Source organism: Chionomys nivalis, chromosome 9 (genome assembly GCF_950005125.1).
Source record: "Chionomys nivalis chromosome 9, mChiNiv1.1, whole genome shotgun sequence".
Taxonomy (NCBI): Eukaryota; Metazoa; Chordata; class Mammalia; order Rodentia; family Cricetidae; genus Chionomys; species Chionomys nivalis.
The window spans coordinates 53,339,657-53,461,808 of NC_080094.1; the positions used below are offsets into that span (position 1 = coordinate 53,339,657).

At 43.4% G+C, this 122,152-nt stretch overlaps 3 protein-coding genes across 9 annotated transcripts; 2 read left to right on the top strand and 1 right to left on the bottom strand.

Annotated features, from left to right (window-relative positions):
* The first annotated feature begins 5,101 nt into the window (after nt 1-5,101).
* On the top strand, nt 5,102-76,285 carry Tp53bp1 (tumor protein p53 binding protein 1). Of its 4 annotated transcripts, none has more exons than XM_057781960.1 (28): nt 5,104-5,287; nt 5,856-6,040; nt 6,261-6,354; nt 6,964-7,048; nt 15,863-15,987; nt 17,656-17,814; nt 20,326-20,452; nt 21,961-22,124; nt 25,505-25,631; nt 26,304-26,398; nt 30,181-30,386; nt 36,260-37,547; nt 42,657-42,776; nt 43,493-43,696; nt 48,366-48,423; nt 50,756-50,848; nt 56,346-56,835; nt 58,809-58,961; nt 62,316-62,587; nt 63,181-63,330; nt 63,563-63,993; nt 66,282-66,473; nt 66,832-67,050; nt 68,592-68,807; nt 70,798-70,892; nt 71,350-71,549; nt 72,035-72,180; nt 72,542-76,285. In XM_057781960.1, exons 1-28 carry the CDS (start codon nt 5,281-5,283, stop codon nt 72,727-72,729), a joined length of 5,889 nt encoding a protein of 1,962 aa, XP_057637943.1. In that variant the 5' UTR covers nt 5,104-5,280; the 3' UTR covers nt 72,730-76,285. The 4 variants fall into 4 exon arrangements, with proteins under 4 accessions (XP_057637946.1, XP_057637945.1, XP_057637943.1 ...); XM_057781961.1 differs by having other exon boundaries at nt 5,105-5,287; nt 20,329-20,452; XM_057781963.1 differs by lacking the exon at nt 63,181-63,330 and having other exon boundaries at nt 5,102-5,287.
* Nucleotides 74,270-106,036, bottom strand: Tubgcp4 (tubulin gamma complex component 4). Of its 2 annotated transcripts, none has more exons than XM_057781965.1 (18): nt 105,766-106,036; nt 103,184-103,312; nt 101,011-101,133; nt 100,626-100,679; nt 100,035-100,091; nt 97,808-97,887; nt 91,356-91,557; nt 88,832-88,997; nt 88,363-88,487; nt 82,567-82,617; nt 82,148-82,253; nt 80,863-80,970; nt 80,025-80,163; nt 78,589-78,766; nt 77,057-77,191; nt 75,599-75,715; nt 74,913-75,052; nt 74,270-74,408 (listed from the first exon to the last, which is right to left on the bottom strand). In XM_057781965.1, the coding sequence occupies exons 1-18, from the start codon at nt 105,841-105,843 to the stop codon at nt 74,396-74,398; spliced, it is 2,001 nt and encodes a 666-aa protein (XP_057637948.1). In that variant the 5' UTR covers nt 105,844-106,036; the 3' UTR covers nt 74,270-74,395. The 2 variants fall into 2 exon arrangements, with proteins under 2 accessions (XP_057637948.1, XP_057637947.1); XM_057781964.1 differs by having other exon boundaries at nt 80,025-80,166.
* Nucleotides 106,037-106,148: 112 nt separating this feature from the next.
* Nucleotides 106,149-119,549, top strand: Zscan29 (zinc finger and SCAN domain containing 29). Of its 3 annotated transcripts, XM_057781788.1 has the most exons (5): nt 106,149-107,485; nt 108,314-108,494; nt 110,590-111,282; nt 113,992-114,450; nt 118,114-119,549. In XM_057781788.1, the coding sequence occupies exons 1-5, from the start codon at nt 107,177-107,179 to the stop codon at nt 118,980-118,982; spliced, it is 2,511 nt and encodes an 836-aa protein (XP_057637771.1). In that variant the 5' UTR covers nt 106,149-107,176; the 3' UTR covers nt 118,983-119,549. The 3 variants fall into 3 exon arrangements, with proteins under 3 accessions (XP_057637771.1, XP_057637773.1, XP_057637772.1); XM_057781790.1 differs by lacking the exon at nt 113,992-114,450; XM_057781789.1 differs by lacking the exon at nt 108,314-108,494.
* The last annotated feature ends 2,603 nt before the right edge of the window (nt 119,550-122,152 follow it).

Genomic DNA, 122,152 nt, shown 5'->3' on the forward strand with positions numbered 1-122,152 from the left:
AAAAAAAATTATAACAATAGTATTCTACATGGAGATATTTTTAGAAGAAAAATATGCTTAGCACAATGTTTGGCACCCATTCCTTCATTCCAGAGTGAAGAGCAAATGAAACGCACAAAGATCCCTGTTTTTGTGGAGCTTGCATTCTGGGAAGGGGCATAGATAACAACGATCGTGAGTCAGTTATAAAATATGTCAAAGGAATCGGTATGTCAAAGAAAAGTTAAATGAGTGCCAGGCTTGGTAGAGGCAGGGACAGGAGCAGGGGCAGGGGCAAGAGGATCTCTGTGAGTTCAAGGCCAGCTTGTCCTAGTAGCAAGTTCCAGGCCAACCAGGGATACATACATTGAGACCCTGTCTCAAACAAACAAAAAAGATCTAATCAGAAAATTTTATTTTGTGGCAATTATGTGGCAAATTTTACAGAATAAATAACATGATTTTCTCAAGAAATAAACACAGTGGGCTGGAGAGATGGCTCAGTGGTTAAGAGCATCGCCTGCTCTTCCAAAGGTCCTGAGTTCAATTCCCAGCAACCACATGGTGGCTCATAACCGTCTGGTACCCTCTTCTGGCTTGCAGGCATATACACAGACAGAATATTGAATACATAATAAATAAATAAATATTTTTAAAAAAAGAAATAAACACAGTATAGGATTTTTTCTTTTAATTATGTTTTTTCCCCATGATATTTATTGAGCTCTACATTTTTCTCTGCTCCCCTCCCAGCCTCTCCCCTCCTTCCTTCAATCCTCCCCCAAGGTCCCCATGCTCCCAATTTACTCGGGAGATCTTGTCTTTTTATTCTTTCTACTTCCCACGTAGATTATATCTATGTAAGTCTCTCTTGGTGTCCACATTGTTGTTTAAGTTCTCTGGGATTGTGGTTTGTAGGCTTTCTTTGCTTTATGTTTAAAAACCACCTCTGAGTGAGTACATGTGATAATTGTCTTTCTGGGTCTGGGTTACCTCACTCAAAATAATGTTTTCTAGCTCCATCCATTTTCCTGCAAAATTCAAGCTGTCATTATTTTTTTCTTCTATGTAGCATTCCATTGTGTAAATGTATCACATTTTTCTTATTCATTCTTTGATCGAGGGGCATTTAGGTTGTTTCCAGGTTCTGGCTATGACAAACAAAGCTGCTATGAACATAGTTGAGCACATGTCCTTGTGGCATGGTTGAGCATCCTTTGGATATATACCCAAAAGTGGTATTACTGGGTCTTGAGGAAGGTTGTTTCCTAATTTTCTGAGAAATCACCATACTGATATCCAAAAGGGCTGTACCAGCTTGCATTCCCACCAGCAATGCAGAAGTGTTCCCTTTTCCCCACAACCTCTCCAGCATAAATTGTCATCAGTGTTTTTGATCTTGGCCATTCTTTTAGGTGTAAGATGTAATCTCAGAGTTGTTTTGATTTGCATTTCTCTGAAGACTAAGGATGTTGAACATTTCCTTAAAAGTCTTTCAGCCATTTTAGATTCATCTGTTGAGAGTTCTCTGTTTAGGTCAGTACTCTATTTTTTTTTTTTATTGGATTATGTGATCTTTTGGTGTCCAATTTCTTGAGTTCTTTGTATATTTTGGAGATCAGACCTCTGTCTGATTTGGGGTTAGTGAAGATCTTTTCCCATTCTGTAAGCTGTCATTTATTAATTGCTTCTCTCAGTGTCTGTGCTGCTGGGTTTCTATTTAGGAAGATACTTCCCACTATCTCTTCTTTTTTTTTTTTTTTGGTTTTTCGAGACAGGGTTTCTCTGTGGCTTTGGAGTCTGTCCTGGAACTAGCACAGAATGGCTTCAAATGGTAGCTCTTATTAACTTAGAGACCTTGTACCATCTTTTCCCCCCATCTCTTTAATCCTTGGTTTGTTCATCTGTACTCTCAAAGAGTATGTTGCTATTTGGTAAGATTATGTTAAGCATCCCAGCACCTGCTACATGGCAAAAATAGAATAATCCATTCTATTAATTATAACATTTGTAGGTGACTGGCCATGATTTTATAGGCTCAAATACAACAGAAGGCAGCCTAAGGGTTAGAATCAATCAGCTTGGAATACTTTACTCTCGTAGTATAAAGGGAGTGTCCGATCATGTCCCTGTTGTTAAATTAAGTGCTTGTCAGAGCCTCAATGGCCTTCTCTGACACTGAGTTCCAAAGCTATCTTCTCCATTGGCAATCATGAAGCACATTTAAAGGCTCGTCGGTGAGGGTCAAACTGGAGGGGTTCTTTGTTTGGAGAAGTCTGTGAGGAGACATGAGAAAAAGACTTGACAAACTGAGTCAGGCCACTTTTATTTTTGCTACTTAATTGGCTGAAATGTATTAAGGAATTGGACTTAATGGGATGATCCCAACTTGATGAGAGGCTCTGAGGCTCTGTAGACTCTTTCTTTCTTTCTTTCTTTCTTTCTTTCTTTCTTTCTTTCTTTCTTTCTTTCTTCCTTCCTTCCTTCCTTCCTTCCTTCCTTTCTTTCTTTCTTTCTTTCCTTTTCTCCGTAGCTTTTGGTTCCTGTCCTGGAACTAGCTCTTGTAGACCAGGCTGGCCTCGAACTCACAGAGATCTGCCTGCCTCTGCCTCCCGAGTGCTGGGATTAAAGGCGTGCGCCACTACCGCCGGACCGTTTTTTGTTTCTTGAGACAGGGTTTCTCTGTGTAACTTTGGAGCCTGTCCTGGAACTCTACTCTGTAGACCAGGCTGGCCTTTGAACTCACAGAGAATCTACCTGCCTCTTGCCTTCCGAGTGCTGGAATTAAAGGCGTATACCACCACCACCAGCCTGAAGGTTTTTCAAGGTATTAGTTAAAGGCAACCTGAGAGGAAATGGCTTTAACTTTAGAAGACAGGATTTAGTTGAGTTAATTAGAAGAAATGTTTCCTGGCAATGAGGCATCTTAAACTTTAAAGCAAGATAACATGGTCTTGTGAAATTTTCTTCTCAGGGAAGGGTTTGGAGAGAGATCAGCTTTCTGTGTGTGAGGTGGCCTAAGTACCTGCAAATTGAGGTGCTGCTGCTTCTTCACAGGGGGCCATCAACGCTCGGGCTCACCTAGGTATAATGAGTTATAGCCCTACTGGGTAACCATCCTGCCTGTATGTTTTGACCTTCTGGGATAACTTAGTGATTAATTTAATTGCCACAGTGCTTAACAAGGAATTCACAGTTTTTCTTCCCAGTGTTTTTATTTTTTTTTTAACCTCCTAATTTATTTAGTAGTAGAAATGGCTCGGATTAATTTACTTAATCTTAATTAATTAAACATTGAATTTTAATGTGTTCTTCTTAGTTCTATGAGTTGAATTTTGTTAGACTTATTTTTATCTATGAAGACCTTTGCTTGCATGTATGTTCACTGTGTCCATAGGGGCCAGAAGAAGGCATGGGGTTCTCTGGACCTAGAGTTGTGAGCCACTGGGGAGTGCTCTGTGGGAACCAACATTAGTTTCCCTATTCCTAGACCTAGTCGGTGTCTTCCCTCTCAAGTTGAGCAGATGGATTTTCTTAGTGCTCTGGTATAGTTGATGTTGGCTTGATGTAGATTTTTTTTAAATCATTTAAACATTTTTATTTATTCATATATTTTATGTATATTGGTACTTTGTCTGCATGTATATCTGCACACCAGAAGAAGGCATCAGATGGTTGTAAACTGCCATGCGAGTGCTGGGAATTGAACTTAGGATCTTCGAAAGAGCAGTGAGTGTTCTTGATCACTGAGCCATTTCTCCAATCCAGTGGATATGTATCTTTTTTTTTTTTTTTTTTTTTTTTTTGATTACATTGATTTGGTCTCTAGTACTCAGTGGCATCAGAAGCAGGGAAACACAGCAGTACTCAGTTATGAATGGCTTTAGGATTAAGAAGTGAGATGTGTCTGCAATTTGGGTCGTTTTTGCTCTTGTTGTAAAACATTCTAGGGCAGGAATTCTAGCTAGAACAATAATAGGTTCTAGATTTTTTTTCAGAACAATTTCATTTAAGCCAATCCTTTTGTTCCCACAAGCTTGTATATGAAGACAACATGCTTTGTTTTTGGGTTATGAAAGTATGAACACTGTTATTTATAACAGCAGAGAGAAGATTGGCTGGTAGGAAGCGCGTCTCTAAGCGTAGCTTATTTCAAGAGCTGAACTGGGCATTTATAGAAGTTGAGACTCATGTATGGGCTGTGCCTAAATAATTCTGAGTCTGGAGTAGAGAAACTACCTCCTGTTTAATGCCTACTATGTATATACTTGGCTTTGTGCTTGATGCTTCCCCTACTGCCAGCTGCTTGGTTAGAATTCTAGCCCAGATCCAAACGGCAGTTTAAATTAAAATGACAACGAAACCACGTATGTCTCTTGGGCTCAGTTCATTAATAGTTGTCACAGCTGCCACACCCTTTATAAGACCCTGACACCATAATTAGGATAATTAAATCCCTGGGCCTGGATCTTTTAGGTCATTGAGTTAGTAAGGGCGACAGCTGTTCTCTTTGCCACTAGTTTGAGAATCACAATGCTCAGTTCTTTCAACGAGAGGTACAAGTGTCGGAGGCTGCTGCAATCCCCTAAAAGAAAGGGCAGGGAGACTCAAACAGGAAGCTTGAAAGGGAATGGGAACAAGAAGAGTTACTGGGGCCTTCAGACAATGTAAAATAACAAAACCAAAACTGGCAGAGACATAGAGTGGGAAAACTGAGGCCCTTTGAATCCAGGCAGAGGTCTACGGAGGGGATCCTGATTGACACCGGCAAACCCCATGGAGTCTTGTCTCTTCTATTTCACCATCTCTGGAGTACTAGCTATTCTCAATCCTCCTTCTCTTTGCCCTTTCTTTGAAAAGCCCGGAGGCTGTCCTTTTCCATGGAAGTCAGCAAAGGGGTTAATACTCTCAAATGTGAGTCGTGAGTACCCCTGTCCTGCAGGCAGGGTTATCTGTTTCATGCTCTCTCAATGTCCCTTTGGTTCTTCAAGGGTACTGTCATTCTGGCTGTATTAGGGGGAGGGCCTGCGACGTCCATGCTGCCATGGAAACGCACCGCCGTGTTCCTTTTCTTACGCGGGGGGCGGGCATTCCGTCCCAATCACCTATCGTCTACAGGCTTTCTTGAGTGGCGGGCCGTAGCAGCGAATGGGAGATCCGATACTGAGTGACGTGCCGGGAAAAGGGGGAGCTCGCGGCTGGTGGCGGCGGTGGCGACAGTGGCGACCTGGGGACAGACCTGGAGGGGCCTGGGGAACGTGCAGAGACCTCTAGATCCAGCGCGAGGGACCTCCCGCCGGGATGCCAGGTACTGCTGCGAGCAAAGCGGGGCGAACTGGCCGCGGAGGTCCAGGTGGCAGTCTTGAAGGGCTGCATGCCTGGAGGGGGCGGGGTGGCAAGCATGGCGGCGGTGACGGGGACGGGGTTGGAGGGCCCGGGGAGGGGGTGGGGAGGCGGTCGCCGCGGTGATCCTGAGGCCGTGTCAGGGCTGCGGGCTTCCCGCCTAGCCGAGGTTGCGAAGAGGTCTTCCTGGGGCTCAGAGGAGGCAAGACGCGGGGAGAGTTGTGGGGGGATGGAAAGGGGCGGGGAGAAGAGGTGAGGAAGGAGGGAAGGGTGTCTGCGGGAAGGTGAAGAGAAAGGAGGGAGGGAGGGAGGGACCGAAGGATTCAGAGACTCGTCGTAAATAATGGAGAAACGTGGGGTGAGGAGGTAACTGGGAAAGTACTTGGAGCGTTTGCAAATGCGTGCTACTTAGAGGAGCCCTAGACTGGCCCCTTCCTAGCTCTCCACTTCCGCCCTATTATTTAGTCTTAGATGGTGTGAGGAAGGCTTGTAGGGTTACTCTCCAGTACTGATCTTTTGTTATTCCACTCCAGGGGAGCAGATGGACCCTACTGGAAGTCAGTTGGATTCAGATTTCTCTCAGCAAGATACTCCTTGCCTGATAATTGAAGATTCTCAGCCTGAGAGCCAGGTGCTGGAAGACAATGCGGACTCTCACTTTAGTATGCTGTCTCGACACCTCCCCAATCTGCAAATACACAAAGAGAACCCCGTCTTGGTGAGTGATGCTGAATTTGAAAATGATTGACCTGGAGTTGAGTTCTTATTTTTCACCTCCTAATCCAAACTAACCTGAAACCCTCGCATTTCGGAGATCACTATCTTTTGAGTAAAGTTTGGTGGGAAAAAAATAAAACCAGCATGTTCGCACACACACATTTTGTCCATTTTGCACTATTTCGTATTCTGTGAGGATCTTACATGTGTGTATTTTCTAGGATATTGTGTCGAATCCAGAAGAGCCAGCTGCCGAAGAGCAGGGAGACAGTCATAGCTCATTCAATGAACATCTGAAAGAAAACACAGCTTCAGGTGAGCAGTTCGAAGCTCAAATCTCTTCTGCAGTGTTTAGGTTGGAGCAGGGTGATTTAAACACACAGTTGGCATGATGTGTGTCAGGGAGCCTCGTGTGTTACCTAGTGTACAGTAAGCCTTCAGCAACTCATAATGTCTTGATGTGCCAGATTAGATTGGTGTTGCCTAAATTCCTGATTTAAAGTTTGGTGGCAGATGTCTTTTGTGTACTATCCTGTAGTGATATTTCATTTGTATTTTAATAAATAAAGCTTGCCTGAAGTTCAGCGAGTTAAACAGCTGCACTGACCAGCCTTACAGACCAAGCAGTGGTGACATACACCTTTAATCCCAGTAGCCATACTAGTTTGCCATAGAAACCAGGCGGTAGTGGTGCACGCCTTTAATCCCAGCCCTATAGAGGAGGATAAGATGGGAGGGGACAGCTCACACACAGTCTCATTCTGAGATTCCTGGAGGCAGGATCGCCGGTTCAGACTGAGGTAGAGGTAAGAGCCAGTGGCTGGCTGTTTTGCTTTTCTGACTTTCAGGTTGAACCCCAGTTTTTGTCTCTGGGTTTTTATTAATCGTGCTACACTATCCAATTACTTTCTTTTTTTTTTTCAGACCCTGTGGATTCTTCTCACTTGGGCACATGCGGTTCCATCAGTCAGGTCATAGAACAGTTGCCTCAGCCAGAGAGGACAAGCAGGTATGCCACTGTGTGAAGGCATTGATTACAGTTTATTGTCCAGTCAACTCTTATCTGTACCTGCAGACTCTTTCCAAAGATAAAGAGATTCATCTTGTTTCTGTGAATTAGGGATTGCGATTTGGGGATCACATAGGAAGTATTGTCTTAGAATTGAGATCTGGGATCTCCTTTGTGAGGTAATACTTTGTGTAAGTACAATATTCAAATTGTAACGCATACCCTAAAGAGTATTCAGTTTCTGTTGTCTTACGAATATCATGATGGTGTCCTCTGCCTTAGGTCCGATACTGATTTCTGACATCTCAGTTAATTGTCTCCTTGAGCAACTGTGCAGTAAAGACAGTGTCTCTATTCCTGGGAAAACTGATGGGCAGAAAGTTAAACGATTTGCTTGACTGTGTTAAGGGGAGTGCCATTCCTTTTGGCTCCAGTTCTTTTTCTTACTATTCAGTGTTTCTCAGGCTCTGTCCCAGTTCTTCTAAGGTCAAAGAACACAGGCAACTTTAGATGACTTGAGGGTTAGGCTGAGGGAAAAGCTGAGAGACAGGCATGTTAGCCTGTCATGGTTCCAGCTGTTGCTGTCTCTGAAAACAAGGAGCTTTTTCTGGGGTGTTTTCTATGGTATTTGCACTTGCCTTTCCCCTCCAGTGGAAATGGGTGTTTGGAGACAGTCAGCCAGCTAGTGGGTTCGTCTTGACTGGTGCATAAGTTTTATTAGACTCATAGTGGTTAAATATATTTGAAGGGGTTTGATTTAAGAATGGGATCCTGGTGTGGTCTTGTACAGCTTTAACTCCAGTGCCACTGGGAAGGAACAGGTAAATCTATGTGTATTAAAGAGCCTGGTCTACCAGGAGAATGCTAGCTCAGCCAGGGCTGTAGAGTGGGACCCTGTCCCCCATCCCTCCTCCTACCAAAAACAAAAAGTTAATGAAAAAGAAGGAGGTAATTTCTCATAAAACTTGCATTTCTGGGTTTTGGGATTGGTAGTCATTAATGGCTGCAGTTTGCTCTAGTCCTGGGAGCTCACTGTTACAGGGGGACGCCTCAGCTGGACGTTCTTTGTCACAGTGCTTGTTCCTATATCCAGCTGCTTCACTTAGCTATGACAAGAGTCTCATTCTGTAGCAAAGACTGTTCTGGAACTCACATGTAGTTTAATTTGACTTCTAATCACTTCAGTTTGACAGTGATCCTCCTGTCTCAGCTTCTGGGTTGCTGAGACTCCAGGGGTGAGCCTCCATACCTTATGCCACTCACCTGTCATTTTTCTTTGCTTTGGTTGATAGTGTCTTTGAGGAATACATGCTGGGCTCAGGTGTGCTTTTGTGGCTTGTGACCTGGGATGCGTGATGGGGAGTAGAAGTGGGCATGTCCCATCATAAACACAGCAGTGGTTTCTGGGGTGGTCTGTGCTGCTTTTCCTTGTTGAATCGTTGCGTTGCTCTTGTTCTTTATGTAAATACAGATTTTATGGTCATGTTCATTAAATGTTCAGTCACTGTGGCATGTACTTTAGAGGGCTGTGTTTTCATGAGGTTTGAAACTTAATAGGGGGAGGCCTAGTCTTTTTCTCAGTCCTAAATTGCAATTATGGTTGTTACAAAGAGAACAAAATACAAATAATCCAGGCAGAAGTAAAGGAATGCCTCTTTGAGGAATGCAGTCTAAATAATAAATGCAAATATGTTAGTAACAGTTAAGAGGCCGAGGAGAGGCTGTAGGTAAGAGGAAGCTCTTTCCAGAGAGTAAATTTTATGTGCAGAGGCCACAATGGTGGAAAGAATTTGAGGTGACCCAAAAGAATGGAAGTTCTTTAATACACACACACACCACACACGCACACCACCAGTCACGCACTGTCGCCCCCCCATCACAAACAAGTACACATCCACATAGAAGAATATTTGATAAGCAGATTAAATAATCTGCTTATTTTAAAATTCCCACGGACTGAAGAGATGGCTCAGTAGTTAAGAGCACTGGCGCTGCTCTTCCAGAGGACCTGAGTTCAATTCCCAGCACCCACATGGCAGCTCACAACCTTCTGTAGTGGGATCTGATGCCCTCTTCTGGCATGAAGTCTTATATGCAGATTCAGCGCTCATTATGTAAAATAAAGAAATCTTTAAAAGAAATAATTTCAAAAAAAAAGCTGTTCTTGTTTTCCCTAGTGTTCTGATGATATAAACTGATGTTTCTACATAGGGGCTGCCCTACAATATAATATGGAAAGAAAATACAGCCGGGCGGTGGTGGTGCACGCCTTTAATCCCAGCACTTGGGAGGCAGAGGCAGGCAGATCTCTGGGAGTTCGAGGCCATCCTGGTCTATGAGAGCTAGTTCCGGGACAGGCACCAAAGCTACAGAGAAACCCTGTCTCGAAAAACCAAAAAAAAGAAAAAAAAAAAAAAAGAAAGAAAATACATATATTAATTTTTCCACTAAATATTTAAAAATTATTTTTCTATATTTTGTGCGCGAGTGGAGCAGATGCACACATGTAGTGTTGCTGCCAGAGGGCAGCTTTGGGGGGGCGGGGATCAATTCTTTTCTCCCATGTGGATTTTGGGACTCAAACTCAGGTCTACAGGCTTGGTGGCAAGTGCCTTTACCCACTGAATCATCTTACTGGCCCCAAATATTATCATTTTAGAGATTCATTCTTATGACAGGTGTTGGTAGCTTAGGCCTTTAATTGCAGCACTTAGGAGGCAGAGGCAGACAGATATCTGTGAATTTAAGGCCATCCTGTTCTACAGAGCTAGTTCCAGGACAGTCAGGGCTATACAATGAAATTCTGTCTTAAAAAACAGCAGCAACAAAGAACCAAACCAAAACAAAAAAGACTTTTTATGTTTTATTTAAAAATTTTTTGGAGATTTTATTTTTATTTTACATATAAAATATGTTTTATATATGTGTATGTATGTCTGTGTACCACATGCATGTAGTGAGTGTAATGAGGCCAGGAAAGGGTGTTGGAGTCCCTGGAACAGATGGTTGTTGGCTGTCACATGGGTGCTAGGAACTGACCCCAGTCCTTTGGAAGAGCAGCCAGTGCTCTTAAGTGTGGGGCCATCTCTCCAGTCTTACATATTTATTTTCATATTTTATTTAGAGCTTTGTGTATTTTAGTTAGGCAAGCTGTCTACCACTGAGCTAGATCTAAAGCCCCCATGAAGCATACTTAAACTGAGATAATTGTACATTCACATGCTATTGTACGAAATAATACAGAGCTCATTATGGTGGTACATGCCTGAATTTTAGTACTTGGGAGGCTGAGGCAGGGGAATCTCAGCCAACTTTGGAGTTTGAGGCCAATTTGGACTACATAGTAAGTTCAAGAATAATTTAGGATACATAGTCAAAGAAAGAAAATTAACAAGCAGAGAATACAGGAGAACCTGAGTATGCTTTTTTTTCTTTTCTTTTAAATATTTATTTATTATGTATACATACAATATTCTGTCTGTGTGTATGCCTGCAGGCCAGAAGAGGGCATTACAGATGGTTGTGAGCCACCATGTGGTTGCTGGGAATTGAACTTAGGACCTTTGGAAGAGCAGGCAATAGCTCTTAACCTCTGAGCCCTCTCTCCAACCTCCCCCCCCCCCCAGTATGCTTTTCCCTGTACAAAACTGTAATATTGCAGCCAGGGTACTGTGAAGGCCCACAGCACTCACTCAGATTTCCTGCTGTGTTGTGTTTCCAGTGATCATATGTGTGGATCATATGTGTAGCTGCCACTACAGTCAAGGGGCTGCACAGTGGTGTGCAGATGCTACTGCTCTTTCTGTGGTCATACCTCCTTCTGCTGTACCTGAACTTTTAGCAATAATTTACCTATGTTCTATTTGTAAAATTGACTTCCAAATATTATATAAATATGCAAGTGTATGGGATTGGCTTTTTTCTGTCAGCATAACTCCTGGGAGATCCGTCAAAGTGTTACCTACCATGTATCCGTTATTCCTTCCTTCCAATCTGAGTAGGCTTTTAGAGAATGTCAGATATGCCATTATAGGTTAAAGCATATTTTTTTAAGTTTTTAACTATTGTGAATAAAACTGTTACAAATATTTGTGCAAATTAAATTTTTTTGTTTATTTATGTCTTTGTGCATATGTGTCTGGGTGTACATGTGCTGGTCAGAGTACAGCTTGATTTTCTTCTACACGAAGTGGGTCCTGGGGATTGAACACAGGCTGTCAGGCTCAGTGTGTGTGTATAAATGTATATGTATATTTACACAAAGACCAGGGACATTGCCTAACAGGCAAAGGCTCCTACAATTTTTTCTTTTTAAATTTTTTTATTTTTTGAGCTCACTATGTAGCTCTGACTGGCCTGGAACTTGCTACGTAGGCTGGGAGGCCTTGAACTCACAGATCTGCCTATTTACGCCTCCTGAGTACTGGCCTTAAGGTACGACTGCTGCCTGGCACCTCATGTAAATTGTTTATGGGAATATAAAGTTTCTTTTCTTCAATAATGCCCAGCCTTAGTTGCTTGACTGTGTGGTAGTTGCGTGTTTAGTTTTTTAAAGAAACTGCCGGACTGTTCTGGACTGTCTCTGTTACCCAGCAGTGTGGCGTATTCTACCTTCTGTTCTCCCCAGCTGCTAGCGTGCCACTGTTTTTGTCTTTCGGGATGCTCAGGGTTGAACTTGAGACCTCAATCAAGCTAAGCTGTGTTTTGTGACCAGCTTATACTACCAGCCAGCTCCTTCACTATTTTTTTTTTTTTTTTTTTTTTTTTTTTTTTTGGTTTTTCGAGACAGGGTTTCTCTGTGGTTTTGGAGCCTGTCCTGGAACTAGCTCTTGTAGACCAGGCTGGTCTCGAACTCACAGAGATCCACCTGCCTCTGCCTCCCGAGTGCTGGGATTAAAGGCGTGCGCCACCACCGCCCGGCTCTCCTTCACTATTTTTACATCTTAATATAAACAAATTAAAAAATAGTTTTGAAAGTGTCGTATGTATCACAGGCTAGCCCTCAAACCTCAACCCCACTGTCTAACTGAGGATGACCTTGAACTTCTTTTGTTGTTTTTTCGAGACAGGGTTTCTCTGTAGCTTTGGAGCCTGTCCTGGAACTAGCTCTTGTAACCATGCTGGCCTCGAACTCACAGAGATCTTCCTGCCTTTGCCTCCTGAGTGCTGGGATTAAAAGGTGTGTGCCACCACCTTGAACTTTGTTTTTTTTTTTTTTAAATTTTTAATTTTTTTAATGATTTATTTAACTTTATGTTCATTGGTGTGAAGGTGTCAGATCTCGTGGAACTGCATTTTCAGACAGTTGTGAGCTGCCATGTGGGTGCTGGGAATTGAACCGGGGTCCTCTGGAAGAGCAGTCAGTGCTCTTAACCGCTGAGCCATCTCTCCAGCCCCCACCTTGAACTTTTGATGCTCCTACCCCTGCTCCAGTTATGTGGTTCTGAGGATGGAATCCACAGCCTCATGCTCTCTAGGCAAGCGCTTTCCCAACTGAGCGAGCCCTCGTCACTGTGTTTGAGTCATTTGATAAGTATATAGAAATATCTCCTTGTAGTTTGAATTTTCATTTTCTTAATGGCAAATGTGGTTGAACCTCTTATGTGCTTGTTTGTCATCTGCCCTCCTCTTCAGGGAAATATCTGTTTATGTCTCTTCCCCATTTTTAAATTGAATTATTTTATTTCTTCACTTGCTTGCTTTCTTTTTTCTTTCTTTCCTGTCCCAGGAATTGAATTTGGGGCCTGTGCATGCGAATCACGTTCTCTACTGCTGAGCTGTGTCCTAGCCCTAGTGTGTCTTGAGGGTGCTTTTAAATTCTGCTGTGGTCCTTTGTAGTGACGTGGTTTGGTCTGTAAATATTTTTGCTGTGTAGCTTGTCTTGCCATCTCTCCATAAGACTTTTCACAGAGCAAGTTTAAAGTTTTTATGACATTTGTTAAGTATTTCTCAATAGGATAACATGCCCGGTTTATTTTTAAAAGCCCAGCGTAAGCTGGGCGGTGCTGGCACACACCTTTGATCCTGGCACTTGGGAAGCAGAGGCAGGCAGATCTCCGAGTTTGAGGCCAGCCTGGTCTACAGAGTGAGTTCCAGGACAACCAGGGCTACACAGAGAAATCCTCTCATGGGGAGCCCGGCGAGATTCTGAGATTGGAAAGTAGGATTTGAAGATGGAGCCTATGGCAGGAAGGAGGAGGTAGCGATGGAGAAGATGGAGGAGAAACAGTTTAGCTGGAGATGGCTTGAGACTGAGCTACCCATTAGGAGTGGAGATGGTGCAGGCAGTTCTTATGCTGGCTGGAGAGCTACACTGTAGAGTCGTATGGATGGTGCAGTATTCAAACCTGGGAGCCAGGGGTGGTGCACACCCATGACTCCAGCACTCTGCAGGCTGAGGCAGTGGGATCATGGTGAGTTCAGAGTTAGCCTGAGAACCACATATTGTGTTCTAGGCTAGCCTGGGCTATGCAGGTTGAGACTTTCTTAAAAAGAATTTCAAACTGAGTCTGAGTAAGAGGCCGAATACAGCTGGAGAAGAGGTCCAAGGGCTAATTGAGCGCACCTCCACTTCACTGTCAGTGGTGGACATAAGGAGCAACTGTTGACAGGCAGACGGCCAGGGGTGTGGTTGTCAATGGTCTCTCTCTTTAAGTTTTTCAAAAATGTTCTGTTCTATTTGTGTGTGCGTGCACATGCACATGTGCGTACCGTGACATGTATTTGGAGGTCAGTGCAGCTTGTAGAAGTTGATTTTCTCCTCACCATGTGAAGCCCATGGGTTGAATTCAGGTTGTTACTTTCACTGTGTGATTTCAGAGAATGAATCCAAGCAATCAGACTTGGTGGCAAGCACCGTTACTCCAAGAGCCATCTTATTGGTCCAGAGTTTCCCTTTTTCTTTTTTTAATTTTTTAAAAGATTTATTTATTTATTATGTATACAACATTCTGCCTGCATGTATGCCCACACGCCAGAAGAGGGCACCAGATCTCATTACAGGTGGTTGTGTGCCACCATGTGGGTGCTGGGAATTGAACTCAGGATCTCTGGAAGAGCAGCCGGTGCTCTTAACCACTGAGCCATCTCTCCAGCCCCCTCCATTTTTCTTTATTGAAAATTTATTTTTATTTTTAATTAAGTGCATGTATCTGTGTGGGTTTGTGCAGGTGGTTTTGGGGCTAGTGTAGGTCAGCAGAGAGCATTGGGTCCCCTGGAGCTGGAGTGGCAGTCAGTTGTGAGCTGCCTGAGATGGGTATTGGGAACTGAACTTAGGTCCTCAGTAAGAACAGTGTCTGCTGTTAATCACGGAGCCACCTCCCTAGCCCAGGTTCTTATTTTATTTTTTTAATATTTATTTATTATGTATACAGTGTTCTGTCTGTCTGAATGCTTGCTGGCCAGAAGAGGGCACCAGACCCCATTACAGATGGTTGTGAGCCACCATATGGTTGCTGGGAATTGATCTCAGGACCTCTGGAAGAGTAGTCAGTGCTCTTAACCGCTGAGCCATCTCTCCAGAACGAGAGAGATAAGTACATTTTGGTTCATCCTGTGGATGTGTATACTTTGTGAGGGACTGGCACGCTCATAGTTGTCATTTGAGTATTTCAGCACTGTCCCCAAAATGTAAGGATAGCATTGTAGGTGATCACAGTACTGTTACACACCTACAAAAATAATAATTCCGAGGGCTGCAGAGGTGGCTCATCAGGTAAGAACACTTGTTAGTCTTGCAAAGGACCCAGGTTTGGTTCCAGCACCCACATGGCTCACAGACATGCATAACTCCAATCCCAGGGGCTATGACAACCTTCTTCCAATGTCTGCAGGTACCATTCATACACATGGTACACGTACATACATGTAGGGAAAACACTTGTATATTTTATATATACATAAAATACATAAAATATAAGCATACACACAAATAATTCCATACTAATAATATAATTTAGATTTGTATTTTCCCAGTTGTGTCTTTTATACTTATTTTTTGCATTTAAGTTTCAATGCAGATTCAAATTTTTTGTTGTTGTTGTTTTTTGTTTTGTTTTGTTTTTGTTTTTCAAGACAGGATTTCTCTGTAGCTTTAGAGCCTGTCTTGGAACTCACTCTGTAGACCAGGCTAGCCTCGAACTCACAGAAATCTGCCTCTCTCTGCCTCCTGAATGCTGGGATTAAATGTGTGCGCCGCTACCGCCTGGTAATTTTTTTTTTTATTTCAAACTTTTTTTTGGGGGGGGTAGGCAAGGTCTCTTATGTTGTCCTGGCTTTACTGGAACATGCTATGTAGACCATGCTGGCTTTGAACTCACTGAGATCCGCCTGCCTCTGCTTCTGAGTGCTGGCTGAAGCTGTGCCCAGAATGTCAGGCCGCACCCTTCTCTAGCCCTAATTTCTTCTGAGGTTAATAGACTTCTTAACCTTAATTTTATTGAGATTCTTTGGTGTGGTCTGAGGCTTCTTACCAAAGTACTTGTGAATTTTAATTTAGAGTGTCCCTGACCACCCAGCACACATTTTTTTTTTGTTGCCTGTTAATTCTTTTCAATGAAAGATTTTTCAATCTGTGATCATAAGAAAAAAATTAAATATATTTTTGCTTTTCTTCTCTTAGTTGTGTTACTTAACTTGGCATAGTGTTTTGAATCATAACCTTTTAGGTACTTTCTACAGGCACTGAAGCCAGAGTCTGTTTACTTTTCTAATCTGCATAAAAGATAATTGGGATGTGAGGGTCTTAGCAAACTCCAGTGCACTTTGCGCAGAGCCTCTCTGGGCATATCACACGATCGCGTTCTTCCCCTGCAGTGTTCTGGGAGTGACGGTAGAAGCTGCTTCTCTTCTGGAGGAGAAGGAGGAAGAGTTGGAAGAGGAGAAGGAAGAGGTGGGAGCAAGCGCTCCTGATGCTGCTGCGTGCTCCCTTGGTGCTGAAGGTAGCCTGTGCCCTTTCAGAATAGTAGATTCTTCTCATGTCCTTTTACTGTGAACACACAGGTAGCTAAATTTCTCTTTACCGTGTAATAGATTTTTCATGATTAAGCTAAGAATCACTAAGGAATTTGCCTAGTAATTTAAGATGTCTCACTTAATTTGATGACCGAATTTTCTGTTAAACAGCCTTCCAAAGCCATGATAGAATACCCCAGAAAAGTTTTGGAAATGTCACTGATTACTTTCGTGACAGGACAGAATATCATAGTTGGGTGGACATGGAGTGAAACAGTTTTACCTCACAGTATTTGGGAGACAAGGGAGAGAGAAGGGGAGCCAGGGCTGCCCAAGCCCTAATAACCTAATTTCCTCCCACTAGGCCTCCTCTTCAAGGTACCTGGTGTGGTGTTCTCTTGTGATCTTAGCAGTTAGGAATTGAGAAGAATTGCCTTGCCTTTGAAGCCAGCCTGGCCTATACAGAGTGAGACCCTGCTTCAAAATCAAGAAAAAAAAAAGGTTCCACCACTTCATAACGGCACCACATGCAGTGACTAGCCCTTAATTCATGCCCCTTGGAAAAAATAAAGACCCCAAACATAGCAGTAAACTGGCGTGGTAAGGCTCTCCTAGAATTCTAGGCTCAGGAAGCCTGAGGCAGAAGGGTTAGGAAGTTCAAGGCCAGGTGTGACTTTGTAGCGTGATCTCTCAAAACAAAGAAACAAACAAATGAATTATTCCTCATTGATGGGCTCCCTTTCTGCATTTTGTTTCTTTCTCATTTTGCATTTATTTTTCAAGTACCTTTGGTTGGAGTTTTGGTGTGTTTACAGATTATTGACATAGTCTATCATTTTAAATGCTTATAAGGCTTTATGGTACCCATGTTTTTGCTTTATTATATACCCCCTTTAAAAACTGCATTTTATTATTATTTAATGATGTGTGTGTGGGCATGCAGTGCACATTCTATGGCACTACATGTGGAGGTCAGAACCAACTTGTAGGTTCTCTCCTTCCACCACATAGATGCCAGGGAATCAAACTCAGGTTGTCATGCCAGCCAGGCTTGAGCAGGAGTCTGCCTGCTGGGCCGTTTAGCTGGTCCCTTCCCCTTATTTTAAACTTACTTATTAATTATTTTTACAGTACAGTCTTACATAGTCCAGGATAGCCTTAAGTCCACTGTTTGGCTAAGGATGGCCCTGAACTTCTGATTTCCCCTGCTTGTGCTTTCTCAGTGCTGCTGTTAGAAGTGTGTGCTACCGAACCTAGTCTAATAATTTGATTCCTTACTTTTCCCCCTTCTTTTCTTGGGGCGCTTGGGATTGAGCCCATGTCCAGCCCCTTAATTTGTATTGTTTTGTGAAAATTATGTGTGACAAGTCTTTGGTGTGAGACATTTAAGGTCTTCCTCAGTAAAGGGTACTTGCCAGCAGTGTCTGATGGCCTGAGTTCTGTCTGTGGAACCCACATTGTGGAAGGAGAGACTTGGCTCCTGCATGTTGCCTCCTGACCTCCACACTTCAACTGTGATGTGTATGTGTGTGTCTGTCGTGCACAGAACATATAAATGCAAAAAAATATTTTAAACACTCCTCTCTAGAAGACAGTAGCTTGCATGTTGATAATGTTGTGGGGTGGTTTCTAACTTCTTGGAGTTTTGTTCCTAGATTCTGCTTCATCACAGTTGGGCTTTGGGGTTCTGGAACTCTCCCAGAGCCAAGATGTTGAAGAACATACAGTGCCCTATGATGTCAACCAAGAACATATGCAGTTGGTTACCACTAACTTGGGCTCTACCGAGCTGTCTGATGTGGATGCAAATACTGGTACGAAATGTGTTTTCTCACATGTGGCGTTGATTATCCCTCTGGAACAAGTTTCTTTTTTTTTCCTTAAGATGTTTTTCCTTTTTTTTTTTTTTTTTTTGGTTTGTGTGAGTTTCGCCATGTGACTCTGACTGGTCTGCATCTTGCTGTGTAGGCCAGGGTAGTCCTGAACTCAGATTCACCAGCTTCCTCTTTGAGTTTAGGAAAAATAGAAGTAATTTTAGGTTTATCTTTTTTATTTTATGTGTGTGAATGTTTGGCTTTCAGGTATGTATGTGTACAGCATGTTTGCTTGGTGCCCACAGAGGTCAGAAGAGGGCATCAGATTCCCTGGAGCTGTAGTAGAGATGGTTGTGAGCCACTGTGTGGGTTCTGCAAATGACACGTGGGTATTCTGTGGGAGCAGTAAGTGCTTTTAATTGCTGAGTTATGTCTCCAGTATCACACCCCCAACATGGTGGTTTGTTGGTTTTTTTGTTTGTTTGTTTGTTTGGTTTTTTGTTTTTGTCTTTTTCAAGACAGGGTTTTTCTTTATAGCCCTGCCTGTTCTAGAACTCACTTTTTAGACCAGACTGGCCACACACTCCAGAGAACCACCTGACCCTGCCTCCTGAGTACTGGGATTAAAGGCATGTGCCACCATGCCCAGCTTCTCAATAAGCTATCCAAATTCATATATCATAAGTTTGCAGAGTAAGTAGTAATTTTTTTTGTTTGTTTGTTTTTTTTTGAGACAGGCTTTGGAGCCTGTCCTGAACTAGCTCTTGTAGACCAGGCTGGCCTCGAACTCACAGAGATCCACCTGTCTCTGCCTCCTGAGTGCTGGGATTAAAAGCATGCGCCACCACCGCCCAGCTGTAAGTAGTAATTCTTGTCAAGTGATGGCTTGTAGACTGACATTTTCTCTAAGTAGGCCATTAGTTACTTTCTTTTTTGGGATAATACCTATATATTTTAAAAACTAAATTTATGTGTATATGTATGGTGTCTGTGAGGCCACAAGAGGGTGTCAGATCTCCTGGAGCTGGACATACAGGTGGTTGTAAGCTACTCAACATGGGTGCTGGGGATTGAACTCTGATCCTCTGAAAAAGCAGCAAGTACTCTTAACCACTGAACCCTTTTTCCAGGTGTGTGTGTGTGTGTGTGTGTGTGTGTGTATCTGTATCTTTGTATATGTATGTACATTTACATATTTAAGTTACATTTTTATTCTTTGAGAATTCCATACAATATTCTTTGATTATATTTACCCAGCTCCTCCCAGGTCCTGCCCTACCCACCCAACTTCATGTTTTCTCCTTTCTTCCCTCTTTTTGAACAAAACCAAAAACCTGTGCAGTCCACTTTGTGTTATCTGGCTCTTCTTGGCCTGCCCTGGAGGTTGGTTTATATACTAGGGGTCATGCCATTAAGAAAGCTGAGTTTTGCTCTCCTATTAGCAACCAGATGCCTATAACTCCCTAGGGGTGGAACTTTATGCATACCTTTCTCCTTCCATGCTAAGATTTTGTCTGGTTTGAGTTTGTACAGATCTTGTGTATGTATGTTCTTGCAGCCCCTGTGAGCTCATATATGTTTTCAGTGTTGTGTTTGTAAAACACGGTTTCCTTGAAATCATCTACCATCTCTGGCTCTTACAACTTTTTACCCCCTCTTCTATATAGATCCCTGAACCTTGAGGGGAGAAGTGTGATATAGACATCCCGTTTAGGACTGAGAATTCCAAAGCTTCTTATTCTCTGCACGTTGACCAGTTGTGGATTACTCTGCTAATGGCCATGTTCTAGTAGAAGAGGCTTCTTTGATGAAGGACAGAGTGATGCACTGATGTCATTAGGAGTCATTTTATTGCTGTGGTCACATAGCAGAGTGACAGAAATAGATTTTCCCCCTATGGCCTATGACCTGTCTAGCTTCAGGTTCTTGGTTTCATTGACAGTGTCAAATATGGGTTCTGTCTCATGAAATGGGCCTTGAATACAATTTTAAAAATTAGTTGGTTACTTCCATAACATTTGTACCACTATTGCACCATTAGGCATAACTTCCTAGGCCGGTGGTTGTTGTAACTGGGTCATGGCTTGGTGAGATTGAGGATTGCTTTCTTCTGTTAGTAGCCTGCATAGCACCTTCTAGCACCATGAATACCAGCCAGCAGGTGTGAAGCTTCTAGTTGAGAACTAGCTTGAATTCTCCACGTTCTATGACTCAAGTGTGTGGTGTCTTCAGTGACAGGGTTATCCTCAGATTCTAGGGCACAACTGATAGTATTGACAGTAGACTGTGATGTTTGGTAGGTCTCTGGAACCATTTCTGGCATTGGGGTTTTATTTGGCAGTGGATGGTGTCTAATTGGGGTATTGTCCCTCTTTGTGTAGCTCTTGGTATTTTAAAGTTAGACTCATTTCTATTAAGATTTTTACTTTTTGAGAATCATTTGGAGCTGCCTCAAATATTTTGAAAAGTTAAATATCTGCTTTGTATCTTTTTTTCTTCCTATCCATTAAGCAGTTCAGTGTGAAGAACAGTCCACTGACGGTACCTCCATGGTAGAACTCAGCAAAGACATCCCTGTTACAGTACAGCCTGATAAAGGTATCCATGTGGTAGATGAGCAAAATCTACCACCTGCAAGGTAAGCCGTGCTCTCTCTAAAGATCTCTTTGCGATTTTACTGTGGATATAGAAACAGTATTAGAAATTGCTGATTCCCACTCATAGTTGCTTATGCAGTCTTACTGTGTGTGCTTCATCCTAATTCAGGCCTATTACAAAGGTACATTATTTCTTCTGTAACTATAATCCTTAATCTTTGGTTGACACTCTGTCTGGGTACTCAGGGTCACTATCTATTCGTAGGAGATCTTTTTTGCATTTCTGGGGCTAATAGAGACTTAAATGAGTCAGACAGTGCTGCCACATGCCTTTAATTTCAACACTTGGGAGGCAGAGGCAGGCAGATCTCTGTGAGTTTGAGGCCAGCCTGATCTACAAAGCTAGTTCTAAGACAGCTGGGGCTATACTGTCTCAAAAAAAATCAAAAACCAAAAGAAAAAAAAAGCAAACCAAATGGAAAAAAAAAAGACATAGATGAGTATTATATTGGAAACCTGTTAGTATTCTTGAGCTCCAGGTTGTTTGGGTTGTTAAATATTATCTTTGTGTTAATTTATGGCGTAGCTAGATCCAAGTGTTCTGGCTCTTAGCTCGGTAGGAATGGGATATACACTCTGCTCAGTTTGTGGTCATTGTTGTGCCCAGAACTATACTGACTGGCTGGTGGCAGGGGTGAACTGGGACGCTTTCAACCTGAAGGAAGAGGAGCATACAGTGTCTGTTTCTTGTTTCCTTCTATAGAAAGTTGGGCATGGGGGCCTCAGCAAAGGTGATTGTCATGACTTCTTAGGTTTTTTTTGTTTTCTATTGAAACAGTGTTTTTCTATATAGCCCAGGCTGGCCTTGAGTTTGAAAGAATTCCCCTGCCTCAACTTTCTTGGTGCTAGGATTGTAGGTGTATGTCCCACTATGCTCAAATAAGACTTTTCTTTAGAAAGCTTTTATTTTAGTTAAATTATTATTATTATTATTGTTTAAACGGGTCTTACTCTGTAGTCCAGGCTTTCTTCAGACTTACTGTGTAGCTGAGGTTGGCCTTGAACTCACAATCCTTCCATTTCAGCCTTTGAAACACTAGGATTACAGGTATGACCCACAGGCCTGGCTTTTCTGTTAGTCTTGCTTTCCCATTTTTCCTTGGTAATAGTATAGTAAGTAAAAGTCTCTGGGAAAGGGCCAAGAATGTGAGTCTTCCAGTGTGTAAGGAATCCTGGAAACAGTCAGCAGGCAATAGATAATATATTTGTGGCGCCAGTGAAGAGAAAAGCCATATCAGTTCTGGATAATTTGTAGCAATTCTCAGTCACTTGTCACAGGTGTTGGAGCAGACAAAACTGAAAAGAGGTATGGCTGGTGAAAGGGGGCGCTGGAGACAGGCTTCCAACACCTGAGGACTCTTCTTCACTTTCAGTAGGGCATGGAGATGAGAGCTCTTAGAAACTTTAAAATTGTTAGATTTAAACTTTTCTTTTGGAAGAGGGAACTTTGAACTAGCAGTCCTCATCCTTGGCGGTGTGGGTCTCGTAGGTCGGAAGATCTGCCTTCCAGTCCTCAAGCTCCTGTTGCAGCTGTAGAAACAAAGGAGCTGGTGCCTGCCCACGAGCTGCTAGGAGGGGAGCTGCAGGTCCAGACCTCCTCGGAGCCCGAGGTCTCGTCAACTCAGGAAGACTTGTTTGAGCAGAGTAAAGCAGGTAGGCTGGCTGGCTGATCTTCCTCCTGTCTTAAGTTTCTGTTTCAGTTCTTAGGCTGCTCTGTAAGAAGTACTCTTTCGTAGGTATAATATGGAAGAAAAATATATTCCTAGCTAGTGAGGAGGACTTTCAGAGAACATTAACTAGTCAATTTTTTATGTAAATTTCACCCTTTTAGAAACAGGTATTAAAAATAGTAATGAATCTAGTAAACTTGGGTTTATGGATAGAGTTGCCATTTCTTCTGTCCCATTTACTATGTTTTTCTTACTCATTTGGGTAGCAGTTTACTTACCTGTTTATTATTTGCCACAAAAAACAAATTAAGATCTAGAAGAAGGGCCCTAAAGTTTAGAGTGTAGACCATTCCATAGTCTCAGGAAGTAAGAATGCTTCAGTGAGAAGCCAGGAGGGAAGAAGGTTGTGTCCCCTTGTATTTTGTGTTGTGCTTGGTGTGTAAGACATCAGCAGGCACCCACTGAAGCTATCAGGGTGTATTTAAAGCATTTCTTTATAGTGAAGGATCGTGCAGTTTCAGTCTAAGCTGATAGTCTCCATCTAAGCGAAAGGGCCAGTAGAGAACTTAGTATCGTCAGTCACTATGGCTGCTCATAGACTTTAGAAATAGTACTTAGTAATTTCTGTCTCCTTTGAGGAGGCTCAGGTTCTAATCATGAAAATTGCTGCATTCATACCATCAGGTGTCATGCGCATTGTTTTGACTTCTCCCATCTGCATCATGGCATGAGCTTTCCTTCACCTTAGGTAGACCTTGGAATAAAAGGCTCGCTTGCTGTTTTATTGTAGAAGCATCACGAGAAAGAAGAGCAGCCAAGCAGAGGTATAAGGATTCTGGCTTTTCCTCTCTATAATAGTTATTTTTATCATTCTGTGACCAAAAAAAATCTGACAAAAAGAGCTGAAAGAAGGAAGATTTGGGGCTGGATAGACGACTCAGTGGTTAAGACTGCTCTTGCAAGAGGGTCATTTCCCAGCACCCACATAGCCCCTCCCCATCTGTTGTAAGCCCAGTTCCAGGGATCTGTTGCTTTCTTCTGGCCTTTATGGGTTCCTAGAGGCATACAAACATACACAGAAATTAATAGATAGGTGAGTAGCTTTTTAAAAACAGGAGTTTATTTTATTTTATTTTTTTGGTCTCATAGGTTTAGAGTTTTCGTCCCCATGTCAGGGGGATTATGGCTATAGGGCAGAGAGAAACTGGTCACAGTGTCCATGCTCAGGAAGTAGAGCTGGATTCCCGTGGGGTTGGCTGCATACATATATACATTCAGAGAGGGTGCTTCCTCCTCAGCTAAGGCTTTCTGGAAATACCCTCATAGACACACTCAGAGGTGCGTTTCCATGGTGATTCTAAATGCAGCCAAGTTGACAAAATTAATCATGACAGCTCTACCCTCTTTTCAGCTTGACACAAACACATCTCTTTAGATCATAACATTTTGCCCTAGCCCCTAAAATCTCATTTTCATCTCATATTGCAACTGTGTTTAGTTTTTCAAAAGTCCCCATAGTCCTTAATAACCCCAGTATTGTTTGAAAGTCTAATGCATCTGAGACCATATCTCCTAACCACAACCCCTAGAAAGCAAAAAAAAAAAAAAAAAAAAGAGGAAAGCCAATGTTCTCAGTTCAAAAAGAGGCATGGGGGCAAAGCTAGGCTAAGAGCCAGCAGGGCAAACACCAAACCCATAGCTCCATGTGATTGGGTTTGTGATGTTGTCATCTGGGCTCTAACAGATTTGAATGCTCCCTCCTTCTGCTCTAATGCCTTCAATTCAATGTAGGTGACCTCTCTGGTTAGCTCCGCTGTAGCTTTTCTTGGTAGATGTCCTACGTTTTGGCTTCTCAAACATTCCTGGGTTCCCTATTGCAACTTAGGTTTCTCCTTCCCAGCTTCGTGCATGGTCTTGGAGAGCCTTGTTGCAGGGAATCTTAACCCCTCCACACATTGCCTGGACTCAGCAGCTTTCTGAAACTTTGGTGCTAGATTCAGTGACTCTCTTGCCTCTCCATCTTTCATGCCTACAAAAACAGTACCATGTGGATGATACTCCCAGTTCTGCCAGCTTCAGATGTAGCACAGTTGCAGCAACCTCTTGGATCACAGTTGCAGCAACCGCTGTGTCTTTGAGGGTGCCCTTGGAAAAACATTTCCCTAGGCAGCTATTTTGCCGCAGGGAACCCATGTTGTGGCATTGTCAGTTTAGACTTTTCCTTTCAAATGAGTGGGTGGGGTTTTACCTGCTGTTGTCCCCATTGAAAACACGAAGAGGTTTCTCTTTAAGTGGCACGATTTAAATGTTACAGATACTTTCCCTGTACTCTGTCTACAACTTTAAATCCTTGCACGTTTCTCACGTCTTTGTTCCCTTACTGAATGGGGACCGTGAGCGGAGTGCTTTCCCGAGTGCAGTGCAGTTTCTTCTGTCAGGCAAATTAGTCCATTCATTACATTTTTTTTACTTCCCTAGAGTCAGGTTCTTAACATTGTAGCTCTGGCTGCCCTGGAATTCACTCTGTAGACCAGGCAGGCCTTGAATTTACAGAGATCCACCTGCCTCTGCCTCTCAAGTGCTGAGAGTAAAGGCGTGTGCCCACGACATCCAGCTATTCCATTACTTATGAATTCAGCCTCAAGTTCTTAGGACATGGGTACAGTGCAGCCAGATCTTTGCCAGAATATATCACTGCTGGCTTATAGTTGAGCTCTGGAATATATCACAAGTGGTTCATAGTTGAGTTCTAGAATATATCACTGGTGATTCCATTCCCAGTAGAGTCCTTGTTCCCCTAACTTTGAGATCCAGGCTTCTCCTGTCTTCACCTTTTTTCTGCTTGGTCTTCTTAGACTCTCCCCAGGAATGGCCTGCTAAGCACGGCTCCCAGGGCTCTACATCTGCAAACTCTTACACATTTCTCGTATAAACCACCTCCAAAGGCCTGGAATCCACAAGCCAGGTTCATAACAGGCTAGGCCCCAATTCTTGGTACCAGTTTTTAGGATTATTTTTCTCCTGATAATGATAGATTGTCTGATACACAATTCTCAGACATGCACAGAAGTGTGTTTCTAACCATCACTGTCCCTAAGCTTAGATTATAGTAGAAAAGACCAGGAGCTCTGTTAACCAATTCTTTATTAAGGAAACCTGAAACGGGTTGTGGGTGGGGTTTATGTTGACTCCCGATTTGCGTTCTGGTGATGTCCCATTGAGTTGGGCTGCCACCCGAAAGGACTTCTGTCCCCTGAAGTGTAACAAACTGGGTATTGCTGTTTTTGTAGCACTCAGTAGGTCCCCCACTCAGTGATGTCAGTCTGAGAAGTAAACACAACTCTAACTTTTCTCCCCCACTAGCTTCTGATGGTTGTTCTACTCCTTCAAGGGAGGAAGGTGGGTGTTCTCCGGTTTCTACACCCGCCACCACCCTGCAGCTCCTGCAGCTGTCTGGTCAGAGGCCCCTTGTTCAGGACAGTCTTTCCACGTAAGTAAACCTGAAACGACCTGGAGAGCCAGGGTACCTCTCAGACCAGAATTCCTTTCAAAGCTAAAAGCTAGAATCCAGGCCTTAGGAGTTTTGGGGCAAGAACTTAGTGAACTCTTAAAGTATGTACATACGTTCTGCTGTTGGAGGCTGTATGGTGGATGCCGAAGGTTTCACTAGGCAATGAAATGCCTTGTCTGTCATTCAGGGCAATCATTCGTGCCTCCGATTGCTAGCATTTCTGTCACTTAGCAGTAGTAGAGAAGAGAGAGTAGGTTGTTACAGTCAGCAGTAGCTAGGGAAAAGAGGTTTGCTTTTTGTTTTTTTGTGCTTGCTTTTGGTTTTAAATAAAAATGTGCACACTCTTCATATTGTGTAAAAATGAAGTAGAGATTTTTATGTCTCAGTTCTGTGAATTAGTTTTCAGCTTTTGGTTGTCCTGTTTCTTAATCATGATGTCCTTGTGTCTAGATGTCCATTTTACCCTTACTCTTGAAAGAACTTAGTGTTTGAGAACTGTCTGAGTCTTAGGTTGCTGGTCAGGAGAAATGCTATTCTATTAAGTATATATGCTGTTAAATATGTGAGCTGGATATTTTTGTTAAAAAGTCGAAGCAAATGTCAAATGCTTGGTCGCAGTCAAATAACCTGTCATTCTCTCTTTATATAAAGGAATTCCTCAGATCTTGTTGCTCCTTCCCCTGATGCTTTCCGACCTACCCCTTTTATCGTTCCTAGCAGTCCCACAGAGCAAGGAGGGAGAAAAGGTGAGCTGTTGTGATGTGTGTGTTCATTTCAGCCCAGGAGAGGGGCAGTGTCCCGCCTCCCCAGTGCGCGCTGCTTTGTCCTTTACCACACTGTTCCTGAGACTGTCCCTAGTTTCCCGGGACATGGCCTAGGATAAACCACTCTTAGCTCTTTGCTTTTTAAGCATAGATCCTTCTAAGATTTTTCCACTATTTTGATTTTGAGAAAAATGCTCTGGTAAGAATTTTTATGTTTTTAAAATTGAACCCAATAAGAAAGTGTGGGGAAATACTGGATTGGTTATTAATTAATTATCTGTTACCTTCCAGTAACATGCTAACCTGTTCCTAGTGAGAGAAAAACCAACAGTTGTTTCTTGGGCTTTTTAATTTTGCTTTGATTAAAATAATCAAAGGGTGGCTTGAAGGAGGTGATAACAGTTTTGACTTGCTTTCCCTTTTGAGGACTTAGTATTCCCCACCCCCAGAAGTCTCATGTATCCCAGGCTCTCCTCAAATTCCCTCTGTAGCTGAGCATGCCCTTGCACTTTGAATCCCCTGCTTTCACCTCCTGAGTGTTGGAATTGTAGATGTGTGCTGCCATGCCGTGATTTGGGTGGCGCTGGGTATCTGATCTTGGGCTTCGAGCATGGTAGGCAAGCACTCTGTCCTCAGCCTAGATCCCCAGCCCACTTATTGGCTAAATGTCTGTTAATTCTGTTTCTTCTTTTCCTCTGTTTTGTTTTGCATTTGAGATAGAGGTCTTGCTATGTGGCCCAGTCTGCCCTTCAGGTAGAGATCCTCTCCTTCCCCTTCTGAGTGCTAGACTCACCTTTGTAACACTGTACTTGGTGCTCTTTTTTATTCACACATGGATAAGGCTGCAGAGGCTCACATTATTAATTAAACACTTAGCTTATGCCAGATACTATCATTTACTCCAGATATTTCTGCCTTCCCCCAAGAATCTGCATAAAAATTCTAAGTAGCTGTTGCTTTTATCTCCATGTTGTGTGTGAGAACATGGAGTCACAGACTTCATAACTAGTGATGGAGTTAGGGTCTGAACTCAGGCACTTGCCTCTGAAACTTTTGTTTTTACCTGACATATGTTCTCCTGTGACGGCCTGCTGTCCGTGCTGCTGATCCCGTGAGTATTGAGAAGTACTCCACGGGTGACTTAGCCTCTGTTCCTTCCTTCTCTGTTTGTCTATTTTCTCGGTTGTAGGAACCCGAGCAGACCAACAGCATTCTGACTGTTTGTGTCATTGGCGAAACCCGGGCAGAGCAATAGCATTCTGACTGTTTGTGACATTGGCGAAACCCGGGCAGAGCAATAGCATTCTGACTGTTTGTGACATTGGCGAAACCCGGGCAGAGCAATAGCATTCTGACTGTTTGTGTCATTGGCGAAACCCGGGCAGAGCAATAGCATTCTGACTGTTTGTGTGATTGGTGGGGATGAGATTCCTTTCTACAAAACCCTACTTAGATTATTAGGTTAGTGTCTTAATTTCTTCTATCTGTGATGTGAACATATGAAAAAGGATTATATAAAAATCTTCTCCAGAGTTTAATCAGTGCTCACTGTAGAAAATTTGGAAAAGTGTATTAGAGTAAAGTGAAGAAAATGAAAGAACCATCCGAGGGTCCACAGTCCAGATTTAATCACCGTCAGTATTTGGATGTGTCTTCAAAGGTTTTCTGTGCGTACGAGAAGTATTCTTACGCAGTTGGCATCATTCTGTATCTGATTTAGTTTTCTTTTTTCTTTTTCTTGTAACATTGCGTCAGCTGTTTTGAACACATTTGCTTAATATGTGCATACATGTTTGTGAAGTTTCTAATGCTCTTTAGATTTGTTTTGTCATCTAAATCAAAGTTTGTAGAACTGGACCCTAAAGTCTCATGAGACTGGCATGTAAGGGTGAGCAAGCAGCTAGGGTGGCACTGAATTTGGATTGTATGTGTGACTGTAAACTGGGGCAAACTCAATGGAGAAAGTAGCTTGTGACTCGTGTGGTTGGGGTCAAGTTGTCGGTTCAGGGTCAGAAGCCTGATAAACTAAACAGGCCGGTTCTGACGATGGGCTGGTAGTCTTAAGGTAGGTAGAATATTATGCAGAAACCGTGTTTTTTAGATTCTATATGTAATGGGTGTTTTGCCTGCATGTATGTTTGTGAACCACTTGTGTGCCTGGCACCCCAAGGCCAGGATAGTGTGTTGGATCCCCTGGAATTGGAGTTGCAGATGACTGTGAGCTGCCATGTGAGTGCTGGGTGGGACTCGAACCTAGGTCCTTTGGAAGAACAGTAACCTGTGCTCTTAACCTTTGAATCATCTTCCCAGCCCCAGAAACAGTTTTTGTGTTCTCTCTGTGTGTTTCCCCTGAGCAGTTTGTGTTGGAATCAGTGTCTTGGTTCTGAGCTAAATCAGTGTTGGTTGGCGTGGGTAACTCTGAATTTGTTCTGGTGTCAGTCTCTGCACTTAGTACGTACTGCAGCTACAAGTTCATACATTAGATAACTGACTCAGAGTGATGAACAAATTCATTGCCTTTCTGGGCCTGGGGCAGACAGTTAACTATTAACAGATTTAATAGTTAAATTAGGTGGCATTAAGTGCTGGGGAGGTGGCTCAGCAGTCAAAGTGCTGGAGTTGGTGGGATCCTTGAAGCCCATGTAGATGCTGGGAGAGCATGGTGGCCTGCTGGTTAATCTAGCTTCAGAAGGTGGAGATGGGACCCACGGGGCTAAGCTGGTTAGCAACACTAGGCAAAGTCAAGTAAAATTTTGACATCAACCTTGGGCCTCCACAGACACCCCCCAATTTGACCACACGTGCTTGTACCCACACACATGTAGACATTCATACACATGCACACCACATATACAAACACATGAAAATATTAATCTGACTATTCCTACAGGCGTGAGAATGAGCTACAATATGCTGGGAAGGTTTAGAGGAGTCGATGTGATTTCCATTTTGTATGGGTCAGGTGTAGTGATGTTTTGTTTGTAATCTAATAAAGTTTGCATGAAGATCAGCCTGCAGGGCTAAACCACTAGTTAGCCAGAGAGACCAGGCAGTGGTGGCACACGCCTTTAATTCCAGCATTCGGGAGACAGAGGCAGATGGATCTCTCTGAGTTCAAAGCCACCGTGTGCTCCACGAGAGTGAATCTGTCTAAAAGAGAAACTCCTCACACAAAGGTGATCCCAGCACTTGGAATCACAGCAATAGGGAGATGGAGACAGGCGCTCAAATGCAGTCTGGGGTTTTGTAGAGACAGCAGCAGTCTGAAGGTTGGTGGAGATAGGATCACCCCTTTGGTTTGAGCATTGGTAGAAGTAAGAACTCTCTAGTTCTAGTAAGAACTGCTCTGCCTCCCTGATCTTTCAGCTCTTCTGATTCCAGGTTTTATTTATTAAGACCAATTAGAATTCGTGCTACAGTGGGGTGGGTGCCCTCAGATGAAACACCATTTTTTAGTCTGTATTTGAAAATAGATGTGTCCTGGTGAGGTGATTAAAAATGCTTGACTGGAAAGCCTGACAGTCTGAGTGTTGTCCCTGGAGCCCATAGTGGGAGGAGAGACCCAGCTCCTGAGAGTTGTCCGCTGAGCTCCATATGTATGCACATGCATGTGCACAGGGCAGGATTGGTGGGACACAAGCCACTGTCATGTCAGTTTTTGAAAATTAGGATACCGTGCTTTAGGAATTGAAGTTTCTGTAGCATAATTGCTGTTGGTATTGGTGAGTGATAATTTCTTAATCATTTTTCCTGTGTGGAATCAGATGAGCCCATGGATATATCAGTGATGCCTGAAGAAGGAGGGGAGACTTTGCAGAAGCTTCAGGATGAGGAAGCATTGGAAATAGAAAAGCCGCTCCTCCCATGTCAGCCTGCTGCGTCACCCCGCGTGTCAACCCCAGTGTCTCAGAGCACGCCCGTCTGCACTCCGGGCTCGCTGCCCATCCCTTCGCAGCCGGAGTTCTCTCATGTGAGTGTTGTAGGCAGAGGCTCCTTCTCCTCACACTTTTGCTTTCCTCCTTACTTTTTTTTTTCTCTTCGAGGCAGGGTTTTTTTATGTGATAGCCCTGGCTTCCTGGAACTTGCTTTGTAGACCAGACTGGCCTCGAACTCAGAGCTTCCCCTCCTCCTTACTTTGTGGTTCAGGGATTTGAACCTAAGGGTGCACAGTTCTTAGGGCTGCTGTGGCTGTGAAGAGACACCATGACTATGGAAAACACTTAAAGGGCTGACCTACAGTTCAGACATGGTGCCGAGGGCGCTGAGAGGGAGAGGGAGACTGGCACTGGGCATGATGTGGAGACCTCAGAGCCCGCCTCCACAGTGACACGCTTCTGCTAACGAGGCCACACCTACTCCATCAAGGCCACACCTTCTAATATTGTAACTCCCTATGGTCCAAGCATTCAAACACAGAGTCTGTGGGACCCATTCCTTCCTATTCAGAACACCACACTCAGACTCCAGGCAAGTGCTTTGTCACTGAGCAACATATCTAGATCAATCTTTAAAGAAAGTATTCTATTTTTTGATTGTAAATCTATCCTTTAATGGCTGAGCCATCCAGTGGTGACACACACCTTTAATCCTAGCACTCAGGAAGCAGAGGCAGGTGGATCTCTGTGAGTTCGAGACCATCCTGGTCTACAGAGTGAGTTCCAGGACAGCCAGAGCTACAGAGAAACTATGTTTTGAAAAACAAAAAGTACGTTATTGTGTGTGCATGTATATGTGACATGCATGTTATTGCATGTATGTGTGGAGGTCAGAGGGTGACTTTGGGCATCATTTTTACAGTTGATCTGTTTCCCATCTTTGCTTGCTGGCTTCTTTGGTCAAGTTCAGTGGTTTTCAGCCTTCCTAGTGCTGTGACACTGTAGTACAACATCATGTTGTGCTGACCCCCAATCATAAAATTATTTTTGTTGCTAATTAGTAATCGTAATTTTGTGCTTGGGGTGGTGGTGCATGCCTTTAATCCAGCACTCGGGATGCAGAGGCAGACAGATCTCTGAGTTTGAGGCCAGCCAGATCTACAGAGTTACTTCCAGGACAGCCAAGGCTATACAAAGAAATCCTGTCTTGGAAAACAAAACAAAAAACAATTGTAATTTTGTTATTGTTATAAATCATAATGTAAATATATGATATACGGGGTATCCGATATGGGGCCATGTGAAAGGGTTGTGTGACCCCCCAAAGGGGCCGTGACCCACAAGTTGAGAACTGCTGGTCTAGTTCCTCATGCTGGTTGGGGACATTTTCTTAGAGCCTTTTATCTACTCTCTTATTTATTTCATAGTTTGTAGGCTATGGAGTTATAAATGATTGCTGATACTTGACAATTTTAAGGCATTGCACTCCTGATTTTGTGTTTCTGGTGCTTTTATTGAGTAGTATAAGGCAAATTGATTTTGCTTTGGACCCTGTGACCTTCTTTTTGAATTGTAATTCTGCAGTCCCAGTGTCTGTACTCCCCACCCTAGACGTCTCTGGGTTGTATCAGGTTGACAGCTGAAGCTAACTGTGATAGCGTGATTTCCCTGCATGGAGCAGACCTTCAGTCCATCTCTTGGGACTTGCCCTGTTGTGTGTGTATGACGTTTACTTTTTAGTTGAGTTGACAAACATTGGGGTTTTTCTCTTTTTGTCTCTGTGAATCATGCTGCTATGAAGGCTGATGTACACACTTGTGTGAGGCTGTGTTTTATTTTTCTTATGTAAACTGTGGGTGTAGTTGCTGGGCGTCTATTTTAATCTTCGGATTACTAATTTCTATGCTTTTGTTTTTAATTCTTGCAGTCTTTTTTCCCTCTGAATATTTTTGTCTTGGTTATGTATGTATTTCTCTTTAATGATAATAATCATTTTGAAAGTTTTTCTTCTCCAGAAGTGTCACTGTTCTAAGTAGGTTTGATAGTGTGTTTATTTATGTGGTGCTAGGGCCGAGCCCACGGCCTCGAGCACGCTGTGTAAACGATTACTTCGGTTCTTAGTTATTTCGTTTTGAGACAGAGTCTGCTTTGTAACCCAGGCTAGCCTTGTACTTGTCCTAGCCTTGGTCTCCTAGCCTTTGAAAGGTGTGTCACCATGCCATGCCTGTTTAGTGTTGGGGAACCAGACTGTAGGCCTGAATGAAATGTATGTGTTTACGAATAGGTTATACCAAAGACCAATTCTGTTTCCTTTTTTCATGTTTTTGAGGTAAGGTCACGTGGTATCCCATGTTTTTGAGGTGGGGTCACGTGGTATTACGTGTTTTTGAGGTGGGGTCACGTGGTATCGCAAACTACTCACTGTGTAACTGAGGACAACATGGAACTCGGACCTTCCTGCCTCTACCACCTGAATGGAGGGATTTCGGGAAGTGTCCTGTCACATGATTTCGTGGAGTGGTTTTTTTCATTATTTGTTTGTTTTGAGACAGGGTCTCACTATGTAACTCTGGCTGTCCTGGAACTCACTATGTAGTCCAGGCTGGCCTCAAACTCTAACCTGTCTCTGCCTCCTGACTGCTGGGATTAAAAGCATCTGCCACGAACACCCAGCTTGTTGAGTAGTTTTGTTAATAATAGGGTTGGAACCCAAGGCTCTGTGTATTATGTGCATGCTAGACACGAACTCTCTCAACTGAACTATATCCATAACTTGGTTTTTGTTTGTTTGTTTGTTTGTTTTTTTGTTTTTTTTTTTCTGATTTTTTTTGAGACAGGGTTTCTTTGTAGCTTTGGAGCCTGTCCTGAAACTCGCTCTGTAGACCAGGCTGGCCTTGAACTCACAGAGATCCGCCTGCCTCTGCCTCCCAAGTACTGGGATTAAAGGTGTGTGCCACCACTGCCTGGTTTTAGGCAGTGCTCTTAACTGCTGAGCCATCTCCCCATCTTTGACCCTTGTTGTCTTTTAAATAAGAGCTTTTCCTAACCTGCTGCCATTTAGAGTGAAAAGCCAGAACTCGGGATTAGTAGTCCTGAGGTGATAGCTGGGACTTCTGGTCCTCACTGCGTGTAATCTGCTGGGATCTCTGTCAAGAGTATCCCAGCATAGGGATCCTGACCATCGTGGGATGATCCCATTCCCCAGAAAATTCTAACCCGCTGCCTGCTGGGTACAGGGTCTGTTGTCGTATAGTGGGTCTTTAGAGGAGGAAGGTTTGGGGTGAAGGTGATGTGACCCAGGAAGAGGTTCCACTTAGTCTGCAGAGTCCTGCAACCCCTCTATCTTCAGGATGGGCCTCTCTCGCCTGGGCTTCTTGTCCTCCAGTCCCGGGCATTGTGTTCATTTTCTCAGGGTTGAGGGGGGGCAGGGAAGAGGATATGAGAGTTGAACTGCTTCTTACACAGACTTCCAGGCGGCCGTCCTGTTCTAGCAGCTCCCTTACCATCACTCTTAGGATTATCTGGTGCTACTGCCAAGTCTAGTAAGTCCTTTTCAGGTTGGGGCATGGCGTGGTGTGTTTACCCTGGTAACCTTTTACCTTTCTTTTATTTGGCCTTGTAATTACCTCTCACTTGTCTACCAAGTGGATTGCCATTCTTTCAGAAAATATGTGTGTGCGTGCGTGTGTGTGTGTGTGTGTGTGTAGTTCTTTTCTTTTCCTTGAGAATTGTGCATGTTAGGGAAAAACATGCTTTTACCATTGCTTAGCTGGGTTTCAGAAATAATTAAGATGGATGTTGAATTTACCGTTCTAATTTAAATGTTACCTCCTTTTTTATTATGTATCAAATTCCTATGTCATTCCTTTTTTTAAAATATTTATTTATTATGTATACAATATTCTTTCCGTGTGTATGCCTGCAGGCCAGAAGAGGGCACCAGACCCCATTACAGATGGCTGTGAGCCACCATGTGGTTGCTGGGAATTGAACTCAGGACCTTTTGGAAGAGCAGGCAATGCTCTTAACCTCTGAGCCATCTCTCCAGCCCCTCCTATGTCATTCTTAAAGGTAGAAAGACAGTGTTGACTCATGAGAGTTGTGATGTGGTACCTGTGGTCATGCACATACTATGTGTTCAGACATTCACATACCACACCATAACCAACCATAGCAACACTAGTAACAAATTAAAAATAAAGAGACCAGGTGGTGGTGGCACACGCCTTTAGTTCCAGCACTAGGGAAGCAGAGGCAGGCAGGTTTCTGTAAGTTTGAGGCCAGCCTGGTCTATAGAGTGAGTTCCAGGACAGCTAGGGCTGTTACACAGAGAAATTCTGTCTGGAAAAATGGAAGGAAGGAAGGAAGGAAGGAAGGAAGGAAGGAAGGAAGGAAGGAAAGAAGGAAGGAAAAGAAATGGGTTAATTTAAAGCAAGCATGAAGGTACGTACCCATAATTATATAGCACATGGGTGGTAAAGGCAGGAAGAGCAGGCATTCAAGGTCAGCCTGGCCATAATGAGTTCCTGTTTTAACCCTCACCCTATCCCCACCCCTTCAAGAAAGATAAAAGAAAAACAGCATTGGGGCAGCAGGATGCTTGGGGTTGGTGGGTATTTGCTCCTAAAGCCTGAGAGCCTGAGTTGATCAGCAGAACAAAGGAACAACAGTGGAAAGAGAGACTTGATTCTCAAAAGTCATCCTCTGGCCTCCAGATAGTGTTTATGTTAGAAGAGTGCTCTGTGCATGCATGTACACATACACATATACACACACACACGTGTACATACACTTTTTTTTTTTGTTTGTTTTTTGAGACAAGTTCTTATTATGTGGTCTTGACTGGCCTGGATCTCACTATGTAGAGTAGGCTGGCCTTGAACTCATAGAGATCCAGTTGTCTTTTCCTTTCCTGTGCTGAGATTAAAGGTGCATGCCTCAGACTACTATGTGCCTGTGCATATCAAGATAGGGGCCACTTCGTAGCCCTGGATGGCCTGGGACTCACTGTATAGATAAGCTGGCCTACAATTTACAGCAGTGTTCTCATCTCTGCTTCCCAACCTCTGGGATTACTACATGTTCATGGTTCCTAGGCTTTGTCTAGGTTTTACTTTTTGTTGTTGTTGTTGTTTTGTTTTGTTTTTTTTTAATGAGATAGGGTTTCTCTGTGTAGTCCTGGCTGTTCTGGAACTTCCTATGTAGACCTCAAAACTCACGGAGATTCTCCTGCCTCTACCTGGGGAGGGCTGGCATTAAAGGGATGGGTCACATTTGTATAGTATGTTAGACAAGCACTCCGCCAACTGAGCTAGTCAACATCACAGCCCACACGAGGAATTTGGAGTTGTGTGTAAGTGTGTGTTTAACTTTAGGAGGGCTGCGCTACCGTGTCTGTGCTGTTTTGCTTTCTTGCCAGCCATGCGTGAGGATTTACAGTTGTTCCACGGAGATGTTGGTACTTGGTTTGTGAGGTTTTAGAACTTAGCCATTTTTGTGCATCTGGTGGCATTTCATTGTAGTTTTAGTTATATTTCTCCATGTCTGATTACAACGCTCTTGTGTCTTTGCACTTTGACACCCACCCTATGACTGTCCGCAGTGGTCCTACTTCGTGAGGTTGGAGATGTTTCTGTAAACATATTGGGGTCCATTTCATGTGGATGACATGACTTTGGCAGCTTGATGGTGAAGTTAAGTTTGAATATTCTTGTGCTTAATAAACTAGTACTTTTTGGCTTTTGTTTAGATTATGCTTATTTTTGCCAGAGATTTTACAAGACACTGAACAGAATGACTCATGTAGTTGAAAGACGGGTTGTAGGGTTTGACGTTCTTGAATTCCAGCCCTAGCAAAGGTCTTTACTTTCTGAATAATTGATGTAGAAATGTAGGTGAATCTAAAGGTTAGATATAAAAGAAACACGATATGGACTACTGATGGCTTGACGTTTTGATCCTTCCTCAGGACATTTTCATTCCCTCACCAAGTCTGGAAGAGCGGTCGAGCGATGAGAAGAAGGACGGCAATCTGCACAGCTCATCTTTGACTGTCGAGTGTTCCAAGACTTCAGAGAGTGAACCAAAGAATTTCACTGCCGACCTTGGGCTCTCTCTGACAGGGGACTCTTGCAAACTGATACTTTCTACAAGTGAGTATAGCCAGTCCTCAAGGATGGAGGGCTTGGGCTCTCCCAGGATCGAGGGAGATGGAGAGAACACACAGATTGACGATACCGAGCCACTGTCTCCAGTTACCAATTCTAAACCTCCTGCCGAAGGTGATAATATCCTGATGAATCCAGCACAAGATGACCAGCTAGAACTGAGTCAGAATGATGGCCAAACAGAAGCGGGTGACGCAGAGAACAAAGGTGACGCTGATGTTTTAGCTGCTGGTAGGAAAGGCGGAGAAGAGACTGCCACTGAAGATGTTTGCATTGATCTCACTTGTGATTCCGGGAGCCAGGCTGTTCCATCTCCTGCTACTCGGTCCGAGGCTCTTTCTAGCGTCTTAGATCAGGAGGAAGCTGTGGAAATTAAAGAACAGCATCCAGAGGAGGGGTTTTCAGGATCTGATGTAGAAGAAGTCCCTGAGACTCCCTGTGGAAGTCACAGAGAGGAGCCCAAGGAAGAAACGATGGAGAGTATCCCGCTGCACCTGTCTCTGACTGAAACTCAGTCCCAGCCATTGTGTCTTCAGAAGGAACCCCCCAAAGAAGAATGCCCAGAAGCTATGGAAGTTGAAACCAGTATGATTAGTGTTGACTCCCCCCAGAAGCTGCCAGCAGAGCTCGACCAGGAGTTAGAGCATAAGGAGCCAGAAACCTGGGAGGAAGCCACGTCCGAGGGCTCCAGTGTTGTTATTGTTGACGTGAAGGAGCCCTCACCAAGAGCTGATGTTCCCAGTGAACCGTTGGAGGGAGTGGAGAAATGCTCAGACTCCCAGTCCTGGGAGGATGTGGCTCCAGAGGTGCAGCCGTGCGTCGAGAATAGAGTGAACACGCTGGAGGAAAAGGATGCCAAGTGTGATGGAGATGTGAAAGCAGAGAGCACAGCAAAGGACGCTGTCGAGGAAGACTCTCCGCAGCCTCCCAGACCCGACCAGGAGATGCCCCAGCTTCAAGAGAAAGACAGCTCAGTGACTGTAGATGCCAGAGTGGCCGAAGCCAAGCAGATGGGGGCAGAGGGAATGTCCCAGCAGCTTGCGAAGGCCCCAGCCTGCGCCTCACAGAGTTTCTGTGAAAGTTCTAGCGGTGAGTGATGACAGATTCATTTTGAGCTGTCCGGCCAGGCGTCCTTTGGAAAGGAAGTAGGAGAGCTCACACACTGTCAGAAATGAGTGTTAGCGTGAGAGAGTAATTTTGAGATTAGTGATTGTAGTTTTCTTTCCTACTTGTAACTATTTTTATGACCAGAGAACATTGGAGATTTATCAACACCATAATTCAGGAGTAGTTAATGTGTGTAGTTAGGAATCGTACCAGTTTATTTTTTGTCTACTTAGGTCCTGCCTTTGAGGCTCCCCTACCACCCCATGATTAACCTCATGTGAGCTACGCAGGTGCCACAGTGAGCTATACTTTCATCCCTAACATATTTTTATGATTCCACAGGTGCAATGAGTCCTTTCTTTTTCTATCTTATCTCGTCTCTATCTATCTGTTTATCTCTGTCTGTCTGTCTGTCTTTGTCATTTTTGATTCAAGGCTTAATTTTTACAGTCCAGACTGGCTTCACATTTTCTTTTTTCCTGATATTTAATAATTTTATTTTAAAACAAAGTTATTATTTGAAAATTTTATAGATTTGTACAATGTATTTTGATTATATCCATCCACCATTACTTTCCTCCAAACTCCTGGTGCCCCTGACCTCATTACCCTCCCAACTTCATGTCTTTCTTTTACTGGTATATTATTAGCCCCCCCCCCCGAGTCCAGTCAGTATTACCCGTATGTGCATGATTGTGAGGCCATCCACTGGGGCGTTGACCCACCAGCGACTGTATCCGTAAAGGCAAGCCCTCCCTCAGCAGCCATCAGCTGCCAGTAGCCTCTTCCCCCTTCGCGCTGGAGTTTCTACTGGCTTGATCTTGCGCAGGCCCAGTACAGGTAACTGTAGGTGTCAAGAGTTGATGCGTGTAACAGCCACGTCATGTCCAGAAGTCAGCATTTCCTAGCTCTCTCCTCATCCACCAGCTCTTACCTTCTTTCCCCTGTCCTTCTGCAAAGCCTTGGATGGGGAGGTTAATGGAGATCATTCCAGCTGAGCACTTGTGGTCAGATCTACCTGAAACCTGGACTAGACAGGAGTCTCTGCAGTAACTGTTGCCCACTGAAAAAAAAACAGCTTTTCTGACCACAGTTGAGAGCAATGTACACCTATAGGTATAAGCATAAATATATAGAAGGCAGATTGACAGCTTGATTCTAACATAACAGTGTGTCCCAGCTGTGGCCTGTGCTGTCCCTAGTCAGGGGCTTTTGACAAGGTTTATAGTACTATGCCTTCAAATGTTTTATTTCCTGTTTCCATGTCTCAGGTGCTGGGGTTACAGCTGTGTGCCACATTGCCTGTCAGAAATATCTTTTTTTTTTTTCAGATTTATGAATATGAGTACTCTATATGTATGCCTTTATGGCAGAAGAAGGCATCAGATCCCACTACAAATGGTTGTGAGCCACCATGTGGTTGCTAGGAATTGAACTCGGGATCTCTGGAAGAGCAGCCAGTGCTTTTAACCTCTGAGCCATCTCTCTAGCCTGCCAAGAGTACCTTTTAGAATATTCTAAGATACTTAACAATGAATTATTTTTTGTCATAGACACTGCCTTATTAAAATATATTTTACTAATATTAGTCTGGATTATTGAAGATGGTGGAAAATTATTTGTTTCTCTCCTCCTTGCCTCTCTCTTCACCCCTCTGCCCCTTTTCCTTCCTCTCCTAACTCGTTCTGCTCCCCTTTACTTCCCTCCTTCCCCTTTCTCTTAACTCCTCCCTTCCCTTTCCTCTTTCCTTCTCTCTTCCTCCTCCTTCCTTTGACTTCCTCTTTCCCTCCCCACATCTGTCCCTTCTTCCTTTCTCCTCTCTTCCCTTCCTCTTTCATTTCCCCTTCCTTTCTCCCTCTTCCATTTAGCTAAGAAGTACAGTAACTGCTCCATGTAGAGAGAACCCTGAAAGTGGGTGCCTCCCTCTTCTTCTTAAGTGTTCTCCTTGAGGATTGGGGAATGTAGCTCGATGGTAGACCTTGAAATCAGTGTCCAGCAGTGGAGGGTAGGGAAGGAAAATGAAAGAAAAATAATTTAGTTTTAAAAAACTGTGTTCAAAAAAGTTGTATGTGTATGGGTGTTTTGCCTGCATATATGTACTTGTTCCACATCCGTGCACCAATTTATTGAATAGGAAAAAGTAATGAAAATAATAGTTAATTGTATGTAGAGGAAATTTCTGTCTCACCTAGTTCCGCATCTGTTCAGTCCCAAAGAAACACACAGAGGCTTATATTAATTATAAACTGTTTGGTTTATTAGCTCAGGCTTATTATTAACTAGCTCTTATAACTTAAATTAACCCATAATTCTTGTCTATGTTTAGCCATGTGGCTTGGTACCTTTTCTCAGTTAGGCATTCTCATCTGCATCTGGCTGGTAATTACATTTCTGCCTTTCCTCTTCCCAGAATTCTCCTTGTCTGGTCATCCTGCCTATTCTTCTTGCCTGGCTACTGCCAATCAACATTTTATTAAACTAATATGAGTGACAAATCTTTACAGTGTACAAGAGCATTATCCCATAGCAATTTTATTTATGAAAGGTCAAGAACTTAAAAGTTGGAGCTGGAGAGATGGCCCAGTGGTTGAGGATGCTTACTGCTCTTGTAGAGGACCAGAGTTTGGTTTCCCGTATCACAAATCCCTATGACTCTGCAGATACCAGACCCCACACATGGTGCACAGACATATATGAGGCATAACATCCATACACAAAACAAAAATAAATAAATACTAAAAAAAAAAGCTTAGGAATTTTAGGTAGGGATAGGCCTGATTTAGTTTATGCCATAGATCATTTATGAAAAAGCCTCTGAGGACTAAGATTGCCCAGTAGCCAGCTCTAAGGAAACAATGACACCACCATCCTCAGAACAGCTGGAGTCTACACCTGTGTCTGGGGACAAGAGTTAAAAATAAATATTTAAAAAAAGAAAGGAAAAGTTTTATTTAGAAATTAGAGCATGAAGGAATAATAGCTTCTGATGCAGAAGAGACGGAAAAGCCGTCATATGTTTGACATTTAGCTTGTGGGTGAGCTGGAGGGTAGCTCATTGGTAGGGACCTTGCCTTGATTTTCTTAGGCCTTAGGTTTGATCCCCTTATTGCAAAACAAACAATAGCATAGAAACAGTTGTTTAGACTACCCATTGAGACCCTATCTCAGCCCTTTCCCCCACTATACAGAGGTTTAAGTATTGCTTTGAAGTGATGAATTCTGTGGATTTCTCAGAAATGAGACCAAACTCTCCACACAGGTGACTTGACAGTTGGTGTGGTTTCCTTTGCCTTTATTGTATCTTCATTTGTTGATGCGCTGACAGGCAGTAGAAGAGCCTATAATAGTCTGGTACGGAAGAAAAGATTTGATAGTTTAAATAATGGGCTCAATAGGAAAGAACTGAAATGTGGAAAATTCCAGCTAAAAGGATGAAATAGACAAGTTATTTTGTAGAATTTGGTGGCAATCTGACTATTAATGACAGTTTTCAGATGGCTGGATAAGTACAGAGAAATACAAAAGCATTTGGAGGACTGAATGTGAATAATTAAGAAAGACTGGAGACTTGGGTGCCCCCAGTTAACTGTGTGCTAACTAGAAAGTTAGGATTTAAAATACTTTTCAACTGATTTCATGTGTCTGAATGTTGGGCCTGTGTGTATGCATGTACAACATGTGGATGCTTGATACAGCAGTCGCAGAGGGCATCAGATCCCTGCATCTGGAGCCGTGGATGGTTGTGCGCTAGCTACCATGTTGGTTCTTCTGCAAGGTGCTCTTAACTGCTTGAACTGCCTCTCTCTAACCCAGAGAGTTAGGGATTTTCCTTGTATTGAAAGCCTCAAAGGATTTTGACCAGAAACCAGTTTGTTGAGAGCCATGATATTCAGCTTGTCTCTGGTTACACTGTAGAAAGAACTGGAGTTAGGGAGAGGGCTAATCTAGGTAGAGAAAATGATTGGTGGGCTGTGCTATCCAGATGAAAGTAGCTGCAGTGCGCCCTAGGGCCTGAAAACATTTCAAGTCTCAGTTACATTGATGAAATGAGATGGTCTTAAATTATTTTTAGTAAGTTGTACCTAGAATTGTGCAAAGGAATCTTATACCAGGACACAGTTCCCAGAGCAGACTGTTGTAGTGATATTTTATTTGTAATTTAACTAATAAAGCTTGCCTGAAGATCAGAGAGCAGAGCGAAGCCACTAGTTAGCCATAGAGGCCAGGCAGTGGTGGCACACACCTTTAATCCCAGCCCTTGGGAGACGGAGGCAGATGGATCTATGTGAGTTCAAGGCCACATTGGGCTACTCTAGATTGATCCAGTCTCAAAGAGAAGCAGTGCCAGGCAGTGGTGGCTCACACCTTTAATCCTAGTACTTGGAGCCAAACACCTATGATTCTAGCCCTAGGGAGGTGGAGACAGTAGTGATATCGCTGGGCAGAGAGAGGAATATGCAGGAGGAGGCAGGAGTCTGCAGTCTGAGGTTTGGTGGAGGCAGATGCAGTCTGAGAATCAGTAGAGACAGGATCACCCCTTTGGTCTGCGCATTGGTAGAGGTGAGTGACTACCTAGTGACTGGCTTCTTTGCTTCTCTGATCTCTCAACTTTCACCCCCTATTATCTGACTCTGGGTTTTATTAAGACCAATTAGAATTCGAGTTACAGACTGTAACATCAGACTTTGCTTTGGAAGTCCTGTAGAATGCAGAGCTAAGAAAGGAACTCCCAGGTCGCATTTACTAAATTATACCATCTAGGTTCAAAAGTATCCAGATCTGTGTTGCTAAGTTGTCTAGATAGAGTGTTTTGGAAGTAGATGATGACCCAGTGTTGCTCAGGCTAGCTTCTTTTTCTTTGCCTGTCCTCTGGTGTCTTGTCATCAGGGCTGTTGGTGTCTGTGGAGCCCGCTGTTTTCTTGCAGTAGGGAATTTGTTTGGATGGCTGCTGAAGGTGATAGGAATAAAAATTTGGGAAAAGAACAACTGAAATTTTGGGGGGATAGTTTCTCATTTTTGTGTAATGTATACTTTAGTGTGGCTTTTTTTCTTTTCCATTATTGTGTTTTCATTTTTGTTTGTTTATTTCAGAAACCCCATTTCATTTCACTTTGCCTAAAGAAGGTGATATTATCCCACCCTTGACTGGCACAACCCCACCTCATATTGGGCACCTAAAATTGGATCGCAACAGACATAGTACTCCTATTGGTGAGTGATTTGTAAAAAAAGATATTTAAGGCATTAAAATAAAAGCCACTTAAAGGCCTTTTCTAAGATACCGTTCTTTATGCAAGTGATACTTTTGAATCTGAGGAGTTGGCCTGAATGCGAAGGCCGATGTCTGGTTTGGAGGAGCAGGGTGTGATTTTACTGCCAGGAGCTGAGAGGACAGAGAGGGTGAGGGAAGGAGGGGAAGAGTCAAGCCTTGTCACATCGCTGGTAGAACTGCAGAGCTAGCTGGGCTAGGGAACTGTTTTGCAGAAGTGTGGAGAAGTGCTCAGTGCACTGGCTCATCGGTCTGCTCGACAGGGCAAGAAACTTAGATCCTCTACCCTTGCAGCAGCAGGCAGATTTCTACATTAACCTATTTGTTTTCTCCAGTCAGTGCTGGGAGGTAACAGTCATGCCGCCTGGAGTCTCCTGCTACCTATGCCTGATGCTGGCAGATGTGGGTTGGCTGAGGGCTCATGCAGCATCCTTTGTCCAGATGCAGAAGTGGAACTGAATCCTGTTGCTCCTCTTAAGACCAGGTGTCAATCCTAGTTGGTAGTTGTTGATAATGTAACAGGATCTATCCTAGGAACCCTCTGATCCTGCAGAGTGGTGGAGCCAAACAGGCAAATTGATCTTTTCGAATGACTGTTTCTCGTGTTTGTATTTTAGTGTTCTTTCTTTCTTCTTCTTCCCTGTCCCCCTTCTCTCAGGGATTTGCAGCTATCCAGAAAGCACCATAGCAACCAGTGATGTCATGTCTGAAAGCACGATGGAGATCAATGATCCTCTACTTGGGAGTGAAAAAGGAGATTCCGAGTCTGCCCCAGAAATGGACGGAAAACTGTACCTGAAAATGAAACTGGTCAGTCCCGAGACAGAGGCCAGCGAAGAATCCTTGCAGTTTAGCCTGGAAAGTAAGTTTTATTGCGTGGTGTTATTGGGTAATTAGTTTCTTCAACAATCTAGGAAGTACTAATTACCTTCTGTTTCTAATGATGGCTACTTCTGTCTTTGCAAAGTCTTGTTCTCGGATTTCATTTTTGACTTTTTGCTTTTGGCGAGTCCCTGTCATGTTGCTGAAGATGAGGTATTCTATTTTATAGTGGTTGTTGCTTGTACTTTCTCATATTGAGTAATTGTTTTTCACATTCAGGAAGAGTGTAGGGCTTCAGAAAGGGCTCAGTCGTTAAGAGCATGTATTACTTTTCCAGAGGGCCCAAGTTCTGCTCCTAGCACTCACCTCAGGGTCTCAGAAACACCTGTAATTCAAGATCCATAGGGACTGACACCTCAGGGTCTCAGAAACACCTGTAATTCAAGATCCATAGGGACTGACACCTCAGGGTCTCAGAAACACCTGTAATTCCAGACCCCCAGGATCTGACACCTTAGGGTCTCAGAAACACCTGCAATTCCAGATCCCCAGGATCTGACACCTCTGGCCTCTGCTCCACCTGTGCTCACAGCTGCACACATCACATCTCCATATATGTAAGTGATTTAAATAAAAGTTGAAGGTAAGAACTGTAGGATCAGGGATTTACGTCATACATTAATGCTGACACTTTTCCAAATGACATGCTGTTGAAGCCCATGTGGGTCCAACACAGATTCCCTAACTGGACTGGAACGGAGTTGCGAGGAATAATCAGACGCAGCTTACACAGTCATCCTTCAAGGGCAAGATCTCTCTCGAAGATCTCCTCGTTTATTCTCCGGACACCTTATATATCATCACATAAATTGAGCGGGGGAAAACACATTAGGCTGTCTCCTAGGCAACCAGGTGAATGGGCTTTTGTCACGTCCGCATGTACCTGTATGCTAGCTGTCACGTAGGCCATGAATTAGCATCTCTATAAGACATCCTCCAAATTACAAAGGAAGGAAGCACCAAACCTCCTAACTCTTAAGTCATCAGCTTCAGCCAGCATCTCTTCTCAGGTGATCTACATTTATAACAAAAGAAATTAGGAGCTGTACATCCTTGCTATTGTTACGCAGAGACAGCTTGTCTGCAGAGCTACGTGATCAGCTCAGACTGGGCCTATGGCTTTTATGCCTGGCTGCTACACCATAGAGAAATATGGGCCTACACATGCAAGTTGTTCAGTGTGGTTAGAGGAAAAAGATGGCATTGGATCCCTGGAGTTTGTATTAGAGATGATTGTGAGCTATCATGTGGGTGCTGGGAGTCAGATTTGGGTCCTCTGAAAGAACAAGTGCTGAGATCTTCACTCCCCACCCCAATAGAATTCTTATAAAAGAGTTCGTAAAGAAACAGGGAGGGAAGCTTTGACAGTAGGATTAAGCTGGAAGCCAGTGAGGAGAAAAGTTACAAGAAAATAACAGTGTAGGTGGCGGGAGCTGAGGGCCAGAGGGATATGTCAGAAAATGCTGGTTTGAGGGCTGTGGGTTGGTGCCCGGGAGCGGGAGACCCATTTCCATGTAGTGGGTGGAGTGGGAACTGTACTGGAGGTAACTGAGGGGGAATGGGGCCAAGTGGAGACAGCAGACACTCCACTGTTGGAAAGTGTATGGGAAAGGAGAAGAAATTACCACAAGCCAGAGAAAACGGAGGACTGATGAGGCCTGGGAAGGTTATATCTGACAGGGAGACTGTAAAACAGGGAGGTCCAGTGAGATTGCCGCAGATAAAGGCACCTGTCGCCAACCCTGACAACCTGAGTTCCGTCCCTAGGACCCATGTGGACAGAACGGACTCCAGAGTTGTCCTCTGACCGCCACGCGCATGCTGTGACATGACGACATAGAAATGTAGTTAAATTGCTTTTTAAAAGTGAGGGATAGAAGCTGGGTAGTAGCGGTACACGCCTTTAATCCCAGCACTCAGGCAGAGGCAGGCACATTTCCGAGTTCGAGGCCAGCTCGATCTACAGAGTAAGAAACAGGACAGCCAAGGGCTACCCAGAGAAACCCTGTCTTGAAAAACAGCAGCAACAACAGCAAAAAGAGAGGGATGGGTTAAAGATGAAGGGAGGGATGGGGTAAAGAAGATGAAATTCCTGAAGGAGTTGGGAAGGACAGTTTAAAGACCTGATAGGTTTGGGCTGTGTTAGGGGCCTTCGTGAGACGTTTCAGCTGGTGAATCTGAGCTCGTGTACAAGCACACCTGTGCAGCCTCACCTTGCAGGTGAGGGACGCTAGCATGAGCGCCATCAGTTTCACAGTCGCACGAATATGGTGGTCTGGAGCTAGGCGCTGGCATTCTGGTTCTAAAACTGTAATTCTGTTTTGTTGCTCGGGGTATAATGTGCATTGTATTAGTAAATTGTCAGATGCTGTTTGAGCTCACTGGGAAGCTGTTTCAGGAAGTGGAGCCACCCCTCCCCCAGTGCAGCTCCAAGCATGCTTATATCATGTGTCTTCTAAACCCCAGTCCTGGGGCAGGCGGGCACCCTAAGTCTGTAACGGGGAATGGAAAACAGCAAGCAGCTAAGGGTGTTACAAACATTGTAGCCTAGGAATAGGTGGAAGGCAAGTGTGCCATTGCTCACCCCAGGGTATAAAAGTGCCCCAGTGGGGAGAAGAGGCAAGCTCTTTATGGAGAGGATGTGTGTTCTGCCCAGAGCGCTCTCAGTGGGGACCCTAGCTAGCTGCCCAGCAGGACTGTCCTGGTTGATTTCTGCTGGATGCTTTCAGCACTTGATTGGATGATGTTTTTCTGTCTGCTGCTGTTCACTGTTTTTATTTTGCTTGCTGTATCTTTAATAAACTTACTCATAGACCAGACTATCTCCAGACCAGACAGAACACAGGGCTTATGGATTTGAACTTAAGACTGTCAACGGGAATTAAAGTATTACATGATTTCACCCTCATTGTTGTCTCTGAGATTAAATAAGGACTTATCAAGAGAGATGCTGATGGTGGCATTCGGGATACTGGAACAGGAAGATTTAGCTGAGAAGGTAGGGGAGGGAGGAGGAGAGGATGCATGGGAACATGTTAGCCCTGATTTGTATCTGGGAGGACCGAGTTGGAGCTAAAAGTAAGGTTGATCGGCTGGTCGGTGAGTAGCACTTCCCTTTTCTTTTGTGCCTACCAGCAAGGTGGTGCCAGACCCTGGTCACAGTCAGTGACATTTCATCTTGCAGCAGCTTGTCAAGTTGGTCTTGCTTTTTCTGTTACAGCTGAGGAAACTGTGATTCAGAATGACAAAGCGTTTTACCCCTCGGCTGCCCAGGCTCACTCAGGAGCCTGACTCTAACTGCCTTTCTTTTCTTGAAGAAGGCTCTGACTATTGAACTTGACAGACTGTTGAACAAGTGTTCAACAAATATTTGAAATATTTGAAAATATTTGAAAACATTTAAAAGTTATTTTTTTTCTGGGACTGGAATAAGTTGCAAATGAAGAGAGCATATTTCAGTCCTTTGACAGTGACCCCTAAGAGAATACCGTGCTCCTCTAGTTTAACCCTTTGACAGTGACCCCTAAGAGAATACCGTGCTCCTCTGAGTTTAACCCTTTGACAGCGGCCCCTTAAGAGAATACTGTGTCCTCTGCTGGCTCTTTTGTCCTGTCCTGAAAAACATTTTTTAACTTATTTTATGTACATGAATATTTTGTATGCACGTGCACCATGCCATGTTTTTGCCTGGAGCCTGTGAAGGTCAGAAGAGGACATCAGAGCCCCTGAGGCTGGAGTGATAGGTGGTTGTGAGCTACCATGTGGGTGCTGGGAACTGAACCCAGTTCTGGAAGAGCAGCCAGTGCTCTTTAAGCCTTTCAGCAAGGTCTTGGGTACCTTGGTACATGTGAGTGTTTCTAAAATGAACTGTTGAATTTATACATTAACTTAAGTATTTTTCTATACATTTTGTTATTTATTATTTATTGAGAGATAGAGTTTTACTGTGTAGTCCAGGCTGTCCTAGAATTACTGTGTAGCACAGGCTGGCCTAGTATTACTGTGTAGTCCAGGCTGTCCTAGAATTACCATGTAGTCCAGGCTGGCCTGGAATTACTGTGTAGTCCAGTCTGGCCTTGAACTTGAGATCTTTCTGCTTGAACCTCCTCAATGTTGACATTGCAAGAATGTGTCATGCTACACTTGGCTTGTCACATAGTTTACTCAGGGTTTTTTGTTTTGTTTTGTTTCTTTTTAAAATAAAGTTTTAGCACTGCTTGGTGGCACACACCTTTAATCCCACCTCTTGGGAGGTAGAGGCAGGTGGATCTCGGTAACTTTGAGGCCAGCCTGGTCTACATAGGAGAGACTTTGTCTCAAAAAAATTCTTTCTAACTTTTTTTAGAAAATGTTCTTGGTTTTCTTTTGTATTTTCTCACGTGAATTTTAAATTTCTTGTATGGGGAGGTGAGTTGTGATTCAGGTGGTTTAATTTGCACTTAAGACATTATAGATTGCAGTTCTGGCCAAGCAGCCATGTTTTCTACAGGAAGTCTGAAGGAGATGAGAAAGCAGGTCCTCTCTGCTGATCGCAGGCTTCCTTTGTTCTGTTTTTCCTTGTCGCTGATGCAGTGAGAGAGGCTTTAGATTTGGCACTAACTGAATTCTGCTTCTCTTTCCTTTCTCTCCTTGCTTTTGTTTTTGTCCAGAGCCTGCTACTGCTGAGAGAAAAAATGGATCTACTGCTGTTGCTGAGCCTGTTGCCAGGTAACCAGGGCTCGTTGTTATTTAGAGGCATTTAAATACAAAGGTCCGGCTTAAAGAGAAGAAGATGATTTAGCAACCCATGAAAACACTCAAAACCCAGCATGAAGGAGTCAGCAATGCGTTGAATTGTAGGTTTTATTAGTCATTTTAAGTCTAACAAAACTTGCTATCCTTAATGTTAAAACTGTCTGGTAGTTTTCCCACCATTCATGTGAGTGGCCTTTTTATTTTTCTGTGGATAGCAGACGTGAGAAGACAGAGGACAAAGGAGATGGCTCTAGACACATTGTTCTTCTGTGTTCTGTATTCGGCTACAGCCTCAGGACATTGTGCCTTTCCTTGCCAAATTAACTACTATGTTGAGCTGGTTTTGCTTTGTCACGGTTGCTGCAGTGCTCTCAGTGGAGTATGCTGGGATGCATAGGTGTTGGTGTGAAGCTTTGCCATCTGGTGGCTGTGAGAACAGGAGTGTTTGATTTGCCTCTGGCGTGAGTCATCCCAACATGAAGCCCTAGCGAGCAGCTGGTGACAGAACAGGTGAAGATCTCAAGTCAGCTCAGGCAGGCTCTGTGAGTAAGCCGCCTGGGTGCCAAGGTGCTGAGGGCTGACGGAGACAGCTGGATGTGTGTCCCGCTTAAGTGGGTTCTGCCTTGCCAGTGGTTGCCATTTTTGAGTGAGCTTGCTGGGCTTGTCTGAGTGTGAGGGCTTTTATTTAATCCTGTACTATGATAAATGAGAAAAGAATTCAAGCTGAGTATTGCCAAATCTTTAATAAATTGAAGGGAATTTTTAAGTTTTTAAAAAGGTAAAGTGCCTGCTGACTAAATTTGACCCTTTATGGGTTTCTGAACTTTTGGGGGGGATATTGTGAGGGAAGATGATAGCAAAGGTTGGTGGGTCATGGAAAAGACGGAAGTTGTTGGTGTTGCCATGAAGCACTATTTCTGTGCAAATATCTGTGCTGAAGGAATCCGCGTGTTAAAATTTTTCACCTTGAGTTCATCATACAAAGTCATTTAAGGGGGCTGGAGAGATGGCTCAGAGGTCCAGCGACACATGGTGGCTCACAGCCATCTGTAATGAGATCTGGTACCCTCTTCTGGCCTGCAGGCATACATGCAGACAGAACATTGTATACATAGTAAAATCTTTTCTTTAAAAAGTCATTATAGGCAATGGAGACTTAGCTCAGTGGTTAAGAGCATTGTATACTCTTTTAGAGAACTTGGGTTCTATTCCCAGCCCTCATGGCAGCTTACAAATGTCTGTAACTCTAGTCCTAGAGGTCAGATGCCTCTTCTGGCCTCTCTGACCATGCACATGGTGCACAGACACACATTCAGGCAAAACACCCACGTAGACTAAATGGTAAAATTAAATGAAAACAAATGTTAAAAAAAGAAGTTGTTAAAATAAGATTTGTTTTGTAAATGATTGTTACATCTCCATTCAGAATACTTAGTTTTTAATTGTTTGGCTGTGGGGAGACTACAGGGCAGGCCAGGGCAGAGAGTAGTGTGATATGGACAACAATGCTTAAGTGGCCAGTCTTCACTGATTATAAAATCTTGGAGTACTGCCTTCTACCAGTGGGTTATTTTGAAGATGATTCCAGCTTCATATCATTTTATATAACTATTTCGATGCTAACTCTAAAAGATTAGGATTCTTATTTTACAATTAACCATACTGTTACCATACTTTTGAAACCAGGTAGTGTCCTTAGTGCCATAAAGTATTTGGTGTTTCCGTTCCCCTGCTTTGTAATATTTTCTAGTTAGAATCAGGATCCCCAGTCTGTGAATCACACCCCATACGTTTAGTTTTGTTTGCTTTTGAAATCACAGCATCTGTTCTTTTTTGTTCCTTTTCCAAATTCTCTCCTAAAGGAACCAGTTTGTCCTATTGATTTCTGCATTTGGATTTTTCTCTTTGCATCCTTTTAGTATTTAATAAGTCTCTTTCTACTTTTCCTCCAATGACCTCGCTGAAGGTTTTTTATGTGTATTGGTGTTTTGTCTGTGCACCACATGTGCACCTGGCCTCCCTGGAGCCCAGCAGAGGGCGTCAGAGCCCCTGGAACTGGAGGTAGAGATGGTGTGAGCTTCCACTTGGGTCCTCTAGAGGAGCAAACTGCAGAAACATCTTTTAAGTCCCTGCACTTAAAAGTTTCTTACTGTGTTAACTTGAGCATATCAAGAGTTGGCTTTTGAGGAGTAATAATGGATTGGAGGTTGGGATGTAGAGGAACTCTCTGTCTAAAGACGGTGACCTCCAGAGCTACTTTCCATGTGAAACTAGCAAACTGTATTGCTTTAATTTGTAATTTTAGTCCCCAGAAGACCATGCCTGTGTTTAGCTGTATCTGTGACGCTGGGCAAGAGAGTGAGGCCCTGAGTGAAGATCCTCCCTCTGCACCCATCAGGTAAACATTTTCTTTCTCCTTTTCTGAGACAAGGTTTCTTTGCATAGTCCTGGCTGTATTTGAGCTTGCAGAGATCCGCCTGCCTCTGCATCCTGACGGATGGGATTAAAGGAGTGTGCTACTACGCATGACTTAGTTTCAGCTGCATTGATTGATGTAATTAATTCCACTTCATGGTATTAATTGCCTCTGTTTTGTGAAGTTGGCTATTTATTTATTTATGGCTAGATTATATTGTTGTATTTTTATTTGCTTGTTTGTTATTTATGACTAGATTGTATTGTTTTATGTTGTTTGGCCAGGCTGGTCTCAGGTATCTGGGTTTAAGCATTGCTCTTGCTTCAGCTTCCTGAGTAGGTGGGGCCTGCAGGTGCACGACACTGCACCTCACACCAAACTTTTTATTTTTTTAAAGATATTGATTCGTGTGTGTGTGTTTATTTGAGTTTGTGCACACACATGCGTGTGTGTGCATGCATGCATGTCTTAGTCACTTTCCTATTTTTTCTTTTATTATTTTTAAAAATTTAATTATTTTAATAATTATTCATATGTAGCCGTCACTGGTCTGGAACTTGCTATGTAGACCAGGCTGTCATTGAACTCAAAGAGATCTTCTGCCTCTGTCTCCTCAGTGCTGGAATAAAGGTGTGTACCACCAAGCCTGGCCTCTTTCTTTTATTTTTAATGTATGCATGTGTCCGAGGGTGCAGTGCTCATGGAGGTCCAAGGTACTGAGTGTCGCTGGAGCTGGAGCTCAGGTGGCTGTGAGCTGACTGAGGAGGAGGGTGCTGAACTTGGATCCTCTCCAGGAGCGGCGTCTCACCCTTAACTCGTGTGTCATCTCCCAGTCCCCTCCCTATTCTTCTCAGACCGTGTCTCTCACTGAACCTGGAGCTCACAGATTGGCTAGACTTGCTGACCATGTTTCCATCAGTTCCCTTCCCTAAGTGCAGGGATTAGTGACACAGGCTTGTCAACCAAAATGAAGTGTTTATGACTACAATTTTAGCATTACTCATTTGTCTTGTGCTCATAGGTGAGTGAGAAGTACCAAATATTTGATACTGCTAATACTGTAATGACTTAGCCTCCACTCCCACCCCCTACCGCTTGACTTTTTCTCTTTTCTTTTCTTTTCTTTTCTTTTCTTTTCTTTTCTTTTCGAGACAGGGTGTCTCACTATGTAGCCTTGGCTAGCCTGGAACTTGTTGTGTAGACTCTGTAGACCATGCTGGTCTCAAGCTCACATAGATTCATCTGTCCCTGCGGAACTGAAGGTATGCCCCACCACGCCTGGCCCATCACTTTTGATCTTTAAAGGATCAGCAGTTCTAGCCTGGATGTGGTGGTGCACGCCTTTAATCCCAGCACTCGGGAGGCAGAGGCAGGCGGATTTCTGTGAGTTTGATAGAGTTCTATAGAGTGAGTTCCAGGACAACCGAATTGTTTCAGAGAAACTCTGTCTTGATAAACAGAAAACAAAATCAGCAGTTCTGGCTGGGCATAGTGGTGCACGCATTTAATCCCAGCACTCAAGAGGCAGAAAAAACAGTTTCCAAACAAAATAGAAATTTGCTTTAGAAGTCAAATCCTGTTCAGAGTCTCTGCCCTGAGTAGTTTCTGGGGTGTCTCAGTTTCTACCACTGTTGTAGTCTTGGGAGCTTATGAACCACAGAAATTTCTTAATGTTCGTGGGGTCAGGCCATCCCATAATCTTAGATAAAAGCTGGTAGCCTGTTGTGTGGAGAAGGCCGTTTCCTGCAAGGGAGGTCCTGGGGTTGAGTTTCCACATGCGCACTCACAGCTTCAGGGCCGTCCTACCTTCATGATGGGATAGTTCCCAAAGGCCGTTCCTTTCTCTGCCATCTCCCGGGAGGCTGGGGTCTGGGATTCCTTCTGTCATCGTGTGAGGTAAAATGTACAAGCTTGTTAAGGGTGGGAAGCAGTGGCAGCTTGTTTACTTGTGTGTTCATCCTCTTAAAGGTTAGCCATGAATGTGAAGCTCAGCTGTTTCATTGCTTTGTTTTCTGCCACTGCTGTGTGTTAGTCCACTGTGCTCAGCACCTTGACATTTTATGATCATAAATCTCAGGAAGATGTAACTGCTCCTCATGTGTTTCCTTGTGGTGTTTTCTGTCCTCTTCCTCAGCGGACCCTGTATCCTCACCCAGCCAGTGCTCCTGACAAATAGGGCTCAGGCTCTGTTAACCAAGATGCCCCTCTTAGGTAGAAGGCTGTTAGGTCTATCGCCTGGTAGTACACGGTGCTGGGTGACAGAAACCTGCGAAACCTGTGTTCTTCTTTACTCATGACCCGGGCAGGGGCAGCCCTAGCAAGCTCATGGCCACCTAGGCAGATTCAGCTGCTATGAATAGCGCGCCAAGCTTTGTTTTTCTCTGGCTGAAACTCGTGGTAAGAATACAGCCTGGTTTCCAAGTGTCTGATAACTGTGATGTAACCTTCAAGAACTGGGGCACTGTTGGTTCAGAGTGGATTTTTTTGTTTTTTTTTTGTTTTTTAAAAGAAAATAGACTTTAGAAAGTTTCAAGCCAACCTAAAACTCAGCTGGGTAGCCCAGGAAGGCCTTAAAGTCGCAACAATCCTCCTGCCTCAAGCTTCCTGAGAGCAGGAATTACAGGCGTGGCCCCCACACTTGGGTTATTTCTCCTTTGTTCTGGCTATTTACATGTGATGAAGCCTGAAAATACCTCCATTTATGTTTACGTAATATGGCAGTAGCTTCCTGATTTTTGTAGTTTATTGATTTATAGAATATCCATTCTTTTGTTCAAAGTTAGCCTTTGTCATAGTTAGCTTCAGATGTCAGCCTGACACAAACCTGTGTCACCTGGGAAGGGGAAGCCTCAGCTGAAGGACTTTCCTGATTAAACTGGCCTGTGGCCACATCTGTGAGGCCTTTTCTTAATTGTGCTTAAATGGTCCTGCTCACTGTGGGTGCTGACGTCTCTAGGCAGGTGGGCCTGGGTGGTATAAGAAAGGTGACTGAGCACCCCAGAGGAAGCCAAGCCAGTAAGAAGCAAGCACTCCCCCAGGTCTCTGCTTCGGTTCCTGCCTCCAGGTCCTGCCGTGAGTCCCTGGCCTGGCTTCCCTGAGACGGACTGAATCTGTAAGGCAGATAAATCCCTTCCTTCCCCCAAGTTGCTTTTGGTGGGTGTTTTGTCACAGCCGCAGAGGCCGAGCTAAGACAGCCTGTATCCTTTGGAGCTTGAGGGTTAGCATTCAGATATCCAGATACGACAGGTTATGTGCAGCCTGCTGAGGGCTAGCCTGGGTCTGTTTATTTCTTTCTTTTTGAAAGGTTTCTCTGTGTAGCCCTGGCTATCCTGGAACTCACTCTGTAGACCAGGCTGGCCTCAAACTCAGAGATCCCCGTGCCTTCTGAGTGCTGGGATTAAAGATGTGCACCACCACCGGCTTTAGCGTGGTTTCTTACTCTAGAGAACTGTTAGCATTTAAGATCTCCAGTTGCTTTGGGTACTGTGGTATTTGGCTTATAGGCAACATGCGGGTAATGCGGAAAGGATGCGTAAGTCAGCACAGTGTGCTGGCTATTGTTCTGTCAGTGCCACATAAACCTGAACGTCTGTTGTGAGGAGGGACTCTCACTGAGGAGTTGTCTCCATTAGAGAGCCGCGGCATGTCTGTGGCAGCACTTTCTTGGTTAGTGATTTATGTGGAAGGCTCACTCGCTGTGGGCGGTGTCACTCCTGAACAGGAGGTCTTGGGTCTACAAGAAACCAGACATAGGAAGCAAGCTAGTAAGCATCATTTCTTCTTTGGTCTCGGCTTTGGTTTCTCTTCCCAGGTTTCTGTTCTGCGTTCCTGTCCTGGCTTCCCTTGAAGATGGGTGGTAGCTTGTAGGCCACATAAACTTTCTCCTCCCCCCCATGCTTTGGTCATGGTCTTTGTCACGACAATAGAAGCCTAATTAAGACACACTGGTTCTGGGGCTGGAGTGGTGGCTCAGAGAGGTTAAGAGCACTGACTGTTCTTCCAGAGGTCCTGAGTTCAATTCTCAGCAACCACATGGTGCCATCTGTAATGATATCTGGTGCCCTCTTCTGGCCTGTAGGCATACATGCAGAATACTGTATACATAACTAGTAGATAAATCTTAAAAAAAAAAAAAAAAGAAAGAAAGAAAAAGGACACACAGGCTCCCAGATGGAAAGACTGATAATGAAGGGCTGGGCCGTATCTTAAGCACTCCCTTACAGTTCTGCTCAAGTGGTCAGGTATAGATAGATATTGATAGGGAGCCCAGCACTGAAGAACTGAACATGTACTGTGACCACCAGATGACCTTTGACCTGGGAAGACCAGACTGTTACCTGCAACCTTTCTTTGAAGATTGTATTTCTTCTAAATTCAGCAGAGGGCAGACCTCATGCATCGTCATAGGAGTTAGTAAAGAATGTTAGAACCATTCATCAATCCAAATGAGACTTCAGGACGAATTGCTTTCTTTTCTTTTCTTTCTTTTTCTTTTCTTTCTCACAGTCTCATTATATATCCCTGGCTGTCTTGGAACTTGGGATGTAGACCAGGCTGGGCTGCAACTCACAGTGATCTGCCTGCCTTTGAATCCTGAGTGGAGTGATTAAATGTCCTTTCTGGAGCTTTGTAAGAATTTTGTATCTTGTTACCAGTCTCATTTTCTTGTGTGTTTTTAGAGTTTACTTGGCTCGTTTTCCTGTTGTTGATGAGACCATAGCTGGAAGAAACTATGAGGAAAGGTGGTTCATTTTGACCCACAGTTGTGCTTAAAGATTAAGCGCCAGGTGGTGGTGGCACATACCTTTAATCTCAACACTCTGGAGGCAGAGGAAGGTGGCCAGCCTGGTCTACAGAGTGAATTTCAGGACAGCCAGGGCTACACAGAGAAACCCTGTCTCCAAAAACAGAAAAAGAAAAAAAGATTAAGGGACTGCATCCGGTGATGCCTTTCTCAGTGGTGGACTTCCAAGATAATACAGGACATACAGAGTAAGAGAGAGGCCGTGTGTCTCTTTCTTTTGAGACAGGGTCTTACTATACAGCCCTGACTGACCTGAGATTCTCTAGTCAATCAGGGTGGCCTTGAAACCCTAGAGCTCCACCTGCTTTTGCCCCCGACTGCTGGGATTAAAGGTGTGTGCTACCGTACCGCAGATCCGCCTTTTTTATGAAGCCGCCAGTGTTCATTCATTAGTGCCCTACCCTGTGACTTTGTCAGATCTTAATGACCTCCCAGAGGTCTACCTCTAGAATACTGTACACAGTTGAATTTAGCATTTATTTTTTATCTCATGTATGGGAGTTACTTCATTTTTATTGTTTTATGTTTGAGAGAGTATTGCATTGTAGACCTCCCTAGTTGTCCGATGATGCTCAGCCTGCTGGTTGCTGGGATGATAGATGTGTGCCACCGTATTGCTCAGAGAACTAAGCTGCATCCAGACCATGCTACAGAATGTCCTTGTTTCATTTTCAGGGCAAATGAAATGCTCCATTTTCCAAGTGTTCAAGAAGAGGACAAAGAAAAACTGGATGGTGCCTCTAAGCTCAGGCAGAGTGAGCAGTCTGTAAGGCCCACTGGGCCAGTCCAGGATGCTGCTGCTTCGGAGGACTCTGCATCGCCTGTTTCCCAGCAGAGAGCCACCCAGGGGTCATTCAGCCCTCAGGGAGAAGTTATGGAAACAGACCTGCTAGGAGGACTGAGTGCTCACCAGGAAACACCGTGTAAGGTCTTGTTGGAAAGGCCTGCCCAGAGTAACGTAGGAATCCAGACCATGGACCATTCCCTGAGTGCCCCAGAAACTGTTTCAGCAGCAACCCAGACTGTGAAGAGCGTATGTGAGCAGGGCACCAGTACCGTGGACCAGAACTCTGGGAAACAAGATGCCACTGTGCAGACCGAGCGGGGCAGTGGTGAGAAGCAGAGCAGCGCTCCTGTGGACGACACCGAGTCCCTCCACAGCCAGGTGCGCACACAGCGGGGCTCGGAGCCAGCCGCAGACTCCACGTGCTCTGTGGGCCTCAGTCCAGTAACAATCTTATGGGTGTGTGTGTGTGTGTGCGTGTGAGCATGTGTGTTACTGTGTTGTATGCCATGTGGGTGCAGGTGCCCATGAGGACGGAATAAGATGTCGGATCCTCTGGAACTGGTGCTACCATGTGAGTGCTGGGAGTCAAACCTACCTTCTCTGCAAGAGAACTCATTGCTAAGCTGTCTCTCCAGCACCAACACCCCCATACCCCCATTTAAAATTTATTTTATTTTAAAATTTCTCTGTGTGTGTGTGTGTGTGTGAGAGAGAGAGAGAGAGAGAGAGAGAGAGAGAGAGAGAGAGAGAATGAATGTGCACATTAGTGCAAGTGACGGAGTCCCACAAAGGGTGCTGTATCCAATGACTTAGGGCATTTCTGAGTCTCCCAGTGTGGGTGTTGGGAACTGAACTCCTGTTCTCTTCAAGAGTATATACTCTTCACAGCTGAGCCATCTCTCTAGCTCCTACCTAGTGGTTGTTCTGGGTGTTATTTCAGCAACCACCTTTGATAGCTGTTACTGTCGTGTAATACAGAATGAAAAAATGCATTTAAGAAATAGTTTCTCCTGCTAAGAAAGGTGTTAGGGCCTGGAGAGATGGCCCAGCAGGTTGAGGTCTTACAGAGGACCTGATTGGGTTCAGGTCTCAGCATCCATGCTGGGCAACTCACCACTGACTTGCTCATGACGGCTAGCTTAACCTTTCTTACAGAATCAAACTATCAGCACGGGGGTGTCACCACCCGCAATGGGCTGAGCCTTTCCATTATCAATCACCAAGAAAATGTCCTAGAGCCAGATCTTATTTACAGAATTCCCCTCTCCCTCCAAGATAGCATTTCTTTGTGTAACAGCCCTAGCTGTCCTGGGACTAGCTCTTGTGGGTCAGGCTGGTCTTGAACTCACAGAGATCCGCCTGCCTCTGCCTCAGTGCTAGGATTAAAGGCGTGCGCCACCACCACCCGGCTCTATGGAGGCATTTTATTAACTGAGGATCCTTTGTACCAGATTACTCTCGCTTGTGTTAAGTTGATTTAAAACCAGGCAGTACATATTAGTGAGGAGGCAAAGGCAAGTGGATCTCTGGGAGTGAGCCCAGCCTGTTCGCATAGGGAAACCGCATGTCTAAACAAAGTAACAAAACCCCAATCTATTCATGGGAACAGATTAAGAGTTTCTGGGTTTTTTGGGTTTTTTTTGACACAGGGTTTCACTGCCCTGGAACTCTCTCTGTAGACCAGGATTTGGCTGGGCAATGGTGGCACATGTCTTAAATCCCAGCACTTACTTGAGAGGCAGAGGTAGGCGGATCTCTGAATTCAAGACCAGAGTGAGTTCTAGGACAGCTAGGACTATTACACAGAGAAACCCTGTCTCAAAAAAACAAAACAAGAAAGCGTTTTGTATTTAACCTCTGGAGAAGCAATGAAATTTTTCTGTTAATGAACTGGTTTTCACTGATGGGTTAAGAGGTGATTCCGGTCTTCTCTAAGGATTAAAGAGCACCTGCTTTTTAGGTCAAGCACTGTTGTCATGAGAATTAGAAGGATTAGCTGGGTGTGGTGGCATACACTTATCAGAGGCTGAGGCAGGAGGATCAGGAGTTGGAGAAAGCAGCTTGGGGTACATAGTTGAAGGTAAGTCTGAACTATACAAAGAAACAACAGAAAATCTAAATGATTACAATCTAAAAATAATGTGTTAGATACTATGACTGAGCTTTATTGTATGGATCAAGCCAGACCGCCACAGACTTCTCCAGCCTCAGCCTCACTGGAAATAAATGGAATAAGTATCATGTCCGGTTCATGAGTTCTCTGAACAGCGTTCATTCGACAGTTTAGCTTGAGAGCCGTGCCTGCCTTCCGCTCTGCTGCTTCTCTTACTGTGCCCTCTCTCTTGTTGTAGGGAGAAGAAGAATTTGAAATGCCCCAGCCTCCACATGGCCATGTCTTACATCGTCACATGAGGACGATCCGTGAAGTCCGCACGCTTGTCACCCGTGTCATCACAGATGTTTACTACGTGGACGGGACAGAAGTGGAAAGGAAAGTCACCGAGGTAACACCTGGGTCTGCCTGTTTCCTCCTCCTCCAGTCCCCTTTGCCCACCCTTCTTTCCCTTCGCTCCTCTTCTTCCTTTCCTTTCCCTCTTCCCTTTCTCAGCCTGTCACTCCTTTCCTGTGCTGCCAGGTGTAGTGATATTTCATTTATATTTTAATAAATGAAGCTTTCCTGAAGATCAGAGTTAAACAGATCCACTGGTCAGCCTCACAGACAGGCAGTGGTGACACACTGTAGCCACACTAGTTTGCCATAGAAACTGGGCAGTAATGGTGCACGCCAGCACTAGAGAGGAATATAAAACGGGAGGAGACAGGTCTCAGCTCAGTCTCATTCTGAGATTCCTGGAGGCAGGATTGCCATTTCAGACTGAGGTAGAGAGGTAAGAACCAATGGCTGGCTGTTTTGCTTTTCTGACCTTTGAGTTGAACTCCAATTTCTTTCTCTGGGTTTTTTATTAATTGTGCTACAGCTAGGCACTGACATTGTTTTCCTTCAATTCTTTCTTTCTTTTTAATTTTTTGCTTTTGAGACGGGGTCTTTTTACATAACCCTGGCTGTCCTGAAACTCCCTATGTAGGCCAGGCTGGCTTCACACTCACAGAGATCCACCTGCTTCTTCCTCCTCAGTACTGGGATTAAAGGCATGAGCTACCACCTCCCCAAGACTCTTTCTTTCCTCCCTCCCTCTCTTTCTTTTCTGTTTCTGTTTTTGTTTTTGTTTTTTGAGACAGGGTTCTTCTGTATGTATATCCCTGACTTGCTATGCTGAAACTTCTTTGTAGACCAGGCTGGCCTTGGACTCAGGAGATCCGCCTGCCTCTGCCCGAGTGCTGGGATTAAAGGTGTGTGCCACCACTGCCAACCTGGTTTGTTTCTTTAGAAAAGGCTTTGCTTGGGGTTAGAGAGATGGCTCAGAGGTTAAGAGCATTGCCTGCTCTTCCAAAAGGTCCTGAGTTCAATTCCCAGCAACCACATGGTGGTTCACAACCATCTGTAATGGGGTCTGGTGCCCTCTTCTGGCCTACAGGCATACACACAGACAGAATATTGTATACATAATAAATAAATAAATAAATAAATAAATAAATAAATAAATATTTTAAAAAACGGTTTTGCTTGTGTAGCTCAGATCTCTTAACTTCCAATGTAGCTGGTCTTGAACTTCAGATGTTTCTGTCTCCATCTTAGTTTGTGTTAATGACAAATGTAGGGCCACCTGTGCGTGAGGGGAGCACTCTACCAGCTGAGCTACACCTTGGATTCTTTTCATTTTAACATGTATGTAGTATGTGTATTTGTGGGGGGGTGTGTAAAGTCGCCCATATGTGGATCAGAGGGCAGCTTTATCAACTTTCTCCTTGCGTCATGTGGTTCTTGGTCGTTAGGCATCTGAGGAGCCATCTTGCTATCTCTCCTTGCCCTCTCCTCAACCATGGATTCTTAAAGGAGAAATTTTCCAGAAGGGAGAAATAGAAGTGTGCTATTTGCTTACCTTACATAACTGTGTGGTGGTTGTCGTTGTGGAGAGACTGGACTTGGCTGAGAGGAGCCTTCCTTCTCCATGCTGCGTCAGTTAGCACAGTTAGCACAGTTGGAATGTTTACCTGTGTAAACTTCTGGATCATGTGTGCCCATTTCCCTATGTTGTGCCTGTCAGGGTGTTGTCTTAGTCCCAGATCCCTTTCCTTCCCACGCTCCGGGTCTCACCAGCTCCTGCTGAATTGAGCTCTGGCGCCCGAGTGCGCATATAAATTGAAGCCGGTTTCACATTCTTGTGGTTTGTGTGTATTGAAAATTCTTTGTTATTATTAATTTTTTTGGAAACAGGTTTTCATTATATAACTTTTACTGTTTTGGAACTTAGCATGTAGACCAGGCTGGCTTTGAACTCACAGAGATCCATCTGCCTCTCCTTCTTGGTGCTGGAATTAAAGGTGTGTGCCACCACACTCAGCATGTACTTCCATTAGAATGTGTGCCCCCTCTACCCATGTTGGATGGAGCACAGACTGTGAAGGGACCAGTTTCAGCTCAGGTACCCCAAGACCAAGTTCTTAGCCCAAAAGAGATTTGCCCAGAGGGACAAATCCAGGGAATAAGAGACAAAGAGAGGAGATAGAAGGAAAAGGACCAAGGGAAAGGGGGAAGGGATATCTGTCCTGCAGGACAAAGGATTGCCTCTGAATAGAGAGGAGAAAGACAAGGCCCATAGGCACATGGCGGTTTTTAAAGGTAAAGAAAAAAAAGGAGAAACCCCATGTTAGGATGAGGTGTTTAATTTTGATTGGGCATGTTAGTTAGGACAACCAAAGGAGGCTTTTGATAGCTGGACCTTGGTCATCAGCCTCAGGAGAAAGGAGTGGCCAAAAAGGAATCGGCCTTGGTGGCTAGCTTTCACAATGTAATCTGTTTTTAACAAGGCAGAGTGGATGGGGGGAAGGGCAAGGCCGCCAGAGCCTGTTTACCATGCTGGGGCTACCAAGAGTCCCTCAGTTTGGAAATTTGACTTTACCACTGAGCTGCACCCACAGCTCCAATAATGTTTTCTGTCTTCATTTTTCCAAACACTAATTTTTGTCTATTTTTGCAAATAATTTTTTTTCCCTGGTCTTTTTTTTTTTTTTTTTTGATATACAGGATCTATCTGTGTAGCCTTGGATGTCCTGGAACTCACTCTGTAGACCAGGTTAGCACTGAACTCAGAGATCCTCTTGTCTCTGTCTCTCAATTGTGGGGATTAAAGGCATGTGCCAGCACCACCTAGCTCCTTGGTCACTTATTAAAGGTATTATAAAGAACTGTTGTTAATGATGCCCCCAGAACAGCTCCTGGCCACTCCTTAGCTCTCTTCTCTCTGACAGGGAAATGGCTTCTGTCCCTGGGTTAAAACCCTTACTATAGTAGTCAACACTTGTGAGCTTGCTCAATGAAAAGACTTTGCCTTCACATGCCATATAAAGGTTTCTTTCTTAATTTTTTTTTTGCTACATGTAATGGGTGCTAAATGTTTAGTTCAGTAGCTTTGGACAAGTTTTTTAAAAATTATTTACTTAATTAAATAAATTAATTTTGAGGCAGGGTCTCACTGTGTAGGCCTGGCTGGCCTGAAATTTGCTCTGTAGACCAGCTGGTCTCAGTCTCACAGCCCCCCGCCTCTCCTTTCAAGCACTAGGATTAAAGGTGTGTGCGCCATACCTGGCTATGCTTTGAAAATTTTAATGTAGCCATGACTCAACACAGATACCTGGCTGAAGTGAGGTTTCCTGCAGTCTCTAGGATTTCTCAGCCATCACTTAGCTTTGTGTTATTGTGGCTTCTTCTAGCTTCCCTGTCTGCTTCTTCCCTGCAGGAGACTGAAGAACCAATTGTGGAATGTCAGGAGTGTGAGACAGAAGTTTCCCCTTCCCAGACGGGAGGGTCCTCTGGGGACTTGGGGGACATCAGCTCCTTTTCCTCCAAGGCCTCCAGCTCACACCACACATCAAGCGGGACAAGTCTCTCAGCCATGCACAGCAGTGGCAGCTCAGGGCGAGGAGCCGGGCCGCTCAAAGGGAAGAACAGCGGAACAGAAGCTGCCGATTTTGCCTTACCCAGTTCCCGAGGAGGGCCAGGAAAACTGAGGTGCATACAGGGTCTGCAGAGAGACCCCGCAGGGGCAGGGTTACTAACCTTTGAATATCACAGCAGAAGAAGAAATGGGATAAATCCATGCCTCTTCCTTCCTGTCTGGGGCTGCTGGGAGAGGAGCCGCGTGAGCAGAGAAGCCCCTTAGGGGATGTTGGGAATGCTGGATACGTGTTCCTGCCATTCCTATATTCTGCAACTTATCCCTATTTTGGTTGGGAATATAGGATGTTTGGAATGGGCCCCCATTGTGCTGTATCTCCTTGGTTTTTGGTCTGCTCTATGGGTATCCAGAGCCTGCAGTAGAGGAGAAGGCAGGGCAGAAATGGGTATGGCATCTTAAATAGCAGCAGCAGGAAACTATGTCAGGAGGGAATAGACTTTTATACAGGAAGGGGTCCTTTTATCCCATCCCCCTTGCTCCCTGGCTGAGGTTTGCTGATTGGTGTTGATGGGTGTGAGCCAGCTTCCTTTTGCCCTGGAGGAGTTGCACACGTGGCCTGGCATATATAGTTGGAAGGTCCTGGGGAGATGGTAAAGGATGCATTCCTTAGCAGCTGCTGTCAAACTAACCTGTGTTCATTCTCTAGTCCTAGAAAAGGGATCAGTCAGACAGGGGCACCAGTGTGTGAGGAAGATGGTGATGCAGGCCTTGGCATCAGACAGGGAGGGAAGGCTCCAGTCACGCCTCGTGGGCGTGGTCGAAGGGGCCGCCCACCTTCTCGGACCACTGGAACCAGGTACCTGGGTAGTGCTGAAAATAAGGGGGAGTAGAGAGAAGAGGAGACTAGAGAGTACATGGGGTTCCAGAGGGAGAGGAAGGGCCCACACTGACTGAGTGAGGTCCCTGAGATTGGGCTCGTGCCTGTGATAGGATTGATAAAGAACGGGTTGAAGAGACCTATAGGGAAAAAGTGGGTTTGGTAGACAGGTCCTTTCTTGGTCTCACTTACTTCTCTCATCTGTCTTTAGAGAAACAGTTGTGTCTGGTCCTTTGGGCATAGAAGACATTTCACCTAACATGTCACCAGATGACAAGTCCTTCACCCGAATTATGCCCCGTGTGCCAGATTCTGCCAAACGAATGGATGCAGGTTCTGGTGCTTTGCGCCGGAGTGATTCTCCAGAGATTCCTTTTCAGGCTGCTACTGCTTCTTCTGATGGCTTGGATGCCTCATCTCCAGGAAACAGCTTTGTAGGGCTCCGCGTTGTGGCCAAGTGGTCATCCAATGGCTACTTTTACTCTGGGAAAATCACACGAGATGTTGGAGCTGGGAAGTACAAGCTGCTCTTTGATGATGGGTATGAGTGTGATGTGTTGGGGAAAGACATTCTCCTGTGTGACCCCATACCCCTGGACACTGAAGTGACAGCCCTCTCAGAAGATGAGTATTTCAGTGCAGGTAATAAAGCAAGCAGAGTCCCTATTGATGTGCTGTGCCTATTGCCTATTGTCCACCCTGCCAGCAGTGACCAAGACATTCTTCCCTGGCCTTGCTGTTTTTCTGGATCTCTCAAGTCAGAGATTCCACCCTGATACATTGGTTACCTTTGCTATTGACTTTTTTGTTCATAGCTTGGCTTTCAGTAAACATATTTTGAATAATTATAGAATGAAAGAAAAATTTCCCAAGTACAGAATGATGTTAGGAAGGAGGATTCCTGTGTCCTCCGCACCCAGTGTTCCCTTTCCAAAGTATTCAAAATTAGTCTATGTCAGAGCCAAGAAGTCAATCTTGATTCCTTACCATTAACTAAACTCCAGACTTTATTTAGGTGTTACCATCTTTTCTATAATGTCCTTCTTCTGTTTCAGGATCCAGTCAAGGACACCATATTACATTTAGTCATCATGTTTCGTTTGGTCTCCTCTGGTTTGTGGCAATTTCTGTCTTTTGTTTTTCCATGACCTTGACAGTTTTGAGGAATAATGGGTATTTTATAGTGTCTCTCAAATCAGATCTGTTTTCTCATTCGACTAGAGTTCCGATTTTATTTTTATTTTACCATAAGGAATGTCATAGAGGTGAAATGCCCCTCCTATCATCTGTGGGGCAGAGGGAGGTATGTGATGTCACATCCCATCACTAGTGACGTGATAAGGTGGTGCTTCCCAGGTCTCGCCACGCCAACATTAGTGTTTTCCCCTTTCAGTATTCTGTCTCCTTTCACTTCCGGCGTTTTAGTTCACTGCCTGCATTGGAAAGAATTCGGCTGGAGACTGTGCCACTCCACTGAGATAGTTCAGCAGGAAGATGTAGCTCAGCATCCTGTGTGTCTGTTACCAGAAGATGGTCTTATGTCACGTCACTGCCTTTCTTTTTTAGTAGCCAGTGTTGGTAATGGTTAGGGGTTTGTGTGTGCTTTTAATTCTGAGAATATAGTCCTTCCTTAACTAATTTTAAGGATTCCTATTGTGTTGACTGTTATTTAGAAAGATCCTTTCTGGATATTGTGTTGACCATGAGTTGGGATAGAATGCTTTTCTGTTGGAATCTCCAGGCCCCCTTGTTTCAGTATTTGTGGAACCACTTTCCCTTTAACACTAGATAACACCAAGTTGTGTGGCAGTTAGGAGTACTGCACGGACTGATGTATACATATGTTATCCATATGTATAACTGCATCTGGCTTTGAGTATAAAGTCATTGTAGTAGAGGCTCACATGTGGCCCTTTCAAGGTAGTTTTGTTTCAGTAGTAAATGTACGTTAGGAATGGGGATTCGGCACCCCACTCATGGAGGCTGTCTCTCTGTCTGTGCCCAGTGTCGCACCACACAGCTCCCAGCTGCAGGAGCTCTTCCTCAGGCTTTTTGGCCTTGGGCTTTTGCCAATTTTAGGTGGTCTTCCTGACCTAGTCTGGTGATAAATTTAACCTAGGAGACGAGTATAGGAAGTGATTGTGAGGCGCAGCAGAACTAGGGCCTGCCCCTCTTCCCTGCTTCTCCCGGTAGGAAGCTAGATCCTAGCCCTTATGCAAGACAAGCTAATGGAGAATAAGGTGCGCCTTTCTGTTCATGGATGGAAAGTATCAAGAGTAATGCGCCATTTTTATGTTGTGTGAGATAATATATGTTGTTTATTAGTTGATAGAGAGGAAGGAGTGTTTTGTTTAATAGAATTGGAAATAGCTCTTGCCCAGTTATCATATAACAGACCCAGTCCTAAGCTCAGATTGAGTTCTAACTCCGTTTCCTTTTATGCCCTGCACCCTGCTCCTAACAGTCATGCACAGTTGTGAATCGGGGCAGAGTTTATTTTCTCCTTTCTTTGCTCTCTCTCTGTCCTGACTCTGGTGCACAGTAGAGACGCCTGTACATATGGTCTCTCAGGACTGTCATTTTTCACCTGGAATTCATTCTTCAAAGAAACCACAATGGAAAGTTTAGAAGTTGCTACAAGATTGTTAAGAAACCATGCCATTCACTTCAGGGGTTCCATTTGAGCCACCAACAACCCTAAGTCCAGCACTGGGAATCTTTAGTATGTAACTAAAGGCTGCTTTCTCTCAAACCTTGTCTAATCCTGTGTAGTAAACCATTTGGAATGAACAGCTAAGACTCCGTAAAAGCCTGGTTTAGTTCACTGTTGTTGGCTCTCTGCATCCCCTACCTCAGATCTGCTTTTGTAGAGCCTTTTTGAGAGGGTGCTAAGCAGTCTACAATTATGGTATCTTTTATGCCATCCCCAGGAGTGGTCAAAGGACACAGGAAGGAGTCTGGGGAGCTGTACTACAGCATTGAAAAAGAAGGCCAAAGGAAGTGGTATAAGCGAATGGCAGTCATCCTGTCCTTGGAGCAAGGAAACAGACTAAGAGAGCAATATGGGCTTGGCCCATATGAAGCCGTCACACCCCTCACGAAAGCAGCAGATATCAGCTTAGGTAAGACCTTCCTGAGCAGCTGCTAGCGGGGCCATACTTGGCTTAGAGAAGGGAGGACAGTTTCTAGAGTAGTCAGGAACGGTTGCCTGGCCTATCCTTGTGGTTTATTGGATGATGATGGTTGTCGTTTTCTAGAACTATTGCTACACTTGTTTCCTTCCAAGTGCCAGATGAGAAGTCTCTAGGGCTTTTCTGGCCTTCCTAGTTCTACAGGGGAGCAGACATAACTTACTTATGGCAGGGATTGGAACATTAAAGAGACTTCCTGACTGTGGGAGGAGGCAAAGAGCACAGTGCTATCTATGTCAGATTTGAGTTGAGACCATGGGTTCTTACCAACCTTTGGCTTATTCATCAGACAATTTGGTGGAAGGAAAGCGGAAACGGCGCAGTAACATCAGCTCTCCAGCCACCCCCACTGCCTCCAGCAGCAGCAGCACCACAACGCCCACCCGTAAAACCACAGAGAGTCCCCGTGCTTCCACGGGAGCTCAGTCAGGCAAAAGGAAACTCATCACTTCTGAAGAGGAACGGTCCCCTGCTAAGCGAGGTCGCAAGTCTGCCACTGTGAAACCTGGTAAGATGGGAGCACAGTACATGGATGTTCTATGATGGTCAGACTGGCATCCACAAGCCGACAGGTGATACTACATTTTTACCTTCTGTTCAGAGCCCAGCAGTGTAGACAGGAGGACAAAACTTGATCACAAACGTTCCTGTGTGGGCTCTTTGGGGGAATACAAGTATGATAGTTTAAGCAGACTCAAAATGGGTGAAATTCCTCGTCCTTAGGTCTTGCGCTCTGTCTGTGCCATCTTCCACTACTCTTGTGTTCAGGCTGTCTCAAGTTTCCTACTGAAAGGTTGTACATCAGCCCGAACCTCCACTCTCCTCCACCCACCCCTTCTAAGTCACTTCCTTTCAGTATGAAGAAAATTCAGCCATGTGTTCATTGTCTGCCATGACCTAGACCTGGCTGTCGTGGCTTCTGTAGGTAGAGGTAAAGTCCTGCCGTTGTTGGGTAGGGCTTTCTCAGGCTGGCACATTCATTTCCATGTTCCCTTGCCCTAGCACCATATTTTTTACCCCTTTGAGTTGTGTTATCTGCTTACCCACCCAATACCACTGCTGTATATTTCAGGTATTTAAAGACAGTAAAAGCTAACCTTTATTATTAAATATTTACTGGGTGAGGCATGGGGCCCAAGTGTTTCATTCATATTCCAATATAATCCCTTAGAATTCATTTTCCATATTTTTGGGAATGTAAGAAAATTTAGGTAACTTTCTCAATGTGGTAGAATAAGCCTTATCTCAAACCTAGGCAGGTTTGACTCTAAAGTCCAGTGCATAGACATAGCATCCCTGCCTCTGAGACTGTTTTTGATGTTGGTTTTATTTCAGGGAGGCATGCATGACCCGCTGTCATCTTAGCCTCCTAGTGAACCTGATTCGGCTTCTTCAGTAGGTATCGTTTCATTCTGTAGGACTTACTGGGGCACGTCTTAGCATGGGTGTTCTAGAATGGTGGCTCACTTCCCTTCCTAGGTGTTGGCGAAGGGTATTTGATGTGGATTCACCTCCATGTAAAGACACTTTAGCACTCAGTACTCGCTGCACTATTCTGGTGAGAGTCCAAGATGGAATGGGACAGTTCTTGGCAGTAATGAAAAGTTTGTTTTGTTTTTCCTTTAAAGGTTGCTTCAAAACATCATATATTCTGGGGAAATTAGAAACATGGGCAGTGAAAAGTGGATTGAAGGCTTCCAAATACTGTACTTTTTCCTGTTCTTCCAAATACTGTACTTTTTTTCCTGCTCTCTCAAGTGGCCTTAGAAGTATTTGATGTTACAGAAATAGTACTAGTTGATTTCTATACATGAAAACAGTCGACTGCCCACTGTAATGGTCATTTTAGGTTTAAATGTTTTGTCTTCATTGTAAATTTGGTCCTAGGTTGTTGGCCACTTAGAGTGATTGGTTTTATTAATAGTCTTTGGGTCATAGCATAGACAAGCTCATTAGGACATGGCTTATCAAGTCATCCTCAGTGCTGGGCCTTTGTCCAGGCAGTGGTCTGTGTGTATCATTTCAGTAACTGTGCTTTGTCCTTCCTAGGTACAGTGGGGGCAGGAGAATTTGTGAGCCCCTGTGAGAGTGCAGACAACACAGGTGAACCTTCTGTCCTGGAAGAGCCAAGAGGGCCCCTGCCCCTCAACAAGACCTTGTTTCTGGGCTATGCCTTTCTCCTCACCATGGCCACAACTAGTGACAAGCTGACCAGCCGCTCTAAACTACTAGATGGGCCTACAGGAAGCAGCGAGGAAGAGGAGGGTAAGTTCCCAGGGCTCTGATCCATCCATGCCTGTCTTTCCATTTCCTTTGTGAGGTAGTGGTTCTTTTTGTTAAGGCAGGGGAGTGGGTCAGTGTTTACCGTGATTCCATTTCCTTTGTGAGGCAGTGGTTCTTTTTTTTTTTTTTTTGGTTTTTCGAGACAGGGTCTCTGTAGCTTTGGTGCTTGTCCCGGAACTAGCTCTTGTACACCAGGCTGGCCTCGAACTCCCAGAGATCCACCTGCCTCTAATCCCAGCACTCGGGAGGCAAAGGCGTGTGCCACCACCACCCGGCAAGGCAGTGGTTCTTTTTGTTAAGGCAGGGGAGTGGGTCAGTGTTTACCGTGATTCTGGTCAACTAAGTAAAATTAACTTGTGCCCTACTTCTGATCTGTAGATTTTCACAAAATTCTCAGTGAGTGGTTCTCAAGATAAGTCTTGGTAAGCAGCTGGGAGACAGATTTTTTGTTTTGTTAATTTACATACTACATAGATATAGGTACACACTCAAATATACTTATAGATTTATACATGGGTGTATTTGTATATGTACATGTGTGGAAATCACAGGGCAACTTTGGAAGAATCAGTTCTCTTTCCTCCTACCTTAATGGGTCCCAGGGAGTCAAACTCAAGTTTCCAGGCTTGGTGGTGCCTTTGCCTGCTGAGTCATCTTCCTGGCCTAGGGAGTCTCATTCTTCATATATAAAATGAATGATAAAAATCTATCAAGGTTAAATTGCTTTTTTTCAACAATAATGGCAGATGGGATTAGAACACAGTACTGGCTTTACCTTCCTAGAACCATACAAATCAACCATGTTTCTGATATGACTTGCCCCCTTTTCCATCTACGCTCTAGCACCTACTTAAGAAAACCCATGTGGAGGATGAGTTTTATTCTGAATAGAAGGAATTGTGGTGTCCCCAGTGCCCTAGGAAATTAGCTTCTAGGCCCTTTCAATTCTTGGACCTCTCATTAACCTTAAAATAATTATGTCATTTATGTGGCATCTCTCATTCTGTGTCTATGTGGAGTCTGTAGTCCAGTGGGGTGACATGTATCTCAGAGGTCTGACACATGTGTGGTGTAGGAGACAATGTGTAGATCAAATATAGTGAGTGACAGAAATCTCCAGATGTTTGTCCAAGCTAAGCACTAGATAGAATGTTGTTTATAAGTTAGAGTTAGGCCGGTGACAGTGAATCCCAGCAATCAGGGAGGCAGAGGCAGGCAGATTTCAGTGAGTTCCAGGACAGCCAGGCTACACAGAGAAACCCTGTCTTGAAAAAAGAAAATAAATAAAATAAAAAACTAGGTAGAGTTTCGACTAATGTCGAGTCTTGCAAGAAAGGAATCAAAATGAAGGAATATGATTGATACAAAATGGTACAACTGAAGATGTGTTATGACTTTAATTATTCCTAACTACTCGCCAGTTCTAGCCTCAGAAACATATGGCACAGGGCATGGGAAGAGACCAGGGAGCTACACTTAAGATTTCTATGGTTTGGAAGCTGCATATGAAAAGTCTGAGTAGAGATGCTCTGGTGATGGGCAGCTGGGCTGAGAGCAGATGTAGTATGTGCCACACAGAATTCAGATAGGTACTGTGGAGGAAAAAGTATGCACTCAGTGACCTAGCCCGATCTCAGTGTTAGGAGTCCCTGCAGCTGCCTGGCATTATGTTAAAGATGGTTTGCAGCCTTCTTGTTTTTCCAGTGTTGCTATAACAACCTAGCCCTTGAAACCAGACTTCACACAGCAGTTCCATATAAGCGTGTGTTGCTTGGTACTGTACAGCTCAGAAAGCTGACTGAATAACGGGAGTCCCTCAAATTAATAAATCTGTGTCTGTCTAAGCCCTTATAGATAACTGCAGAATAGAAAAGGAAGCAGCAGTTACAAATAGGCATTAAAGTAGCACCTAGGAAAACAACCATTATTATTAAAAATAATAATTTGGTTATTTTTTTCTATGTCTATATAGAATTTTTAGAAATTCCTCCTTTCAACAAGCAGTATACAGAATGTCAGCTTCGAGCAGGAGCTGGGTATATCCTTGAAGACTTCAATGAAGCCCAGGTGAGGCAGTTTTTTCTGGCTACCCACTTTCTGTATTGAGAAAAGGGCCAAGAGGGGTTTGGGAAGTTGGCTGAATTTCAGAGTGCTGTGCCATTCTGCCACCTCAGCCCAGCATTTTCATTGTAGAGAAGCTAGAACCCGGGGTTAGGTGGTAGTGGTGTTGAGAGAGCAATAGAGCTATTGGTTTTGCCGATTCTCTAGCCTGGAAGGTTGGGTGGGTACCTGGTATGGTTGACCCTTGAGATTTAGGTCTTCCAAAAGCCATTGGTGTGATAGGGTAAATGTTTCAGAAAGCAGTTTGGGCTTCTCAGTGAACAACACAGCCTTAGGTACGAACACAGATTAGATGGTATTTTTGATACCAACTAGAATTCTTCATATTGGCTCTTGAGGGTGCAGTCAGGAAAGGTTTCCCTAGACACCACCAGACCTGTCAGCTGGGCTCCTTTTCTTCCAGTGTAACACAGCCTACCAGTGTCTCCTAATTGCGGATCAGCATTGTCGAACCCGGAAGTACTTCCTGTGCCTTGCCAGTGGAATTCCTTGTGTGTCTCATGTCTGGGTCCATGACAGTTGCCATGCCAACCAGCTCCAAAACTACCGTAATTACCTGCTGCCTGCTGGGTATAGCCTTGAGGAGCAGAGAATTCTGGATTGGTGAGTGTTTGGGAGCCTGTCTAGAGCTGAGACAATAGGAAGACTAGCTTTTAAGGAAAGTCTAGTTGGGAAAACAGTGTTACTAGAAACTGGAATGTCTGTAGACATTTGAAATGATTTCTGTAGTCAAGTACTTTATTGCTAGCATCTCATTCTACATTGGCTGGGAACCTTCCGAAGATGTGGGAAGATTAGGTCCAGTATCCCCTATTAGTGGAAGCACTGAGATTAGGATTAAGTTTCAATCATTAAACTTAAACGGGAGGGAACTCAGAAGCATAACTTGATTGGCTTATTAACAAAGTCTAGGATCCCAGAGTGCATACCTCATCAGAAGAGAGGCAGGACTTAGTCCACTACGTGACCTAGTCAGGAAAGCATTCGGATGTGCAGGAGCCTTTGCAGATGAGCTAATCGTTAGTTATGACAGGTCATACTAAGGTTCTTTCCAGTTCCCAAACACTGCATCTCCAACTCCTTCATAGGCAACCCCGCGAAAACCCTTTCCAGAATCTGAAGGTACTCTTGGTGTCAGATCAACAACAGAATTTCCTGGAGCTCTGGTCTGAGATCCTCATGACTGGAGGGGCAGCCTCCGTGAAGCAGCACCATTCAAGTGCCCATAACAAAGGTACCTGGAAAGTGTATGTTCGCTGTCATTCCAAGGATGTCCATGGACTCACAGCTGTTAGCCTGTGTGGTCCAAGTCTCAGTCCTTATTTTAAGAGAAGTCCCATCTTCAAAAAGAATGGGTTAGTGTAAGAGAAGGACGAAGCTGTTCCTGCTTGTATAGTCTCCAGTGGCATTTCTGTTTATTAGGTCTACAAGGTTAGCAAGTGGTGATGACAACTTTTATTTTAGGCTATGAATATACAGTATCTGTAAGAGGGCTTTGGTTGGCAGAGTAGGAATACTGGCTAGAAGGCACCTGTTCTTTTATAAGAGCTAAACTGAGTGTTCTTTCCTCATTCACTTCCCCCTACTTCTTACAGACATTGCTTTAGGGGTATTTGATGTGGTGGTGACAGACCCCTCATGCCCAGCCTCGGTGCTCAAGTGTGCTGAAGCCTTGCAGCTGCCTGTGGTGTCACAAGAGTGGGTGATCCAGTGCCTCATTGTTGGGGAGAGAATTGGATTCAAACAGCATCCAAAATATAAACATGATTATGTTTCTCACTGAAGGTACTTGGTCTTACTGGTTTTATCCCTGCTATTGTGGAGATTGTGTTTTAATCAGGTTTTAAGTGTGTCTTGTGTGGAATTGTATTCTTTGCATGAATCTTGTACATAGTTTTATTTGCTGAACTTTTATGATAAAATAAATGTTGACTCTCTTTGGTTGTAGTAACTTGAGATTCATCTGTTTCTTTGAGCTTAATCTCAGAACATGGTACTATAGGATCTTCTCTTAAGTTTCCCAGCAGGCTTCATCATCACTTTAGCAGTACAGCAAACAAAGGAAGATAAAAATGTAGGAATGAAATTTATCCTGTGGCACTACTGTCAAAGTCACAAGGTTATCCCAGGCTATGTAAAATGTTATGCTTAGAGTACAGGAGGGCCTAGATAAACAGTAGTGCCAAAGTTGAATGGGGTTGAGGACACTCTGGGTATCAAGACCTGAGCTTATTAACAACTGCTCTGTGGTACTCAGAGCTGAAAGGGAAGATGACCAACTGGTATGAATGGACAGTGACTATGAACTTGACGGACAGTTTTCTGTAAAGCAAGCGCTAACTGTCACAACTGCTGGAAGCCATTCCTTCCTGTCACTCAACATTGTCCCTGTCACTCTCTAAATCAAGGCTACTTACTAGTCTTTATGTTCTCTATAAAGAGCCAAACAGTAAATACTTTAGGCTTTACAGTCATTTCGTCTGTCACAATTTCTTGTCTTTTGCTGTGAGATGAAATCAATCATAGACATTAGGTAAATGAGTATGTGTGATTGTTTAAATAATACTTTATTTATGAAAACAAGCAGTAGGCCATTGTCTGCCATGCTTTGCTTCTAGAGGTAACAATGGAAGGGATCCTCTGTAGTTGACAAGTACAGGCTTTCACAGTGGGTGGTAAAGAAGAGAACATTCAGGGACTACAAATAGGCCCGAAGACTGCACTCTTGTCCATTGTGGAGGGCAGGTATGTTAATGGAGTATTTCCTTTGTTTATGCTGATAGGAACATTAGTGACTTCACTATCTGAGCATAGGGAGAAGTTTGCAATTTTCACTGTCTAACATCTGAATAATTTGACTGCTGTCACCTTTAGGTAGAACTACCCCTTTTACCAGTCTGAAAGAATTAGAGAACCTACTGGCTGAATTGTTCAGGTCAGGTTTTGAATATCCTTAAAGGAGGGAGGCTCTTAAATTTCTGAAAACTGAAGACAATGTGTGTAGTTATAAATTATGTGGTAGAGAGGAGGGAAAGTCCACAGCCTGCCTTAAGTCTTTTCTAAGTTGGTGGTAACATCTAGATGCTGACCTTTACAAAAGAATAATTTCTTTTTTACATGTGAACCAATCCTAAACATATTTTATTGGTTCCCATTGTTCTCTGTGGTATCTTTCATACCTTGAAGAGTCCATAGGTACATAGTAAATGCTCAATACACCGCTGCTGCACAAATGAACCCACCCAACAGATGTCTTAGTGTAAAGGAACAAAGCTGGCCCCAGTTCCCCTACAGGAATGGTAGGGAGGACTTACACCTCTGGACTGCTTCTAGAAGAAAAGGTAGCATCCTTTCACCAGTCTGCAGGCATCTTGTGATGCCTGGGGAGGCTTATTACAGACATCAGAGCGTGGTAGGGCTGATGGTTACTTCATTTTAAGAACCAGTTTTCACATCCCAAAACTATAAAAAGGAAAAAAAGTTTCATTAAATGCTATGCTTTCCCAAGCATGGTCATCTGAGATACAGCTGATGTTACCTTGATATTCCAAAAGATGTCTGGCTTCTGATAAAATTAGAAAGAATGACACCGCTGAGGAGCCAGCTACCACTGGATCTCATTATTAGATTTAAAGAAGTTTAGAAGAGGCAGTGGCCAGTGAAGCATGGTGCCACAGCTGCACTGCTAGTACATGTCAGAGCAGATTGTGCAAACCACACTGCCCCTTAGAACGTACATAATCTAACACAGAACTCACCCTCAGCTGTAGTATTTCACCATGCTGATTTTTACATAATCTCCAGAAAAATTATGAAATAACTCCCCTCCCCCCACTTCCTGTATCTCTGAGCCTTACTTATAAAATAAGGGCGTTTGTAGATGAAGGTTAAAGTTCCATTTTGGACTTTTACAACTCATTAACTTCCTCCCCCAAATCTAATGAGTTCCCCAAGGATTATTCTTACCTGCCCAGAGTCCCACCAGCCTGGGTATAATACTTGTTATAATCTAGCCGGAGCAGTAACTGAGCCAAATCTGAATTGATCTGGTGATTCCGAACACTGGAAAGAATCTTGAAGAGGAGTGAAGACTGGCGACTAAAGCCCTGTTGAGAGACCCAAGCTGTCACTACCCATGCAGAGTGCTGGCGCCTGGGGTCCTCTCAGGACCACATTCCCATTTCTGTCAGCTCCCAAAACGACTCTGACTTCTTAATGCCATGTCCGTGAAATGCATGACTTCCATGAAAGTACTTTCTCATTAGTAAGAATTTGAAGCTCATTTCAGATTAATATATTCTATCACATACTGGGATTGCACTGAGCTTGCTTTGTTACAGGAGATAAATATAGTCTCAGATTATAATTACAAGTGAGCTGGGAGGCTGGTTCAGGGAAGGAAGTGGGATGTGAGAAAATGAGCACAAAGCCAATGCATACTTGGTGGGCTGAAACTGTTCAGAGCTGAACTATTTCTGAACACTGAGGCAGTACATTAATCATCTTCAATATCCACTGATAGCAAAGCTTTTATCTTTTTATCTTGTCATTTCTTTGTCTGTTCTGGGATAGGTTTTATTGGGCCAGAGCAAAGGCTGTTTGCTCAGCGGGGTTGGGGTAGGAGCATGTAGCCAGTGGCCAGGCAGACTCACCTTCACAAGAATGCTCAGCTGGGCAGCCCCCCGTTCATCCAGTGGACCCAGGTTCTGACTGACCAGTGAACAAAAACTGTGACAGAGATCTAGGATTTCATTCAGGCAGTGAAACACCTACCCAAAAATATAGTTGGTGTTAGGAAATGAAGGAAGAAACTTCTGAAAATGTAAGGTTTGGGAAAATAGTCTAACAGCTGACCTCCCCTGTCTGAACTCCAGACACTACCCACCCTCAAGGTTGTCTGGCCCTCCCAAACAACATGCAAATGAACATCCCTTCCTGGGACAGCTACATTCTTTGTCCCCCTGCACAAAGCCTCCACTCTACTCGCCATTAGCTCACCATCCTTTATCAGACACACTGCGTGTGCTCTTGCCTTTGAGCTATGAGCACTGTTCCCTGGGATTTCTTTTCTCTTTAGTACCAGTCAAGTCCCATTCTGTGAAATGGTCCTTCCCCACTGTAGCCTTTAGTGAACTCCGCCTTTCTCTGTTGTAGTATCTGTGTTGTTTACTGGCAATTGTCCAGGTCACGTGTGCTGTTGCTGACTTTTGTATGTACATCTTGTTTTTCCAACTAGATTGTGAGCTCCTTAAGGGCAGAGCCATGACTTATACCTCTTTGTATCCCCAGTGCCTTGCATACAGTAAGCACTCAATAAAGACTTCATTATGATGACCTGTTCTGACGTTCTGCTTTTCCTCATGATACACCCATGCCATGTAAGAACAGTGCCTATCTATGCTGTTTTTTTTTTTTTTTTTTTTTTTTTAGCTCACAGAACCCTTTGAGATACTGACTACTTTAGTTATTCTTCCCTTATTTGGCAAGTAACAGCCCCAAATACCAGAGCAAAAAGAAGCCTATACCATTTATGGTTGGCGCCCTGAGCAGTACAACTTGTTCACCGCAGACATTCAAGTATAAACACTATATAGGGATTATTTCAGTTTCTCACTTTTCATTTTAGGATTGGAACAAGCTGTGTGCTTTAAAAATTACTTATGCCTGGACCCCAATCTACATGTTTGACTTAGATGTCCTTTGGCCTTAGATCGTCACAAGGTCACAGATGACTCCGGTATGTAGTCAGAGTTGAGGAGAGCTTCCACAAAAGTGCTAAATGTGTGTACTTGCAGATGGGACACACACTCAGAATGATAAGACACTATGTGCCTATGAAGAAAACTTTCAAATTATTGGTTGATCCTGGTGCTGTAGAGTCAGGAAGACTTCTGTAACTCATTTCTCCTGGGGATTAAATACCTAGTTCTTTATCTACACCTGTTCACCACACCCTATGGTACAACATTTCAGTTCCCTTTTACTGCTGCCTCTTTATTTTGTAAAAATGGAATTGAACAAGGACTTAATAAGTTTCATATTTTGTCAATTCCAAGAGCCTGAAGGAATATATTAGAAGTACTCTCTGGAAACCAACCGCTCTTACTTACAGGTTTCAGCAAAATAAAGGACTGTGCCAAAAGATTGCTTAGGAAGTGATCGTGTGCCAATCGGATGCTCTCAAAGTCCCGCGTAGAATTGATCTGATGAAGAAGCTGTGAGAACTGAGACTCCAGCACATCTACCTGACAGACAGATAATTTGTTTTAGCACCTGGCACATCCTGAGTGCTCTATTTTATGGTTCTTCTCAAACCTTTTAGTATGACTGTGTGTGTGTGAATTGTTCATGCTGCAGGGTACATGTGAAGGGCAAAGGACAGTTTTCCAGGGTCTGTTCCAGTCTCCTTCTACCATGTAGGTCCCAGGTCATCAGGCTTGGTGGCTCTAGCCTTCACCACTCAATCATCTCACCAGCCCTCATCTTCCTTCTAGCCACTTTAGGCTGACCAAAGACATACTTCAATTGCTGAGCCTTGTAAAGTGTGTGTGTTGCTGGGGCCTTGTGTATGCAAGAAGAAACTGTAGCACTGAACCTCATACCTTGTCATCTGTTTCTTTTGACATAGGGTCTTGCTATTGTCCAGACTTTATGATTCTCCTTCCTGACACTTCCCAGTGTGGATGTTATAGTTGTATGTCAACAGGTCTGATTGACTGTATAATTTCTGTTTTTGAGATAGGGTCTTATGTAGGCCAGGCTAGCCTCAAACTCACTGTATAGCTAAGGATGACCTTGAACTTCTGATTCTCTTGCTTCTACCTCTCAAGTGTTGGGATTATAGACTGGTGCCATCATACTCTTCCTGTATGCTATGTAAGTATTCTACCAATTGAGCTATATTCCCAGTCATGGTTGTGCAAATATATATATTACACGTTTGGCTTGCATGTGTGTATGTATATCACATGTATACCTGGTGCCACAGAGGTCAGAAGAGGGTGTCAGATCCTCTGGGACTACAGTTATTGGATTAGAGCTACTGATGTTGTCAGCTACCATGTGGGTATTAAGAACCCAACCTGGGTCCTTTGCACATGTGGTTAGCATTCTTAACTGCTAAGCCATCTTTCCAGCTCCATGGTGTGTAATTTTTAATAGCTTCAAATGTCTTTGCAGATCACTCTCCCCTACCCCGGCCTAATCCACTCACGCCTCATCCCTTCCACTGACCGAAATGGTTAGCAACAAGAAGCTTGTCGAACATGTAGCCAAGGACAGGTATGGACTACATGTAGTCAAGGGGCAGCACAAAATTCTAAAATGAGATTCTTTTGGGAGGGAAGGGGCGTGGTAACTGTTGCATGGTTTTTGGGTGTGAACTCTGTAAATGATGTCATGTTACAATGTCAAAAGACTGGACATGCGTGAGAATTCCAAAATATCTGGCAAACAAGTATCCTGAAGCCTAAATCCCTTTATCTATGGATATCCACTTCCCCTTAAAATGCCAAGAAACATACCTAGTGATGTAACTCCTAAATTTTCTCCAACTGCAGCATTTTACCAGATACAGAATTGCCCCATCTCAGTGTTCTCTAGGCTCTTTTCCTACCTCTTCCATAAACCGCTCAGAACATACCTGGAGATAGTACTGAAGATTATCTACTAAGAAGGCCATGTGATTTCTTAGGCGCCACTTGACTGCATCTGTCTGGTTAGATTTGAGGTGCTTGCGCTGCATCTGAAGAGCCCAGCAGTGCTGTAGTTCAGCCTGGACACGGCGCACACTCAGTAAGTACTTGAAAACAACATTGTACCTATGACAGAAGCATCACTGAGATATGAACCTCAATCTAACATCCCTTCACACAAAGACAGGCAGGCTAGAAGAGTGGTGAGAAAATGAAATGAATTTCAGCTATACAACACAATAACTAAGCCTCAGTAAGAGAGCCAGTGTCCTCTTTTGCTCCTGCAGTCATTCACATCACACATACCCCATATACACACATATTAAAAAGACATTAAAATATTTGTTAAATATTAAAAACCAAATACCTTAAAGTTTAAATATTAAAATATTTTTATTTTATATTAAAAACATTAAATTTTATAAACACACACACACACACCCTGTCTCAAACTAGGACTGTGGGCATCTGTGAGCTGTTAAGTCTTTGAGTCTCTGGATAAGGCCTGTACACCTTGTGAGCTCTGAACCTGTTGCAGAATCCTCCAACAGCCTCACCATTTCCTGCTTATGCCCAGTCTGCCCAGTTTCTCATTATTGTAAAACAGTAGGCATGCTGTGGAGAACAAGCTAGACGGGGGAAGGCTGAAGAGAGATGTCTTCCTCATTCCTGTAGCCACAGAGAATGGGGTTCCTCATCCTTTCTCAGAGTGTAGTGTGCTTTTCTCATCTCCTTCCTGGGGATATCGGGTCCCACTGTGTATTGGCAGGTGCTCATCCCAAGGAACTATTGTTTCAGGGCTGTTACCTCACTTATTAATGTGAGCTGCTGTTTGTTGTTTTAGTTTTGGTTGACTTGACACAAGCTGGAGTTACCTAGAACAGGGACCTTCAGTTAAGGACTGCTTTAGTCAGACTGGGCTGTGGGCAAATCTGTGGGGTGTGTTCTTGGTGTTCATGACCGATGTGGAAGGGCCCAGTGCACTGTGATACCACACCTGACCAGGTGGGTCTGCGATGTATAACAAAGTAAATTGAGCAAACTGAGGAGCAAGCTAATAAGAAGCACCCCTCTGTGGCTTCTGCCTCTGTTCCTCCATGAATTCCTTAGGCTGGCATCCCTCAATGAAGAACTGTTATCTAGACATATACACCAAATAAGTCCTTTCCTCCCAAGTTGCTTTTTATCTTGTCTTTTTCATAACAACAAAAAACTAGAACCCGTCTAGCTCCTGAAGACAGGCAAGTGTGAACCTCTGGCTCACTAGTGTAGAAACCAGCTGGATGACTGGCTCACTTCTACCCATCTTACTCCTGTTCACTTACTTCTTCCCTTGGATATGAGGTGGGAAATATTTACTTGGGAAAAACTCAAAAATACTTACTTTTCTAAGACGGCTGGGGTGAAGAGAATATGTAGTGGCCACTGTACTTTGTAGGAGAGACCTAGAGCTGCCCAGCCGGAAGCAGGGGCTTCCCGTGGGGACGTTTCCCGAGAGTGCCCTTCTTTTGGCTGGGTGGCATCTGCTACAGTTAAGAAGATAATGAAAAATACCTTGGTTAATTAAAACCAGAGAGACCAAGATGAACTGCACACATAAAATGAGGCCTCAGTGGTGTTAAATAGCAGCACTTAGAGGCAACAAAGGTAGAGGGGAGGAAACTTCTGTGAGGGCTTTTCTGAGATGTGTTTTAGACAAAAATATAGATGCAATCTCAAAAACCTATTGTAAGTGATATTTCATTTGTATTTTAATAAATAAAGCTTGCCTGAAGATCAGAGAGTAAGACAGCCATGCTGGTCAGGCATACAGACCAGGCAGTGGTGGCACACACCTTTAATCCCAGTAGCCACACTAGTTTGCCACAGAAGCCTGGTAGTAGTGGTGCACGCCTTTAACTCCAACACTAGAGACAAATATAAGACTGGAGGAAACAAGTCTCAGTTCATTCTTATTTTGAGATTCCTGGAGGTAGGATCACCATTTCGGTCTGAGGTAGAGGTAAGAGCCAGTGGCTGGCTGCTCTGCTTTTCTGATCTTCAGGTTGAACCCCAGTATCTGTCTCTGGGTTTTTATTATTCATGCTACAACCTATGGATAGAGGAGCTGAACCTTTCTGGAATTATGTTTGTTCTTGTACAAAAGTAGATAACTAGACTAGGTGATCCCTAAGGTCCAGAACTAGAAGATGCAGAGAGGAGGCAAGTGGAGAATAACAAACCTTTATGGTCCTTCCCATGATACTCGATTGTCAAGTGTAACAGAGGGAGAAGGTTGTCGTCATCTAGCAGCACCTTGTGTGCTGACTGTTGAAAGGCCACGTTTACATCTGCAACAAAGACATAGGAAAGCAACATCTGTGGCTTCTGTCTGACCAGCATTAATGTCTCCTTGTCCTTGTTATAACAATCCTGAGAATCACTCCTGCTTAGTACAGTTCCTATAGTGTCAGCGGGGTTGGCAACATCCAGTTTTTGGGGAGGCAGCATGATCAAATGGATCTTGACAGCTGACACATAGACTTGATCTGATCCAAGCCAGCCCAGAGGCTCTCTTCAGACTCTAAAAGAATGTAGCTCTTTTGAGATCAGTTTTAGTAACATTTAAATATAGCAAGTGCAGCAGTTGGTTGAATGACCATTCCTGCATATCAAATACTGACATTATGATTTGTAATAGTAGCAAAATTAGTTATGAAGTAGCAACAAAAATAATTTTATGGCTGGGTGTCACCACGACATGAACAACTGTATTAACGAGTCACAGGGTTAGGAAGGTCAAGAACCAATGGGCTGGAGCCTGTTCTGCTGGCCAAGAAGACAAAGTTTTACCTAATTATCTTTGAGATAGTATGAGAATCAATAATTTCTATCTTTATTTGCTTAAATGAGTCTGAACTGGCTTTTCTGATATCCGTAACAAAAGGTACAGTAGATATCTATTGTCTCATTAAACTATAAAACACTAGTCTCCATTTTCCCTCTTATTTCCTTTTTCTTGGCTTGGATTCTTCCTACATTCTCTTCTTGTGTCTGGAAGGAGGCAGCCATTAACTAAGGCCTCACTTCTTCATTGTCACAATGATCGCCATGTGACCTGGGGAGGGCCAATTAAAATAAAGCACTTCACTAGACTTCTTTAATTTGCTGCTACAGACCAGGCTGGGCTGTTACGATGGGGGGGGGGTGTTTAACAAAGGTAAGGAGCAAAGTCTTAACAGTACTGAAGACCGTTCTTTACTTGTTCTGAGACCCAGTTACAACACAAGCACAAGGGAGCTTTAGCTCTAACTAGACTTTCCCAGGTTAGATTGAGGTGGCTAGAGCACTGGCTGCTTTTGCAGAGGACCCAGGTTCTCTTCCACACGCCCATATGCAGCTCACAAATGCTTGTGACTCAAGTTCCCGCCCTTCTGGCCTGTGCACAACAACATACAGCACACAACATCAGCCAAGAAACACCCTGTAACTTGAGCAAGTTGTTATTCTCGGCCACAGGATAATTACCATGCTCTGTCACTGCAGTGGGTGGTGTTTTTAACATGTGTTGAGCTGCGTCAATGAAGGCCTGGAACAGTTCTCCTCGTCCCAGAAGGTAAAAGTCTTTAATGATCTGAGGAAAGAATTTCAATGTACAACTGAGTAAATCAGAGCCCGGAGGCCCTTACTACCCGAAAGAATCAGACAGATGCTATCAGTCTGAAGGATACAGGCTTGGTATTTAGAAAGAAGCATACAGAGCAGCCTTGCGGGAGGACTCTGTGTTTGATGGCATTCAGAGCACAACAGAGGCAAGTGAACGTGAATCTTTATGGAGTACAGAAGCTCTGTAGCATCACATATGATTTCTCACCTGCGTAAATAAGTGAGCCTATCATGGAAGTCTAGGCAAGAGTGCTTTCCACAATCACCTCAAGAGTTATTACCTTCAGCTGACCCAGTAAGTCTGACTCCTCGACCATTAGCTTCCAGAGGTGCTGTGATGAGATTAGAACAAAAACACTTAAGTTCATTACAGTGAACCCAAGTTCAGTTAACCCTAGGAATGAACAGATAGTTAGAGAGAAACAAAACAAAAACCTATGTAAGATAAAACTGTGCTGAAATTAATGGTAACAGCTGCATATACAACTGTGAAATTAAAAATCACTGGATTGGATATCATTTTAAAATATCTACAATGTTGTTTGTGTGAATTTTATCAACTTTTTGTTTTGTTTTGAGATAGGGTTTCTCTGTGTAGTCCTAGCTGTCCTGGAACTTGCTCTATAGACCAGACTGGCTTTGAACTCAAGAGATCCGCCTGCCTCTGCCTCCAGGGTGCTGGGATTAAAGGCACGCATTACCACCACCTGCCCTTCTTGATCACAATTTATAAAAAAAAAAAAAGACCTGCTTGTCATTCCAGAACTGGGAGGCTGTAGCAGGAAAATGTTCACCAAGTTCCAGGCCAATCTTGTTTATGGAGCAAAATCCCCCTCCCCCCTTCTTTTTAAAGGACTGGAGAGATAGCTTAGCAGTACTTAGAGTACTGCTGGTCTTCCAGTGGATATGGGTTTGATTCCCAGAAACCACAAGGTGGCTCACAACCATCCATAACCCCAGTTCCAGGGACTCTAGTACCCTTGTCTGGCCTCCGAGGACACCAGGCGGGTGGGCATGTAATGCAGATATACATGCAGGCATAACACCCAAATATGTAAGAAAAAATCATACAACTCTACATGCATTGAAATACTACATGAGAGGATGGAGAGACAGCGGCTCAGTAGTTAAAAGCACTGACCTAGGTTTAATTCCCAGCACCCACCTGACAGCTCACAACTGTCTGTAATTCTGGCACCCGTGAGAAAACACCATTGCACATAAAATAAAAATAAATAAACAAAAGCCCTAAATACTACATAATTGTCCACATATACATAATTTGTTTAGTTTTCAAGTTAGTATATCTTAATATTTAAATAAGAAGAAAATGAAAGACAAGTAAAAATGACCTAAAGAACTTATAAATTAAGGGAAAATAAGAAACAAAAGCTAGCTCTAATTAGTTTATTAATCTTAATAAAAGCCTAAAAAGATGAAACAATAATGAGGAAAATGGGGGCTGGTGAGATGGCTCCGTGAAGAAAGCAAGCTAAGCAAGCACTGGGACCGAGTTCAGGTCTCAGGTCCACATGCAAAAGCTGGGTAGAGTGCTCATGCCTACAGCAGATGCTGGGAAACAGCTCGCAGTAGGGCCTGGGGACTCACTGGCAGCCAGTCTAGCCTAAATGGAGAACCCTTGGTTTTGTGGGAGACGCTGTCCTAAAAAGTAAGGTGGAGAGTGAAAACAGAAGATATCGGAGGCTGACCTCTGGGGTGCATGTGTGTGTGCACACACAGGCAACATAAATACATATACCACAAACACACAAAATAATTTTTAAAAGACAAAATTTAAATAAACAAAACAGTTCAGACAAGTAAGTATTTTTAAAATTAAATCTACCTGAGATAGTTAAGTGCTGCAGAATATCAACATCGTTACACACTGCTGTGTGAGCACCAGCCTTCAGAAGCCCAGGGACTGAAGTACATGGAGTCAACCTGACTTTTCTATCTGCGGGAGTAAAATCTAAACACACACGCATATCTCAAACACACCCGGATCTCACTTAGGGTGCTAATGAATGGCAAGCCTTCAGCATGTCTAAGAAACTAAAAAGATGCAGACAGAACTACTGGACAGACAAACAGACACATGAGGACTTTTCTGATGGCCCAAGGATGAGTTTATTTTATTATTCTTTTTGTTGCTTGTTCTACTCTACTCTTTCTGTTCTGCTCTTCTACCCTGGTATTCCCTTCTGTCTCTCTAAATGTCTTCCTCCTAGTTACTTCCTTCTACATCTTTCCTGGTGTTTTCCTTCTCTCATGTCTTTATTTTCTCCCTTACAGCTTCTCTTCCCCAGCAAAATCTTTCAATCAATATAAAAATTACAATGTGAGCCGGGCGGTGGTGGCGCACGTCTTTAATCTCAGCACTCGGGAGGCAGAGGCAGGTGGATCTCTGTGAGTTCGAGGCCAGCCTGGTCTACAAGAGCTAGTTCCAGGACGGGAACCAAAAAAGCTACGAAGAAACCCTGTCTCGAAAAATAAAAAAAAAAATAAAAAAATAAAAAAAAAAAATACAATGTGGTTACATTCTATTTCCAAGTGAATGATTACAATAAATACAAGTGAAAAACAATGTTTTCTATATCTCTTACATGAGTGAACATTTTACACATTACAAGTTGTTTCAAGAACCCACATACATTCATACTGAACCAACTTATTTTAGATTAACATGTAAGCAAGCAAGGTATTTTTCTCAGCTAGTTCTTTCGCTGGCAGGCTGCATTTTAAAAAAAGAATCAATCAAGACATCTTTAAAGAATTACAAATCTAAACTTTTTTTTTTCTTTTGGTTTCTCAAGACAGGGAGTCTGTCCTGGAACTAGCTCTTGTAGACCAGGCTTGCCTTGAACTCACAGAGATCCACCTGCCTCTGCCTCCCAAGTGCTGGGATTAAAGGCGTGCGCCACCACCGCCCGGCTACAAATCTAAACTTTAATATATGAAAAGTAATCAGTTATCGGCTACAAATCTAAACTTTAATATATGAAAAGTAATCAGTCATCTCTACTTTAAATCCTCAGGGTGCAGACCCACTCATCAACAGTTTTTATATCAAGTAGCTCTGGGCAGAAATGGGTACAAGGAAGTAATCAACACTTTTGATCACCAACCCATCCTAGCAGGAAAGGTTTGTCAGCAATAGCCAGGCTGTCATTGTTCTTGTTTCTTGACCTCAACGAGTCCCTTGCTCAACTATGTGCCTTTCTAAATTTTAAATTGTTCCCCAAGATTTTTCCACCACAAAGCCACTAACAAAAACACTTTAACCTAACTTTACTAACAATTTTGTGTCTCAATTCTTTCTAAGGGTGGTGCTTAAATCATTAATCTTCTTTAGCAGCAATGCTTGGAAAAAATCCATCCCTGTCACTGTCAGTACCAGAACACTGCCCAGTGAGAGCCTTCATACAACTATAGATTCTGAGGGATGTGGTGACCGCAGAGGCTACGCTCAACAGCAGCATGAGTCTCCAAGGCTCACTCAGACATGGCTTTGCCAACCACCGAGCCCAGCCATGTTTCAGAGTCCCAGTGCTGCCTGTTGGTCCCTTCATATAAGCCCCCAAAGTCGAAAGAAGAAATTTTATGGTAAATTTAGTTTCAAACCTACTCAACTGGTAAAGTTTTTCTTCCTGAAGAAAGCCTAGCTTAGATCACTTTTTAGAGAGGGTCACACTTTCAGTAACAATTCCTAATATTAACTTTTTAACAACAACAATAAAGGAACAAGACAGATAATAGTCTACAGCTGATAAAACTGAACATCCCTTAAGATAAAAACTCCGTCAAGTAGGAAGAGAATTGTTTCTTTATTTATTTTTGGTTTTTCGAGACAGGGTTTCTCTGTGGCTTTGGAGCCTGTCCTGGAACTAGCTTCGTAGACCAGGCTGGTCTTGAACTCACAGAGATCCGCCTGCCTCTGCCTCCCGAGTGCTGGGATTAAAGGTGTGCGCCACCATCGCCCGGCAAGAGAATTCTTTAATAAACTTCTGTTCTAAAAGCCTACAGTAAATGTCATAGCAATGCAGTAACTAGCTGTATAATCTCTAGAGTCAAGAAATCAAGCCGGGCGGTGGTGGCGCACGCCTTTAATCCCAGCACTTGGGAGGCAAAGGCAGGCGGATCTCTGTGAGTTCGAGACCAGCCTGGTCTACAAGAGCTAGTTCCAGGACAGGCTCCAAAGCCACAGAGAAACCCTGTCTCGAAAAACCAAAAAAAAAAAAAAAAAAAAAAAAAAGAAATCAGAGACATCCATTATCACCTCTATTGTTTGACACAATTTATACAAACAAAGCCAAGCAGACTAATGCATCATTAGAGATTCTAGATGAAAAGAAGCAACAGTGTAGGGGGGAAAGGGTTTAAACACTGGAGGAATTATTATAAAACATTACTTTCAGATGATGTCATCTTTAATACATTTTAAAAATATTGAGCTGGAGAGATAGCTCAGAGGTTAAGAGTACTGGCCGCTCTTCCAGAGGTTGTGCGTTCAATTCCCAGCAACCACATGGTGTCTCACAATCATCTATAATGAGATCTGGTGCTGCCTTCTGGCATGCGGGCATACATGCAGACAGAACTTTGTATACATAATAAATAAATAAATCTTTTTTTTAAAAAAAGTTATAGAATGCCAGGCGGTGTTGGCACATGCCTTTAATTCCAGCACTTGGGAGGCAGAGACAGGTGGATCTCTGTGAGTTTGAAGCCAGCTTGGTCTACAGAGTGAATTCAAATACAGCCAGGGCTACAGAGAGAAACCCTGTCTCAAAAAACCAACCAACCAAACAAACAAACAAAAAAAACAAAACAAAAACCAAACTACCTTCATGTTGTGGAATATTTGTTTTAACTATGTAAAGATGTTTGCCATTTGTTCAGTTACATAAAGATGTGTTGCTATTTTATCTTGCCTGTCTAAGGCACCTGAATAGCGAATAATGAGGGAAGAGGTACAGGCAGAACTTCAATGCAGAGAGAGTAAGTAGGAGGAAGAATGTAGGATGAGCAAAGAAAAAAAAAAGATACCAGGGAGACCCCAGGGACCAGTAAGCCAGACATGGAAGAAGCAGGAAAGTAAGACATACAGAATGAAAGAAAAATAAGCCCTGAGGCAAAATATAGATGACTAGAAACAGGTTAAATTAAGTTAAAAGAGCGAATGGGACAAGCCTAAGCTAAGACCAAGCATTCACAATTAATAAGTTCCCATGTCTTTATTTGGAAGCTGGTTGGCAGCCCAAAGAAAAGTCCAACTACAGCCAAGTTGAAAATCTGTAAGATTGCCATCAATAAATTAGCACTGCTATTTCTCTAAATAAACAACAATCTGAAGATATAACTAAAATAAAAACTCTTACATACACACAAATTAAAAATCCTTATTGTGAAAATAGTAACATATATACAGTTAAGTACATACATCATAAGCTTTCATCTTGAAGTTCATAACCAACACACCAATGTAAGTGCCCTCAGTTCAGGAAGTACTAGCACCTAGAAGCCCTACTCATTCATCCCTTCCCACTTACTTGTCTCAAGGGCTGGACCATCACTGTGTCTGCTTGGCTATCCTCCTAAAATTCCTTTATACAAGTGAAATACGTGGTTGATACTAAAACACAACATACACACACACTTTTCATCACCCAAACTCATGAATGTTAGAAATTATAACTAAAGCTTCCCTGTTAGTCAATTAAATTAGTAATTGAAACAAACCTGCAGAAGGCTGAATTCTACTTCTATTTTAAAAACAAAGGGAGTTTTTATTTATTTTCTGTGTAAGGGTGTTTGCCTACATGTGTATCTGTATACAATATGTCTGCCTAGTGCCTGTAGGGGTCAGAAGAGAGCACTGGATCCCCTGGAACTGGAATTACAGATGGTTGTGAGCTACTATGTGGGTCCTGGGAATCAAACCTGAGTCGAATCCAGTGCTCTTAACCACTGAGCCATTTCTGCAGCCCCACAGAGAGCTCTTTCTCTTTTTTCTACTTCTTGCCCTTTACTTCTCTCTAAACTCATTTCTTCTAGAACAATATTAGAAGACACACCTCAGCCACAGTGCTGCGAATTCGATCCACCACCTGCTCAAAATCCACAAGGCTGAAGAGTGGTTGCTGCTTGAGCCGATGCAGTTCTGCAGCAAAAGTGTCCTCCTGGTTCTTCAAGATGGAGCCTGTGGAGTACAAAGGCGCTATTGTCAGACAGGAGCCATTTAGACAGGGTGGTCTGGCCACAGCTGCCATGGCAGTCACTCTAACCCAACATGCTTTGGGTTAGTGCCAACAGAACAAGAGGATTCTTTTTTTAAGGTGTTCTTTCATCTTTTTATTAGTGTTTTGCTTGTATACATGTATACATACATCATAAGCTCATTAAGTGTGAGGATGTTGGATCCTAGAGTTACAGACAGTTGTGAGCTGCCATGTGGATGCTGGGAATTGAACCTGGGTTCCCTGAAAGAGCAACCAGTGCTCTGAACCACTGAGCTATATCTCCAGCCCCACAGGGGATTCTTACCTTTCCTCGTCAGGTTCACATTTTGATTCTCAAACATCTGAACAGATTCTCCAACAAAGAGGATTTTTTCAGCAACCCTCACTGGAATGTAGGATGGTAAAATCTCCATCCGCAGGGAAAACTGCTTCAGAGACGGGGCCAGCATGTTCTCTTCTTCAATTAGGCGCTAGTCAAGGAAATAGCCTGTCACATGAAGTATGACGATAGGTCTTAGCTCCTCTAACCCATGATCTATGTTACTGGCAAGCAGGGTTTAGATCTGAAGTTGTACAATTCTTAAATCACAGTTCTGGAAACGTACTCCGTTTTCATGGAGAACAGTGGCATGATGAAAAGCACTGAGTTTTGGTTCTTTTTATTTTGTTTTTAATTTACTTTTGTGTACACAATGCATGTCAGTGTGGGCACACATGGGCCAGAGCGTGTGGAGGTCAGAGGACAACTGCAGGTGTTGGTCCTTATCTCCTTTCTTGAGACCAAGATCTCCTTGTTCTGCTGTGATGCCAAACTAGCTAGCCTTCAGACTTCCAGGGATTCTCCTGTTTCTGCCTTCCATCTCACTGCAGGAGCACTAAGATTACAGGTGTTCACACTATAGCATCTGGCTTTAACATGGGTTTTGGGAATTTGAACCCAGGTCCTCACACTTGCAGAAGCACTCTGACCTATGGAGTCAATCCTCAGCTTAGCACTGTTTTTAAATATAAGGCTTTACTACTGTGTCAGGTGGGCAGATGCTTAGTTTCCTCATTTGCACAATTCCATGAATTGGTTGTAATTCTCCAGGCCTCATGTCTGTGTGTTCGCTGTCAAGACCTATCTCAGACTCTTCTCTCTTGATCTACATTTTTCAGAGAAGCATCTTATGTGGCTTCACTGGGCATCTTAGCAGGTTGCTTTAACAGGCCTGAAACTATAAATGCTGTGGACCTTCTACTAGACATTGTACAGAGAACCTCTTGCAGCTTCCCGTCAGCTGCTGCTGATTACTCCGTGCTTAGCTTCAGAGCAAGCTATACTACTCTTCCAGGCGGAGCCCACTGGACATTTTCCACAGACTCCTTAAACTCAATACATCTCAGATTAGTCCTTGAGCTGGGAATATAGCTCAAAGGCAGAGTACTTGCCTGGCCTCAGGTTTGAGCCCACAAAAACAAACACCAGCAATACACATTGCCTGTCATCACTATTCACTTAGCGCCTAACTGCTAAAGGCTAAACTTCTCTCTTGACTCATGGCCAGTCTCTAAAGGGCTATGGATTCCATTTTCTAGACACCTCTCAGGCTTCTGTCTGCCCCCACCTTCACTGTGTCCATGCTTGGAATGATTTTTTTTTTTTTTACCTAAGAATCCCCAAGCCTCTATTAACTAGTCTATTTGCCTCTGCTCTTGATTTTTGTTTTTGTTTTGGAGACAGGGTCTCACTCTGTAACTCAGACTGATTTAGAAATCCCTATGTAGACTGGGGTGGCTTCAAACTTGGGGTAATTCTTCTGCCCCTGATTCTTGGATGCTGAGATTACTGCTATGCAATACCACATCCATCTTTTTGTTATTTGGAACAGGGAGAGAAAGGGTTTCACTCATTCTGTCAGCCAGGCTGGCCTTAAACTAATGGTGCTCCCTCTGCTCTAGCCTGTCCTATAAGGAACTGATATGCACCTCCACGCTCAGCTTCTGATCTCAGTCTTTAAGAACTGGTTCCCACATCGCACCTAAAATGACATCATAAAGTCTGTCACTCTTTTCCTGAAGTTATCCAATTGCTCATACTTAGCACTTTTCACATTCAGTCTGAACTCTTTTTGTGACAAGGACTCTCGGGATTTTGTTACTGATTCACTCAGCACCTTCATCTACTGCCACCTCCCTTAATCCTCTACCATACACACCAAATACTTGAGCTTTACCTGACGATTTCCGCTGAGATTCACATGGTTCTTCCAATGAGCCTTGTTCTTAATAGCCTTTACCATTATACACAATCCCTGGACATGTTGTGACCTGTCTTACCAAACTGCAATTTAGAAATACTGAAAAGTCCTCTCTAGTTTAAAACCTTACTTCAAGATCTTCAAAGCATAGCTACACTCTTTGGCAGAGCTTGTGGTAACTGTAATGTAACTGCTCACTTTTCTCTATTTCCCATCAATTATACACTTCTTAAGGATAAGAACTACATTTGTCTCTGTAGCTGGGCACATAATAGACATTCAGTGAATCTAACAAGGGAAATGGGCCAACAGATGAACAAATGAATATGGACATACAAGACTCTGAGGAGTCTATAACTCAACACCACATGAAAAGCTACAGGGTAGTTCATATTTGCAGAGATAAACTTATCACTATACTTGCAAATGCACGTAATGTAGAAAGAAAAAAAAAGGATTTCAAAATCACTTTCTATTTTGTAGTCTCTAACTAAGAGAAAACCCAGTGTTTCTAAGTGATCCATTCACGGAAGGCAGTCAGCAGGTGTCTAACCAGTGCCTGCCCTGGGCTTCCTGCTCTGCCCTCACCAGGTCCTGCAGTTCTCGCAACTGTTTTCCCGTCAGTCCTCCAATACCCAGATCCTCTTCATCCTCTTCCGCCTGGACACTGATATTACCAGAAGACGGACCCTGTTTTATAAAGAACTCTTCATGCTGGTCCAAAAGAAGTCCGTGTAGCATCCAGGCTGAGAGCTGTTTATACATGACTCCATGGCAGACAGCCAGGATTCTGAGGAGAGAAGGAAGCAAGAGCTTACCGTTACCAGTCCCCTTAAAAGAATACCAAGACTCACCACTGCCAGAGATTATGCTTGAAATTCTGAGAGGACAGACAAAACTTGAGAGTGTGGTGAGTCATGGGGGAAACAAGGTAAAAATAACTGTGCTAATTTAATTGCTAACAGACAGACTGATTAAGTCCAACCTGTACTACATACTTGATTAAGCTCAGGAAATGTTCTTTTAGAACAAAAATTTCGTTCTTTGTAAAAGTTTTAAAACTGATGAGTCTTATAGAAGTGGATGTAATGGAGTCACATTTTGCTTAAAACAGCCTTGAATTTATATTCTTCTTGGAACATTGTAAGAAAAAAGATTCAATATGTGAGTACCAAGTTGATAGAATAATGTATTATAACTCAATACAATGCAGGAAGACAGTTGGAGAATGGATACTGAGAGGTTTGACGGGCAGCAGCAGCAAACACAGAAACAGACAAGACAGTCTTCTCCAGAAGAGCCCACCACAGCAGGCCCTGACACTGCAACGTACGTGAAGCACAAGAGCAAGACCTTAAAACAGCCTTTATGAGTATGGTATCTATGAAAGCACGAACATACAGCGGAAGGAAGACAAGAAAGTCTATGTAAGACAAGAAAGTGGATAGAATCAATAAACTAAGGTAAATCTAGAAATGAAAATTTTATGAACTCAAACAGGAACCTTAGAGACAAGCCTCAGCAACCAAATACAAGAGATGGAAGACAGAATCTCAGGCATTGAAGACATGAGAGAAGAAATAAATACCTTGGTCAAATAAAATGTTAAATCTAAAAACTCCTAGCATAAAATATCCAGCAATCTGGGAAACCATGAAGAGATCAAATCCAAGAATAACAGAAACAGAGGAAGGGAAAGTAACCAGGTCAAAGGCACAGAAAATATATTTTCAACAAAAATATACTAGAAAATTTCCCTAACCTAAAGAAGGAGGTGCTCATCAAGGTACAAGAATTATACAGACAGCAGGCTCATGCCATTAATCCCAGCACCCACGAGGTAGAAGCAGGTGAATCTCTGTTGAGTTCGTGGCCAGTCTGGTCTACTGAGCGCGTTCCAGGACAGCCAGGTTAACACAGAGAAACCCTGTCTCAAAACAACAACAAGAAAAAATATAAGCAACAACAACAACAAAGAAGTATACAGAACACCAAATAGACTAAAGCAGAAAATAAAGTTCAGCACACAATAACCAAAACACTAAACATACAGAACAAAGAAATATTAAAAGCTACAAGAGAAACAGAACAATTAACTTATAAAGGCAGACCTGTTAGAATTTCACCTGACTTCTCAAAGGAGACTCTAAAAGGTAGAAATGCCTGGGAAGACTTGTATAGAATCCAAAGGAACCACAGATGCCAGCCCAGACTACTGTACCAAGCAAAACATTCAATCACCATAGATAGAGGGGAAAAAAAAACTTACCAATTTAAACAATATCTACCTACAATTCCTCTCTTATTGATGGAGCTAGGAGTAAAAACTCCAACCTAGAGGTTAACTACATCCAAGAAGACACAAGGAATAAATAATTCCAGACAATAAATTGAAAGAGGGGAAACACCTCCCCACACCCATCACCATGAATCAACAAACTCTATTCATTGATAATCTCTCAACATCAGTGGTCTCAATTCCTCAAAGACAGATTACCAGAACAGAAGTGCAAACAGGATCAATCCTTCTACTGTACCCAAGAAACACATCTTAACATCAAGGACAGACATCACCTAAGGGTAAAAGGATGAGAAAAGCTATTCCAAGCAAGTAGACCTAAGAAGCAAGCTGGTGTGGTCATTTTAATACCTGACAAAATAGACTTCAAACCAAAACTAATCAATCAGAAGAGATAGGGAAAGGACACTAAGTACTCATCAAATGATAATTCTACCAAGAAAACACTGCAATTCTTAACATCTATGAACCAAACACAAGGGCATCCAAGTTCATAAAAGAATACTATGGCTTAAGTCACACATTGACCCCTCACACCCCAATAGAGTAAAACTTCAATACCTCACACTTGTCAATAATTGTAAGAAAACCCTGCATCCTATCTGACCGCTACAGATTAAACTCGGTATCAACAACAACATAAACAGAAAGTTATTAACTCAGAAATTAGAGACTTTCTAGAATTGAAATGAAAATGAATACACAACACATCCAAACTTATGGGACACAAAGTGGTTCTAAGAGGCAAGTTCATAACGCTAAGAACTGAAGAGATCACATACTAGTAACTTAACAGCACAGCTGAAAGTCTAGAGCAGTGGTTCTCACCCTTCCTAATTCTGAGACCCTTTAATGCAGTTCCTCATGTTGTGGTGACTCCAAATCATTGTTTTTGTTGCTACTTCATAATTTTGCTACTGTTATGAACTGTAGTGTAAATATCTGCTATGCAGGACATCTGACATGCGACTCCTATAAAAGGGTTATTTGAACTCCCAAAGGGGTTGTGACTGTCAGGTTGAGAACCACTGCTCTAAAACAAAAATAAGAAACTACATTTAAAAGTAGACAGGAAGAAATAATCATACCCAGGATGAAATCAGTGAAACAGAAACAAACAAAAACAATATAAAGACTCAATGAAACAAAGAATTGGTTATCTGAAAAAATAATCTAAGATTTACAAACCCTTATTCAAATTAACTAAAAGTCAGGAAGATAATATCCAAATTAACAAAATTAGAAATGAAAAGGGGGACATAACAACAGACACTGAGGAAATCCAGATAACCATAAGGCCATATTTTAAAAACCTGTAATCCACTGAATTAGGAATATCTAAAAAAATGGGTAATTTTCTCAACACATAACATTTCCTAAAGTTAAATCAAGATCAGATAAGCAATTTAAACAGACCAATAACCCCTAATGAAATAGAACAATTATTAAAATTCTCCCAAATAAAAAACGGCCTAGAGAAAGATGATTTTAGTGAACAATTCTACCAGACTTTCAAAGAAGAGTTCATGTCAGCAATCCTCAAATTATTCCACAAAACAGAAATAGAAGGAACACTGCCAAAATTGTTTTAGCAGGCCATATTTAACTGATATCCAAACTACATAAAGGCCCAACAAAGAAAGAGAATTACAGATCATTTTCCGTTATATAGATTTTAAAATTCTCAATGAAATATTTGAAAAAAGAATCCAAGATCACATTAAAAAGATTATCCACAATGATCAAGTAGGCTTCATCCCAGAGATGCAGAGATGGTTTACCATACATAAATTGATAAATGTAGCCACTATATAAACAAACTGAAAGACAAAAACCACATGATCGCCGGGCAGTGGTGGCGCACGCCTTTAATCCCAGCACTTGGGGGGCAGAGGCAGGAGGATCTCCGTGAGTTCGAGGCCAGCCTGGTCTACAAGAGCTAGTTCCAGGACAGGAACCAAAAACTATAGAGAAACCCTGTCTCGAAAAATAATAATAATAATAAAAAACAAAAACAAAACCACATGATCATCTCATTAGGTGCAGAAAAGGCCTTTGACAAAATCCAACACCCCTTCATGATAAAACTGGAGAGAAAAGGAATATAAGGGACATACTCAACATAATAAGGGCAGTTTACAGCAAACCCATAGCCAACATCAACTTAAATGGAGAGAAATTTAAAGCAATTCCCCTAAAATCAGAAAAAGACAAGGCTGTCCACTTTGCATACGTATTCATTATTGTACCCAAAATCTCAGCTAGAGTGCTGGGAGGCCCTGCTGATCGGAGGCTGCAGTCTACCATAGCCTGGCAACTTTCTCTAAGTTCAGCAACATGGAGCAACCCCCCACCTCACCCCCCACACAGAACTCCCTGCAAACGCTCTTCCCACTGATGACCCATATGGTAATTAGACAAGTGCTCAAGCCATTTTGATAGGACCCTACTGCCATGTACTAAAAGCCTCGTGATAGGAGCGTGCCACTTAGTGCAAATTAGGGTTTGTGCCTAGGCTTCTCAATCCTTTATATTCCTTATACTTTGGAATAAAGTTGAGCTGATTCATCAGAGTCTATCTCCTGGAAGGCTGCTTCCATTCATACCTACAACCATCTTGAACCCTGTTCCCTGCTCCGTTTCCTTTACCCTAGTGGGCCAATGCAGCTAACAATCCAAAGGAGGAAGAAGCAGAGCCGCACTAGAGCAGTAAGACAACTGAAGGAGATCAACTGGAAAAAGAGAGGTCGAAGTATCCTTATTTTCACATAATATGATAGCATGCATAAATAACCCTAAAAATTTTACAGGGAAACTCTTAGAGCTGATAAACACTTGAAGCAAAGTAGTTGGATACAAAATTAACTCACAACAATCAGTAACCCTCCTATATACAAATGACAAATGGACTGAGAATGAAACCAGGGAAACAACACCCTTCACAATAGCCTCAAATAATATAAAATATCTTCAGTAATTCTAACCAAGCAAGTGAAAGAGTTATATAATAAAAACTTTAAGACAGCCGGGCGGTGGTGGCACACGCCTTTAATCCCAGCACTCGGGAGGCAGAGGCAGGCGGATCTCTGAGAGTTCGAGGCCAGCCTGGTCTACAAGAGCTAGTGCCAGGCCAGGCTCCAAAGCTACAGAGAAACCCTGTCTCGAAAAATCCAAAAAAAAAAAAAAGATTTTATATATTATTTTGGCATTTATAATTTTAATAACTTTATAGTCTTTTGAGCGAATATTTAGCTTAAAAATTTTAATTACATTTATGTATTTGTATGTGTGTGTACATGTGTGCTGGCATGTCTTTACCTTGTACCTATGAGGAGGTCAGAGCACAATTTGCAGTGGTTCCCTTCCTCTATCATATGAGTTCCAGTGACAGATTGTCAGGCTTGGCAGTCAACCCTTTTATCAGAAGAGTTATCTAACAGCCCTAGGTTTCCTTATACTCCTGAAAATTTTTCTAATTCCCTGATGGATAATACAATGTGAGTATGCTTACGAATAATTTTCTTTTTTTAAAATAATTTTTCTACTGGGCTGGGGAGATAGCTCAGTGGGTAAGAGCACTTACTAGGCAAGCACAGGACTGGAGAATTTTAATTCCCTACACCTATGTATAGGCTGTGCACGACTATACCCCAACATTGGGGTACAGAGATAGGCAGATTCTGTAAGTCCATTGGCTAGTCAGGCTCAGTGAGAAAACCCGTTTTAAGGGAATAAATTGGACAGTGAGAGCTGGACACTAGATATTCTCCAATGGCCTCTTAGGGCACATGTACCTGCACACACATGTATATAAATCCAGAGACTAAATAAGTACTTTTGTTATAATAAAATTTCTAAGTGTGTGACAGTACAGGATATAAAGTATAAAAATTTTAAGGATTTTGATGTGAAAAATACTGGCTACTCTTCTTCCCCACACCACCACTTTACCTGCCCCTCCCCCTTCTTTCCTCTCCCCTCTTTTACCTTCTTAGCTTTCAACCCAGGCCTCTTTAAACTTTCCACATACCTGAGAATGATCTTGAGCTCCTAATCTTCCTGCTTCTACCTTCCAAGTACTGGGATTATAAACATATACCACTACGTCTGGTGACTCCTAGGGCTCTTCTGTATCTACATATGAGGTATGTGTGCATGTACATGTGTGTATGGCATGTCTGTCTGTATGTGTGTATATATGGAGTATGTGTATATATATACATGTGTGTATATATGGTGTGTGTATGGCATGTGTGTGCACATGTGTGTATATACAGGGTATATGTGTACATATATATAGGGTATGTGTACATATAAACGTGTGTATATATGGGGTACGTATGTGTATGTGCACGTGGAGGCCAAAGGTTGATGCTGGGAATCTTCCTCAGTAATTCTATACCTTATTTTTTTGAAACATCTTTCACTGTACTTGAAGCTTGGCAATTCAGATAGCCTGGCAGCCAGCAAGTCCCCAGGGATCCTGTTCCCTCTTTCCCAGTGCTGGAACTACAGACCCAAGTCACCACACCTGGCTTTTTAAGTGGGTTCTAGGGATTCACTGAAGTCTTCATACTTGCACAGCAAGGAGTTTACTTATTTACTGATCTCCCCAACCCTGGGGTTTTTCTATCCTAGTTAAAGATTTCCCACAGGAAAACCAGAAATGACCTGGAAATAAAACATGACAAATCATTCGACTCCCTCCTCTACCCCAATACTGGTGAAAGCCATGACTTACTTTTCCAGTGCACTTCTAACTGGAGGCAAACCCCCACAGCTATGCTTATAAACTGTTTCCAGGATCTGACAGCCATGAATCTGTGGAAAGCAGAGCCTTGTCACTCTAGGTTACATAAACTCCCTCTATACCAACCAAGAAAGCACAGTCCAGTAGAGAAGGCTGATATGGTCTCTCACAAGAATTCTATATAGTTATACAAAGACAGACTCCCCTCCCCTCTCCATCATCAGTGTTACTGGTTGTCTTAGTTAGGTTTACAAAGACAGACTCCCCTCCCCTCCCCATCATCAGTGTTACTGGTTGTCTTAGTTAGGTTTCTTAGTTTGTTATTTTTGTAAAGATTTATTATATATACAATGTTCTGCCTGCATTTGTGCCTGCAAGCCAGAAGGCATCAGATCTCATCACAGATGGTTGTGAGCCACCATGTGGTTGCTGGGAACTGAACTCAGGACCTCTGGAAGAGCAGCCAGTTCTCTTAACTTCTGAGCTCTCTCTCCAAACCCTTAGTTAGGTCTAAAGCTATGATAAAACATCATGATTAAAATCAATTTGTTGGGGAAAGGGTTTATTTCAGCTTATAGTTTATAGGCCATCATGAAGGCAAGTATGGGCAGGAACTTAAGGCAGGAATTGAAGCAAAGACCATGCAAGAATGGCATTTAAAGGGTTTTAAGAACTTAGACTTTTCTTGACAGTGAGTCATGTCTGTTTCTGGCAGCAACAATTGATGGACACAAAAGAAACTCATTATAGAATTTTCCTTTAGTGTGACAAGGCTAGTCATTTGGACAAGAAACTGCTCTTGTCTGGACTGCTTTATGGTATGCTGTATGAACAGGACATGCAGAACCCAAAGAAAACTGCTAAACTTTCCAAAAGATGTGATGGTCCTTCAGGATGCCTGCTTCACAGAGGAAACTGCCCCAGACATTCTGCAGGATACAGAAGAAAGTGACTGCAAACTGCCAATATAAGCAAACAGTCTTTCAAATTTCCTGCTTCATGGAAAAGTCTGCTAGTTACTATTGAAGATGAATGCTCCAATGTTACAGAAAAACTTTGTGTGACTGTCCAGGCAGTGAGATTGCCAATTCTAGAGTTCTGGAAGTTGTTTACAATATACTTCCTGCTTACTTAGGTAATATTATATCCTTCTGGGGTCATTGATGGAATTGAAGACTAGATAGTTATAATTATAGTTTTCGTTAGTTTTGATAAAAGATAAATTAGATATAAAACTTTAGGCTCACAATGATATTTTCCTTAATTTGCCATATGTAAATAGACTAAATATCCTAGCTATAATCCTTGTTTAATAACTGTTTTGTACATGTAATTTTACTATGCTAAAGTTAAAGCCTTCCTTTTTAATTAGACAGAAAAGGGAAATGATGTGAGATGTCCTTCTGTATATGTGCTGCTTTTATTGATTGATGAATAAAGCTGTTTTGGCCAATGGCTCAGCAGAGGAAAACCAGGTGGGAAATCTGAACAGAGATATATAGAGAGAATAGGCAGAGTCAAGGAGACGCCATGTAGGTGCCAAAGGAGAAAGACATCAGAACCTTAGTGGTAAACCACAAGCCTAGTGGTAAAATATAAAATAATAGAAATGGGTTAATCTAAGATGTAAGAACTAGCTAGAAATACACGTGAGCCATCGCCCAAACAGTGTTGTAATTAATAAGTTTCTGTGTGATTATTTCAGTCTGGGTGTCAGGAAACGGAAGTGCCATCTCTATTCACACTCGGGAAACCACCTTCTTTCTTTTGTAAGAAGTAAATTTCCTAACCAAATACAGTGGTTCCAAAACGTTAGTGCAGCCAGCTCTCACCTCCACAAAACCAGAGTATTTTCTCTAACCTCAGCAACATTCTTAGGTAGATCCACATACTCTGCTTTTCTGTTGTTGGCTTTTTGAGACAGAGTTTCTCTGTGTAGCCCTGGAACTCACTAAGTAGACTAGGCTGGCCTCCCAAGCGTTGGGATTACAGGCATGTGCCACCACCACCTGGATATTCTGCTTTATTAATCACAAGGTGTTTAAAGAAAGAATAATGTCTTAAGTTCTTGAATTTCTGACATCTCATATGATAAGCAAAGGGATAATGCTGACTAAATAAATAAAAAAATATTAAGAGCAAGTGTCTTCTAAAGAAAGACTGTAAAACAGCATTATTAGTTTTCCTTTGGAGCTTATCACAGAAGAAAAGTTCTTACCTTTTGGCTTTTAATTTGTTCCACTACAACCATCACAGAGGGGAAAAGGAGCTGGAACTGCAAAGTAGAGAAATTTAGGGGTATGAATCAAATACAGGATAAAAAAAATATCAACTCAAGAAACACTTCTGCTTCCAAGATAATACGGCAGTATCAAGATCCAGTACCCCAAGGCAATCTGACATCAGGATTGGCTACAGATAGGAAAATGGAGGACAGAAGAAATTTTCTAATTTTGAGTCTGGTGCCACTGCCAATATTCATGTCAATGGGAGAATATTCACATTACATTAAGAAGTAATTAAATGTGAAACTCTTTGTTGTTTGGTTTTTTCTTTTAGCTGGCCCAGAGCTCACTGAAGCAAACTTGTACACCAGGTTAGCCCTTTCCTCCTGAGCAGAGATGACAGGTAGATGCCACGTACACCACACTCTTAAAGCAGTTCTCATCTAGCAATATAACATGCAAAATAAATTTTTTGGCTCTGATACCTTCAGGAAAAGAACATTTAATATAGTTCCACAAATTGGGAGAGCAACAGACTCCAAGCATTTTAGCATTCTGAAGCATTTTAGCATTCCGATGCATACCTGATCTAAAGAGTAATTGACATGTGATATGGAGAGATGTGGGTCAGCCAGGAACTGTAATAAAAGCACAGTCATCAGAATTCCACACAAAATAACTTGAATTAATTTGCTCTATAAAAATTAGAAGACAATGTGACAATGAGCTCAATGTTCATTTTGAGCTCTGAAGAACTAATAGATTATAGATTTACTTTTTAGATAATAATCCAAAACTAAGGCTCTCACAAATCCACTCTGGAGCCACTTTGAATACTGTATCCTTCAGTCACACAGGAAATTGTTCATTCTTAACTACCTGACCTCATCAAAGGCCACTTCAGAGCAGGAATATGCTCTTCTCTACAATCCCCCGAAGATACTGTTTTCTATATTACCTCCTTCTCACCTCTTGTTCCAGGTCAAGCAGGGCTTGGCGATAAGGCTGCAAAACTGAATCCAGCCCCGTGCAGAAGGCCCTCAGATAGATTCCATGGAGCCCGCCTTGGCCCTGCTGGGATGGATGGTGATCCTGCCAATAAACAGAGAGAAGTCAACTTTTCAGCTCAGACCCTGAGGAAGACACTCTTTAATTAGCAGTACTTGTATTTACTTAAATAATCCTGTATCAAAGCCGTGTTTTAGCAAGAGAAAATGGAAAAACAACTGAAGATAAGTGTATGCGAAGGGGTGCAGTAAAGAAACGCCAAAATGACTGGCCCCATGGTATGGAGAAGGATTTTACTGTAGCGTTTGGTTCCCAGCATCTGTTTTGTGACAAGACTTTTCCTGAGGAGATGCAACACACACACTCACACCCACACCCACCCACCTACTCACCCCGGATAGGGAGCCTATGACAGAACAAAGTACAGATACTACCGATGTCTGACTTGGTTAACCAGTTTCATGGGGTTATTGACAGAAATATGAATGAGATATTACTTATAGGAGTAGAAATGTCAAAGATAGCTGTATCACCAAACCCCACACTACCATGGGTGACAAAAAGCTGAGAACTGGAGCACACTCTGCAGCCTTTAGGCAGCTTAACAGGTTGGACTGTTTTGTCCACGTAGCTCAGTTGATCTGAACCTCTTCTAGGCAGCTCAGCTGTTTCCTGCTTCTTTCTGGCTGCTTCAGAGGAAGGGGCCTAGTGAATTCGGCTTCAGGGACTTCCTGAAGCTATTCTGAGTTACTGACTTCCTGTCTTAAGGTGATTCCTCCCATGGTAGCTCATAACTAGGTTTAAGTTGTATTCCTGGGGTACCAATACCTTCTGGCATGGGCAGGCTTAAGGCATGCACATGGTACACATATGTGCAGCAAGCAGAACTCATACACACGGAATAGCTTTTTTTTTTGTCTTGTTTTTTGAGACAGGGTTTCTTTTTTTTTTGAATTTTCGAGACAGGGTTTCTCCGTAGCTTTTTGGTTCCTGTCCTGGAACTAGCTCTTGTAGACCAGGCTGGCCTCGAACTCCCAGAGATCTGCCTGCCTCTGCCTCCCGAGTGCTGGGATTAAAGGCGTGCGCCACCACCGCCCGGCTTGAGACAGGGTTTCTGTGTGTACCTCTGGCTGTCTTGGAACTCACTCTGGACCAGGTGGACCTCTATCTCAAAGATTCACCTGCCTCTAGCTTCCAAGTGCTAGTATTTAAGGCATTTCCCACCACTGCTGACTAAAAGTAAATCTTAAAAAACAAAATACAAAAACAAAAAGCCCAGTATCTTGTGAGTCTGAAAGCCAATCTGGGGGTTGTGAGACTCACTGAAGCATTATATACAATATGACTTGTCTTTCAGGAACTCTTCAAGTTATGTGGTCCCTGCTGATTTCCAGGCAGCTGGGCTTGTCTGCAAGTGACTCTCAGTAGTCTTTATCACTTATTCTTTGGAGGGAGGGGTCTAGGGAATTTGGTCAGTTTCACATAAAACTTCTCATATAGTTTTATATGAGGAATCAATGGTTAAAGTTAGCTGGAGTCTATGAAGGATGCTCAGCCCCTCTTGCTAGGTAGAGATCTGGGTAACCAGGTTTGAGAGTGGTAGGCAAGAGTACAGAATTCAGCATCAGATGTGCTAAAGCAGCTTGGGGTCAGGGGTTAGAAAGCATAGTGTCACCAGCCAGAAGATGCTAGTTGAAGGATCCTGACGTTCCTAAAGATAAACGTTCATAGCATGGACACGAGCAGACAGTTTACAATTAGTCCATTTTGTTCTGATCTTATGGTAGTACAGAAAACTGAAATGAGTCTTCATCTATCACAAAATGAAAAGAAAGGGTTTTAGTGTGGCTGTTATTTCACTTTTTTTTTTTTTTAAAGCACTATTAGGACTTCCTTTAGAACTGGAGAAGTGGGAGTTCTCATGTCATGTAAGATAAAATCTGTGTACAACACATCGATAGAACAGAATTTTTGTTGTTCTTACCCAGGAAGAAAGCAATGAGAAATCTTGCCTTCTCTTGAGCATTTCCAGTGATTGATAAACTCACGTGTATTCCACAAATTCCTAACTCCTAGTTTGAGTGAATTCACACCCTTGCCCTGTAGCGGCACATATCCAGAGAACAGATCCCACCTGTTGCTGCACATGGCCTGTGTACTGTTCAATGAACTCCGTGAATCGAATGTAGTCTGTGCCAAGCCGGCAGAGTCGATTCAGGACACTAGTTTCACTGGGGTGAAGAAATGGGAAGTCCTGGGAAACCTGCAAGAAGAGGGACAGTCATAAAGAGAAGCTGATGCCGGCTAGTCGCCAGCCAGGTTCTGTGAGGCTTAAAATGCTTCACATTCTTTCTTCCATTTCCTTTCCTAAGTTATCATGGTTTTACTTAGCTTTAACGCTCCCTGTCACCAGGCTGGTAATTCTGGTAACAAAATAGTTAAACAAGGTAGAGTTCCTTATCCAGATGTGACTGCTTGTTCTTCAAATAGGTAACATATAGTAAAGAATTCCCATGCTAAGGGCTGGAAAGATGGTTCAATGTGTAACGATGCTTGCCACCTGACAACCTGAGTTTTTTTTTTTTTTTTTTTTTTTTTGTTGTTGTTGTTTTTTCGAGACAGGGTTTCTCTGTGGTTTTGGAGCCTGTCCTGGAACTAGCTCTGTAGACCAGGCTTGACAACCTGAGTTTGAGTTCCAGGATAGTAGGATATTCTTCCAAGTTGTCCCCTGACCTACCTACACATGGGCGGGGGGAGAAAGAGACAGACTCCCTTGGCTTGTATTCTCAAATTATGTCTTGCTTGAAAGCTTAGGCAAGCTATGGTACCTCTCAATGTCTTAGTTTTCATATGTAAAGTGATAATTAAATCATACAAAGCACATGTGTTAATCACATAGAAAGTGCTCAATACAGATATTTGTTTTTTATTACTAACAAAATATTTCTACACAGTTATCAAATGGTATCTCTGAATACTTCTTGTTGGCAGTTTTAGAAAAGGTCTAGGTTTAGGGCCAGTGAGAGGGCTCAGAGGGTCAGGTATCTGCTACACAAACCTGAAGACCTAAATCAATCCCTGGAACCCACATAATGGTAGAGGGAAAGAACTGACTCCACAGTTGACCTCTACATACACTTTGGGACATGTTCGCCCACCCTTGCATATCATGCATACATACACTAGTTAAAAGAATTCCATGCTGGGTGGTGGTGGCACATGCCTTTAACCCCAGCACAGGAGGCAGAGGCAGGCTGATCTCCGGGAGTTCGAGGCCAGCCTGATCTACAAGAGCTAGTTTCAGGGCAGACTCCAAAGCTACCCTGCCTAAAAAAAAAAAAAAAAAAAAAAAAAAAAAAAAAAAAAAACAGGACTGAAGAGATGGCTCAGAGGTTAAGAGCACACTGGTTGTTCTTCCAGAGGTCCTGAGTTCAATTCCCAGCAACCACATGGAGACTCACAACCATCAATAATGAGATCTGATTCCCTCTTCCGGTGTGCAGGCACACATGCAGACAGAACACCGTATACATCTTAATTTCTAGAACTGATACAACTAGCTAGCATATATAGCTATCCAAGCTTCAGATTTATGCATTCACAAGCTGGGACAAGCAATACTTAAGTTACTTGGTTATTGAGAGCACCAGGCATCAGTAATGGAAGCAGAATATGCTAACAGTTCCGAGTGTGGAGCCAGACAGACCTCTGTTCAAGACTACGCTAGACTAATGAATGTGACCCTGGGAGTTAGCGTTTCGCACTAGATGGCTGTACGCTGCCATGAGACAATGCACACTGCCCTATATTCAGTCTCCAGGTCCTAGTTAGGTGTCTATTGCTGTGACAAAAGAAAGTGTTTATAGTTCAGCTTACAGTCCTTCAGGAAGGGAAATCAGAGCAGAAACTGAAGCAGAGAGCACGGAGGAATGCTGCTTACTGGCCCGCTCCACCTGGTAAGCACAGCGGGCTTTTTCAACCTCCCCGAGACCACCTGCTGAGGGACTCCCACCTCCCCCAGCGCACTGGGCGTCTACAGCTGCCATGGATAAAGAAAATGCAGCACAGCTTTGCCCATAGGCCAACACGACGGGCATTTTCTCAAGGCAGTTTCCCTCTTCTCAGATAACTCTAGAAGGAAAAGGAAGGAAAAGGAAGAGAAGAGAAGGAAAAGAGAAGAGAGACAGCGAACTAACCAACACATTCCTCTTACACTTTTCTGAATACAGGAAAAGCTCTTTCTAGTTCTTCACCTGGTACGGAAACTTCCGAAGAAAGGAGGTAAACGCCAAACGCTTACAAATTCATTTTTTCACCCAACACAACGTACTGTGTGTTTACAGCGCCTTGAGCTCTGTGTGTTTCCAATATTCTCAAAACTCAGTTTGAAACAATGCAAGCTTGAATATACGGGGGCACCCTACTCCCTTTTTAATAATAAACCATCTTCTAATTCCAGATACACATTCAGAGATTCGGTTTAACAGTAAGTTTACATGCAGAAAAAAGGACAGTTCTACCACTCGTAGTGGTTCCCTTGCCAGGAGTCAGGGACCGCAGGGCCGGCTTCCCCGCCAAAGGCGGAGCTGTGTCAGGATGGCTCCGGTTTCTCACAACTCGCGGGCACGGTCAGCCTGCGTTCCCGGGGTCCCGCCCCCCCCCCCCCGCGGCACCCGCTGCACTGCAGCGTCCCAGCCTCTCCCCCCCTCTCCGTACCTGCAGGCCACTCCGCTTGTTCCACGCGAAAATGGACCCTGGGTACCCACTCAGCGCCAAGAGCAGTTCGTGAATCATTTCTGGGGCGGCCTCGGAGTCCCGAGATTTACCGCCTTCTCTCTCAGCGCCTCTGCGGGCGCCCACTCACACCCAGCTGAGCCGCTAGCTCGCCCAGACACCCCGCAAACCACCGCGCGCCCGCCGAGCAGTCACCGGGCTGCGCGCCGCGTCCCGGAAGTGCGCGCGGCTCGGGGGCGCCCACCCGCTCGCTCCCGCCACGGAGCGCGGTGGAGGCGCCAGAGGTGCCGTGGCGCATGCGTCTTGGGAGCCCGGAGTGGCTCGCTCGGACTTCCGGCTTGAGAGCCGTACTGGGGCTGCTGGCGGGCATGGCTGGTCTTAGCCCGACCGGAGTGGTTGAGGCCGGCCCAGGGAGAGGGATGCTAGTGAGCTGACAGGCAGGTTGAGAGAGGCGGCCAGGGCTGGGCCGGAGGGAGTGCTCGGGACGCCTCGGCAGGGTCTGTGGCATTTTGACCGACTGACCCGGCCGGAGGGCGGAAGACAAAGAGGCCGGAACCTGACAGCCGCCGCTGTGGGGCAGCGCTCAGAGCCCACGGGCTCGCAGCACTGGCCAGCCCCGGCTTCGTTCTCGGAAGACCCACTACTGCCTCCTCTCGGGCCGCCTCGCTTCACCAACTCCTGTGACCCTTCCCCAAGGCCACCTGAGTGTAGAAGCCCAAGTCAGCTTCCCCGATGCGGGAGCTTGTCTATCTGCCGCTCCCGTACTCTTGCTGAGTTCTTATTTCGGCAGGGAGGAGTAAACGAGAGACCCAACGTTCCGCATTTGACTTTGGTTCGGGCTGGAAATTCGTAGTTTGGCGTCCAAGGGGGCGGGGCGGACGCCTGGGGCTTCCGGGATGACCGCGGAGGTTCGGGGAAGATTAGCCGCCCCCCGCTGGACGGAGGCTTTTGTTGTCAGCCAAGTGTCGCCCTGCTGCTACCGTCCGCCTGGGGTCCCGTGCGGTTCGAGTTGACTCTTCAGCTCTGATCTAAGTCAAGTGGGCTACACGCGATCAGACTTAGGTGAGGTTAAAGTAGATAGGCTTTTCTGTTCTCTGCCACTTCCGAGGAACGCCCTAGTAGGCACTCAGAACTGCAGCTTTTGAAAGATCATTTTCGCCTGGCTCTTGATTTGCTGTCCTGAAATGGCACTACCTCCAAAGACCACTTGGAGCATACGGAAAGTCAGGCCGACTCTGGCAAGACTTTAAACATGTGGAGATATCCCTCTGATAGGAAGAAACTCCTTTTTACAGAGAGACTCGGCTGCAGCTGTTTCTGTGGGGACATGGTGAGATCGTGAACTAAGTCTGGAACCCAGAAGCGAAGAGGAAACTGTTCTCTGCGGCGAAGGATGGCCAAACCCACTCTGCGAGGAAACGGCACTAACTCTGAATGCTTACGACAGCGTTTCAGGAGATTCCATTACCAGGAGGTGGCTGGGCCCCGCGAGGCCTTCTGCCAACTTTGGGAACTTTGCTGTCGGTGGCTGAGGCCAGAGGTGCGCACCAAGGAGCAGATTGTGGAACTGTTGGTGCTGGAGCAGTTCCTGACGGTGCTGCCTGGGGAAATCCAGAACTGGGTACAAAAGCAATGTCCGGAGAACGGAGAGGAGGCCGTGACGCTGGTGGAAGGCTTAGAGTCTGGGCGACCTGGGCATTCGGTGAGAAGGAGGGGGAATTCAGAAGTCTGTGGCTGGGAGGGCCAGTTAAAAGATCAGACAGGCGGAAAGAGGTTTGGTGATTTTTCTACTCTCTTCGGGAAGGGTTACTTCTTCAGGAGGGCTTGTCTGGAGATGCCAGCTGGGTATACCTCTGCCCACTCGATTACAGTGCATCTCTCACTTCGATTATTGTTGTTGTCTTCTGTATTTTTAGACAGGATTTCTTTGTGTAACAACCCTGGCTGTCCTGGAACTCACTCTGTACCAGGCTGGCCTTGAACTCACAGAGATCTGCCTGCTTCTGCCTCCTGAGTGCTGGGAATAAAGGTCACCACTGTCCAGCTCAGTTTGATTTCGATTTCTTAATTTCTTTTTCTTTTCCTTTTTCCTTTCTCTTTTCTTTTTCTTTTTTCTTTCTTTCTCTCTCTCTTTTTTTTTTTTTTTGGTTTTTCGAGACAGGGTTTCTCTGTAGCTTTGGAGCCTGTCCTGGAACTAGCTCATGTAGCCCAGGCTGGCCTCGAACTATAGAGATCCGCCTGCCTCCCAAGTGCTGGGATTTTTAAGGCGTGCACCACCACTGCTCAGTTTAATTTCTTAATAGAGAAGAAATGTAAAGGTTTTTTTTCTTTCTTTTTTGTTTCCCCCAGCTGGTAATTGGGTTTCTATTTTGATCTTTCTGGAGTTCAAGCCACTGTAAACTAATGATAATGGAATAAACACTTCTTTGTCCTAACCGCCCACCCCTACCTAACATTCTGTTCTTGCCTCAGAAGCATGGTCTCTTTGGGGATATTAAATAATCTCCCCGGGAATGGGGATTGTTTTCAGGTCACAGTCTCCTCGGAGAAGAGGACACCCCTGAAATCGTCACAGGAGTTTTTAGGTGTTCTTCAGGAGTCAGTGGAACCCCAGCCCAGGGGTGTATCCAAGAGAGAGCGGGCAAGAGGCCCAGCTCCGGGACCACAGAAGCAGATGAACCAGGAGACTCCCAGAGCTTGCCAAAGGAGCGGTGAGGAGTGACTTTGGGAAGACAGAGCCATTCTACACTGGGAAGCAGGGGGTGGGAAAGGGGTTCTGAAACAGTGGAAACTGTCGACTCTGTGGTTGTTGGGACTTCTGAATTCAGGTAGCTCAACCCTCTAGTACAGTGGGTATTCTTAGATTGCTTCCAGAGAACAGCTGCATAATTCAGTATAATTAGAATAATCTTACGCCTTGGTATAGATGCTTATTTTCTAGATATATTCTTTCCTATATCAAGAATACCTTTCTTATAGTTGTTTCTCTTTTCCTCTAATTGTCTCCATTCTTTAGACCTAAGTTCTTATTCTCTATGTGGAAGTTCTCTAAATACCTTAATTGTGGAGAATGAAATCGCATCTGCATTATTCCTGGGAGGTCTGTCATGTAAAAACAGTAAGAATGTTACTTCAAAATTCGCAATGTCTTCTTCCAGCACAGCCCACATCTGTAACCAAGGGTTCCTGGACTCTAGGGCCTTTGTACCCAGTCACTTCTACTTGATGTTTTAGAACTTGTTGTTCTCCTTTGTGCTCTTTTGAACTACATTTTGTGTTTATTATTTAAAACTTGTTGAAGTTGTTTTGAGTTCTGATCTTATCATCCAAGATGACAGTAATAGCATTCTTGGTTAGTGTGATAATGGTCTTTAGCCATCCATCGTAGATACCTCAGCTTCAACATATGGACCTGCAGAATAATCAGGTTTTAGTTTACACACCTCCCATGTGCTGCAGGGTACATGCAGTGCAGTAAGAAAAGGTACCCGTGGCCAGTGAGCTGACTCAGCTGATAATGGTCCTTGCTGCACAAGTCTGGTGACCTGGGTAGAAGCAAATCCATAAAGTCCTTAACCTCCAGCGACTATAGCACATGCACCCCACATATGTCATGCACACACAATGAAAGTTTTTAAAATACCTGTTCTCAAAGAGCTGGCATGATAAGAACATAACAGTGAATTATGAATATGCACTTAACTGTCTGAAAACAGTGTTAAGGACTTGCTTAGTTGTTCTATAAGGGATTGGCAGTGTAGCCTTGAGGTGGGGCTGTAGGGAACACCTCCTGGGGGCATTGGCAAGGCGCTTCCCAAACGCTGGGTGAGTGTGGACAGGAAGAAGGGAGGCACAGGTGAATAAAAGTACCACACTCTGAAGAGAATAAGAATGGATGAACTTGCTAGACACCAAAGTTAAGGTTCAGCAGGACAGTGGCCGCTGTGGCCTGCTGTGGGAGGATTAAGGGTCTGCACTTGGATGGAGGGGAGGATGTGCTGAGGAAAACACTCAGAATTTGGTGACTGTGTGAAGCAGAGTCAAGTTGAAGACAGGTCCACCCTTGCCCCCAGCCTCTTGAAATCATTGAATTTAACTCTCAGGACTCACGTGAACAAAATGGGAGCCAGGAGTGACTAACGGAGATATGCTACCACCTGTACACAAGCATTGTGGAGGCCAGGGAGCAGTTTGGAATGGAAATACCTGCTCTAAACACACAGTAGAATATTTTCTTCTCTTCTTGTTCTGCTCTAGAACAGAAATCAAATTCTTTTTATCCTCTGAGGTTTCTTCAACTCATTGAACTTTCTGAAAGCATCTCCTTTATAATTTTTAGAGGCCGCGAATGTGGCTCAATTGGTATAGTGCAGTGTGCACAAGACCTTATTTGACCCCAGCGCTCCATCAAATTCAGCATGGTGTGCACACTTGTAACCCAGCACTTAGGCAGTGGCAGAAAGAGCAGAAGTTCATGAGCTATACGGGACCCCATTTCAAACAAAGATAGAATTCCTTCGATGAAAAAGGCAGGGCTAGCTGGGCGGTGGTGGCGCAGGCCTTTAATCCCAGCACTTGGGAGGCAGAGGCAGGCGGATCTCTGTGAGTTCGAGACCAGCCTAGTCTACAAGAGCTAGTTCCAGGACAGGCTCCAAAACCACAGAGAAACCCTGTCTCGAAAAACCAAAAAAAAAAAAAAAAAAAAAAAAAAGAAAAAAAGAAAAAGGCAGGGCTGATTTGAAAGTTTTATTGTTGTTTTTATGATCAGTCAAAACTATGACACTTTGGTTTCTTCCCTGCAAACAGGATCAGTTCCTAAACCCGATGTGGTCTCCAGGTTGAATCAAGGAGAGCCATGGATCCCAGAGCTCAGCTCCAAGGAGAAAGATGTCCCAAAAGGCAACAGCACAGAAGACAAACAAGTCTATACTGATCCATTCCTATCCCAGAGAGAGAGAAGTAGCTGGGTGGAACAGGATCACTGGGGTTTTGATGGTGAGAAGGTGGTGGGCGTGCACTGGGGCTACAGAGAGACTAGAACACTCCTTGCAATTCTCAGTCAGACTGAATTTTATGAAGCTCTCCGAAACTGTCATAGAAACAGCCAAGTGTATGGGGCTGTAGCTGAGAAGCTGCGTGAGTATGGCTTCCTCCGAACCCTGGAACAGTGCCGGACCAAGTTCAAAGGTCTTCGGAAGAGTTACAGGAAGGTCATGAGTGGTCATCCACCTGATACCTGCCCTTTCTTTGAAGACATGGAAGCTCTGATGAGTGCCCAGGTCATTGCACTGCCCATTAATGACCTGGAAGAGGCTGCTTCCCATTCTGGCCAGGCAGGCACGGAGACTGAGACTGAGACTGAGGAGCCGGCACAGAGGGCCTGGAAGCCTGAGGATGGAGAAGAGGCTGTGGCTGAAGGGTCTGACAGTGATGACCTGGAGGCAGTCCCCCAGGACCGTGACAACCCACCTGCATCTGTCCCCTTCCGAAGCCAGAGTGGTAAGAAGCTATTCTAGGGCTTTTGGGATTAGATTTAAGGAACAATGAAACCAGGTGTGGAGCCAGGCATTGTTACCTGCCAGCTTGGCCACTTTAATAGGGAGCAGAGATACTTCTCTTCTGTGAGCAAATAATGAGATAATAGTAAAGGAGAGATGTTTTTTTTAAGTGCCTAAAATTGAACCTGGGGCCTTAAACACATACTAGGCAAACACTACACCACTGAGCTACATCTCAAACTTCAGACTTAAGATTTTTCAAAGACGCCGGGCGATGGTGGCGCACGCCTTTAATCCCAGCACTCGGGAGGCAGAGGCAGGTGGATCTCTGTGAGTTCGAGACCAGCCTGGTCTACAGAGCTAGTTCCAGGATAGGCTCCAAAGCCACAGAGAAACACTGTCTCGAAAAACCAAAAAAAAAAAAAAAAAAAAAAGATTTTTCAAAGACATATACCCAAACAATCCAACTGTCTTCAAAGGGGTTAATTTTTTTTTATTAAAATACTTTTCCTGTTTATAAAGCAGATTCACTGAAAAAAAATACTTTGTTGTTTTTATTACTTTTTTAAAAAAAGGTTTATTTATTTATTATGCTTACAGTGTTCTGCCTACAGGCCAGAGAGGGCACCAGATCTTATCACAGATGGTTGTGAGCCACCATGTGGTTGCTGGGAATTGAACTCAGGACCTCTGAAAGAACAGCCAATGCTCTTAACTGCTGAGCCATCTCTCCAGCCCCATTTTTATTACTTTTTAAATAGTGATTTTAAAAAAAAATGTGGCTAAAACATGACTGAAGCAAAAGCTTTTCATAATCTTTGTTCCTCTCATTTTTTCATGCCTCTCCACTTTCCCCCATATTTGGACCTTTTCTCTTCTCCTTTACTCCCAGTAAGTAGAAAATAGTGGAAGGGGTGTTCTCAGATGGGAGAGGACTGTGGAACCTCCCCTGTCTCTGTGGGGACCTCAGACAGGAGACTGCTCTTGCCTGAGGGCACTGAGACCTGCAGTGTAGCATGTGCTCTTGCTTCTTGCCTCACTCTGCCCTCTGCAGTACTCCACCCAAAGATAGAGTACAGACTATAGGACTCTTCAGGTATTGGCTCTTGCTGGGGTTGCTTAAAGGAGACAGTAACAGATGAAGATAGGCCAAGATAGGAATTTGGTAGCAGTATGATTCTGAAAGAGGCAGCTCCTTGGAGTTTTAAGTCATTCTATTATTATTATTATTATTTAAAATTTTATTTGAAAAACTTGTTAATTTAAAAAAATGCGAAAATTAACCAGACTACTTTGAATATTGATTCTGAAGCTACGAAACTTTACATTGGACTTTACACTTTGACTATCAAATATTAAATCATTCTGTAGGAAGAAAATAGTTATGGAGAAAATTTATCAGAGAGGTTAGGGATGATGCATTGTGACTGACAGCAATTGTGGGTCTTTTTTTCCTGATGAGTGATTTTTCTAGTTGGGACTAAAATTTCAGGAAGATTAGTAAATGGGAAAAGAAATGCACTCTGCACACACTTTAGTCTATACTAACTGTTCTTGTTACTGACAAGATACCAGACAATGGCAGCTTAAGGAAGGAAGGATCTGTTTTGGCTCAGTTTGAGTATGTCCATCATGCTGGGGAGGACGTGGTGGGGAGAGCTGCTCCCAGTGTGGCAGTGGAGCAGGAAGTAGCTAGTGCTGCTGCATCTGTAGTCAGGAAACAATAGTGATGCACGCCGGTGCTCAGTTTGCTTTTCTCTTTTCTACCTTTTAATTCAGCATGGGACCCCAGCCCACGGGATGGTGTCACCCATATTCAAGATAGGTCTTTCCTTAGCTAACCCTTTCTGGAAACACCCCCACAGACATGCCCAGTAGATGAATATTAACCATCACAGTGCATATGAATGTTGCCTCAGTCATCTGGAAAAGGCTTGGTTTCTTCAAAGCCCCAGTGCGCAGCTGCACCAGAGGAGAGATTTCAGCATTCCTTAACCCTGAGCTTTAGAGCCTCAGCTCATCTTCAGTCTCACTGAAGACTTTAAATGGCTAAATCCTCCTAATAAAGTTCTCTGAAATTGCTCAAGTGTTGTAGTAGGAGCAGTGGGCTGCGTTCCGCCCAGCTCCGCACGGCTAGCTTTACCAGAAATAATTACACGGAAACTGTATTCTTTTAAACACTGCCTGGCCCATTAGTTCCAGCCTCTTATTGGCTAGCTCTTACATATTGATCTAACCCATTTCTAATATTCTGTGTAGCACCACGAGCTGGCTTACCAGGAAAGATCTTAAACCTGCGTCTGTCTGGAGTGGGAGAATCATGGCGACTCCCAGACTCGGCTTCTTTCTCCCAGCATTCTGTTCTGTTTACTCCACCCACCTAAGGGTTGGCCTATCAAATGGGCCTAGGCAGTTTCTTTATTAATTAACCAATGAAAGCAACAGATTAGAAAGAAATCACTCCCAGATCACTCAAGGATATAGAAACAATGCATGGACAGGTTTGGGAAACATGAACCTTTTAAATCTAGGAACCTGAGCTTAGGTGGCCTCCCTCCCTCTCTCCTTTGCTTATAAACTGAACCCCAGGCCCCATGCATGAGCTAATGTCTCCAGCGTAAGTGGTTTTCCTTGAAGCAGGCAGTGAGACTGAAGAGCTAAGGCTCTAAGCTCTGGGTTAAGTGACGCTGAAAACTCTCTTCTGGTGCAGGTGTACACTGGGGCTATGAAGAAACCAAGACTTACCTTGCAATTCTTAGTGAGACTCAGTTTTACAAAGCCCTCCAGAACTGTCACCGCAACAGCCAGTTATATGACGCAGTTGCTGAGAGATTATGGGAATATGGCTTCTTTAGGACCCCAGAGCAATGTCGGACCAAGTTTAAAAGCCTAAAAACCAGCTATCAGAAAGTCAAGAATGGCCAAGCACCAGAAACCTGTCCCTTCTTTGAAGAAATGGATGCTTTGGTGAGTGCCCGACTTACTGCCCCACCTAGTGATGACCAGGAAAAAGAAACAGCTTCTTGCTACCTCCAGGGAACCAGTGAGGCTGAAGCTGAGAAGCAAGCCGAGGACACAGAGGAGGAAGATTCAGATGGTGAAGATGATACTGAGATACCCCCAGGGGCTGTTACAACCCGTGCCCCAGTCTTATTCCAGAGCCCCAGTGGTAAGGTTCTTTACTTTTACTTTTTGAGAAGGTTCATGTAGCTGAGATTGGCCTTGAGCTCACTGCAGAGCCAAGGATGCCCTTAAACTCCTGATCCTCCTGTCTCTACTTCCTAAGTGGTGGTATTACAGATGTGTGCCTCCATGCCTGGCTAAGATTCTTTCAGTTCTGATGGTGTAAATAGCAAAAGAGAGGCTATAGAATTTAGGAGAAAAATCATGGGATGGAGAACTAAGCTCTATACCCAGCTTTTCTGAGCTCTTATCTTTCTTCCCCATGTTTCTTTTTTTTTTTAATTTTTATGGTTTATTTAACTTTATTTTATGTGCATTGGTGTGAAGGTGTCAGATCCCCTGCAACTGGATCTTCAGACAGTTGTGAGCTGCCATGTGGGTGCTGGGAATTGAACCCAGGTCCTCTGGAAGAGCAGTCAGCCCCCTCTTCCCCATGGTTCTTATCTATTAAAACAGCTCAGTAAAAAGCTGCAAATTATTAATGTGGCTTCCTTCAGCACATGACAGCATGACCTGCTTGCAAATTTTGTAGATTTGCTATCACTTTCACGTGTTGCTAGGCTTCCAGTTTGCACGGCAGCTAATCGGAATGCGGACATTTCCCAAGTAGCATGTCATATATTCTGCAAAATGAAATTTATTTTTACAAATCATACTTACATTTTTCTTCTAGTTTTAGCATGTCTGGGTGGGCTATGTAGAAGCCTGACAAGCCTTTTCTTCAGATACATTTATTTATTTTGGTTTTTCGAGACAGGGCTTTGCTGTAGCTTTGAGCCTGTCTTGGAACTAGCTCTTGTAGACCAGCCTGGCCTCAAACTCACAGAGATCTACCTGCTTTTGCCTCCCAGGTACTGGGATTAAAGGCGTGCGCCACTTCCTGGCTCAGATACATTTTATCTTATGTGTACATGTATGTGGACCTGAGTGGATGCATATGTAGCACGTGTGCAGTGCCCTTCAAGGTCAGAGGAGTGTGTTGTATCTGTTGGAACTGGAGTTACAGGCAATTGTGATCTGCCCAGTGTAGGCACCAAACAGATGTGTCTGTCTCCAACCCTTTCAGAGAAATTTTTATCTGCAGGTTTCTGTGGGAACTAACTGAAATCTTAGCTGCTGTATAAGAAAAAAAATATTCCAATATGGCTTCCCTCCTTGTAGGAACAAGAGTTCTAATTTTGGAGTCATACATATTTAGTCGTATGTATGACAATCTCCAATATTAGCCAAGTGATTTAGTGCAAGTTACTTACCCCCTAAATTTGCACATGCATAAAGATCTTGGGCTGGGCGTGTAGTTTAATGATAGAGTGCTTGCTTGAACTTGCCCCAAGCTCTGGGTTAATCACTCATATTGAAAATGAAATGAAGGCCAAGGTCCTCCCACTTCTATCTAGGTCCAGGAAGGTGAGCATCCAAACAGGCTCCGCTCCCACAAAGCCAGTTCATGTATTAGGATCGAAACCTAGTGCCATTGTCCTTGGCTTCTCATCAGCCTTCATTGTCCGCCTTGTTCAGAGAGTCCAGTTTCAACCCATGCTTATTCAGTCCCAGTCCAGCTGGCCTTGGAGAGCTCCCAATAGATCAGTTCCACTGTCACAGTGGGTGGGTGCACCCCTCGTGGTCCTGATTTCCTTGCTCATGTTCTTCATGTAGAGCAGGGAATTTGGACTGCTCTTCAGTATCGAGAGGGAGGGGGAGTGGACTAGGGGGAGGAGAAGTGGAGTGGGGATAGGGGGAGGGGAACAGGGGGAGGGGGCAATATGTGGGAGGAGGGGGAGGGAAATGGGAAACGGGGAGCAGTTGGAAATTTTAAGTAAAAAAGAATAAAAAAAAAAAAAGAAAATGAAATGAAGGTTGATGTAACTGAGGTTCTATATGAAGCACCCACCACAGTGCTAGGCACATAGTAGATATTCAATAAACAATAGTTTTCACTTTGTAAGGCTTTTAGATCAGCATTCTGATGTTGCATGGAACATCAATATTTTATTAAAAAAAGTTGACTTCTGAGTTTGGAAAATACTAAATAGCCCTCCTGGAGGTGCACAATACACATTTTAAAGACTCTAAGATCTCAATCTAGCAAATCTCTTATTTTATGGACCAGCTTCCAAGTAAAGCTTCTAGGGAATACATACAGACTAACACTCAGTATTCCAGAGAATTCAGGATCCAGAGTTAACACGAAAGTGTGAATAAGTGCAAATTCTCATAGCCTAGGCTTAAATAAGGCCAGCATTTTCTTTTTATGATGTCAAAAAGTTTTCCAATTGGGCTCAATTACAATGTTTTTGCAACATTTAGGTTTTGGAGAGAATTTCTAGTGAAGCTTTTCTCTGTTGAGAGCCTTTATTCTTTGAACACTGCTACATGTTTTTTCTTCCCTGTTGTTTTTTTGCTTTGCTTTTTCTAACAGAGATTGGAATGTGAGGGGGAGGGGACTCATTAAAACTATTTCTGGTTATAGAAATTTCCCAAGAAGTGTTCCTGGGCATTTCCTTCTAAGCCCTTTAATCACTGGCACAATATGACCGAGAGGTGGCAGAATGACAGTGTGGATAGTGTTTGTCTGTAAACACAGAAATTGTCCTCTTTAAAACCCAGTGACTTCTTGCTGTTCTGAGTTTCTTAACAGGTACTGGGTATTCAGAAAGACCAAGCAGCTCCAGTGTAGACTATGTAGATGAAAGGCACGTGATAGGTCCTATAGGGAAGAAAAACACTGGAATTTTAATAATCCTAATATAGTAATTTTTGGACAGGAGCCTTACTACTTTATTATTATTATTTGAGACAAGGTTTCACTATGTAGCCCTGGCTGGCAGAAACTTGCTTTATAGGCCAGGCTGGCTTTAAACTCATAGAGATCTGTCTGTTTCATCCTCCCCAAGGACTAGTTAAAAGTGTATACTACCGCCGGGCGGTGGTGGCGCACGCCTTTAATCCCAGCACTCGGGAGGCAGAGACAGGCGGATCTCTGTGAGTTCGAGACCAGCCTGGTCTATAAGAGCTAGTTCCAGGACAGACTCCAAAACCACAGAGAAACCCTGTCTCAAAAAAACCAAAAAAAAAAAAAAAAAAAAAAAAAAAAAAGTGTATACTACCATACCCAAATTTAAAAATATTTTAAAATACTTCAAAAAATGTCTGTCCATGTGTTGGCTATGCACATCTGACTGAGTACAGGTGTCCAAGGAGACCAGAGGCATCAGCTCCCCTTAGAGCTGGAGTTACAGGTGATTGTGAGCCCACCTGGTACTGGTGCTGGGAACTAAACTCAGGTGCTCTACAAAAGGAGTGCATGCCCTTGACTTCAGAACCGTCTCTAGAACCTCCATGTGTTTACTTTTCTTTATTTACTTAGGGGCACATACACCATGGTTTGGAGATCAGAGGACAATTCATGGAGTTGGTTCTCGTTCCCCTATGTGGGTTCCAGGAATTGAGCTCAGTTCATCAGGTTGAGCAGCCAGTACCTTTACCTGCTAAGCCATGTGCTCTCACCATACACCTTTCATAAATTCAAAATGTGGAACTTAGGACCACTTGTTTGTAATCATCTAATGTAATATTTGTTTCTCCCAGGTTTGCTTTGTTGTGGTAATTAAGGAAATGAATGACTTTTCGAATTGTGTTCTTGTAATAGGTTTTGAGGCTGGATTTGATAACGAACAGAATCTTAAACGAGATATTTCTGAGGAAGTACAGCTGCATAGGACATTACTTGCAAGGTCTGAAAGGAAAATTCCCTGTCACATGAATCAAGGTAAAGCTATTAAGAATGAGTGTTCATCAGAAAGCCAGTGGGAAAAGGCTCAGAGGGAGAAGAAAAGAAAACCGGCGTTCCCAGAGAAGAGTGTCAGTACAGTCCCGACTTACCAGAGACCAGGCTTGGGAGACAGATCCTACAGATATCTCAGATATGGCAAAAGATTTGACCCAAACTCCCATCTCATGTATCAGGTCTCCCATCAGGTAGAGAATCCATATAAATGTGCTGACTGTGGGAAAAGCTTCAGTCGAAGCGCACGCCTCATCAGACATCAGAGGATCCACACTGGAGAGAAACCTTATCAATGCGTGGACTGTGGGAAAGGTTTCCGTGACAGTTCCAATTTCATCACCCACCGGAGAATCCACACAGGAGAAAAGCCGTACCAGTGTGGAGAATGTGGAAAACGCTTCAATCAGAGCTCAAGCCTTATAATTCACCAGAGAACCCACACAGGAGAAAAGCCGTACCAGTGTGGAGAGTGTGGGAAAAGCTTCAATAACAGCTCTCATTTCAGTGCACATAGGAGGATACACACGGGAGAGAGGCCCCACGTGTGTCCTGACTGCAGTAAGAGTTTTAGTAAGAGTTCTGACTTACGTGCACATCGCAGGACCCACACAGGAGAGAAACCTTACGGGTGCCACGACTGTGGCAAGTGCTTCAGTAAGACCTCTGCCCTTAATAAACACCGAGAGATCCATGCACGAGAACAGCTGCTGTCACAGTCCATGTCTAAGTAAGCTCCCAAGGAAGGGCCTCAGCAAATGTATTGTTTGGAAGTCCTCTCCTGTTTGTGCCCAGCTGACTTAGGAAGCACTCCTCAGGATTTTTGCCATTATTTGTTCCTTATGCTTCCCAAATCTAGCCGAGTCAAATGTCTGGTTTTAAGATGAAAAGTAGATTTGGTCTGAAATGACGACGGTACTAATGTCTTCCCTCTCGGTGCCTGTGTTGTTCCCCTCGAGAGGATATGGTGGTAGATCCTGTGGATCTCATGTATATCACCCTGTGCACTTCAAACGGAAAACCCATCTCAGCAGTTTTTCAAAGAAGTTGTGAGACTACTCATTAATTGGGCCATCTTGCTCACTTAAACCTGTGTATACTCTTCATTTATCTTTAAGGAAAATCTTTTTTCTTTTTTTCCCAAGAATCTGGGCTGGGGATGTAGCTCAGCAGTAGAGCACTTAGTATGCACAGGGACCTGGGTTCAGTCCTGAGTAACACAGAGACAGAGAGACGGTAAGTTGGGGGGAGATGGAAGCCTTCTATAAACACTGAATTTCTTAGTTTCTTCTAGATTCTACAAAGGGTAAAATTATATATATATATATATATATATATATATATATATATATATATATATATATATATCATCTTCTTTGGTTTTTCCCTTTTCTCTCCTTTCCTCCTCACCTTCATCTAAATTTCATCTTTACCTTGTGAACTAAAAGCCAAAAGAGCAAACTAGATCGATATAGTCACACAAAAAGCAGTTAAAGCTATCAATAGGAGTCATCTATTTTTCCTACACTCCACATACATATTATATGTATATTTATATTGAGTAGCCTATGGGTGCTCAGTACTAATTGTAAGGAGCAGAACCACTGCCATATCCCCATGTACAGGTAAAATATACTTACCCTAAATATAGGGAAGATGGTGGAGCTACCCATCTGTACACACCCAGCTATACAAATGAAAGTATCTACTTGAACACAAAAGTAATTATGGGTTTTTAAAATTAGGTGGTATTGAATTAATTCCCACATATTCATAGACTTATGATAATCCCTGTACAAGTAAACAGTCCTTACCCTTGTCTTTATACTGGAAAACAGATAATACATGGACAGAAAGCCTAAACATATAGTGGTAATATTTATTATTTTTTAAAGACAGGTTTCACTAGGTAGCTTTGGCTGACCTGGAACTCACTGGCCTTGAACTCACAAAGATCTCATTGCCTCAGTCTTCAAAGTCCTAGGATTAAAGATATGCATTATCACAACAGGCTGCAACCATTTTAAAGAAATTTAGGAAGCTAAGTAGTGTTACTATACTAGACGTAAGTTTTAATATAGCTTGCTTGCTCTGAGAAAAATCTGGAAAGTATTTTTTCAGGAAACAGTAAACATTCAAAGGAAGAAAAGTAACTATATAAGTTATAGTGAGATAGACTTTTTAAAACTAGTTGTAGCCGGGCGGTGGTGGCGCACGCCTTTAATCCCAGCACTCGGGAGGCAGAGGCAGGCGGATCTCTGTGAGTTTGAGACCAGCCTGGTCTACAGAGCTAGTTCCAGGACAGGCTCCAAAGCCACAGAGAAACCCTGTCTCGAAAAATCCAAAAAAAAAAAAAAAAAAAAAAAAAAACTAGTTGTAAAATTGGTGCTAGGTGGGTAAAAAGTGAGAAAACATTGAAGCACAGGACAAAAGGTATAAAGTTCACTAAAGAAGCAGGAACAACCTAATGAGTGTATGATAGGTGTACAGTAGGCAGAGAATCAACAGAGTGGTGGAGGGACTCTCAGATGCACTGTGTTAAGCTTACTGACAGCGGGATGGCAGCTGACTCAGCGAAAAACGAGTTTTAGGAGATTAGCTCTTTTGAGAGAAATATCAGAAATTACCATCTATTGAAGATATTTGATGAGCAGGTCAGAAAAGATGGTCAAGACCTGGAATAACTAACTTGCACATTTTCACTCTTATTAGATACCCACGGCTAGATTAAGATCTGAGGTAGTAATGAGGAGAAAAGACTGTTCTAAAATTTATTAGGATGAGTAATTAATTAGGGTTCTGGTATTAAGGAATTCTAAACAAAGAACATTAACAATTAAGGAGCTGGGTGGTGGTGGCACACGCCTTTTATCCCACCACTCAGGAGGCAGAGGCAGACGGATCTCTGTAAGTTTGAGGCCAGCCTGGTCTACAAGAGCTAGTTCTAGGATAGACAAAGCTATAAAACCCTGTCTCGGGGGGGGAAAAAAAGGGGGGGGGCTGGTGAGATGGCTCAGAGGATAAGAGCACTTGTTGCTCTTCCAGAGGTCCTGAGTTCAATTCCCAGCAACCATATGGTGGCTCATAACCATCTGTAATGAGATCTGGTGCCCTCTTCTGGCCCACAGGGATACATGCAGGCAGAATATTGTGTATATCATAAATAAATATTTAAAAAGAAAAAAAGAACTAAGGAAAAACGGTATCTCAATTATGCTACCAAAGCAAGCAGGAAGGTACAAAAAACCCCTGTCTAAAGCAAGGCCTCAGGATCTGAGATGGCTTTGGAAGTGAGCTGCAATGTCAAGGAAAATAGGATTATTATTTTTTAGTATAAATCTATGTATAATACTGTGGAAAAGGCATAAAGGTATTAGCAAACAGATGGTTCCAAATGTCTTGTGTGTTTTTAACTGCTTCTGTTTCTCTTTCTGTAAAGCAGAATAATGTTTACAGCACATCTGCCTCTCAGGGATATCATGTTAATAAAAGTTATGTCTATAAAGTGCTCTGTGTTTCTCAGGTGTTTCAGTGTACATTTTATATATGCAAATTATATAGAATTATTAGCTTAATCATAAATTCTTTTGATTAAATTGTGGACGGTAGGAAAAAATTCTCTGTTTTTTCACCCTTCTTGTTATTATTAGTGACCTGCCTGAATTTTTACATTGAAGGCAAAGGAATAAATTACAATCACATCAAGATACCTGGGGAAGGAAAATGAATCAGGTTTTAAATTACACAGCACCCTTCAACTTCCAAATGAGGAGGTTGTATAAAACGAACAGGGTGAACTCTCATCACTAGAAGAAGATCCAGGTCATCTCAAACTACCTCACAAATACTGCCCAGTCTGCCATTGTTGAGGGTGGACAGAAGCAAAAGTAAGCCTAAGAAAGCA

Bases quoted from the DNA above. Each gene is read 5' to 3' on its own strand.
- Tp53bp1 (XM_057781960.1), top strand. The intron at 37,548-42,656 runs GTGAGTGATGAC...TGTTTATTTCAG, and splicing joins TTTCTGTGAAAGTTCTAGCG to AAACCCCATTTCATTTCACT. The intron at 63,994-66,281 runs GTAATAAAGCAA...TGCCATCCCCAG, and splicing joins AGATGAGTATTTCAGTGCAG to GAGTGGTCAAAGGACACAGG.
- Tubgcp4 (XM_057781964.1), bottom strand. From the start codon at position 105,843: ATGATTCACGAACTGCTCTTGGCGCTGAGTGGGTACCCAGGGTCCATT. The intron at 97,888-100,034 runs GTAAGAACTTTT...TGCTTTCCACAG, and splicing joins AACAAATTAAAAGCCAAAAG to ATTCATGGCTGTCAGATCCT. The intron at 75,053-75,598 runs GTGAGTCTGCCT...GTCTCTCAACAG, and splicing joins AGCTGAGCATTCTTGTGAAG to GGCTTTAGTCGCCAGTCTTC.
- Zscan29 (XM_057781788.1), top strand. From the start codon at position 107,177: ATGGCCAAACCCACTCTGCGAGGAAACGGCACTAACTCTGAATGCTTA. The intron at 108,495-110,589 runs GTGAGGAGTGAC...CCCTGCAAACAG, and splicing joins CAGAGCTTGCCAAAGGAGCG to GATCAGTTCCTAAACCCGAT. The intron at 114,451-118,113 runs GTAAGGTTCTTT...TTCTTGTAATAG, and splicing joins CTTATTCCAGAGCCCCAGTG to GTTTTGAGGCTGGATTTGAT.